At 43.1% G+C, this 110776-nt stretch overlaps 23 protein-coding genes across 23 annotated transcripts; 15 read left to right on the forward strand and 8 right to left on the reverse strand.

Moving 5' to 3' along the window:
* Positions 1 to 2289: 2289 nt before the first annotated feature.
* On the forward strand, positions 2290 to 17665 carry PCOAH_00012110 (Uncharacterized protein; the record flags this gene model as incomplete). The annotated part of the gene is made up of 2 exons (XM_020058020.1): positions 2290 to 9510; positions 9602 to 17665. The coding sequence occupies 2 exons, from the start codon at positions 2290 to 2292 to the stop codon at positions 17663 to 17665; spliced, it is 15285 nt and encodes a 5094-aa protein (XP_019913535.1).
* Positions 17666 to 18062: 397 nt separating this feature from the next.
* PCOAH_00012120 (Uncharacterized protein) lies at positions 18063 to 20357 on the reverse strand (the record flags this gene model as incomplete). Its single annotated transcript, XM_020058021.1, has 12 exons — positions 18063 to 18131; positions 18240 to 18293; positions 18419 to 18489; positions 18596 to 18644; positions 18759 to 18819; positions 18948 to 19026; positions 19151 to 19221; positions 19356 to 19476; positions 19578 to 19690; positions 19788 to 19856; positions 19996 to 20077; positions 20306 to 20357. The coding sequence occupies 12 exons, from the start codon at positions 20355 to 20357 to the stop codon at positions 18063 to 18065; spliced, it is 891 nt and encodes a 296-aa protein (XP_019913358.1).
* A 961-nt stretch (positions 20358 to 21318) lies between these two features.
* On the reverse strand, positions 21319 to 24285 carry PCOAH_00012130 (Uncharacterized protein; the record flags this gene model as incomplete). The annotated part of the gene is made up of 4 exons (XM_020058022.1): positions 21319 to 23104; positions 23274 to 23749; positions 23899 to 24011; positions 24204 to 24285. The coding sequence occupies 4 exons, from the start codon at positions 24283 to 24285 to the stop codon at positions 21319 to 21321; spliced, it is 2457 nt and encodes an 818-aa protein (XP_019913394.1).
* A 1033-nt stretch (positions 24286 to 25318) lies between these two features.
* PCOAH_00012140 (Uncharacterized protein) lies at positions 25319 to 27454 on the forward strand (the record flags this gene model as incomplete). Its single annotated transcript, XM_020058023.1, has 6 exons — positions 25319 to 25364; positions 25538 to 25632; positions 25799 to 25882; positions 26035 to 26128; positions 26252 to 26286; positions 26429 to 27454. 6 exons carry the CDS (start codon positions 25319 to 25321, stop codon positions 27452 to 27454), a joined length of 1380 nt encoding a protein of 459 aa, XP_019913634.1.
* Positions 27455 to 28018: 564 nt separating this feature from the next.
* Positions 28019 to 29766, reverse strand: PCOAH_00012150 (Cdc2-related protein kinase 1; the record flags this gene model as incomplete). The annotated part of the gene is made up of 2 exons (XM_020058024.1): positions 28019 to 29661; positions 29718 to 29766. 2 exons carry the CDS (start codon positions 29764 to 29766, stop codon positions 28019 to 28021), a joined length of 1692 nt encoding a protein of 563 aa, XP_019913383.1.
* A 2109-nt stretch (positions 29767 to 31875) lies between these two features.
* Positions 31876 to 33924, forward strand: PCOAH_00012160 (Uncharacterized protein; the record flags this gene model as incomplete). Its single annotated transcript, XM_020058025.1, has 1 exon — positions 31876 to 33924. One exon carries the CDS (start codon positions 31876 to 31878, stop codon positions 33922 to 33924), a length of 2049 nt encoding a protein of 682 aa, XP_019913567.1.
* Positions 33925 to 34561: 637 nt separating this feature from the next.
* Positions 34562 to 48589, forward strand: PCOAH_00012170 (Uncharacterized protein; the record flags this gene model as incomplete). Its single annotated transcript, XM_020058026.1, has 10 exons — positions 34562 to 35630; positions 35775 to 37699; positions 37818 to 37987; positions 38029 to 38168; positions 38371 to 38567; positions 38710 to 40794; positions 40901 to 43095; positions 43303 to 48169; positions 48306 to 48383; positions 48500 to 48589. The coding sequence occupies 10 exons, from the start codon at positions 34562 to 34564 to the stop codon at positions 48587 to 48589; spliced, it is 12816 nt and encodes a 4271-aa protein (XP_019913602.1).
* An 890-nt stretch (positions 48590 to 49479) lies between these two features.
* Positions 49480 to 53022, reverse strand: PCOAH_00012180 (Uncharacterized protein; the record flags this gene model as incomplete). The annotated part of the gene is made up of 1 exon (XM_020058027.1): positions 49480 to 53022. The coding sequence occupies one exon, from the start codon at positions 53020 to 53022 to the stop codon at positions 49480 to 49482; it is 3543 nt and encodes a 1180-aa protein (XP_019913440.1).
* A 2667-nt stretch (positions 53023 to 55689) lies between these two features.
* PCOAH_00012190 (Eukaryotic translation initiation factor 3 subunit M) lies at positions 55690 to 56994 on the forward strand (the record flags this gene model as incomplete). The annotated part of the gene is made up of 1 exon (XM_020058028.1): positions 55690 to 56994. One exon carries the CDS (start codon positions 55690 to 55692, stop codon positions 56992 to 56994), a length of 1305 nt encoding a protein of 434 aa, XP_019913478.1.
* Positions 56995 to 57575: 581 nt separating this feature from the next.
* PCOAH_00012200 (Uncharacterized protein) lies at positions 57576 to 59693 on the reverse strand (the record flags this gene model as incomplete). The annotated part of the gene is made up of 1 exon (XM_020058029.1): positions 57576 to 59693. One exon carries the CDS (start codon positions 59691 to 59693, stop codon positions 57576 to 57578), a length of 2118 nt encoding a protein of 705 aa, XP_019913506.1.
* An 8654-nt stretch (positions 59694 to 68347) lies between these two features.
* PCOAH_00012210 (Uncharacterized protein) lies at positions 68348 to 69075 on the forward strand (the record flags this gene model as incomplete). The annotated part of the gene is made up of 3 exons (XM_020058030.1): positions 68348 to 68434; positions 68625 to 68754; positions 68948 to 69075. 3 exons carry the CDS (start codon positions 68348 to 68350, stop codon positions 69073 to 69075), a joined length of 345 nt encoding a protein of 114 aa, XP_019913471.1.
* Positions 69076 to 69102: 27 nt separating this feature from the next.
* Positions 69103 to 70585, reverse strand: PCOAH_00012220 (Bet3 transport protein; the record flags this gene model as incomplete). Its single annotated transcript, XM_020058031.1, has 6 exons — positions 69103 to 69266; positions 69393 to 69476; positions 69580 to 69762; positions 69978 to 70077; positions 70217 to 70314; positions 70526 to 70585. The coding sequence occupies 6 exons, from the start codon at positions 70583 to 70585 to the stop codon at positions 69228 to 69230; spliced, it is 564 nt and encodes a 187-aa protein (XP_019913559.1).
* Positions 70586 to 72301: 1716 nt separating this feature from the next.
* On the forward strand, positions 72302 to 76982 carry PCOAH_00012230 (Uncharacterized protein; the record flags this gene model as incomplete). The annotated part of the gene is made up of 2 exons (XM_020058032.1): positions 72302 to 73678; positions 73830 to 76982. The coding sequence occupies 2 exons, from the start codon at positions 72302 to 72304 to the stop codon at positions 76980 to 76982; spliced, it is 4530 nt and encodes a 1509-aa protein (XP_019913402.1).
* Positions 76983 to 78013: 1031 nt separating this feature from the next.
* On the forward strand, positions 78014 to 79432 carry PCOAH_00012240 (Uncharacterized protein; the record flags this gene model as incomplete). Its single annotated transcript, XM_020058033.1, has 1 exon — positions 78014 to 79432. One exon carries the CDS (start codon positions 78014 to 78016, stop codon positions 79430 to 79432), a length of 1419 nt encoding a protein of 472 aa, XP_019913368.1.
* Positions 79433 to 80100: 668 nt separating this feature from the next.
* PCOAH_00012250 (Uncharacterized protein) lies at positions 80101 to 82274 on the forward strand (the record flags this gene model as incomplete). Its single annotated transcript, XM_020058034.1, has 9 exons — positions 80101 to 80325; positions 80503 to 80712; positions 80866 to 80932; positions 81133 to 81296; positions 81456 to 81554; positions 81746 to 81765; positions 81869 to 81912; positions 82023 to 82084; positions 82243 to 82274. 9 exons carry the CDS (start codon positions 80208 to 80210, stop codon positions 82272 to 82274), a joined length of 816 nt encoding a protein of 271 aa, XP_019913622.1.
* A 1813-nt stretch (positions 82275 to 84087) lies between these two features.
* PCOAH_00012260 (Uncharacterized protein) lies at positions 84088 to 85640 on the forward strand (the record flags this gene model as incomplete). Its single annotated transcript, XM_020058035.1, has 4 exons — positions 84088 to 84900; positions 85036 to 85152; positions 85291 to 85377; positions 85542 to 85640. The coding sequence occupies 4 exons, from the start codon at positions 84088 to 84090 to the stop codon at positions 85638 to 85640; spliced, it is 1116 nt and encodes a 371-aa protein (XP_019913588.1).
* A 1479-nt stretch (positions 85641 to 87119) lies between these two features.
* PCOAH_00012270 (Uncharacterized protein) lies at positions 87120 to 89758 on the forward strand (the record flags this gene model as incomplete). Its single annotated transcript, XM_020058036.1, has 10 exons — positions 87120 to 87206; positions 87290 to 87367; positions 87511 to 87819; positions 87985 to 88245; positions 88427 to 88486; positions 88620 to 88711; positions 88887 to 89003; positions 89119 to 89215; positions 89372 to 89454; positions 89614 to 89758. The coding sequence occupies 10 exons, from the start codon at positions 87120 to 87122 to the stop codon at positions 89756 to 89758; spliced, it is 1329 nt and encodes a 442-aa protein (XP_019913555.1).
* A 417-nt stretch (positions 89759 to 90175) lies between these two features.
* PCOAH_00012280 (Uncharacterized protein) lies at positions 90176 to 91105 on the forward strand (the record flags this gene model as incomplete). Its single annotated transcript, XM_020058037.1, has 2 exons — positions 90176 to 90467; positions 90642 to 91105. 2 exons carry the CDS (start codon positions 90176 to 90178, stop codon positions 91103 to 91105), a joined length of 756 nt encoding a protein of 251 aa, XP_019913565.1.
* Positions 91106 to 92522: 1417 nt separating this feature from the next.
* Positions 92523 to 92933, forward strand: PCOAH_00012290 (Got1 domain containing protein; the record flags this gene model as incomplete). The annotated part of the gene is made up of 2 exons (XM_020058038.1): positions 92523 to 92581; positions 92762 to 92933. The coding sequence occupies 2 exons, from the start codon at positions 92523 to 92525 to the stop codon at positions 92931 to 92933; spliced, it is 231 nt and encodes a 76-aa protein (XP_019913530.1).
* A 255-nt stretch (positions 92934 to 93188) lies between these two features.
* PCOAH_00012300 (Uncharacterized protein) lies at positions 93189 to 94380 on the reverse strand (the record flags this gene model as incomplete). Its single annotated transcript, XM_020058039.1, has 2 exons — positions 93189 to 94095; positions 94301 to 94380. Coding segments are annotated over 2 exons (987 nt in total), but the record flags the coding sequence as incomplete, so codon positions are not given.
* Positions 94381 to 95755: 1375 nt separating this feature from the next.
* PCOAH_00012310 (Uncharacterized protein) lies at positions 95756 to 102874 on the forward strand (the record flags this gene model as incomplete). Its single annotated transcript, XM_020058040.1, is given in 5 exon segments — positions 95756 to 99022; positions 99040 to 101271; positions 101389 to 101745; positions 101893 to 102341; positions 102547 to 102874. 5 exon segments carry the CDS (start codon positions 95756 to 95758, stop codon positions 102872 to 102874), a joined length of 6633 nt encoding a protein of 2210 aa, XP_019913538.1.
* A 642-nt stretch (positions 102875 to 103516) lies between these two features.
* Positions 103517 to 105214, reverse strand: PCOAH_00012320 (Uncharacterized protein; the record flags this gene model as incomplete). The annotated part of the gene is made up of 1 exon (XM_020058041.1): positions 103517 to 105214. One exon carries the CDS (start codon positions 105212 to 105214, stop codon positions 103517 to 103519), a length of 1698 nt encoding a protein of 565 aa, XP_019913388.1.
* A 2593-nt stretch (positions 105215 to 107807) lies between these two features.
* PCOAH_00012330 (Ran binding protein 1-like protein) lies at positions 107808 to 109223 on the forward strand (the record flags this gene model as incomplete). The annotated part of the gene is made up of 2 exons (XM_020058042.1): positions 107808 to 108017; positions 108402 to 109223. The coding sequence occupies 2 exons, from the start codon at positions 107949 to 107951 to the stop codon at positions 109221 to 109223; spliced, it is 891 nt and encodes a 296-aa protein (XP_019913599.1).
* Between the last annotated feature and the right edge of the window lie 1553 nt (positions 109224 to 110776).

Here is a 110776-nt window from a genome sequence, read left to right on the forward strand (position 1 = left end):
CGGTCCATTACGCACAACCCATTTTGGTCGTTCGGCAGTTGCGTTCACCCCCTCTGCGTGTATGTGTGTTCACGTTGTGGTGACAAGACGCAACAACAGGTTATGAGTTTCCCCGACCAACCTACAATCGTACATATAGTAGAAGCGCTGCAGCATAGGTTTGCCTGCCCGAGTGGGGCCCAATGTCTTCAATCACATAGTTGCCCCGGAGGCGAATACGCAAAGGTTCTCTTTAGTTATCGCTCTTTTGTTATTTTTTTGTCCTTCCTAATTTGTGTCCTATATATGCAAAACGGCAAGGGGAAAGATCTGGCACAAATTGGGGGTGACTTCACATCCACAGAAGAAGTTCCCCCTTTCCTACACATGGCCCCTCTTCTTCCGTGGGGGCAGCTACGAATAGCTATAAAAACAGCGTCAATTAAAATTCACTCTTAGCCGCATGCGATCTGTAAACGCGCAGGTCAGGAATGGGTTAAAAAAGATAAACACAGAAGGATAGGCATTCACATAACTGTACTTCCTGTTTGTGAGAAAGTATTTGCTGCGTTCATGCTTGGTATGACCTTTGTATGTTTCGAAAACCCCACTGCGGAAGGGCTCCCTCTCATGTAGGATCCATCAAATGAAAAATCACTAAAAAGGAACATTCAAAAAAAAAGGATTTCAACAAAATAGGAATAAAAACATCCGCTTAATTGTCGCGGGAATGAATTAACGCACATGGATTCTTTTCTGGTTCGAATAAAAAAAAAAAAAAAAAAATCCCCCCACATGGTGCATGTTGCGTGGTGATAAAGAGGGAACAGCTTTTCTTGGCCACGTCCCCACATTTTGCAAAATAGAAGAACAGAAAAAGGTAGGGGGGGGAGTAAAAGGTGAAAAGCATACATACACGCAGGTACGCACGTATGTACGTATGTACGCATTTATGCATATATATTTGCGCGTGTATTTATTTACCTGTGCTTGTATATGTTCTCATTTGTGCAGAAGAGGAAAAGGGAACCAAACCAGCGCGAGGGAGCAACGCATCAAACTGTGTTGTCACTTCGACTGGGCACCCTCGAATTGCAATAGCCGAAGGTTTAACGCTTTCCTCATTTTGGTCCATTTATCATTGTGTAGTGCCTGTATTGTTACAGCGTAATTTGCCTTAGTTTGTCACGCCCGCCATTTGCTTCCTTTTTTTGTTCCATCAGTATGTTTTATCTGTTTGTTCATCAGTTTGTTTTAGCTATTTGTTTTATCTGTTTGTTCCTTCTTTTGTCTCCATTTTTACTTTTCTTTTTGCTGCTTTGTAAACTTGGGAAACTCCCATGTCCAGTCATAATAAGCACCTGCATGTGCGTCTGTTGCAAACTTCCCTGGTGGAGATGCAGCTACGGAGGAGGGGCACATCTGCAGGGCGAATTCCTGTGTGCCACTAGACCGTGTATCGACGGATGTGAGAAACGGTTATGAGTCCATCGGGGCAGTTGCGCCATTGGACAGTTGCTTCATTGGACAGCTATACGTTTGTACCGTATGCAGGTTGGATAAGCAGAATAACTGCACGTCTGTCACCACCACGGTCACCCGGACAAGTGTTCTTTGCACACGAGGATATAATACACAGATGAGTTAACTGTTGCTTAACGAATAGTTTGCAAAAGGACAACCGGTCGAAGTTGTTCCAGTGTTCCGACTGTCCTAGTCACTCTGCTTGCGTGAAAGCACCACGCGTGGGGAGAGTTACTATTTTATTTTATTTTTTTTTAATTTTTTAATTTTTTTTTTTTTGTGTACATTATCGTGCCTAGTACAAGTTCGTTTCTGCAGAGGGGTACTTGTGTGTGCGTGACGCATCGGGGGAGTGACTTTGCGAATGATCCCCCACACGCAGAGTGGCGTGGTTGGTAAGCACAATAATTTGTCAGCACCCATTTGTAACGTCTAAGCCGAAGCTACAACGTAACGAAGCATGTCAAAGTACCTTCCAGTTGTAATGTTTGTTTTTCGTTTGGGGCGTCCTTTCAGCGAAATAAGTAGCGCACAGAGGGAGAGAGGGGCTGTAGGTGTAACGTGAGAGAAGAGACAGAAGCAGCACTGGTACGGATCATAGAAGACACATTTTTTTTTTTTCTATCCCCACGTTGGCCTCCTTTTTGGTGAAAGCAAATGCACCCGAGCAGGAAGAGCGAAGCGCCCAATGTGAAACGTACCTGCCTAAGGGAAGGGAAGGGAACATCACCTTCCTGAAAGAAAGTACTGAACACACGTCGAACCTACCAACAGGGAACAAACACAATGGCGCTTCTACTGCATCTGTTGGAATACCTCCTACAAAAAGTCGGACTTAAAAAGTACATAAAGGGAGTGAAGCACATGTGTATGGACAGCCTTAAGCACTTCATTTTGGAAGAATTAGAATTGGCCCCCTTCAAAGTTAACCTCCTTGATGCTCTAGTGAGGAACACACACGGAAAAGGTTTGTTAAGGAGGAGGAAGCGACACCGGAAGGAGAAGGGATCGTTTGGTGAATACTTGGCTTATTTGGATTCTCTAAGGGAGAAGAACCACCAACTCAGCTTTAGCATTTTCTACGTCGGTAGGGTGGAGTTAGACTGGGGGATCCCCTCCAGCAGGAATGGCGTTGTGTACGATTCAGGCATCTACAATGGTCTGACCGCACAGATGGAAAACGTCTTCGTGAGTGTAAGGTTGGAGGAGAAGGAGGGCGCCCACGTGGGGGAGCCGGATAAAGCACCACGGGGGAAGAACGGAAAAAAGGCCAACACAATGGGCAGACCCATGAACGATATTGAATGTTGCGGCACTGAGGATGGACACGAACCCGCACCAATCAGCAGGAGCTTCCCCGTCGTCGTTCTTCTGCTGGCCATTCTTTACCTGAACGTGTTCAGAACGAAGCTGTATGGCATGGTCTGTTCCCTCCTGCAGTACATCGCGCATAAATTCATAAAGGGGGGTCTCCTCCGCTTTTTCAAAGAAATCCTTTCCAAAGTAGCCATGAAATATATCCTCTGCCTTGACATAAAAAACGTGAATATCCTTTTCGAGGATACACTACCGAATGGAAAAAAAAAAATCTTCCTTTCTGTGCATATGAATGAAGTGCACGCAGACAATTGTAGCTTTATCCGAAGCAGGGAGAGGGAGGAAAGTCACCTCATGGAAGTGAAAGGCAGTCGAAACGTCATCACAAAGGGGAAGAAGATTATTTACAACGATAGGGGGGATACCCTACAGAGGAATGCCTACATGGATCTTTTCAAATTTACCATAAGGCAGCTCAGTGTTTACCAGGATGGAAGGAATCAACACATTAGTAGGAGTGACATAAATGGAGACAAATTTAAGTATAAGTTTTTTTTCTTTTATAATGTGAAGGTAACACATAAGAGGGAGTGCCTTCTGAAGGAGACCAACCTGTTGTGTGATTTGTCGAAGGAGAGGACTGGCCAGAGGTACCTCCTCAGTGTCGTCACCCCGGGGGTTCAGCTCACCCTTTCAGATGATAGTTTGTATACCTTGTATTTGTTTTTGTATAAGTACGTCTGCATTGCGGGGGGAAAAACCCAGGGGGAGGTCACCACGGTGCAGAAAAAGCTGCGTTGTAAGCATCCAAAAGGAAGAACTGGCGTTACCGGAGGAAGGAAAATGCTTCAGTTCGACTTTCACATGGAGCAGTTCAAAGTGGATTATTCGTACAGTGGGGGGAATGACTCCCTCTGCTGTTGCGGCAAGAACGTGGAGCTTTCCTTTGCGTTGCAGGAGGAGAGTTGCATTGCAGGGAAGGCATTTACAACACACGACCGATCGGTGAAAACGCTCACACTGCACAACTTCACCTATTCGATGGATTCATTTTCCGTCACAGAATCCTACTCGAGTTTGTCCCTCAGCGTTAGTAAAGTAAAGGAGGATCTGCTTCGTTTCAACACAAAAAAAAGTTATGCCTTCAAGAAGGTCATCTATAACGGTCTACTAGATAGCACGTGCGAAGAGTACGCCAGTGTGACGGCCGCTCTGGCTGGCAGATATGGCTGCAGTGCTTCATCTAGGGGGAAGAACAGACACTGCCTCATCGCACAGGTGCATAGGAAGTGCAACCAAAGGGGAAGTAGAACAAGTGAGTATAGAATAGGTCTGCAAATTGAGTGCATCAACTTGGTGGTCAGTCGGTTGGATAGGTTCTGCGTTCTGGTGGGCGGCCTACTAGAGAGGGACCTCTTCGTGTTGCATCACCATTTGGGTGTGAGCGGTGCAAATAAACCAGTTCACAATCCACACAGTGGCAACATAAATAATCGGGGATATACCCTCCCACCGCTGGTTCACATAAACGCGCAAATTAAACGGATCAAGGTGGAACTAACCAAGTTGCGTGCACCCACGTTGATCCTCTGCCTGGACCAAAGTATCCTACACTTCACAAATCAGAACATCATGCATGTGAAGAAAAAGGAAATGCTAAAGATCCCCGCAAGTCGTAACTTTTTCCTAAGGAAAGAATTAAAGACCAGGGGGAAAGCCATCCACAGCCATGTTAACGTAGCCTACAGAATAGCAAATATATACACCTACCTGAAGGATGGCAAAAGCACACACATTCTGGTCTTCCCTTTTTCTCTGTTCTTCGCTCTGGACAGGATCAAACTGTATAGAGTGAAAATTTCCATCGTTTCGCTAGTCGTAGAGCTAAACAGCAACGTTTTAAATTTGTTAAAGAGGTTATTTGGGGACAGCCAAGAATATGCGCAGAGGGAGAATGGCACTCGAATTGGAAATGCATACTTCACATCGGAGGAATGCGAACCTGAAACAAGTCTGCTTTCTCACCCTGGTGGAAGAAAAAAACGTGAGGACGTACCAAAATTGATGATCCATGCAAAGGAAGACGTTATGCCCATGCAGGAAGAACTGAACCTCCTCTTCGGGGCATTGGAAGTCTTTTTCGATAACGAACAAGTGGCCAATGAGACGAATGAGGGAGACGATTATGTAAGCTCCTCCTTCAGCATTACCTACGTACTAAACTTTTTTATTAACATAAGGGTAAAGTTTGCCTGCCGCCATGTGAACCTCTTCTTCTTCCTATCCAAGGAGGAAACACCAAATTCGAAGAAGCCGAAAAAGAAAAAAATAACAAACGTTATTATTTTCTTACAATCGGATGAAGGGAGATCGAACCGATTGGACAAGTCAAAAGGGAGAGAGAGGTACATTGAAGCATTTCACTTTAAGTTCACGTCGGAGAGGACCATTTTTCATTTTTTTGCCACGAAGAGAAAAAATGCTTACCTCCTTAAGAACAAACTGTATTTATGCAACTTTGCTTCATTTTGCGATTTTCATATCCGTTCTGTTCCTTTGCGTTTTGAGTCCTTGAAGGGGGTGAGGGTGTACTCTCTTGCGGACCACGGGGGGGAAAAGAACATTGTAAGGGTGAGATCAACTGGTGGATGCAAACCGGATACCGTTGCAGGGAAGTCAGTAGGAAGGGAAGGAAGTTACACAAGGGGGGTTCATCCGAAAGGTCTATCCCCCGCACTGACCCTGAGACACCAGTGCCAGCTGACCCAATCGGGACAGCTCAAAAGACACGGCGTGAAGAACAAGCACGTAATTGCATGTTACCTAGACAGGCTGGACCTGTACGTGCACGACTTCTTCCTCAACGTGGCTTACTACGCGTATTTGCATTTGTGGGCAGTGCAGAGGGGGGAGCTTAATCATGGAGGGAACAATCATCTCACGAAACGCCCACTCAGAAATGTCTTCCCATCCGAATCGGACCTTCTACATCTACGAAGAAACAACAACACCTTCTACAGATCCGTTACCAAGAAAATGTTAAGACTCTTCTTTTACTTTATCGCGAAGAGAATTACCTGCTCCTTTCTTTTTATGGAAAAGGGGGATATGCCTCAGGATCAGGGATTCCCCCTCGGGGCAGCGAGGAAGCATTTTAAGATCCAGATGAATTGCCTTGTCGTAAAGTTGAGGAGTCACCTTGTGAGCATCGAAACGGTGAAGGAGTCTGGTGGACATATATGGAACGAAGCAATAAAAGAATTAGCAGACGTCGAAGATGAAAAGACTATCTCTGTGAAGGAACATGTGGTGGGAGACTCCCCCGGCGGAAAGGTACACAAACTTCCACCCATACGAAGGAACCTTTCCAAAAGAACATACCAAAAGAAAAAACGACCACCCGTAAAAAGATGCACCCCCCGCAGTAGGCACAATTTCTACGTGTGTAAATTGAACTTTCACATGTATGTAAAGGAAACCACTGTAATGAGGTACATCGTGGGGGGGGCTGGAGTGAAAAAGGGGAAAACCCCCCCATGGGAGGAGAACCATTTGGGAAAATGTGATCATGTGGAGGATCGAACGGTTTCAAGGGCGGTCCCCCCCATTGGCCCATTCCACCACGCATCGACGGAGGTGGTGAAAACCCAGCAGGCATATAACCCCCACATACGGAGCGTTACCCACGCAAGAACGAAAAAACCAAAGAGAAAAAACGTCTTTGTAAAAGTTGAGAGAACAAATTTGATCCTTTCGGACCTACTCAACATGGTGATTCATTTGAACAGCCACAGGGTGCGAGTATCTTCACATGTGAACGTCTTGGATTCGTTAAGATGGTACATTGAAGCTATTAATGAAACATTTCAGAACCCGTTCTTTAGAACCCATTTTCCGATAGATAGATTGACGACTGATAGAAGCGCATCTGAAGAGGTGAGAGATTTTATAAAAAGGAGGAACAAGTATGCACATGGGGGGAGACTTACCATGGATGGACTCACCGTGGGAGAAGTCTACCCAATGGAAGAGAACGGAAGAAAGAACTTACCCATGTGGTACGAACCGAGTGGAACGCTCTTCCAAGTTAGGAAGGTACACATTGCTGTGAATAGGGTCACCTGGAGCTGCACCTACTTTGTGCGTCCACTTGGGGAGGAGGGCATCACCAAAAGGAGAGGTGCTGATTCTTCAGGTGAAGCAACTAACAAGGGGAAGCAAAGGAAAAAGAAGAAGGAAAAACTCCTACTGAAAACAAAAAAAGGGACATTCGTTTTTTCTCGTGCGTCTAATGGAACGACTCAGAGAAGACAAGTCCTACAAATGGTTTGTCTCGTGAAAAGTACACTTTGTGACGTCCGCTTGTTTTTGAAAGGGTCAGAGGATGGGAAGAAGTTTCTCATTTTTCAGTCTAACTATCTGCACCTGGGAAGTCAAATAAGGTTTCAACTCCCCGTGAGGAAGGTGCATAGAAGAGGTTTACATATAGTTAGGAGGATCAGGCATAGAGCGGGTAAAAGGGGAGAGAGGCAAACCGATGAACCACCCAACTGTGCTCATCAAACGGATCCCCCATTCCCACGTTTGCTTTATCCTTCCATAACATGTTCGACACGCAAAGGGAAAGCTCGGCTCCTCTTTAAGATGCTGAGATGCTTGAAGAGGAAAATAAAAACCCGCAGGAGAGATGCGTCCTGTTATTCTCCAACACGCGCTGCACGGGAACCGCACCAAGTGCATGTCAAAACGGTACTAAAATCGTACAGCAGAAAGGGGGAGAAGAGGGACGATGAATACGTTGGACGTAACTCCTCCTTCAACGTCCTCCTAAACGAGGAAAACGTCGTCTCGTTAGTTAATTTGTACGCTTGCGTGGTGGAGCTGGGTGCCAAGGCACAGCGTCTCCTTCGCAGGTACGGCTTGGGTGGAAGTGGTAACGGCAGTGAATGCCGACACGGTAACCGTGGTGGAAGTGGACGTGATGCATGTGAGGGTCTAGCTGGTCGCACATGGCCCAGGATGAGAGGAAAGCGACTCGCTCCAATTATCCGAAGAGTGCACACCAATCAGAGGATGAAGAAGATGCGAACAGGTAACAGACCAGTGGTGGATCAACAAAATGGCCCTTTTGTGAGGGAGAAGAAGACAACGCAGAAGAGGGGGATCCACCTGCCTAACGGAGGAGTGAACAAATGGGTCAATCAGAGGAATATCTACCTGTCGACGCAGCGGAGTGCCTATTCCCCCCCACCTTCCCTTATAGATGCGCTGCTCAAATCCGTGAGTTTTAAACTAAAGAATATTTTTTTGCTGTTCCACACGGACAGAGAGAACGTCTTCCTGGGGACGTACGTAGGCGACCTCAAGGGGGAGCTCACAAAGAAGGAAAGTAGAAGAAGCAAACAAAAGAGGACGCACAATTTTAGGTACCTACATGAGTTGAAAGAACTGCTCCTATTCAGCAGCAACGACTATTTTGATCCCAAGGGGAAGGTGTACCTATTTGAAATGTTTAACTCCTTGTCGAGGCGAAACTACCAAAATTGTATGAACATGTTCATATTTTTTTTAAAAAAAAAAAAAAAAAATTTTCAAGGGGGCAATTTGAAGAGGAGGATAAACACTGATGGGGGGGTGAATGCGATTAGTCTGGAATGCAAGAACGGGGTGCTTCTCACCAGGCGAAATATCCCAACTGAAGGGAGAAAAGTTGTCGACCAGGGAGGGAAAACAAAACGACGTATAGAACGATGTGCAGAACGATGTGTAGAACGATGTATAGAAGGATGTACTCCTGCACCAACTGAAGTGACAACCGTTTTGAAGAGAGCACTTTCAAACAGGAAGGAGTTGCTTAAGGAGTACCTCACCAATGTTACCTACTACGAAAGGAAGTATACACAACAGGAGAGGAAGAATACCATCCTGTTTGTCAGGAGACGTGCACATTTCCGTGTTGAAAAAACAGTTGGTTGCATGTGGGGTGTGTTGGAGTCGATAGAAGAGAGAGCCAAAATGGTTGCTACGAGGAAGGAGATTAACCAAAGTGGAAAAATGAGTGTGCATGTGAAGTATGCTCTGAAAGGAGACCATACGCTTAACATAACTGTAAAACATACGTATAGGGATGTTTGCTTCTTCCTCCCCATGAACACCCTTGTGCAGTTGCATAAAATTGTGAACACGTCGAAAATGTGGAAAGCATTTCATTTGTTGTCTGTTGGTAGAACCAGGCAAACGAAACGACCTGGTGAAGCAACCCATGGAAGGAGAAAGAAGCAACTTTTTCTTTCGTACCACTTTAAAATATTTGTTGCTAATTTGAACGTTCATTTGTTGTCTGCTTGTACCTACCTTATGGATAATGTTAAGGAGAGTGGAGAGGAGATCCTATACGATATGAGTCTCGTGAAGGAAAAAACGAGACGTGCCAACACAGGTGGACGCATCGAAGGTGCTAATAAAAGGAAAGCAACGAATGATAAGCATAAAAGGGAAGACAATCACAGAGTATATAACCAGGAAAGGACGAACGAGCTGCATAGACGGAAGAAGGAAGCCTCTTCCACTGTGACACAGAAACGAAACAAAGGGAAGAATGAACACACTTATGTGAACACCCCCCCGGGAAAGCGCCATCCATCCTACTTAGGTGATGAAAAAACAGTGGAACGGAAAAATGTCTACTTGGTGAAGCAAAAAAAAAAAAAAAAAAAATCCTGATGGGATCGTGGGAAAAAGGGTATTCCTGTACGACTTGGTGGTCAACACGAGTGTGAAGGTAGACATTGAGAAAAAAAAAAGGAAAAGGAAGAGGGCCGTTCGAAGGGGTGACAACCATGTGCAGACGCAACGACGGAAGGAAAAGCAGTGGAAGCATACCCCTCACAGGGAAAGAGTAGAAAAGGGCACCCTCGTTGACGTCAACAAGACGCACTGTAATATAACTATGCAGCACCTCCGCGTTAAGTGCGGCCTCCTGCACGCCCCCCTAACTGCTCACAGTGCCATAAATGTAATTCGGGTGGAAAAGGTAGATATCTCATCCAACCAGGGGAAGCACCACAAGGTGTACTTTAGCTTGGTGGGCGTCCGGAAATTTTATTTGCGGCGTTGTGGAGGAAGGCCATCCGATTATATGCAGAGGCAGATAAACGGGGGTGGTGATTCACCGAACATTAATGTGATCTGTTTACGAGAGTTCTGCCTTTACAACGTCGTGGAGTTCATGAACATCCTGTGCTTCTTCACGCAAGTCAATTACATGCTTAACCGGGGAGAGTCTTTACACGTGAAGTCGGGAAACAAAGACAGGAAGAACCTCACCCCCAAAGTTTTAACACCAAGTTTCGCAGCCCTGAATGGGAATCACTTATCAGAAGAGGGTACCAGCACGTTGAAGCAAAGTGGTTCCTTCTCATTCGTCTCAAGGAGGAATAGTACCAAGCGGGGCGTGACGACCCCCCTCAGTAGTAACTCCTTCTCTAATTTCGCACTACCAGGGAGGGGTAATCCAAATGGTGGAACCGCAAGGGGGAGACACGCTCCCGTCCAGGTGAATGACGAGAGGAAAGTGATCACAGGGCTTATTACTCCTCAGACAAGGGATAACCACTTAAAGAATACCGAAGCTGATTCGAACGGGAAAAAAATAGATGTGCAGGAAAAAGTACTCTTGACGAAAAATTGTGCAAGCCTAATTGTGAGCAGAGTATCCATATGCGTGAACAACAACGACCTGCTGATTTGGAAGTTTCTTGTGGAAGATTTAGAGAACCTAGGGAGGAAGCTGCGGGGGGGGAAGGTCTACACGTGCAGGTACAGCTACCGGGGGGTGATGATCTCGTCCAAGTTCCGCAAGGGAAAACGCGGCAATAAGGGTGGCAATAAGGGTGGCATTAAGAATGGCAGTAAGGGTGGTAGTAAGGGTGATAGTCAGCGTGGTAATAACCCCCCTTGGAAGATGCTTGGCAGGCCGCTCACACGAACGACAAACAAGCTGCATATAAACGTGGACCTGATGAAGGTGTCCTTCCTAACGTTGGGGTACCTGCACGAACTGTTCTGCATAAACAGCGTGAATAACCAACTAACCCTGAGAAGTAGATACCGAAAGGGGAAGATCAAAAAGACAGAAGTGGCCCTGAACATGAAGCAGATGAATGCACTCTGCATAGACGTAACACATTTTAGCAACTTCCTGTTTAAAAACGCCAGGAGAATTCCCCTCGTGGATTCTTTCGACCTTTCAGTGCATTACAACATGGATGAGAAGAAAAAAAAAAAGCTTTGGGTGTATGTAAAAAATGACGTGCACATATATATAGGGAGAGGGATAGTAAACTTCCTCTTCCTTTTCAGGCAGCATTTTATTCATTCGCATTTTGCCTACCATGAGTGTCTACTTTGCAGTCAGGTGAGTAACGAGAAGATGCGAACGATTAGAGATTTGCGCAATTTTGTTTCCTTCCAGAATAAGTTTAACAAGGAATTCGTTATGGTCAAAAATTACACTCCTTACAACTTGGCCTACGAGTATGAGCAGAATGTTGGGTTGGTGAAGAGGCATCAGGACAGCGTCATTGTGTGTGCGAATTTGTTTTTCCTCCTCATTTACAGTGTGGAGGATTCCAATTTGAGGAAGAAAATTTTTCTAAAAGGGAGGAATTACCTCTCGGGGGGAAGCCACCACAATGCTGATCGGTATGGACCCCACTTTGGACAGCCCTACAGACACCAACGCGGGAAGCAGGACCCACTCCATAAGAAGACACTGAATGAGAAAAACTACCTACACATTGATGTGGGCATTTATGACAATAAAAAGTGTATCTACGTTTATCCCTATTTTTTTGTAAACGTCCTGTTCGATGAGTACCTGAAGCGGGATGCCTCCACCATGACCACGAACGATCCATCCAATATAGGGAAAAGAAAAAAAAAAAAATTTCTCCATTTGAAGTTAAAGTTTATTAAGGCTAACATGATTAACACGTGCGTGGTGAAGGACAACCAGACCGCCTTCAGCATCCCCTTCCATTTTATGAAGCAGTGCGAATTTATACAACTCGTCGTGAAGATGCAGAATGATAAGCTATACGTGAGTAACAAAATGAAGTTCTCTCAATTTTTGAAACTGAGGAGGTATGTCTTTCGGGACATTCACGATAGCGTTCATGTGCTCTATTGCAGTTTCTTCTTCTTGGTGAAGAAGCGTGCACACCGCGTGGGGAGGATAAAGGTACAAGGGGGAGAAGGAAAAGGCGTGCACCTTGATCAGGCACACTTGCAGAGGGATGACTCAGTGCACCCCCGCAATCGAACCGACGCAGAAGAAGCCAAGTACTCCAAAATATTTAGTGTCGTGCGAATTTTAGAAAAAAACGTGCACGTCCTATCTATACAAAATAGCATGAAACTAATTAACCTAACTCCATTTAACATAAATGTCCTATTAAAGAGAGAAAAGGGAAGAATAAAAACGTACAGTTTACGCAGCTTCGATTGTGTGAATGTGTACCACTTTTGCTTCCTTGACAATCTTATACTCAACTTTAGTCTGTCCTTCTATCGCCAATGGATAAAGTTTTTGCGAATAAACAATGAGGCATATTTTGCACGTGCGGAAGTGAAACAGGATTTATTCGTGGCTACAAATGGGGGGGTTGTTGGACAAACGAGAACCACTCCCGATAATGACAGCGAAACGGAACACCATACAAATGTGAAAGCTCTCCCAAAAATTATCTTCTTCGATATTGTCAAATTTCACGGCCTCTACTTTGTTGTCTACATATACATGCACGAACAGAACTACAACATAGCCATAGTAAGTAAGCACAACGTTATGAACTACACGAGAAACGTGCTGCAGTACTACCTGTTGAACGACGAGGAGAATTGTCTAGACGACCTCAACTTCCAATGCGAGGTTAAGAAGTACAGTTTGAAGGAAACATACACTCAGATGAAGGAAGATGTGCTTGTGCTTTCCCCCGTTATGGAAAGGAGGGTCTTCACAATCGACAAGGATATTTTAAAAATTGAAGAAAAAAAAAAAAAAATGGAAAAGGAAGAAAAAGAGGGCAATGAACACTGTATTAAAAACTACTGTTTTAACCACCGGTTTGCCCTAAACAGTTACAACAAAACGATGAGCAACGACTCAGTCTCCTACGAAATAAATAAGTCCTACACCAAGGTGATACAGCTGAACGAGGAATACGTGACTGTGCGTGTGCACCACCTGCACTTCCACCACTTTGGCATTTCTTTTATTCAATTTTTTCCCTACCTCGTTCTGGTCAACCTTACGAAGTACGTCTTCGAGGTGAAGTCCAAGCCGCCCGACGCGCTGGAGAAGGCGCAGCAACGAAAGCGGCAGCAAATATACGACTCGAACGAAAGCGACGATCTCAATTTCAGCGAACATTCCTGTTTTTCCCCTACCAGTGAAGACGACTCAGGGTTCGACCTGGGGGAAGAAACCAAACCAAGCGGGAAAAGCGTATCACGTGGGGAAAGCGTACCAAGTGATCATTATGAAGGAAGCAGCTACCTGGGTAGAATTGCCGCCCTCTTTGATGAAGAAAAGGTGGAAAGTAAACACCCTGACCGGACGAACCTATTGGATAGCATGAGTGTGCAGGAGCTAAACATAAAGAACAAAAGTGCATGGGATTTTGTAAGTTTTAAAATAAGGCAACAGGAAGGGGAAGGAGGTGAAGTACTGCCCGACCAAGTGGTACCGGTGGAAGAACAACAGAACGAACTGGAACGGAACGTCCTGATCAAATCCACAGTTAACCGCCCAGAAAGCGCCAAACTTGTGAACTACACGCAAGCGCTGAAAGTGTTAACCCGGAAGAGTCAGGAAAAGAGGGGAGAACCCCGAGTAGGGAAGACCAAACACGTAAGGGGGAAGTATATAAAAATCCACAAGAACTGTGCTACCTACTTTTACACGTACAAGTATGCACAAATCTACACGAAGAACAACCAACACCTTACCGTGGTGAAGGAGAAGCTCTTTCATATCTTCACCATAGAGAAGGAAAAAACGTATTACATTTTTATTAGGAGAATTCCACTCGTGTCGGGGCAGCTACAGGGGGAGAGCAGTATGCCAAATAATGGAATCCCCCCGAAGAGTGAAAATCCGGCAAGGCAAAGAATGAACAGGTGTAATAATAATGATGTTGATACAAATGATATGGGGTGCACTTCTGAGGAAGGGGAGGAGCCCCCCATGGAGGATGAACCAAAAGGGGAGGATGCACCCAATCGGGAGGATGCACCCAATCGGGAGGATGCACCGAATGGGGAGAATGCCCCCCTTGGAACACTCCCGTCAGCGGAATATGAGCGCTCTCTCCACGAGTATAACCGCTTGAAAAAAATGAACATCGACCTTGTTACCTTCACGAGGAAGAACACAATGAGAAGAATTTTCAAAAGGTATAAGGAGAAAATAAACGAACAGGTGAATAAAAAAGGGAGGATCCAGATTTACAACAATTTGGACGTCCCCTTTTTTATCAACCCAGCAGAAAGTAGACACCTATTTTTTGTAAAGAAGAAGTACATCCATTTCAAAGATGAGAAATGTATTTTTTTTTTTTTTCCAAAATTCATCCTAGTGAATAGGACGTTACAATTGTTACTAAAGCTGGGAGATGACACGTCAGTGAGAAAATACCAATCGGTTAGGAACTACCTCCACTTGGTGAAGACTGAACAGATGGATACAAATTTCCACGTGATGAAATTCTCCCTAATTTGTAACCTCATTTCGTCCTTCTCCTTTTCCTTCTTCCTACTCAAGAGGAGGAAAGTTAGGACTGTTAGCCCCTCCATTGGGGAAACCCAATTCGTGTACTACGAACTGTACCTTGTGAAGCACCACTGCGATATTGTGCTGAATAAAAATAACGACGTCAACATTATTGTGAATGGATCTAGGGAGTCCCAATTTGTGAAGAACGTTTTCTCACTAGACTACTGTTTCCACTTCCTAAAGTGGCAAAATAACATAATAGGGGAACCAACAGTGACGTCATCCAACCGGCATTACACGAATGTGACACTCCCCCGAAAAGAAGACACAAAAGGGGTCATCTACATAAACAACCTCTACGGACTGAACGAAAATGACCTAGTCAATGTGAAAATATTTATTAAAAGCGTTAGTCTGCTACTAACCTTCGAGGACGTATCGAGGGAGGCCATTACCCTTGTGAATATGAACCAGAGAATTCACTTTAGTAAAATATTCTTCAATTTTTATACCTTCCAGTGTTTGAATAGGAAGTCCCTTGCGAGGAGGAAACGATGCATAGGGTTCTGTGAGGTGCGAAGAACCCGGAAGGAGCGGCAACCGAAGGAGCGGCAACCGAAGGAACGACATCGATGGGGGGTGCGCCCACCCCGACGGAACGAATTGGTGGATGAGAATTCCTCCCCAAGTCCGACCAACAATAATAACCGTAACGGCGTCGTAGCATTGTCCAACTGGAGTGCTAACCCAACAAAGGGGGAACCAAACAGGCAGTGCTCCAATATAGTTGCCCTGGAGGAATCATCGTCTACCCCTTTGTCCGACGAGCCGAACGAATGGGGAGAGAAGAACCCACAAATGAGAAGCAGCCGCATCGTGAGGAAGCTACTCAGGAGAGGCAGACCAGAATATCTAACAACCATGAAGACAGATACGACTATCCGTATGGCAGGAAAAACACATACACTGTTAAGAAGAAAAAATAATATTTCAAAGATTTACAATGTGTATAGATTATTCAAGAGCAAGTTGTATTGCCAGTACTCCTCCCACTTGTTCTATAATTACGTGAAGAACATCCATTTGTACAAGCAACTGTTTGGCTTGTTAAAAAGCAACGTCCATGTGGTGAGCATGAGCTTTTCTGATTTTTACGAGAGGGTACTAATCCTAATAGATAACATACGTGTGAGTAAGGAAGACGAGGGGGTGGAGAAGAAAACCTTTGAACGAAACAGCCACACCATTCTTACCAAGTACAATGATGAGGAAACTTTTGTCAGCGTTAATATCGACCTTCTAAAACAGAGGGTTATGAAATACAAGCATATTTATAACAGTTTGAATATTGTGCATGCTTGTTGTCACTTGGAGAGGGAACGCAGACAGAAGAAGAGGCGCATAAAAAGACATACCATCCAGTGGGTTATGCCCCCAAAGGAGTCCTCGACGAACAGGGGGAGGAGAGTGACGACCCACTTAGCGGAAGAGACGCACACAAGAAGAGTCACCTTTTCCGAAAGGAACGCTGCACGTATTGCCAGGTCGAAAAGCTTTGCCACGAATAGGGCACACGCGCTACTGTACAGTGCGTACTATTTTTATAAGAGGGGGAAGGACTCCCGTCGAGGCTCCCTCGATAGTGACGCCGCCAATCGTGGTGATGATGCCAACCGTGGTGATGCAACTAACTACGGTGCGCTGACACACCAAATAGACAACCTCGTCCAGTTCATCGAGCAGATCAAGAAGCAGAAGCCGCACAAGAGACGAAGCGAAATCATAAAAAATTTATCCATCGAAATTGCAAGTCTGAGCCTGACCCTGGACTATAACTACTTTGCTAATATCTTGCCTCTTTGTTATGAGTATGTGTGTACGCAGTTGCGTCAGTATAGGTTTTACGGCGCTGAGGAGGGTGCACATGCAGCAGGGATGGGCAACCAAGCCAACCATGCCAACCGTGCCAACCACAGTAACCATTCCAGCTATCGGGACAACGCCCTGCAGATGCTCCTGCGCGACGCGGAAAGACTGAACAAATTTGAACCATTCGCCTACTCGCGCAGTCTGTATATACCCACCAGCGAAAGGAAAAAAAACTTCCTCCTGTACATATATAACCTGGATATAAAAAAAACGAAGATCTACATAAACGTAAATTATCTGCTCAAGTTATTGTTGACAAAAAATTTCCTCATGAATATATCAGCCATAAAAATCAAAAATAAAAAAAAAAAAAAAATACAATATATTTTAAAAAAAATAAAAAAAATATATTTCTACAATTACATCAGCATTTTTTTTTATCTTCTCAAAAATATAAATATATCAGAACATTCATCATCCGCGACGTTGAATTTGTTGTCTTTTGTGGAAAGTATTTTAAAAAACAACTTGCAGTTACTGAGCCCGTTAAACAACTTGTACAGCATTGTTGTTACGTTGAAACACAAGTGTGAGCATCAATTGGAACATAGCAGTAAAGCGGGTAGGAGTATTAACGGGGATACAAGCTACTCATTAAATAAACACATCAATCCTTTTTTCAACTTTGAAGCCAGTAGGGGACTCTTAATTTCGTCCAGACATTATTATGAGTATTATTCGCAGCAGGGAGAAAACAGAACCAGTGCCTACTTGAAAAATTTTTTCTCCTTCAATTACGGAACCTTTTTTGGGAAAAGTGTTTTTACAAGTCCCTTTTCGAAGGAGCAACAACAGCGTAGCGGCACTGCCGTGCGGAGGACACTCCTGGACGTGCTCAGCCCAGGCACCCCAGGGGAGGATGATGAACTACTACATCGTCCTACTGAACCAGCAACTAGTGGCATCCCCCTAAGGAGTAAATCCCACACGGCGGAAGGAGACGACAAACAGGCACGTGCACTTGAACGGGCGCGCCGTATCCCACGAGGAACCCCCCAAGGGGAAGCCGAACCAGGACACACGCAAGAGGAAGCTAACCGCCCGAAGCGTAAAAAGAAGAAAATGAAGAGGAAAAAAAAACGAGACATTCAAAATATAACGCATATATCCTTTACGCATAACCTAAACATAAGGAAGTAACTTGGGGGGAGGGGAAAAAAAAAAAAAAAAAAAAAAAAATAGCTAGCCAGTTTTGTTACATTGGTGTAACATTCTTCACAAAGGAACAAAACTGGCTAGCTATTTTTTTTTTTTTTTTTTTTTTTTTTTTTGTACATATGTAACAGTTTCACACCTGCATAAGGCACATTTCGTTCCTTTTATCTGTCCTTTTTTTTTTTCTTTTCAACTTTGTTGCAAATGCTACCGCATTGTTCGATTTGAAGACAAGACATGGTTTTGTTGATGAGGCACCTTTGGCCATCTGAATTTGTTCCCCACAAGTGGGCACACACATGGGTGTACTTACATTTCCGAGAGGGTACCCATTTGTAAAAAAATTGTCCCTCCGCACGTATGCACATATGGGGAGGCATGATTAATTAATAAAGGAGACCATTCCGGCGTAGGACACGGAGGAATCGTTCGTGCTTCTCGCTTGGTTCGACTGGGGAGAAAGGTGTGCATGTAAAGGCATGAACACGTGTGTAGAAGTGTGGGCATGCAAAATGGCCCAGCAGGTATGATGCTAAGACAACTGGTGGAGCGGACCTACCTGAGAGTAGTGCATCAGTTTGGTGGACACATTTCCGGGAAAGTCTTGGAGCAGCTGCGGGGGTGGACAATGGGACGAACGGGTTAAGCATCCCTCCGGTGGCATGTCACTGTACGACCATACAAAGACGCGCCAATCAGCGACCACGCGTAAATGTACCCATTAGGAGGAACACCTACCTGCAGCATCATCTTTATCGGATTCGACCCGCATATCGTGTTGTGCGTTTTGTTCAGGTAGTCAATGAATTCTGCAAAGGGCGGAAAAGTGGAACCAAATGAAGAGGCAAAAAGGACAGTGCCCCTTTACAAAACGAAAGCAATGAATAAATTTCGCGCGTCCCAACGCAGACGAACCTGCTATGTTGTGGCGACTGATTATGTTGGCGGCGTCTTTGTCCATATTCTACAATAGGTCAATGAAAAAGGGAAAAGGTACACAGATTAGTTCAGTTCCCACATTTACATTCACACGACATGCGAGGGCGAATATACTTTTGCGCGTTTTCAGGCTGAGTACCTCCACCTGCTTGAAGATGTGCGTGTCGTTGTACTTTTGCAAAATGTTAGTGAAGCTGAATCTGGTCGAAGGGGGGGGAGCAATTACAACGGAGTGAACACCGAAAAGGGCGAAGACAGGGGGGTTCCAAGCAGTAGCGAAGGTGAAGCTCTCCTCATGAAAAGCACTCTCTCCGAAACGATGAATAACCTTCGCCCGTAGTGACAAAAGTCAGACGAAAAGAGAAACAGGTTTCCCTCGTCTTGGAAGTATTTTTTTATCGGTTTGCCTGCAGTGAAAAAAAAAAGAAACATCAGCATTAGTATTAGCATTACCATGTGCGTGCTCCTTTATAGGTGGGTAGGACGTCCAGTCAGGTGCCTATTTGTGCACATCGCCCTTCCGTGTCGTACAAAAGCGGTTTATTTTTTGGATATCATTTCCGATGCAGCCGACATAGATGGGGATTATTTTTATGTCCTTTCTGCGGGTGGGGGGAATGCAAAGGGGTGAGTGGGTGCTTGTCTTCACTTTTTCTGTTCCACATTTTTACATTTATTTATTATTTTTTTATTTATTATTTTTTTTTTTTCCGTTTGGCCATGCCGAAGAGGTTACTCCTTAATTATGTATTTGATCAGCGGCAACTGCATTTCTATGGAGTGCTCTTCCTCGTCGTCCTCGTCTCCGATGAAGTCGAACAGGTGCTCTCCGTCGTTCTGCATGATATCCGAAATGACTACAGTGGGGGGGACGGTAAACATGTGGCAATGAGCGCAGAGAAACGAATTTCCAAACGCATGACCGAACAGATGATCAACGTGCATGTGACGGGATTACCTTCCTTGTTTATTTGCAGGAAGCCGAATGGAGTTTCGTACTTGTCCACTTGGGGGAAAAGACACCCTTTGTTGTAAATGTGGTGGTTGGGGCCAAGAATGAAGATATTCTTCCTGCGGGGAGATGGGAAGGAGGAGACGTGTTACCTGTAACATGTGTGCCACTCAGTAAAATGGCAACGTTAAGAAAACGCAAAAAAGAGGCACTTACACGTTCTCTACGCTGATGCAGGCGTAAACGTGGGAATTCGTTTTCAGCGCGTAATCATATCCTGCATGCCTGATGGGGGGGATCACGAAAAAAAAAAAAAAAAGGTATAATAAAAATAAAGAAACAGCAAATGCCAAATGGAAAAGTTGCGCTGATCTGCCTGAATATGCACGCAGTTCGGGCAGACGCAACGGTCACGCAGCCTTACGGGCAGATAGCCGCTTTCACGTTTTGCTTCTCGCAGTTTATGCTCTCGAAAAGGGTGTCTATGGATTTCTTCAGTGCGCTGCCTGCGGTGGGGGCGATCGGCATGAATGAACCAACGAACAAACGGACAAACGGACAGATGAATGGAGCAGTGATGAAATGATGGAAGTCAATCCGAGTGGGGGAAGAAGGTTCATTTGTGTATGGATTCCCATATGGTGGCATGGCTTCAGGACACCCACACACCTCTTAACTGTGCAGCTGATCCAGGCATATGCCCCCCTCACGGAGAGGGACGTGTGAAAAATTACCATTGCTAGAATACCAGGAGCCCGCGTGGTAGGCCTTCCGATAATTCGTCATCATTGCAAGGGCAGGCAAACGATAAAGTTACTAATTTTCTGGGGTTCAATTTTTTGGCGATTTTAAAAAATCAACTTTGGTAGTTTCCCTAAAGGGATGCCACTTCGTGGGAAGATGAAATGCCTCTACACGGAGGTCCACCACGTTATTACTGCTGCTGTTACTGCTACTGTTACTGCTACTGTTATCCCTATTGAGGCTGCCTTAGGGACCCAATTGGGTGGGGTAAGTGTGACTTTCACTGCGGAGGAGAAACCGGTAGAGGTGAACAATTCGACTAATGCGTCGCCTGGGAGTTTATTTAAAAGTGTTATTTTGTCCTGCTTCGTTTTGCTGGTACAGCTTAGTTCCGTTTTGTTATTTTATTTTTTTTTTTTTCACGTAGAAAGTGCACCGCCTGGGGGGACAGACGAGTCGAACAAGTTGCTCTCCCCTAAATTTGGATACCACAGGTCGCCATTTCGCAGGCGTGGAGAAAACATATAGTGTGGATCAAATGAAGAACCTTTCACCCCGTGAGGATGAATGTTGGTTACGGTAGGCAGGCCATGGCCTCTCATGCATCACAGAACGTGCAAAGTGCATGAGTAAACGTTGCAAAAGTGGAAGAGCCAACAGAATACACGCTGGCCCCTCCGAACAGAAAAAAGAAACTCCTGCAAAGCACAAAAAAGTGCCAATTTTAAAAGCACATTATAAAGGGACACGAAACAGGGATGAGAGTTTCTCTTCTTTAAAGTAGGAGGAGGGAACTCCATCTGTGCTGATTCATGTAGGCATGTGTTAAGGTGTGCACATGTGTTGTGACGTTCCACGGGCACAATGCTGTGTTCCAAAAATAGCTAGGATGTCCCCCTTTTTTTTTTTAAAGTCCCATTTAGGCCATTCAAACTGGTTGATCTGAGAATATACACTTATTCGCTTGGAAGCAAAATGCGTTCTTATCCAACCTTCCATTTGGTTAATCGTCTGCGGGGGAGTCAACCTCATCGAGGGGCTCATCCCCCTCCTCCAGGTCATTCACGTCCACCTCGTTTGAATCCACGGCTCCTCCGCTTTGTGGGATTTTCTCTTTCTGCTCACCACTATTTATCCTGTCCATCTCGTGTAATTCGCTTTTTTCCTCACCTATTTCCCCTAGATATGACTGAGCGTCGTCCCGTTTTTCCGGTCCACCAGTTGTGTCATCCTCAGGCTGCACTTCTTTATTAGCATCGTCTGATTTTTCCGTTTCGTTCCACATGACACTCTCCAACTGTTCCTTTTCCTTTTGCATTTCTATACTCGCTTCGCTTATTTCACCGTCGCTCTGCTCTTGCAGCGGGGAGGGGGATTCACTTTCTGGAGGTTCCCTGACCGGTTCGTGCACTTCTGAAGGGTCATCACCCAATTCGTCCTTCAGATCATCATGGAGGCTGTCACATGCGTCGTCATCGTCAACAGCGTTTTGTGCCTCTCCAGTTGTGCTTTCCTCCAGCGCATCTTCTACTTCTTCCTGCTGGACACCTTCCACTTCTTCCTCCTGCACATCTGCTTCTTCTTGTGTGTCTTCCACTTCTCCTTGCACACTTTCTACTTCTTCCTGTGTCTCTTCCACATTTTCTTGCATATCCTCTGCTCCGTCCTGCTCGTCTTCCACTTCCTGTACCGATTCTTCTTCCTGCCCTGCCTGCACCCCTCTGTATTTTTCCACCACCTCCTCCACTTCACTACGCATGTCCTCGTCCAGCGTGACTCTCCATTTTTTTAAGTCCTTCGTGTAGCTGCTTTCTAGAGGGGGGTTATCATCCTGTTCGGTTGTTACCTCTGCGGCGTTTTGGGTTACCTCTTCTGTGGTCACCTCTGTTGCATTGTTGGTTGCTTCTTCTGTGGTCACTTCTGTGGCATGTTCTCCCTCCTTGTTGTCTTCCACTTTGTCCTTAGCGTCATTCATCTCGTCATTCACTTCTTTCGTCACCTCCTCATTCACTTCATTCACCCCCTCAGTCACCTCCTCACTGCGACTGAGTTTCTCGGTGACCTGCTTTTCAAGCTTCATAAGTATGTCATTTTCAAACTCTGGGATGAATATTTTTTTTTTCTTCCTTTTTGCTTTCTGCGAGTCGGTGTGTTTGTTTCCTTGGGTAAAGGTCTTCGATTGGGTTGGAACAGAGAGGTGGTCCTCCTCACACATGTCTTCTTTCGTCCGTTCCGGCAGTGCCGTGGGGACAACATCCTCATGGGAAATTTCATGTCCATTTCCATCTTCCAGTAACTGTTCTATAAAATGTTTCTCCTCAATTTGGACGTTATTTACCCAAGTAGTTTCCTCTTCTCTCTTTTCGGGGTACACATCCGTCGTCCGTTTATGGGTGTATGCGCCCTTCTCCGTGACATTCCTTCTTGAAAAAGTGGCTTTCCCTTTCCCTTCACTTCTGTTGTTTTTCAATACTTTAATGTTTAACGCCCTCTTCAGAATACTGTGCTTGTCAAGATTATTCTTCTCCTCATTAAGCAAGTTCCTTTTTTCTTCCTCTAAATTGGAGATTTGTTTTTTTAATTTTGCCAACGTATTGTTTAAACTGCTGATGTAGCTATTTTTTTCTTTCTTCAATTCGTCCCTCTTTGTGTTTAGGTTGAAAATGCGTCGCTCGAGGTTCTCCTTGGATGCATCATTTTCAATGCTGAGAAGGACATCGTCTTCCCTCTTCGTGTCTATGTTAAGTTCGTTCATTTTTTTTTTTATTTCGTCCAGCTGGGCGTCTATTCTGCCAGCAGGGAAGGGAAAATGAAAAAATATACATCAAGTGGAAGTGACTAATTGTGAATGCGATAAGGATAGTGTTGCTATTTTGGGGTGCCCCTGTGAATGGAAGCATTATACGGACTTTCTCCACTCTTGTCACCGGTGCAACCCCATCCGGTGGGATGACCTACTTGCAAATATTTTCCTCGTAGAGACGGTTTCCATTCTGTAGCTGGATCAGCCGAGAGCAGAGTGTCGACTGTTGACTGAGCAAATTCTTGTATTCCTTCTCCAAGGCAATCTTGTTCGGTTTCCTTTTATTTGAATCCAATAGTTTTTCATTTTTCCGTATGCTGTCTTTTAAAAATTTTATTTCCTTCTTCCTATTTTCTATGTCTAGACAAACTTGCTTGTACTTTTGCTCCAGTGTAGAAATGAACAGAGGATCCGTTGACTTTTTCAATTTTTTTTTTAAAATAATGTTATCCTTCTTAGCCGTTTCGATGTGTTTATTTAGGTAGTGCATATTCTTCTCTATCGAGTTGTACGTTTTTTTCAGTTCCGGCTTGCTCTGGTTGTTCAGGTTGACTTTGTACCCTTCACAGAGGGAAAGGAATTCGTTTACTTTGCTGTTATGTTCGAGAAGGTACTCCAAGTTAAGGTTTTTCTGCCGTGAGGGGGAGCGCGCACGTAAAAACGACATGTGTATAAAATGCGTAGGGGGGATTCCGCCAATGCGAAGAGAGGCATCTACACCTATTCACCGCTCTTGCCTGCACATGCACACGAAGCACCACCACAGCATGAACTCCTTACATTGCTCAGCAGCTGGTCGCTATCCTCCAGTAGCTTATACACATTTTTCAACTCGATCGGACAGTACACCTTGTTCTTTATTATCTCATCCCGATTTTTTGTTATTTGGAGGGCTGTGAAATGGGGGGAGGAAAAGGTGAAGCCGCCACGCGTTTTTGCTTCTCTCCTTGGCGGGTAATGAACAAGTGTCCATTCTTCCCGAAGGATCATACAAAAATGAACATTCTGCCTAGTAGGTCTTTTTTTTTACAAACAGAATGGGAAAACAAAGAGAAAAAAAAGACGCATTCGCCTCAGCACCGTACTTGTAGAGGATACCTCCTTCTCGTAAGAAAAACTATTTTTTGAGGAGTACCTCAAGGACGACTTCCTTTCAGACATATTCATTTTTACATCCTATTTTAGGGTTAAAAAAGTAGGTCTCTTTTTTTTTATTGTTCTTGTGCAGTGGTGGCGACGGTTGGGGGTTGACGGGGACATTCATTGGGCAAAAAAGGGAGGCACATAAGAGTGCAAATCTACGCGCATACAAGCACGTACGTATGAGCACGAACATGCAAATATACGTCTATGCAAATGCACGTCCAGGTCAATCGTTGGCGCCTAATTACGCCTCGAAAAAATAACGCTTAAACGTTCACCCCTGTGTTGCGTCTTCTTTCTACCCACGCATCAATCACGTGGGCTGTCTAAACGGGAGAAAGGAATGAGTTTTACCCCGACATGCACACTGAATGGAAAAATACTCACGGGAGTGGAGCGAAATAGAAGTCGCAAAAATGATAACTCATTTTGTGCAGCAGTCAAGGAGAGAGACAATGGAAAAAAAATTTCCTCATTTGTATTGACCTTTCCAGTGCATCCTAAAATTAAGCCCTTCAGTTTTTTTTTCTTTTTTTCTCAGACTAAGCTGATTAATCACCTCGTATATGTTTAAACTATAGCGATCGAAAGAGCGGGTTAAAAAAAAAAAAATAGACAAATTCGCTTATGTCACCCCTATGCGTATTTTTTTTTTTTTCTTCCACTTGTGTGTATTTTATAAAATGTGAAGGGAAAAAAAAAAAAAAAAAAAATGTGAAGCCTTGAATGTGCTCTTAACGCATCCTCCTTTTGGGCATCGATCGAAAAGACTTTAAATTCCCCCTTTATGTTGTTAATATTTTTTTGAAATTTTTCAAAATAAGTATATATAAGGATACACATAAACGTTTGTATATGCATGCTTGCATATCTTTTTTTTCGTTCCAAGCCTACTTAACGACAAGGATGTCGATTTAAGCGTGGCAAAAAAAAAAAGTCGTGGCAGATCATTCTATTTCGCCATACCTGATTGTGTGTGCCCCTCCTACCCACTTGCGAACATGCTAACGGTGTTAAATTTTTTGGGAATCCCCCCTTGTGTATTCCTTCCACTAAAATGATAGACATCATTCTGAAGATGCTGCTAGGGAAGTACTTTGAACGTATGTCCAAATGGCACCGCAAGTGGGAGAGAGAGCGCAAATATGAATAAAACCAACGGGAATCGCGAGAAAGAAGGCGAAAAGGAATCAAACAGACGATCGGCTAGATTGAATACACTGGCCCCAAATTGGCCCACCCTATCACTGCACTTCTTCGACTTACACACCTGCAGCATGCGACAAGAATTTCCTAACCATGAATATGAATGCAGGAATTGAAATAAGAAACATCATAATAAAGAACGACGAAATTAATCACTTTTTAAAGGTTATCCCATTTACCGCTACGTTTAATAGCACCGCTTTGGGCGGCTTAATGGGGCATGGTTCTACCGCTGCCGGAAGTACCTGCAAAGAGGTGTCTCTCCCATTTTGTAAGGACCCCCTATAGTGAGATTATGCCTCCTTTTCCTTTCACCCAAACCCCATCAAAGAGTAAAAACATAGACGTAGAAATAGTGTACTTAAAAATTGAAAGAATCTATATCAGTTTCGTAACTCTGTCAGGCATGCTAACTGTAAAATGAAAATAAGTAAAGGGATTTCTTCGCGTGTTTTTTTGTAACCCCACTTGGTTATTCCATTCCTCCTACAAAATAGTGCATGCAAAATGATTATGATTTTTTTTTTTTTTTTTTCCGTCCTTGGAACCGCCCCAATCGACTCGCAGCTCAAATTGCACGGTGTGGATTTAAGACTGAAGCCACACATACATAGGAACGCCTCCAAGGGAATTAAAAATAAGTTGATGAATCTGTTAAGACGTAATGAAGGTAAACTAAAAGTGGGAACTCAGCGGCGGGGTCGCTCTCCTGTGCATACCAATCGGAGAAAAAACATTTGCAGTTCCCACTTTTCACTGTATACCCTTTTCATGAACACTGCAGGGAAAGTGGAACTTCTTTCTCCACTCAAGACGGGGGTAATCGAAAGGGAATAAATGATCAGGCGCAAAATAAAAAGAAGGATCGACGTGGTGTAAGACGGCCTGCCCTGAATTACCACCCCGCGTCTCCCATTACATTTCATCACGTTTTATCACTTCACACTCCAACGTTTCCCAGCATGTCAATCTCGAAAAAAACCAAGGAACAAACAAAATCCTCTGCTGCTGCTGCGAAAGCTACCAAGATGTGCAGGACAGTCTCTGCTGCTACAACAACGTCAGCAAAATTAAAACTTATATATGTAAAGATTGCTCTGTTTTGAAGGACCAAGATGATGAGGTACATTTGACATTTATTAAAAAGAAAGTCGCTTTAGAGAAAGCGCATCGGCATGCTTTCGGTGAAGCAAGCAGAAGTGTCTTCATCACGTCCAACTGTGTCCCCACTGCTGCTACTTCTGCTGTGGGGCCGTTACTATACAAAAGTGTGATGGGGAGAAACCACACGATGAGTAGTATGCAAGCCGAACCGGCGGACCATGTCTTTGCTAAAGAACTCATGGAGAAGCAAACCTCCAGGGATCGTTCCCCCTATTGGGGAAATTTAAGTTATATCAACAAAGCCCGCGTGGCGCACAACACAAGTGCAACATACGCACTTAATAGAGTGAACAACCCCCCTCCATATTATTCTGCTCAAATGGGAAAAAATGATCAAGTCCACGTGAGTGCTTCAAATGGGACGCAACATCATCGCAGTGCTTGTAAGCAGCATTTGAGGTGTAACCATTCGGATGGTAAGCAGCTGCGGCAGGGTGTGCATGAGAACATAGGAATGTATGCTACTAGAGAACTGTTCAATGGCATGAAGAATCACCAGGACAAGCACCCTCCGCGTGGCAACTTTGACGACTTATGTAACACCCATTCAAAATTAAAGGGAAAAGAAAGTCTGAGCAAATTTCACATATATGACGACAAAATGGGGGATGACGTTCACCAGAGAAGCAGCAAATTAACTGATTATGCAGGGGTAGATTCTCGGGAGAACGACCCCCGCGGGAGTTACCATAATGGAGGTGTGCCTTGCAGATGCCATCCACTAAGTAACAAATGCATGAGCATGCTATACTCATACAACGGGACAAGTAGCAACAATTGTATGAGGATAAAAATCGACCACGTTTTTAACGCAAAATTGTGATCCGTTTTGCGGTCCTAATTAGGAGCATCACCATGTCAACATGTTGATGAAGTTCACTATTGGTACACATCTTTTTTTCCCCATTCTTTTGCAACTTTTTAAAAAGACAAAAAAGGGGGAAGCACCCCTCGGGATCGCCACAGCAGTGCACCAGAACAGTTTCATTTGCGGAGAGACGCACCTTTTTGTCAATCCGGCTACACACACATGTGCTTACGTGTGAGCATATACCCACAGGTTCATCAAAGTGACGAGCATTTCGCACGACGTGGGGTCACTACAAATTGGGAACAAGTTGAACAAATGGGTCTACGTGGGGAAACAAGAAATGGAAAACTCTGCTGGGGGAAACACAAAAAAAAAAATTGTCAAAATTGCCTGCACGTACAGGCGTATGCACACACACATGTACACATTCGGAGAAAAAATAAACAAAAAAAAAATAACGCGTTTGAAAGGATTTCCACTCATGTGCGGGGAAATTTCCCACTTTTTTATGAACCGTTCAGGTAAAAGTAGCATAACTTTGGCTAGCTCACCCCTTTTTGGCTACTTTTTTTTTTTTTACGAATGGAAGCGTATATTATTCTGGTCAACGATCTTATACTGGCTAGTCATTTTTTTCGACCGAATAACCTTATTGGTGTCTGGAATAATGGGCATATCGCCAATGTCCAAGGGTTTGGGAAATTCCTTAAAGTAGGGATGTTTTAAAGCATCTGCCGCGGAGATCCTATTTTTGGGATTAAAATGCAGCAACTGTTGTAGTAAGTCCAGTCCAGTGTCTGATAAGTATAGACCTGAGAACTGGTTCGCAACATTAGGAAAATGGGAGCGTATTTTGGTGACGTTCATTTTGATTTTTTTTTTTTTAAAAAGTTCTTTATTTTTCGAAATAAAAGAGTATTCATAAAATTCGGGGTAGTCTTCCCTATCTGGTAGACCTAACAAGTTTAATATTTTTAAAATCTGGTCAATTTCGTTTTCCCCAATAAATAATGGCTTCTTGAGAATCATTTCAGCGAAAATGCAGCCAACACTCCATATGTCGATTTTATTTGTATAGCACCTTTCTCCTAATAGCAATTCTGGGGCTCTATACCATAACGTTACGACATTTTTTGTAATATTGTGATTATTTATATGGCCAAATTTTCTCGCCATTCCAAAGTCGCAAATTTTTAGGACGCCTTTATTGCTATACAACAGATTGGTCGTTTTTAAATCTCTGTGCATGACCCAGTTGGTGTGCAGGTAATCAACACCGCTGAGTAGTTGCTTCAGTAGGCACTTCAGTTCCGAGATGGTAAAGCTCGGGGTTTTGTTGTCCAAGAGCATTTTCAACTCATGCTCTACATATTCCATTACTAGGTAAATGTCATTTAGGTGTTTGCCTATCACTACTTCCTTTACTGATAAAATATTTTCATGGTACAATTGGAGCAATATGCTTATTTCCCGAAGGGATGTGATTGCAAACCCTTCGTGGCGCATGCTCGAAAAGTTCTTCAACTGTTTCAGCGCTACTATCTTCTTCGTCTTTTTGTTTTGTGCCCGGAACACTGCTCCGTATGTTCCTTCGCTTATTTTATTCAATTTCCTGTAGTTTTTCACGCTCCGGCATCCGTGCAGCAGCCCCTGCGCTTTAATCGCCTCGTCGTCGCTGGGGGGTCCATCGCTTCCTTCTCCGTCACTTTGCTCTTCGTAACTCCCTTCTATATCACTTCCCAATTCCTCACTTTCGCTTTCGTCCCAGTCTTCTCCTTCGTCTTTCCCCCCCACGTTGTCCTTACATTGTTGGAGATGCTTCTCATGACTGTTTTCCCCTTCATAACGGTTACTCTTTTCATGTGGGTTGTGTTCCCCTTCACTTTTAAAACTTTTCACATGTTTGTTATTCCTCCTGCTTACACCTTCTTCCTCCTCCTGGTTGGTTCCTTCCCTTGTCCGTTTACCAGTGCGATAACTATGATCGCTTGTTTTATCCGGGGAATGCTTCCTTTTATCGCTTGTCTTGGCAGCCTGCTGTGACTCACCAAAATAGCTATTTTCATCGGCTCGCCTATTATAGTAATGGTAACGTGATTTTTCAAACTGGTCCTTTTTCTTTTCATTGCGCTTTGCCATTTCTCTATTGTATCGCATTTCCACTGGGTTGTCCTCGCCGTTTGGGGGTTCGTCCCCCAGTAGGAGTGTCTGTTGCCACCCTGGTCACGGCGGTTATGATAATGGCGGTCATGCCGATAGTGCGAATCACCCCTACCACCGTGGTGGTGATATTTCCCCCCCTTTGGGGGCCCCCTGTCTTCCATTTTGCAGTATATTTAAGAAGTGCTCTAAAGTTAAGTTGGCCTTTTTCCCCTGCGTCGCGTAAAAACGGGGGCAACTCTCCTTCCACTTTGCATGCCTTTTACAAAACGGCTGTTTGTAATTATTAGAAGCTTCTTGCGGTTGTGTCTTGGAATAAATGTAAAATTAGTTCTTTTTTTTTTTTCACTTGGCTTGCTATACTCGCTGCTGTGAGGTGCGCACAGGGTCTTCTTCCGGCGGCCTAACGTTCGTACTGTACATGTCCCTAGGTACATACACATATGCGTAGAGGACGCCACTGATCTGATCGCGCTTGTTTATCTACTTCGCGCACAGCTAGGGGTTGTAGGTGGGCCCCCCATCCGGGAAGTTCCCTTACCATCCGTCGCACAAATTGTTTTCAACACCTTTGCTGAAGTGGAATGTTTTTTTTTCCCCCACGTCCTCAATTAGGTGTTCATTGTTGTTTACGTCATTTGCTTGAAATTTGGGAGAACGTGCTTTGGTGATTTTTTTTTTTTTTTTTTGTCAAGGGAGTTTTCCTCTTCCTGTGCGCATTAAAGCATACTCTGATTGTAGTCATTTGTTTGTACGTTTCTGTGTTTCGCGCAAACTACGGGTAGCTTTCCCATTTGGAATGGTCTCTTACCGTATATATACTTACCATTTATTTATTTCCTATTTATTGGTTTTTTTTTTTTTTTTTTTCGCAAAGTGTGGACTAGAAAATTGGGGCTAATTTTTTTGTGGGGGGGCCCTCTCCTATGCAGTGCAGTATTGTGCTAGAACGGGTGCTTCCCACTGTGTTAGGGAGGTTTCCCTTGGCCAATCGTTCCCAAGCCGGACTTGCTGAAGATGAAGGAAGAGGGTCCTTTCCTCGTGCGAAACTGTTCCACAGTGCTAATGACGCTGATGACCGGTGATGATTTTGTTTCTTCTTTTCTACCACCCCCCGATTGTTGCACATTTCTCTGCGTCAACACATGATCGGAAGGTTTTCTTCTTCCCCCCTTTTGTGAAAACATTGGGGAAGGCACATCGGCTGGAAAGCGCTTACTCTTACACGTTTCTTGACCGCATCTTTCGTCCACACGACTGATTGGTGTGTAACCATTGGTGATGTGTATCCCTTGCAGAGAGGCATACCTATGCGTTTGTTCATCCTGCATCCTGGTTAGTTAACGCTCCATTATGTGATTCCCCATTAGGTTCTCAAAAATGGAAGTCAACATGATGCCGTTTCTCCACCCCATCATGGGGGTCAGCAACGTATATGTGTAGGACCAAGTTAACATGTTCGAGCAGCATGAGGAAAAAAAAAAAAAAAAAAAAAAACAACCATTAAATGATGCCAACAAATTATGAAACGAATTTGGACACACATGTGGTTACTGTATGTGAACATAACACCATGGGCGTTACCCCTCCAGGGGGCTGTCCTTTGCAAGGTCGACTTGTATCTAAACACGACATTCGTACGCGGTTGCGGGAGAAACAAAAATGCACCAGAATCTGAAGCGAAGAAGGCGCGCTGTGGAAAAAAATCGAACGGCTTAAGGGCGTTTCCTTCGTGTCCACACAACGATTTGTTGCCATTCCCCTCGATGTCTTAATGACATCCACGTTTCTAAGTGGATACGCGTCGGGTGATATTCTGGAGAGATGCAGCAAAGGCACAAACGTTTCACGCATATGCTGTCGTGTAAAAATAAGCGCAGGGCGGAGAAACGATTTTTTTTTTTTTTTCCCGCGCGGAGAACGGGGCATTCTCGCGAAAAAAAGAAGCAATTTTTTTAGTGTCCAAAAATGGATCTTCCGTTGGGTAAGCTTCAGCTCTGCGGCGTCTAACATTAAGACTGCATCTGGGTATCTCTACTGATGGTGTTTTCTCCTTCTTTTTTGTAAATTCGGATGGGCATTTTTCCATTTGAAGGCGTCACCTCAGGGTAAGGAGAGACACGAACATTGCGCGTCTTCCTCAAAAAAAGCGACATGACTTGATGCCACTTGGTGGAGCCTCCACGATGGTTAAAGGAAATTTCCCATTCTGATTGCTTAATTATTAGTTGGTTGACCTGCTCCGTCGTAACCCCTTTTCCGTAGTGAAAAGAATGAAAGCCCCGGCGTTCAAACCTTTATGTGACGTTATTCGGATCAAAAAAAGGGAAGATGCAGGTGCAGCTACGGGGAGTGAATTATACAAGGCCTTTTTAAATGCCGGGAAGAAGAACGAAGAGGAATTGCGAAACAAAAGTGTAAAAATAGTAATTTACGAGCATGTGAAGTATGAAGAGGAGAAGCAGCTGGTGAGTAGCAGTTCGGGGAGCGACTCGGATAGCGGCCATGGTTGTGCTAGCCCACAGGGGGAAAATAAAATCGGCAAGAAAGGAAGAAAGAAGAAGGAAACCCAGGGGGAAGAAAATGCCAATCAGCTTAAAAATGGAAGGGAAAGGGGAGCCAAGGATAAAGGCAACCCGAAAGAAAGCGCAAAAGTAACAGGAAAGGAAAAAACAAATCAAGAGGGAGAACCAACTGCAGGCGGGGCAAAGCAGAATGGGGGAGGGGTAGAATACACAGAGAAGAAGGAAGACGGAGCAACCAAGCAAGGATCCGCTACCACCCCAAATGGAAACACCACTTTGACCTTACACACACAAAAAAGCGACGTGGTGAAAGAGAGAAAATCGTCCAAAGTACTAGGGACAGTAAAAATTCTGTACAATTTTTATGTAAATTTATTCGATAAGTTAAAGGAAGACGTGGAAAACATTCAAAGCGGATCTGTGAACAACAACGTCGACCTGTTCCGCGATGTGAACCTCTACGCGAACTGCATTTCTATGTTTGATATAATCAACCTTTGTGAGGATTTGAAAATAATAAAAACTTTTCTCCACTCGAAAAAGGAATGCGAGCTGATATGGATACTCACGGTGAACTACCTGGACAAGGTAGACGTCAACCTGTTTGAGCGGTACAAGCATAAGATTGACGTGACGGAGGGGACAAACACGCCAGGTGAGGCGGTCCCATTGGGAGTGGCCGAACAGGGAAAAGAGAGCGAACAGATGAAGAACAACAAAAGCGAGGCACACATCGAACAGGTAAGTGAAAAAAAAAAGGAGAAGACTAAAAAGGAGGACAAGGCCCCTATTGCGGAGGAGGAAGAAGCCAGCATTGCAGCTGTTGCATCAGAAGGAACGGGGAACCCCCCAAGCGCAGGCCAAGAAGTGCACAACTTGAAGGAGTACATTTATGCAAAGTGCCACGAAAGAAAAAACGCCATCATGTTCAGAAAGGTGAATTTTTTTGTCTTCCTGTATGTGCTCATATATATTATCAAAACAAGTTCGCGGAAAATAAAATCGCTTTCGGATGACATAAAAAAAGTGAGGAGCTTTTTCTTCTTTCTCAATTTGTATGAAAAAAAAAAAACAATCGAAACGCTGAAGAATATATATAAGGATAAGTACTTAACGTTTTTCCAAAATTTTAAAAGCAGCAAGGAAATTGAGGAATACAGAAGGAGGAAGATTTTCTGCCACAAGTTTTCCTTTCACAATGTGAATAAAATTTTAAATGAAAAAGGGGAGGACTTGGTCAGGCTGAAGGAGGCATGCACGCGGAACGGGAAGCAACCAACCAAGGGGCATCAACCTGGGGAGAGTAACGCAGAGGAGAGCAACTACGACTTGACCAATTATGTGGAGACAGCCGAATTAGACAGCGACTTCAACTGTACAGGTAACCCCCAGGACGAAAGTGAGAAGGCATCCCCCCCGCTTTTGAGCCCATACCTACTAGACTATATATTTAAAAATTACTGCTATAAAAAGAAGCACTGGAAAATGAAGGAAAACGCATGGATCAACTTTGGGGTGGTGAAAAAGGAAGAAAAGAGGAGGTACAAAGTGGACATTTATAACCACACAAAATTTAACATATCTGTTGATGTGCTAATCGATGAGGACCTTCCCATCCTTGCCATTTTTAAGGACAAATTATTTTGCGTCAGCTCCAAGTATTCTATATACCTCCAAATTGATGACAGTAAGGAGGGTGAGTGGTTCGGGTTCGTGAACATCGTACTGAAGTACAAGAATGCCACTAAGGGCGATGACGCTGTGCGGATCCCTGTCTACGTCCATGTCTGTCCGTAGTTCTGGGGCACAGGGTTCACGGGTTAGGCGAGCCGTGCGTAAACTGTATTTTATAATTTACTTTTTTACATATTTTATTATTATAATAATTATTTTTTTTTTCGCGCGAATGTTGGGGAAGGCCCACGCGTGATATGTATTACTTAGAGGGAGTATCGTCTCCGCGCTGCACACTCGCGTATAGAAGCGTGGATGCACTGTTTGGCGCATCTTTTTAGCCCACTCACCGAAAGGGCTTTCTCCCTGGAGAGGGGACCATAGTTCGATCCACCCTCTTACTTCGCATCGCCACGCCTTTCTATATTTTTTTTTTTTTTTTTTTTTTTTTTTTTTTTTCACCCCCTCTCATGTGCACACATACAAACTTGAAGCGCTTCGCGCAAATGCAATATCGTTTGCAAGGAAGTAATAAAAAGAGGTGAAAAGGGGTGAAGGAGATAAACCTGCGGAATGGAGAATAGCGTCTAGTTTGGTTCCTCCTCTATAGAGCACATATTGGGGAGAGGACCCCTCCCGCGCGTCGGCTCGGTGATGTCGCTACGGATATAAGTTTTGTGAAACCGTTAATTGTGTTAACCATTCGATGAGCTCCCCCCCTGTGCTGTCTAATAGCACTCCCCGCCACCCCCACGTAACGATGCCGGGGGAAGCGCAAAACAAGTTCGACTTGGTGGACGTGGAGCCCAAATTTCTTGAGTTCCACTACGAGTGTGCAGACAGCGTGGAAACCTTCCTTGAGAGAGAAAAAAATGTAATAAAAAGGAAGCGTTTGAAAATAAAAAATATTTGTACAAAAACGCAGAACATCAAAATATGCGAACCGGATTCCAAGTATCTTAAAATTAAGGGAATAAAAAAGAGCAAGTTGGCTCCTGGGACGAGTGAACAAATTTTCATTGAGTTTTCCTTCGCGGACGTGAATTTTAAAACGGGCAAACTTGCAAACAAAGACAACATCCTGCATGTAGTTAATAGCGTGGAGTCCACTTCGTACGTTACTGTGCAGAGCGAATATACAACTGTGAGCATTCCGATTTATATAAAGAAGAGCATACCTGTGTTTGCCTATGATGATGTTATAAACTTTGGGGTCTGCAACGCCAATCGGACGTACCAATTCGCGCTGAGGGTGAAGAATGTGGGCACGAGGAGGGGCACGTTTGCCCTCTCCCTGGATGATTCGCCAGGGGGAAGTGCAGACAAATGTGCAGACGCACGTGCAGATGATGAACCGATGGAGTGTTCGCAGAGCAGGAAAAACTCAATCAAACGCCGCGACCGCAAATGCCACCCTGAAGACATGCTGATTCAGCTTGACCAGCCTTCCCTCGACCTAAACGTCGGAGAAAGCAAAACGATCAATATCACCGTCAGCAGCAAAGCGGAGGGGAAAATGCAAAAAGAGTATAAAGTCATTTCGCAACAACATAGCTACTTCGTAGAGAAGCAAAGAAACATCACTATCCTGGCCATTTTCACAAACAGCCATACGTCCTTCCTTTTCAACAATGAAAAAACGAATCTTCTGAATCTTCACTGCTTGTACTATGGGAGCAGGAAAAAGTACCAGGGGAAAATAAAGAATGAAAACAACTACGGTATAGTTTGCATTCCCCAAGTTAATGCCATCAATGTGTTCTATTCCAAGGAGGACCTCCAATCGTACGCGGTAGAGAAAGGGGTGGACCTTTGTCAGATATGCCACGGTAAGCACTACGCCAGTGTGCACCGTTAGAGGACTGACGCCTACACGCATGCACACAACATCATGCTAATGATGTGTAATGAAACGTATTTTTCCACGTCAATTTCCCCCATTTGGCACACTTTCCACCACCCTCACACCGCAGATGTGTACCTTCAGGAGGAAGAACACTTAAGCGAAGGGGAAAAAAAGGAAAAGGAAAAACTGTTCGCCATGACGAAGAAGAGGCTAAAGGGGGAGGAACACATAGGAGTCACTTTCTGCAGGGAGGGAGGATACCCAGTGGAAAAACTATCCTATCAGGAAGTCACATTTGAGATTCATTCTAAATGTGACGCCGGTCTTTTGCACAGACTTAGTAGGGACACGGCTTACCTGCTCAACTTCCCTGTCGTGGTGGAGTTATCACTGCGGGTGGGACGGTCTCGCCAGGAAAACAACCAAGTTTATCACGCAACCAAGCATGTGCATAGTGCAACACAACAGGTGCACCTTTCAACCCATGAGAACGACCACACGTTCGACGAGGAGGTTAAGCTGTGTGTGGCATTCTGCTTGACCTTCCCCTGCGTCCTGCCCAGCACCTACCTTCTGAACTATGACAGCATAGCCCCCAACGAGGGAAAAACGCTCATCCTCGAGTTAAAAAACAGAAATAAATTCCTGACGGTTAATTATACCCTTTCGAAGATCCCCTACTTGACGCTGAGCAAAAAGGAGGGGGTAATCTCCCCCCAGGGGAAGGCAGTCCTATCGTTAAAACTTCAGTGTGATAGCGTCAAAATGATGGACGAATACATGTACCTCTATTTTTGCAACAATTTGTATTTCATTGTCCTTCTGGTAAGGGGGAATATCACTTCTACGAATGCATTACGGAAAGGATCGTCCTCCATTCTGCTTAACCCGAAAGGGGACTCATTTAAAAGGAACACCCCCACACATGGTAATTCCAAACAGAGCCACGATGAAGTATACGAACAGATACTCGCAAACCTAGAACTGGAAAAAGTGGACAGGAACTTTTACCAACTGGATGGAAAGCTAGACAAATATAAGTACAACGAGAGATTCATCAACTTTTTAAAGAAAAATAAAAAAAGGTACAACGATGTTTTGAAGCTCATGTATGAGGAGAGAAAAAAGGGGGAGCAATCAATCCAGAGTGGGACCCAAAGTTTAGGCTCCCCTGAGAAAAGTGATCAGATGAAGGGCACAGATAGACTCTCCAAAATTGTAAAGGACAAATTTATATACGTGAATGATCCCCCAGTGGAGCGAATCTCCAGCACATGCATACAGAAGGGAGTCTACGAAAGAGAGAGGAAGAAATACATCCAAATGAAGACACAAAATTTGAAAATAAAAAATAGCGAAACTGCACACGCAGAAGGAGAGGAACAACCCTACTTGATGCAGTTTGACATGCTAGACGAAGAAGAACTGAAGAAAGTGCAATTCGTAAGGATCATCCAATTTGGGTATGTCTTCCTCGGAATAGATTACACGAGAAAGTTTGTTGTCTTTAACCGGAACAAGCAGTGCAACGTAAAGTTGGCCCTCAGTCATAGTGACAACGTCACGACTGACGGGGACAACAACCTTTTACTAGTCGGAAGGGATTCTCACAAAATGAGAAATGTAAAGCTTAACATAAGGCGGGTTACCATAGTGGAGGAACCTCATCAGGATGGTAAAAGCTACGACCATACTTGTTTTAACGATGGTAATGTTAGAAGTCAAACTGGAGTTTCTACTTCATTTGCGGAGGGAGATGCACTCACAGGTTCATGTGCCGACTCACACAACGACTTTTTCCTCCTCAAAATGTTTGAAGAGAAAATTTCCCTCACAATTAATGACTCGCATGAGAGGGAGGTCACCCTCGGGGCGACCCTTGTCTTCCTAAACGTGCTTGTCAACCAGAGCGTTCTCTACTTTCGCTTCTTCGATGAGGACGTCGATATGGGTTGTGAGCGCCACCTGCTTTTGTACAACCCGTTCAACGTCCCTCTGCGCGTGGGGATGGTCTGCAACCGAGCCCGCGTTGCGTTGGACCCGGAGATTTCGGTAAGCATGCTCAGGGGTCACATCGTAGAGGTGCATCTTTGGGGACCGTTTTCATCTACCCCCTCTCAACTACACCCCGTAGTCACATGTCGACCCTTGATTTTCATTCCCACTTTAGGTACCGCCCAATTCTCACAAAATAGTCTCCGTCAATTTTGTCGCCACGGAAAGTGCCACCAGCGTGACCGAGACCATTCGACTGTACTTGGACGGGAGCAGGCTCTACAAAAGGTGTGTTTACGTGTGGGATATTAACTACATAACAAATTATCTACCTGCCAGATATACGTCACTTCGAAACTTCAACCACTTTGCTTCCCACACCGCAGCGTAAAATGCAAATGGATCCCCAACAAGTGCTCCTACAGAGTCACCCCCGTCGAGCTCAACTTTGAAAACGTCCTCCTAAGCAAAAATTATGTGAGGGAGTTTTTCCTAATCAACACGGGTAGGTGTCCCCCTGGAATTGGTTAATCTGTGTTTGCATGTCTTCTCTTCCCGTGCAAACTGCAACCACGCGTGAAGTGTCTACTCGAAATTGCTCCTTCATAAATGTAGGAGGGGAGATGCATCCTCGTTACGGAAGGAGGAGCTTCCTTTCGTCACACCTAATAAACCGTTTTGTTTTCCTGATGGATCTCCCCATCGCTGGTGCCTACCTCCCCCTACAGGAGACTCCCTGGTGGTGTTCCGATGCAGCTACAAACCGGATTGTGTGAGTTTACTTTCCAAGTATAACTACGTGAGGAAGAATGAGAAAGTCAAAATCTTGGTGCTGCTCAATTTAAAGGAAGGCAAAAAAATAAAGGACAAAATTGTACTTACCGTTAGGGGGGCACCTCAGTTGATTCTCCCCCTGAGTGCCAAGGTGAGCTCAGTGCAACTTCGCAGATGTGCAAAAGTACAGATCTGCTTGCATGTGATGGAGCGAAAATGATTTCCCAATTCTTCACTGCAAAGGTTCCATTTAGTTACTTTGCCAAATCCACTATCCTCCCCGCTAACCGTAGGGCACCCCCTCCAACGTCCTCATCTGTGACGGGCTGCACATCCGGCAAAGAAGAGGAGAGCTAAAATGCTATGAAGTGAAAATATTGAACAGAGGACCATGTGATGAAACCATCCTCTTAGACACCTCATCTGTGGACTTCCTAAACATCCAAATGGGAGACAAAAAGGAAAGAACCTTCTCCGACAGTATCAGCAAAGAGTACAAGGATGCAAGTAAAAGAGAAGATGCAGTAACAACGGAGAGGACTTACAACGAAGAATACGATGATCTCCTGACAGACGAATGTGCCAAGTACCATTACAACAATTTTCTGAAGCTCCACAATTGGGTTGCAACGATCTACCAAAATAAAGGGCAAATTCTTCTTAAGGATAGAAGAGAAGCAAAAAAAATGTACAGAGTTGTGGTGCCATCCAAGTGCTTCCTCTCGTTGTGCATTCAATGTTACTCCACCAAGACGATGAGGAAAGAAATTACTTTCCAGAGTCTGCTCAACCGTAATAGAGTTGCATACGAAACATCGGAAGAGTTAATAAAAGTAGACATTGAGGAAGGACACTTGGATGTATTTCCCCCTTTTCTACAATTCATGGATTTACTCCCACAACAAGCTGACGAAGCGTACATATCATACTTCTCGAGAGAGAAGACGAAAAGACTTACAATCAGAAATGTGTTCAGTCAACCTGTGCAGTGGGCACTCCGCTTGGATGAGGAAAAGCGCAGGGAAGTTCACATGGTTCGACACGCACACAGGGGGATGGCAGAATTTGCTGAACGGGAGGGGGTATCGGCGAAGTCGAAGAGAGTGGACAGCATCAAAACGGTTGGAGCAGCCAAATCGTGCGAAACGGATGAACCGACCCAGGAGCGCCAATACCAAGTGCACCCGAGCAGGGATCGAGGCATTCTACAACCAAACGAAGAAACAACGGTGGACATAAAGTTAAGCGGCTTCAAAGTGTGCGGAAGGTATGTGGACGTGCTAGACATCTCCTCCTCCCTCTTCAGTGATCACAATGCAAGGACTGACGACGGCAATCACAGAAACAATCAGAGCGACGCGGCACCAACCCAAAAGGAAGAAACAGAACATGAGATCCATTTCTCCCTCTACATGCTCATACATTGCGATACCCCCAAGCTTCAGTTCGATGTAACCTACATAAACATAATTCACAACAAGCTGAACGATTATTGTTCCTTCCCCTTTCACATATATAGCCATGGGTACAACTACGTCAGGGTAGATTACCATTTCAAGAACCTGCACGCAGAATGTTTTTCCATCTCCCTCGACTTCATTGATGGAAATGAAATAAACCAACAGGTGAAGAAGCTACGCATGATGTTGAAGTGCAAAGCGTCCAGGTGTTTGAAGTTCAAGTCTCATATTGTCTTTAGCGTGATGGACCATCACCAGTATACCATTCCGCTGTTCGTGAGCATCGACGAGGGGGTCGACTTCCTATTGGAGAAGGCGGCCATCAGTTCGTCCATCGAGGAGATCTGCCATCCGAAGGATGAACCGCTGCACCATATGGCGTATGGCCTCCCCCCTGGAGGAAACCACACCGAAGACATAACCATAGATAGAAATCTACACCAGCATATGAACACAACAGACATGCAATATGACAAACAGAACGAACTTTTCTCCTTTTTTTGCAAAAACGTGGAGGAAATAAAAAGGGAAAATACTAACGGAAATAATATATACAAGGGAATAAAATGTAGTAAAATTAGTAAAATCAGAAACGTGTACTACAATAGGGAAGAGGAGGGGGTGTACCCACTGAGAGATATCATTGGAGATTACCTTTTCGTGTTTGTCCAAAAGGTTTTGTTACGCAAAAGTTACTTCCCCCAGGTGATTGAAAGCACAAACGATTTATTTCTCTTCTTTGTGGATCTGCTACTCGACCTATTTTCTTCCATCTATCCAAACAGAATTTTGCAAAACGTTATTGTCGAACTGAAGAAGCATCGAACTGTTGTGGTGAAGGACATGGAGCGACAAGACCTGTTGGATGAAATGTTTACGAAAAAGGTGGAGGCCCTTTGGAAGTGCTTTAAAGAGGAGGTAGGCGTATTTGATGCTTCTTCGTTCGATGTGCCATTAGTCCGCTCCTTCTCCCCATGGTTCACTCCTTTGCATGACCACTTATATCACCACCCCACTTCGACAGGAATGCATCCCCGTGGACCACATCATTTACGAAAATTTGTTACCAGCGGATTTGTACCTTCCCCACGTTTTGGACAAAGTGCCCGACTACTTCCACGTTGAGGAGGAGGACAAGAATGACTATGCCGATAACACAGGGCACCTGTCCATTCAACACTTGGAATCATTTCTCCTAAATGGAAATAAAAAGGTATTCTACTTTGAGCAAATTTTTAAAACGCACGTAAGGCTATTCAGTTACTCCTGGATCACCATCTTCCTGGAGATACTAAACAGGAGAATGTTTGGCGGGATCAACGTAACCTCGTTGATCAACCTCCGTGGGGTTAAACTCTACAGCATAGAAAACAAGCTGAACGAAAATATAAAAATGTGCAAAATTAGCTACCTTGTAATTTTGGATACACAAGACATGGAGCTGAACAAGCATGTCTCATTTTTAAATGGTAAAAAGAGTAGATCCAGGAGAAAGGAAGTCAGCACTTTAACAAAACTGCACGTTAATAGGGGTCGTACTGCTGCACTAAATGTGGCAGGACCATCTGTTAACACTCCTAATTTGGTTGGTAGGGATAAGAGCACCCCCCAGAGAAGCGAAAAATATGCGCACAGTTATGTGAAGAAAAAGACAACCAAGGATAAACCCTGCTGCGAAATAAACTACTTCAATTTTTACGAAAATAATTTTATCGACTTGAAAAAAATTGTCAAAAAAATTAGCAGCTTTTGCTGCTCCGGGGGGGTAGAAGAGCTACCAAATGGGGAGCAACAAACTGTGCAGGGGAAAAACGAACTGGAGATTGCCAAAGGGAATACAACCATCAGGGGGGAGGATATTCCAAAAGGAGGGGAAAAGAAAACACCTGTTAAGAAAGAATCCACCAAGGAGGTCGCGAAAGACGCGCCAAACGGAATTGTCCACTTCAAAAGCGCAGAATGCATCCTCTTCGAGTGGCTCTATTTTCACTACAACAATGTGTACCACGCGAAGGTGGAGGATACGTGGTACGTGTTTAAAGAACACCATGGAAGAAGCGACGATGAGTTGTCCTATACGAAGGGAAATCCTAATGAGACGCTCAAGGGGGGCAAGCAGGAGGAAGCGCGCAAAAAGGGAACCCCCAGTTGCGTCCCAAGTGACTCTCACCATGTTAGCGCTTCGGGGGAGCTATCCCCAAGTCAGATGCAGAAAAACCCGAAGTTTAGCAAAAGCAACTTCCAGGTCGAAATAAAAAGAAAGAAAAAATCGGTCGAAAAGAAGAAAAAAGCAAAAAACATTGACGAATTGAAGGACCTAGTGATGATCCTGTACACCATCATTTCTCACGTCCCCTATTATCTATTCTTTAAAAAAAAAATAAAAGTGAAGTGTAAATCAAAAAGGGACTACAGCCAAAACGTTGACATTCTACTTGTAATGCTCAGAGAAATGAAGTTGAGTAGCTTAATAAGTAGACAGGTGATCGTGCAGTTTAACTACATGCATATATATCTGTTCTTGGCGTCCCTGTATTTTATCCTGCCGAGATATTTGCCCAGCTACTACTTGGTGCTGGACGACTTTCCCGCGTACAAGGTTGATTTGAGCTTGATAAATGATGAAGTGGTGAACAGCCGGAAGGGAGGCAAAAGTCAGCCAATGGGTAAGGCGCAGCAACAAACCAAGGGGAAGCAGCCAACCATGGGGAAGCAACCAACCAAGGGTCCACTACCCCCCCAAAACAAGACCAACGCACCAACCGATGGGGAGAACGAAAAAACAAATTGCGCAGACGACCAAACCATGGCGGACGAACGGGTCATAACTGTGTACAACTTAAATAGCCACATATGCAAATATGAGGTATTTCTCATTGGATGCAATAAGTACCAAATAGATAGGAATTACATAGCCATTGACCCCCTCAAGTCGGAACAAATAAAATTGAAAATAGACAAGGGGTATGACGAAAAGGTGCTGAAGTATAGCTACCATACTAGCATTAAGCTTTCACATTTTAAGAAGAAAAGACACAAAGGGGATATGTGTGACGGAGAAGAACCACACTTTGAGGGCAGTTACTCCGTTTCTTCCTGCTCCTCGGAAGAGTGCCAGTGTCCCTCCGATGGGGCAGACAAAGTGGACGCGCGGACTGACGACGAGAGTCAGGTCAGCCCAGGGGAAGATTACTCCATCTTGGTGCTTCGGGCGGAAAGGTAAATTTTTTTTTTTTTCCGCGTAACTAGCTGTTTTGCGGTTTTAGCTAGCCAAAAAAAAAAAAAAAAAATTCATTTTAGCTAGCTGCTAAAAAGCGCCTCCAGTTTTTGTGTCCACTTTGCTGGACCGCTCATCTACCTAATTCGACGTAGCACACACATAAACGTGGTACCTCTATTTGCATTCCCCTCCCACCCATTCCGTAGCAATCACCTGCAGGACGAAAAGGACAGCGAGAAATACATCTGCATCAAGCTGTTAGAACATGGCGAAAAGGGGAAGGTCGAATTGACGCCCCCAGGAGCGAACATAAGGGGGAAACAAAATGAAGGAAATAACGTAAACGCTAATGTAAACAATGGAGGAACGAGGAGCGAGGTTAACAAAATGCGCACAGCCAATTCATCTCAGCTAAATATTATGCTAAATGATAGCGAAATAAAGTGCTTTAATTTGAGGGGAAAAGTGTACGAAAGTAAGTGTATAGAATTGGATTTGTTCAATAATACGGGGAAGGAGGTCGAGGTGAATTCGAACCTGTACCACTTGTACGTGAAGGATTTGAAGGAGGAGAAAAAAAAGGACAATTTCGAAACAGACGTAGTGAATAGATGGGGCGGTGACCATCTGGGTGGGCACAACCAATGCGCTGTGTGTGCCCTTGTTAATGCCAATTTGAGGAACCACTTGAGCGGCACACCAACTCACTTTAGCTGTTTCCACCTAGTCGACAAAAGCCGATTTAGTTGTCTCCAAAATGAGAGAAAAAAAATACAAGTGCAATTTTGCCCCTTTGCAGAAGGGAGTTATTTCTGCTTCCTTCTCTTCAATGTGAATGACAAAAAGACCAACTACGTCGTGTCGGCATGCAAAGTCAACTGCTCCTTTAACATAAATAACGTAAAGGAGGAAGAGGTCATAAAGATGAACTCCAAAATTTTTAGCTTCTCTTACGATTTAAAAGTTTGTCCTGTAAATAGGGAGTTCCTCAAGTGTGTAAAATTCATCCTTTGTAATTTGAACCATCTGGAGGAAAGGCACTTTCTGTCTTACTTAAGAGGTTACCTAGGGGATATACATAAGGGGAGGGACAATTTTGTTCTCATGTGTGATAATGAAGAGAAAGTAACGATCGAAAAAGGCTGCGCAACGTTTGGCCCACTTGATTGCGATAAGTACATGGAGAAAATGGCATCTTCTGAAGGAGTAGACATAGAACAGCTGTACGAACTGGTGAAGAAGGAGGTCAATTGTATTTGCACTCTCCGGATAGCAGAGCAAACTAATGGAGTGTTCGAATACAACTGCGCTGTCATAAACCAGAGGAATGTCCCCCAAGGTAGGAATCATCTATCCTATGAACAGATGCGAAAATTACACATAAAGGAACAGAAGGAGATATGCGACCCTTTCTACAAAGTATACAAAATTATCGCAAGTGTAAATGATGGAAACAGTACCCAATCGTTATCCATTACGTTTAAAACGAGTGCATTCCTGATGGTGAAGAAAGCCATTCCTGTGTATAACTACACCAACGGGGTTGTAAGGTACAGGCGTGTGTATTCAGACATATTGGATGAGAATAATAAGATACTATGTTACAATATATTTAGCTGCCCAGAATACATAGAAATAGGAAAAGACGTTGAATCTGTCAACTTTGAAGTGAGCTGTTACTCCATCATAGCGCTGACATGCTCCTGCTGCATCACTCTGTATAACGTGAACAACGAAGAGGAACAGATAAAGATAAACGTACATGCTAATGTTATGAAGCCCTACCCGAAAGACACCATCCATTTGAAGCTACTAAATAGAATGAGAAAAACAGCACAGATAGAGATATACAACGATTTGAATGCCCATTGTGAATTTAAGGTTTACTCAGATTTGTCCATCCTGTTTGGTGTAAAGAAAATAGAAATGCTGCCAAAGGAGAGAAAGGCATACACGTTCTTCGTAACAAGTGCACACATAGGAGAATACATGGGGTGCATCATCTTTAAGCTTCACAAGCTGCTTCGTTCAAATCGTGGAGAAGAAAAAAGGAAGGACGTTTTCCCCTTTGGGAACTACTTTTTCTGGTATAAACTAAACATCACCGTTGAGTTGAATAAACCATTGAAGATTTTATTCTTCGAAACGAATGTAGGAGAGGAAGTCAAAAAAGATATTGTTTTAAAAAATAACGGAAAGGAGAATGAGGATTATTTTCTGCTCGCCTACATGAATGAGTATATTGAGAGGAGACAGGTCCAGGTGGCCAAAAATGACATCTACGTGTATAGCATTAAGTACGCTCCAAAGATTCCCAACTTTTTTAATGAGGGTGTAATAAACGGGGGAAATACCCCTGATGGGGACAACGATCCTACCATCCAGAGGGACCTCCAAAATTTTTACTTCCCCCAGAATGGCGACTCCGATTGGTGTGGCGCCCCCGGGGGTGACGAATCTATCCATAGGGAGGAAGGTACAACGGAATTGCCCCCCAACCAAGGCGCTACGCAGAAGCAGAAGCATAAACCATTTCCCCCCAATGAGAAAAAAATATTCGAAGATCTGATCAGCTACTGTAAGAAGTACATTCAGGTAGACATTCCGTACAGGCCCCAAAACATAGGGTTCTTTTTTATCTACAACAAAAATGAAGGAATCAATTACTACATCTTGTTGTTGCTATCCAGGATGAGGAACCAGTTGGAGGTGGGAAATTTCTCCACCTGTTTATCCAAGTCCTGCTTCCTCCATTTGCACTTCCAGTTTAATGAGGAGGACAAGCGATCTGTCCATCTGTTGGAAGGGATGGGCGATCCCCCTGCTGGAAATTATCACTATCAAATCGTGGAGGGGGTGAAACCTCCCCCCGGGGTGGGAAATGCTTTAATAGAAGAAAATTTCCAACGAGGCGCTATTCACACGTGTTGTGCTTACCAAGCATATGATGACGAATGGGGGGAAGAGGTTCCGATGGGAAGTGCAAACACTTATAAGGATGCCCCCATTTGTAAGGACAACACATGCAATGATTGCGCATCGGATCAGGTGAAGCATGAATTGAAATGCATCTACCTAAGCAATAGAAATAACTTCCACATTATAAACCATAAGGACCTAAGTAGGGTTGTTCTAAAGTACAGGCCAACCGTGAATATGTCCCAAGAATGCTACGCCATAATTAGGAGCAACCTGCACGGGGACTTCCTCTACCGGATCCATGGCACATACACAGTGAAGAGAAAAATAAAGGAAAAAATGGTCTTCTACAACTCGTGCTGTTTGTACAATTTTAACGTAAATCTGTTTAACCCCTTTAACTGCAAAGTGAGGGTGAAATGTAGGTTCAAAGGGGGAGGCATAAACCAGTTATGCAAGAACGGTGATGTTGCGCAGGGAAGGGAAGAGAAAGACATGGATGGACAGTACAACACATCCTTGCAAAAGGAGCGAGTTCTACTAAACAACGAAAGGAATTACCTAAAAATATTGAATAAAGAAAACTTTAAAATAAAAATGAGGAGGCATTTTACCATTATGATGACTTACTTTTGTAGAGAGGTTTATTCGAGGAGGACGGTGCTCATAGTGATGAAGCCGCTTCGCAGGGGTGAAACTACTCATGGGGACGTTCCTCGGATGATTACTTACGAATACGACTTTGTGTTTAACAATTTGTTGCGGAGTGGCAGGATCAAGGATGCGCTGCGGTGCATTCCCGCTGTGGGTCCAAGCAAGAATGCGGGGGGAGAGACCAACTTAGGCCAGAAGGAACCATCCCCAGAGTGCGAAGACCTAGGTGTAAGCACACCATGCTATTGGGATGCGGTTGTCGATGATCCTGGTAGCCAGGCGGAAGGTAACCCGTGTGATGCAAGCGATGGGGAAGCCCACCCGTCTGAACAATCTGAATCGAGTCACACCTCACGCAGTCCCTCTGCAACCAGCGAACGAAGTCATTTCACGCTGAAGGCAAGCGAATTGGACACAGCGGACGTGCTGGACGGGGAGCTCAAATTGGAAGAAGTTGATACAAGCGAATTTGAGGAGCACCACACGTGCTTTAGTCCCCCCGGGGATAAGGCCCTATGGTGTCCTAATGACTACGACGTAGAAAACGACATAACGCCCGAAAGGATTCTCCCCTCTGGAGCGGATAATAAAGATGTGGTGCACTACGACGGGAAAATATTTATCGAAAGTATGTGCAAAAGGAAGACGTGCGTAGAGGTGCACATAGATAAGGCCAAGATGCGGGCAGGGCCAACTTCCCCCCAGGATGCTGACCGACTGGAGAGACAAAATAATTCGCTTCACAGGAATGTGCAAAGGGGAAAGTATAACTATAAAATATTTTTACTAAATGTGAAAAATGTTAATAAAAGCGTGGACAGCGTTGAAGATGACGGTGGAGGTGGTGGTGGACCAGTCGGGATGGACGTAAAAATGAATACGCTCCTTTTCGATGTGAATGAAGGACTGCTAAATGATTACCTGTATGTCCACATTGTGGAGGACACGGACACGCGCCTCGTGCTGACTTTGGAGCTGTTGGCATTTCTGCCCTTCCACTGCAGCTTTGACGTTTTGGTAAGCAGGACCGAAACAGTGGGAGAAGCCTACAATGTAATCGAGGAATTTTGCGAGGGAGAGCCCCACCGTAGATGCACCACCCTCGACCAGCATAACATAAGCGTAGAAATATTAAACTGCATGAACGTATCGAGACAGTACCTAAACATCACCGTTGACGATAATTTATGTGGAGAGACAAAGCTTAACATTTTTTATAACCACACAAGGGACTCCTACTTCGACGCGTATGTGGTTAGGCATGATCAGCTAAACAGCAACAGCCACATGAGGGATGAAATTTTAAACTTTGAAGTGAAGCCTAAATGTGGGATTCTAAAGCATGGATGTTACAACAAGTTTTTCATTACAAGAACGAACAAGAATGGGGTCTTATCATTTAACAACTCGTTTTTGCTTTTAATTAAAACGGAGCGGAATGTCTTTTCGTACATGGTCTTTTCTCGTTACAGGGCGGCCCCCAGCGGTGCGCTCGCAACGGTAGGGGTGTAACACAGTAGCGGTGTAGCGGTTGACCGGTTCATCGGTTGAGCGGCGGATATTCTTCCTCCGACCGTTGTGTGCTGTCATCGAGTGTGGCCACACCGGTTACTCATTGCCCATTCCGTCCCCTCAGGAGGAGCATAATAAGATAAAGGAGATCCTCAACGAGAACAAGAAGAAGTTCAGCGTGCTCTTCAGTTCGTTCAAGAAGGTAGGAAAGGACAAGCATTTATACTAACCGGCGGTGCGTAGGGGGTAAGCCGCTTTTCACATGTCGTACGCGTAAAACCGGCTCACATAAAACACGCTCTCCCAACAATCGCGCAGGAAAAGAAGGAAAGTAGTATCTTCAACCAGAAGAACCAGATAATCATTGAAGATATTTCCAAGTCGACAAACGAAATCAGAAATGCCTAAATGGTATGTATGTGTCTGTGTGTAGGTCTAATAATGCGTGTCTCCATGTGGATATGTTCACTGCATGAGGGGGACTGTCCCCTCTGTGTGCCTCCAAGAAGGTTAGTCTTTTTTTTGTATGCCCACGTTGCACATTGCAGTGTTTATTTATATATATATATTTTTTTTTTCTTCACTGGAGATGTGCACAACTTCGACAAGGGCGTTAAACAAAGTTGTCGCTTTTGTGTTCAGTTAGGGGGAAAGATGCGCAAATTTCGCCACGTAAAAATGCTCAAAAAAATGGCACGTTAAAAAAGGGAAAAAACGACATCGGGCCGCATGCGTGACGTAAAAAGGGGGAATATATATTGCCGTTCACGGATGAACTGCTGTTCGTTTTTTGTTTTATGAAATAGCACAAAAAAAAAAAACATGTTATATATGTTTTTATAGCAATACAGCGGGGCGAAAATAAAGTGCAGTGATCAAACGAGGGAACTACACTTGTTAGACAATTTCCCCGTGAAGCACATTAAAAAAAAAAGGGGCAGGGAGACCCAATTTGGGGTGGAATGAAACTTAACAAACAGAATGCATGCAAATGTGCTGCACGCGAAATGGCCCCACTTGTCTACTTCAACATGGGGGGGGTGTTTCTTTGGCTTGTCATAAATTTTTTTTTTTTTGGTGGAGACAATGCAAACTTTTCTCGTCAAGTTGACACGTCACACTTCATCCGCTTAGCGCTGCACAGCAAGGGCATGTACCACAGCCTGCATAACTGATCGTATACACCACAGTGGTGTGCATACATAAATGTGTGCGATTGCTAGATGGGGCAGCTATCCCTACTAGGGTTGCTTAACTGGCCACTGTTTGGCACTTCCAATGCCATCGTTAGTTAATGGTCAATTTGCGCCGAAGGGGTCCGAGTTGCTCTTCAAGTCATGGTTATCGTGGTCATCGTGGTTGCTGTTTGGGTTTCCATCCCCTCGGTCGAAGAGGTAGCTGTTGGTGGGGTTGGCAAAAGGATCGCCTTCGGGATGCCCATCTTTGTGGTGCCCCTCTTGCTCTTCGTAACCTCCCTTGTAGTTCCCCAGACTATATTCACCCTGCTTATTGTAGTTGTCGTCCAATCTGTTCATATCCTCTGCATGCGGATCGTGGTTTCCAAAGCTGCAGTTGGAAGGTAAGTCATAGTTGGAGCTACCCTCGTGGTACTCATCCTCATACTTTATGTAGTCATTTTTATGTTCATCGAAAAGGATATCGATGACGTTCGAGTAGTTGTTAAAGCAGTTGTCGTTTCCGTCGTGGTTGTTCGTTCGGGGTTCGTGCTGGTCACTCTGCATAGTTGCGCCGTTGATGCTGTCACGGTTGCCACCATTGGCACGGTTGGATCCTTCCTGCTGGTCGTCCTCGTCTTCCTCCTCATCGTAGTGGTAATTTCTATTCATGCACTGGTTGGTGTTCCCACTGGCGTCACCGCTGATGAGGTTTTCCCGATTGGCCCCCGCAGATCCCCCAACATTGTTCAAATGATGGTGCGTCAGAGAATTGTCAGCCTGGTTACACAACCCATTGGAGATTACCTCCCCGTGGTCAGTTTCCTCTGCGCGTTTCTCATCTCCATAGTTTACATCGTTAAAGTATAAGGAGTAGTGGTTTAGTTCCTCTATGATGATGTCATTCCACCCCGAAACGGTGACAAGGAAATTGGAGAGCCACTTTATTTCCAAAGATTTGTTACTCAGAATTTGGCAAATATGAAGTAGATGTGCTTTATACCCACAATCTATTAAACTTTCAATTTTTTTTTTCCTCTTCTTATTTTTAATATTTCTACACCGTCTGACGGCGTCAAAGTAGCGTAGACATTTTGGCAAAAAGGTAGTCAACGCTAAAATGTAGTAAAGCAGGTAGGAGTATTCATTTTCCTTAAATATAATGGTCTGCATTAAGTCACACACAGAAATGTGTAGCAAATTATTCCACTTGTATTTAAAAAAAATATCAATGGAAATATCAAAAAAACCTTCATCGATAATTTCTGTTAAAATATTTTTCGACTTAGTTTTTATAAGCGTCTTTATCAATTGGATAATTTCCAAGGTAGTAAATCCCAGCATATTTTTTCCTTTATTTTTATTTATATTTTTTACATACAATCTGATAATGTCCTTTATGTAGCTAAAAAAGCATATGTCTATGAAGGTGCCATTTTCAAGGTACTGTACCCATTTGTTCAGGGGGATGTTCATATCTCCTTCTTTTTCGCTTTCAAAAATTTGAAAGTTTTCTTCTTCATTGGCAGTTCCGTTGGAGAGTTTATCTGTACTGTTGTGTGAGTCAATTCCAAATATGTCTTCTTTTAATTTTTTTTTTTCATTACTATGGGAGCGACTGAATGCGTTTCTTCCACTACTGATATATCCTTCTCCGTCTTCCTTAACGTGCACTCGGTTACTAGCTATTCTCTTCATTCTATTTAGGACTTCTTCAAATTTTATTTTTTTTAAATGTTCGTAATTTTCATCATCCGACGAATCAGAGGAAGATGCATCTGACCCGTAGGAGAAGCAATTATCGTTGTCACTGTTCCGATCGTTCTTTACCTCCTTCACGTACTTTCCTACTCCGTTATTTCTGTTATCCTCACTATGGTGTTCAGTACTATATGCGTCCACATTGGACAATTCCGCGTGGTCGTTCCTCTGGTTGGCGTCCCCACATGATGAGTAGTAATACGAAACTGCGTGCTGCTGCGCGAGGAGAGATTCGCCGGTTTGTGCGTCTTCACCATTTTGCATATTTTCACCACTTTGTTCGTTCTGCGTGTCCCCCTTGTCATTTTCGTTCACTCCTAATTGTCCCCACGAGAGGCTTCCACCGCTGCCATTGGGGATGTCTACTCCGTCACCCATGATGTTGTTTTCCCGTTCATGGGGATCCTCCCCATGTGGGTGCTGCTCCGTTGCGTGTAATTCAAACTGCATACTGAAGGGAGGGTCTCCCTCTGGTTGGAACTCCTCCGTCACACCATGCAACGTGTTATGCTTCTTCTCTGGGTCTGTTTCTCCCTGCTGGGTTGCTCCACCTGTCTGCATTTCTTCCTTGATCTTTTTGTTCACATGGTTTGGCTGATTAACCGGGTAAAAGTTTGCGCTCACATTTGTGACCACCTTTCCTGTGCCCCTGCTTGACAGTTTACCTTCCTTCTCCCTTTCCAGCTCGCTCTTTTCAATTTCTCTCTTTTCCTCCTCCTCCGCGATGTTATCTCCATCGGGTGGCGTCTCCTCGTGTGAATAATTCGTGGGCAAAGTTGCAAACCCGGAGGGAATACCCACAGAGGGTCCACCCAACCCATACTGATCATACACATTGCAAGAACCGCCCATGAGTATTTCATCCGACTCTCGCACCTGGTTAACGCAACTGGCATGAGCCTTGGACGAATTATAAACGGCCTCCTCATCAATGACCTTATTGGATTTCCTTTTTTTTTTCTTCTTCCTAGTATATTTGCACTCCTCCATTTGTTTGAGTTGCTTGTTCTTCTGGTCCTGTTCTTTAGTGTACAAGTCGAGGCATTCATAAAAGTCAATAGTGTTGTAGGATTTGCCCAGGACAGTATAATGCAGCAGGTCTGATATGATCGTAATGGCAGCAGAAATGGTATACGGACAATCAGAAAAAACGCATTTTATCAAGTAAGAAAAAGATAACTGGGAAGATAAGTCTATTAAAAAATAATTAAAATAATAAATCTCCGTTTTTCTAACAAAGATATCTCTAATTAGACAAGTGATATTATCCTCCCGGTCGCAAATGATAAACGTTTCGTTGGAAAAGTTCCCATTCAAATTGCTCAGAATGAAGTAAATAATATCCTTGTTGTCGAATATACAGAGGTAGGGCAGTTTAACAAAGAGTAGAACCTTAAAAAGTTCTGTTATATTTCTTGAGTAGAAGTGATAAAGGAATCCTTTCAAATAGAGTTCCTTTTTCCTCTTCAGAAAATTTACCACTTCTGTTGTATTTTTATTATAAATCGTTATGGCACATCTGCTAAAGTAACCTGATAAGACTTCATTTAGTTGACTTTTCCTGAGGACAAAACTCCAAAACAGCTTCATTAGCTTGTCATTGTAGACAAGCGAATCTGTGATCAGCTTATTTTCTGCATTTATTATTTGGTGGCACTTGTAAGGAAACTTGTACGACTTGTCGTAGTTACTCTTATCTTCTGACTCCTCTGTGATGTACCTTATTATTTTTTTCAAATTTTCCTCCTTCGATAGGAAGTTTACTAACTCGTAGTTCTCTGCCTTTATCTCCTGGATCAGCCCCTCGTAGCTCAGCAGCCCCTCCAGGTCGTTCTCCTCCAGGTGCTTGCTCACGTCCAGCGGCAGGCACTCGCTCTTCAGCTTCCAGTACAGCCCATTCTCCATCGTGCAAGCAAGTGGTGAAATGGTGCTGCAAAGGGACCAACGCGGTGGTGCGGGGAAGATAAACCTGGTGGGTGAAACCCCTCTCGCAGTTACCCCACCAACTGCGTCAAATATAACTACGTGCAAACACACACGTGTAACTTCACTTATTAAATAAAAAAAAAACACTATGTAGGGATTACCCCTGTTCAGAGGAAACAATCCTGTTTACATTCCTCTGGTTAATTTATCCACGGCTACTCATTCACCGTTTGGTTAACGCATACTGCCCTGCTGCGTGATAAAAAAAAAACATCACGGGGAAAAACGAAAAAAAAAAAAAAAAAAAAAAAAAAAAGGAAGAGGGACTGCACTACAGTGTGCACACATAGACAGGCAGGATACGTCACCCTTTTATGTATGCCCTACTGAGGGACTCCTATTCTCACATCCCGTACACTGCATATATGTATTTCTCCCCCACGGTGGAGTAAAATTTTCCCGAAGTGTACCTTCCCACTTGCTTCTTCTCATCTGAGTGCACGCAAGGGGAAAAGGAGCAAAACAAACAAACAAACAAACAAATAAACGAATAAACGAATGCATAGTCAAATGTGTACGCGCAAAACACGCATGGTAAATGCAAAAATGGGTGCTTTTTAATTCGAAAAATAAAATGTGCCACATGGAAGAAGCACATTTCTCAGCAAAAACTCGCGCAGTTGCATTTCTACGTGCGAAGCGCTTAAATTTGAAAATGGAAAAAATGAATATTTTGAAGGGACAAACAAAATGAGTGGGGACGCACATACATCGAGTTACGCGAGGGGGGATGCTCGGTAAAGCGACTTAAACGGAGGGCGATATTTTTGATATCTTCCTTCTGTTCGCCTTCTCTTTATTCCCCTTTGACGTGCATACATTTCGCGTATTTAACGTAGGAAGTAAAAATAACACAAATGGGGGGAAATTAATATGGGTGGAAGGAGGCACGCATACGATCGGTCAGGTGAAGGGGTGTGATGTGCGCGTGGATAGACATGTATACCAGCTGACAGTGACGTAGACCATGACATGGTGAGGATTCTCTGCTGGACGCCCCCTCGGTGGTGTAATAAAATGGGCTCCTCCAATTGATATGACAAACGGGGAAGAAAATCCCTTTTTAAACGTACTCACACATGTGTAAAAAAAGAAACACTAAATAATGCCATGAGGGAGCCTATTCAAATGGCGCATATGAGTTGGCACCCCCCCCTTGGACAACAATAACTTGGCACAGCACATCTGGGTGGACACGCAAACAGGATGGCACGCAGTAGGGTTCGCTCTATCGATGCTTGCACTTTTAAATTTAGTCCACGTTCTGACGTTGCCAAGGACGCGCATAGGTACCGGTGGGAATTCCCCTATGCACCTTTGTACAAACGCTTGTCTCGGCAGATAACTGCTGTTGGTGCCGCTTACTAGCATGGACGTATAGGAGAATTGCACTTCAGGCAAAGAGAACATAAAAATGGCATGTAGGGCACATAAAAAAAAATTAAAATAAACTACAAAAATAAATTCCGCACGACAACATGAAGTGCTTCTTTTCCCAGGATAATACTGCACGCGGGACGACAGCGAATCTGGGTCTCCGTGAAACGTCGCCTCATATGCTATGCACGATGAGTGGTTCCAAGGGTCCCCCCTTATTCTGATTCTATTCTGCCTCTGAGAGGTAAATAACTTGCACTTCACCAAATGGGGAAGTGAAAAAATGAAAAAATTAGAAAATATAAGATGGTAGTACGATCAAAAAAAAAAAAAAAACAAAAACGTACGCATCGGTATGATCAAGTAGGGGGGGAAGGAAGGGCCACAGTTGCCTCTTCATGCCGACCTCCCAATCTCGGCAAAACAGCGCAGGAGAATTTGCAGCGATTATAAATATATGGAGTAATTTTTACCGCGCCCAGTTGTATGCACTGGTTAATGCGTGAGTATATATATGAATGGGTGCTCCTTCGCCCCACATTTTGCGCCTTGCCGCAGCAAGCGTCAGGTGGGCCTCGCTCCTTTTTATTACGTACCCCCCGTTTTACTGCACCAATCTCGCAAAGGCGAAAGTTGAAATATGTGGAGATGTTATGCCAATGTAGGGAAACAAAGTGGGCAAAAAAATGAAATACCCTAAGGGGCTTTTTTTTTTTTTTTTTAATATATATACAACAGAGGCGAACTTTCCAACCCTGTGTAGTATCAATTGTAGTAAAAAAAAAAAAACACGTTGATATTCCAGCACAATCACATAGCGCATACGTGTATATGGAAACAAGCACAACCAGCGGGAGGAATGATGTTACGAGAAGCGTTTCGTAAAATCCGTTAATGTGACACGGCAAATGAGAGGAAAATTTATGTGAAGTTTTTTTAATAAATAGGAAGGCCTATCACCACGAAACAACGCTCAGCATTATTTATATTCGTCACGTTAGTTTATATCACATCATTGCGGAGGCGCACTGGTGATTTTTTTTTTCCAGATAAACTGTTGCGTTAGTTTAGCGTACGAGTATAGGAGGTAGTTTTGCGGATCCCGAAGTGACGCTTTGTTAAGTAGCAACAACTTTTCGCGAAGCGGTAAAGCAGCAAAAAGGTTAACGCGCTAAGGTTGTTAAGCTAAAAGAACGATAATACGCCACCATGTCGGTGTACATCCAGCTGACGCACGACCTGTCAGGGACGGTGACGGCCGTGACGATCGGGGACTGGATCCTGGGAATCCTGAAGCAGAAAAACATCCAGGAGTACGAAGTGTTCTTTAAGAAGTTCCTGAACATTTACCAGAAGCAGGACAAGGACTCCGAAAGCAACAACCGATCGGAAATATTCTCCCTCCTCTTATCGGCCAGCGACTTGGTCTTCGAAACGTTAGTGGAGACAAAAAAAAATAACAAAATAAAGGTCATAATAGATAACAAGGAAATTGTAAAAACGTATAATGAGTTCTACAGAGAGGTGGAAGAATACTTCGTCATCCTGATCTCCATTTTGCAGCTAGAATTTAAGACCGTCGAGGATCTGAACAATGCTACAAACAACTTTATCATGGCCATTAAGAATTTTAATGTATTCCCAGAATTGCGTTTAAAAATTCTGCAGCTTTTGTATAACTCCTTCAGTGTGAATTTCTCCTTCAGATTTCCAACCTTCATTGCTATATTACAGTTTTCCTCACAAAATAATATTTTCCACTTTATGCTCCCCTACATTAAATTCATCGATGAGTGGATTAAGGAGTGGAATATCAGCTCAAGAGAAAAGAGACAAATCTATCTGATTATCGCCCAAGAACTGAAAAAGCTAAAAAAGTATGAGGAGTCCTTTAAACATTTAAATAAACACGTGTACTACTTTCAGAAGGAAGCACCTGAAGTACTGAACCATCCAACCACCGTCAATGCTACGATTGAACTCATTGCAGATGCTATTAACCTAAACAACAACATCTACTTCCACCAATTGCTAACCCTAGATGCTGTCCAGAATTTACAAAACATCGAAGAACATAAACCCATTTTCCACCTACTAAACATATTTTACCAATACAGCATCCATGAATTTCTGGCCTTTAAAAATAACTACGGGGAGGAATTATTCACCAAGTACAACATCGACCTTGAAGTTGCAGAAAATAAAATTTACCTTCTCTCCATTATTTCCCTTTTTAAAGACACCAAAGTGCAAAACATTGAGCACATCTCAGAAAAACTCAATATCAGTTCCTTGAAAATTGAGAAAATTCTTGTGGCTGCTATTGGAAGTGGAGTTATCGATGCCAAGATCGACCAGATAAATAAAAGCGTCCAAATGAAGACCAACATTTTAAGGCACCTTGACGAGGCCCACTGGGAAATCCTAAACGCGCAAATAAACAAGTATATAAATAATGTGCAGAAAATCCTGGACATTACCACGTCGCGCTCCAGACCCGTGCAGGGAAAGTAGAAATTGCCCAAGGGGGTGGAAAAACTATAAAAATTCGCCATTGCACCTTTTTACGTTTATTAACCTTTTTTCCTTTTGCCAACTTATAAACACGTTGCGTGAACGCACACCTATGTATAAGTAGTGTAGTACATGCTCCACTTGGGCTGTTCGCCCAGTGTATTCCATTCCGTAGAACTCGTTTCGAAGCGGTGGTCGTATGCCATTTTTCATAGGCTTCCATTTTGGTCAAGTCTTTTTAAGGTGCGCAGTTCAACGCGTAAACAAAATGTAAAAAAAAAAAAAAAAAAAAAAAAAAAGTAGCAACATGGAAAAAACATAGCACATGCCGAGTAGGACCAATGGGGGGCGTCATCCTCGCCAACGCTGCTAGCGTCGCGAATGCGCGGGGAAGGGGGTCAGTCTTCACATACAACAAAAATGTTCTCCTTCCAGTTGGTCTTTTTCCCCCTCTTTAATCCTACACAATAGGCATTTTTCTTCTCTCCTATTTTTATGTTACCACTTTGCACCGGTTATTCAGTGTATCGGGCAAATGCTGCTCCTGTCGCTACTCCCCTATCTGGCCTACCATGCCCCTATCAATACACAGCAATTTTTACCTCCTTGAGGGGGTTCAAATTTTTACTCCTCTGGTTGTTGTCGCTCAAGTACGCCTTAACTTTGTACCTCTTGTTATGAAAATATTTTTCCATTTTCAAGTTTTTCCCGTTGCCGTGTAGGTTGCAGCCGTTGTAGTTGGTTGTCTTCACATGGGATGGGTGCAACCAGTGCATGTTATACACTTTGTTGTTCTTCACATTTCCTGTGTTCATAAAATCGTAATTGTATTTGTTGGCGTAGTTCTGTTCCTGAGTATATGGCATGTAGTTTTTATTTAGGAAGGTTTTATTTTTTTTCTTTTTTTCTACATTTTTCTTGGCAAAGTTTAGTGCGTTTTGGCTGTCCTTATTAAGCGCATTTCCGTTGGGGGTGGCTACTCCCTTTACGTTTTGGTATTGGCCCTTGATTGGGGATTTTCTACCCTGCACGTTCGCCGCTTCGGGGGGCACTTCCGTATGCACTTCTGGGTGCACTTCGGGGTGTACTTCTGCTGCCGCTTCGATAGCCGCTTTGACGTCCGCTTGCACGCTGCCCTGTACCTCTGGTACTCTGTTCTGCGTTACCACCTCGTCGACCCCCTCTGACAGGTACGCCGGTATGGGGATCTGCTCCGGCTTGGGGGATCTCATATATATAGGTACGGCGAAAAACGACTCTTCCTCTCCTTTCTTGCCAGCCCTTTTTGATTCATCATTCCTTTGGCCGGCACCCATGCCACCGTTCAAGTTGCTCATCATCCTGCTATTCAAACTGTTGTTCTTGCACAGCTCCATCTTCGATGAGTGACTTAGAAAATTGCAGCTCGTTGTAAAATTGGGATACTTGGACGTGGCGTACTTCACATAATGACCTGCTACGAAGCCACCTATAGCTAGATCCTTCCTACTGCCAGTGTAATAATATCTCCCATTTTCTACATTTTTAATTATTTTTTTAATTTTTCTTCCCCTGCTAATGTTGCTTCCGACGTTTATTTGGTTGTTGTATTTATTGCATCCGCTGGTCATGTTCTTTTTTCCCTTTAATGTAATGGCGCTCTCTTTAACATTTCCACTGGTAACTGTGGTTTTCCCCGTTTGGGCATCACCGCTTCTGCCGGCTGCATTTGGGCATTTTTCCTGCGCTTCATTTATTTTATCGCTCTTTGGTACATCACTAATGATGTTTCCTTCCATTCCCTTAATGCTCTTTCCTTGTTCGTTTTCCTTGTCAATTCTTTCCTCTTCATCATTGCGGCCGGGTTGCGTATCCTTCACCCCCGATGTGCTCCTTTCACCCTTCTTAGCCAAATCTGGTATTATGCTTCTTTTCGTAATTTTCTTCGCATTTTCATTTTCGCTCTCCATTTTTATACCTTCGGAGGGTCCTTTCGCGGTATCCCCATTCGTCGTGGTGTCTTTCTTCTTCTCCGTCTGCTTCGCCATCTCATCGTCCTCATCATCATTCTTAACATCCTTCAGCAGCAAATTAAACAGTTCCTGGGTGGACGTAAATTTAAATCCGTCCTTTACCTTTTTGGTCTTGGTGGTTGTACGTTCGCCATCCTTTTTCTTTTTGCTCTTTTTTTCGACGCAATCTTTGGCGCCTTCCCGCTCATTCTCTTTTGCCTTCTCCTTTTTCTTCTTTTTCTGCTCCTCCTTCAGCAGTTCTTTCTTCTCCGCTTCCTCCTTTGCGCCCTTCTCCCCTTCCACGGGGATCTTTCCCTTTCCTTCTTCGTTGCTCATTCCCTCGGTTGGTCTTTTAAGTATTTTTATGATGCACTTTTTTCTGCTGGTTTCCTTTTTCTTGTCTCTACTTCCGACTTCGTCCTTTTCCGTTTCTTTCTCTGCTTTTCTCTTTTTACCCTCTGTCTTGTCTGTACAGTTGGCCTCCTTTGGGGGGTCGCTTACGGGAACCTCCTCCTCCTGTTGTTTCTCCCCCTGTTGCGCTTCGTAGTAGTTCCCCTTCCTATAATTATACAGCTTGTTGTAGTAGTTGTACCCTCCGTACTTATTGCTGTAGCCATAGTAGTTGTAATTTCTCCTCCTGCCCATGTAGTCCTTTCCGTAGTACATTCCTATGGACATGTTCTTTGGCTTCTTGTACAGGTCTACCATGGTGCGTTGGTTTTTTTTTTTTTTTTTTTTTCTGTTTATTCCGTTGAGGCGTCCACTGCCGTTGCGGTAGGGATATAAAAAGCGCTCGTTATTCGCGTGATATTAACGGGGCACTGCTCGGTTCCTCTCTCCTACCGTCTCGTTCGTGCGTACAAATAAATATGCAACGAAATTGACGGAAATATGAATGGCTCGATTGGTAGGTGCGTCAATTGATTTCTTGCTGGATGGATAGGTGCGGTCCATGCGAATGCAATGGGCACACACTTCGTATTAACAATAAAAAAAGGATTAAAGGGGGAAACAAATTGCACAAATGTGGCCTCAAACTTCAATTTAAAAAATGTGCATACGTGTTTGTTTGTGCCTGCTCGTGTCCTCTCCTGTTCAAAATGGATGCACAGATATGTTTGCAACCTCGACCGCGTGCTGATGATCTTGGCAAGAACTTCCACGCAAGCAAGCTTTTGTACATCCGCGCCCTTCGCGTGTCGTCTTCAAAATAACTTAATTATTATAAAGTTTAATTATTAAAATTTATTTAAAAAACAAATGGGCGAAAAAAAAAAAAAAAAAAAAAATTGTAAATAATGAAGGTGTGCGTTAAAACTCACGAAAGAGGTATACATACTACGCGCACGCGTGCACCTGGGGTATGAGTACTTATCGTGGAGTCACTTGCCACACCTGCGTGGGTCTACACAGAGTGAGCTGATAAGCAGTCACACAACATAAGTATAAATGTGCATGCATATATGAGTACACCCATGTAGGCACAGATTTGGGCTTTGTGTGGTGCCCAAGGCTGGTGACATAAACTTTCTGCTTTGTTTGTAATTATTCAAGCAAATACACTTGTTGGGAAGCAGTAAAAAATGGAAGAGTGCTCCACTGCAAGTTGCACAACTGGTAAGGGTATAAAAGGCAAACCATAACCTACGATCTGCTCCTGCACAAAAGGGAAGCACGCGCGTGCAGGTAGCTCACACTGTATAAACGAAATGAAACAAAAAAAAGTGAATGCAGCAAAACCGACGTTGATATGATTGTCGAAAATGAAACACTCATGTATAAGTTTTTTTTTTTTTTTTTAATATGGACTCTCCTTTCTCTTGCGATGCCCATAAATTAGTATGGTCGCTTTTCTCAGATAAGCTTGTCAACGCTTTATCGCATTTAAAAAAAAAAAAAATGAAACATTTAAGTACTAAAATAAAAATGTGCACTATATACACATGTATGCATTACACAGGGGTGGTAAAAAAAAAAAAAGGAAAACCCCTGTGGTGGGAACCTTTGCGTCGTTTATAAATAAAAGTTCTATGCTCCCTGTTTTTTGTCCAACGGAGGCGTTCCAGTTGGGTGTACATATATATGTATATATATGTGTATGTATATATGCAGTGACCTCAGCACGGCGTGAGGGGAGGTCTTCTATCATAACATACTCTGCACGCTGCAATACGGTTGCAATTGTGACTGTCACGGTTGCTATTCTTTATTATTTTATTTTATTTTTTACGCATTCATACGAAAAGGAAAAAACTCAGTTCACGCTTTGGCATAAGCGAATATTCAAACGCGCGCGCGAAGGTATATCCGTGGCTTGGCGTGTTAATCGCACAGTTCAGATGCTACAAATAAATGTTCACATCTATGCACATGTAAACGTATAAGATGTATTGTTCATAAATATTTTTTTCTTTTTTTTTTTTTTTTGGCAAATTGTGGCGCAGTGATCACATGATTAAAATATGTATCTCTCAAATATGCTTTTTCGAATTGTTCTAAATGAGTACGGGTGGCATTATGCTGACTCACATGGGGGAATGCAAACTGTGTGCTGGTTCAGTAGTTTGTTAAGTTCGCAAGTGTGAATTATGTATTATGTACTCTGTGTACATATTTATTGTGTATGTATATGCATATATTATGTATCTATATAGGTACGCATGTATGTATGTACTTTTTTTTTTTTTTTTTTTCTTCGTGAGCCTTTTGCTTAATAACTATCAGAAATAAAATATATCCACTTAACAATCCATGGTATAATAATATATCTGCCAAAGGATCACACACTATAAGTTTTTATTTTTTTTTTTTTTTATTATTTATTTTTTTCCCATTCTTCACGAATTGTAACTATGGTGTAGGTTACTCATGTCTCACACACATAAATGCTAGGTTGAAACAATCATTTGTTTACTTCTCACACAGGGGACACCACTATGCTTAAGTATTAAAATTCTCATTTTGACCTACGTATGTGTGGGTATACACGAGGGGAGTCGTCTCTACATGCGCGCACAAATACGTGCGTACGTACATACACGCATAAGTAGCTTGTGTAGCACAGAGGCACACACGTTTGACGTCTGCACCCTCACAGTCGTTCTCGTTTACTCGAGCTGGAGACTGCTAGCCACGGTATTACGACTTTTACGCCACCACAAAAAATAGATCTCAAATCAGACGTACATGTACTGTGTATGCGACTTTTTTTTTCTCTCACGAAATGCTTTTCACGTTTTAAAATAAAAAAAAAAATGATCGTTAATGTAAAAACATTCGTCACAACACGTCGTCTGTTCATTCAAATGCTGGTGTAAAAATAATGCAAAATATATTTTCTCCACTCACACATATGCATACCAAAAGATACGCGTTTTGTCTACACAGAAAGTGCGGGCCACAGAATAAAAAAATTAAGTGGTAAAGATATCACACTTAAAGACGGCCAATCCCGAACGCGCTATTATGTGGGCTCTCTTTAAAACCTCAATTCACACAAAAAAGGGGGTGGGTAAAAAAAAAAAAAAAGAAAAAAGTGTTTTTTTTTTCTTTTCTCTTTTCGCAGTGCAAACTTTGCGAAGAGAGCAAATAAAATGTGCCGTGCTCGTCGTAAGCACGTACATTACATATGTGTATACAAACACACAGATGCCCACCACATAACAAAGAACTAAGTAATCAATTCTTTGCTCTACACGTGGGGGTGTATTCACGCGCACATATGCATATAGACATGCACAGCAACTCGCTCGGACGTAAAAAAAGCAGTCACGATATTGCTATGTATGGATGCACAAAATGTAAAAAAACTTTCTTCTGCGCGTATTAATAAGAAGAATGTACAAAAAAAAAAAAAAAAAAAAAAAAACTAATTTTTTTTTTAATTAGCTATTTAAAAAAAAAAAAAAAAAAAAAAAAAAAAAAAACAGATAGATGGCTAAGGGGTGTATGCCCTTATACATATATCGTCATATGTCTCATTTGTGTAAGAACTAATAAGTACATATGCGTATGTGGCCGTATGGCATAGCCTTATTGTACCTAATTGTAAACATACACAAAGGTTGCCTAAAGGATTAAATGCAGGTGGGGCATAAAAACATGGGACAATTCTGCACGTCACACATAAGTGACAATGGGAAAAAAAATTAATTATACTAATGGCGATGTGGGGGGGTATAGTTACTCATATATAGACATACGTGAGTGTACATATATCGATATATGGATAATACACCACTGTCCAAACTTGTGGAGAGGCAAAAAATATAATAATTACAATAAAAATACAAACGTGGGAACAATAAAAATTATAATATAACAATTGTAGTTATAAAATAACAACCATGGTGAAGAAAAAAACGTAGGGATGAACGTTGTCGGATGGGGAAATATGGAAAACGAGGGAAATGAAAATGGAATTGCTTTCCCTTTCTACAATATAAAACCCTCTCAGATTAACGATAAAAAAAAAAAAAAAAAAAAGGGGTATTATATAATTAACTGGAGTTTATTAAAAATGGGTGATGATTTGTGCATGTACGTATAAATGACTGAAATACAAGATTGCAACGATTGCATTATAAGTACATGTTTGTTACATACACTATAATATATACATAAAAATATATACAAATAAAAACAAAAAAAAAAACAAAAGATTAAAAAAATGCTTCTGATTTATAAATTGTCTCAAACTTCTGCGTTTTCTTCGCTCTTCATATATGCTACATTGTACGTTTATACGCATATATATAAATGTGAATGTATAAACATATATTATACAATTTTGTACGTTCGCTAAATTCGTTTAACACAAGAAATGTACATATATACGTATATACATATACATTTACATATACATATACATATATCTTTGTATAATTTTATCAGCAAATTAATGACATAAATGTTAACTTAAAAAAAAATTATACAACTGAAAATCTTTCTTAGCAAAAATGGAATTATAAATATAATCATATATAAAACAATAACAGCAATTATATATTTTTTTTCTGTTCGTACTTTTCTTAAACTAAGCTGTAGTAAAAAAAAAAAAAAAAAATATATGAATTTTATTGCTCTGAAAGAAAAAAGAAAAAAAAAATTGACTGCATCATCTTTTTTTTTTTTAATTGTTCAGGCAAAATGATGAAATGTTTTCATATGGACGATCGTATTGCCGCGCGGGGGCCACGAAATTGCTACGCAATATTGCATATATATATCTATATATAATAATATGTATATATATATGCAGTACTGCGTACGTACAGCGTTTTTTATGTGGCAAAAAATTCACCTTCATGGGTTAAACTTATTTTGTACATGAGCGCAATAAATGTTCACGTATATGCTAAACGTTTACGTACATGTACACGTTTTCGTATATGTACGTGACAATACTGCGTACGTACATCGCGTACTATATGGCGACAGTACATTGCGCACAGCTATAACACCTGTAAAAAAAACTACCGCTTAAGTTGAAAAAACGATGTACAGAATAGCAGCATAATAATATAATGCGTATTTTCACCCGAGCATATGCACCAAATTATACGATCCGCGTTCGTATGTTAAAAAATTTTCGCGTATATTATGTAAGTTTCATAGGGGCAATAAAAAGTACAAATACTTTCATACCGTTTAACGACTCGCTGTTTAAGCAGTATTATTAGGCCATGGTAATACGTAACCAACATGTATTATTCTCGTGAATCGTTCGTCATTTTATGCTTTCCGTAAATCAACAGCATAATATATCCTGATGTAGAAAGCGAACTTTTATTCTTTTTGTGACCATTCACTCATGTGGCAAACGAAGACGCTGTTCACGCGTTCTCGGGTACGGCTACTCGCAGGCATTACTCGTATTTATGTAGATATATATATGTACATATTATAGTACGAACTTATACATATGCCCCTAAATTGCTGTTATGTTCCATTTATGCCTATTTTGAGAAAGGGGGCAACCACAACTTCTCGGAGGGGTCACGCTGAATGGTGAACACTGTTACGAAAAAGTATGATGCACAAATGAATGCACGAGAAGGTGATAAATAATAAAGTAACATTACGTTTTGGCTGTTTTTTTTTTTCTTAATAAATTGGCTAGTTATAAGTACGTATAGCTGACTTGATCAGGCAGTTTTCGCTCACTGCGCAGTAGGTATATGCATATGTACACATCCCTCCTGGGAAAAGGGGGTCATCATAGCTTTCCTGTGCGATGCGAAAATGTGTAAAAATGTGGAGGAAGGATTCAATTGGTTGGTACGAAGCGAGTGTAGGTGGATGTTTTTTTCAAGTACGACCAACACGCGTCATAATTGAATAAATTTTAAAAAAATTTATAAAACGGCAGAGAAGTTGTAAAGTGCTCTCCGTGCTGCTACGGTAAAATACGTACGTCGCTTTGCCAACCGCGAACAAGCGCTATGAAGAAGTACTTTTTCGCGTGTACATAGCAACCTTTTTATAGTGTCTTCCCTCATAAGCGAAAAAGGCACAGCGCTGGCGGGAAAATCGTTTTGGGGGCACATTTATCCAAACACATTATCGATTGGGAGGAAAAAAAAAAAAAAAAACGGTGAGAATTTACGCCAATGCATGAAAAGCATACAGCGTAGCAGTATACATTAAATGGGTTTAAAAAAAGGCGATGCCCCAAGGTCACTCGCCAAGCTTGGTGAGCATACGCAATGTGTTAAAAAATCGCGCATAACGTTTTGTACACACATATATGTTTATACATCCATTAGCAAAAAAAATAACGCTCTGTTGGGGTAAAGCTGTGGGAGTGTTCATATAACACACGGCAAACATGTCTAAACGTATGGGGGAAATGACAATTCAAAAACCATTCGTGTGTCACTTTCGCAATTAAGAAGGTATTCGTTCATTTAGGGGGAGAAACTGATTTACAGGTGTGCACGAATTTGCCTCACACAGCTTTACATCCACTTGTCATTTTTGTGCCTGCTTCAGTACGCATTTCTACATAATGCAGGTATTAGTGTAAATCCTTTCCTGTTTGCACAGTTTCTGCAGTTGGTGTGGGTCGCACATAATTGGCCCAGTTGGTACAATTGGTTTGCTTTCGCAGCGGACTCTTTGAGTCGTGCATTTAACGGATTTAATGCAGCAAGGGGGGCAATGTGTACACAAAGGTGTGCGTTTTCAAAAGTGTTATGTTCGCATGAGCGAGTGGCTATTTGCGATTTTCATGTACGATTTGCAATTTGCAGTGCGTGACCGAGCGCCCATTGCTGGGTAGTACTCTTTCTCAGAACTTTTCCCCCATTAGCAAATTGCTAAGAGGGGGGAACTTTCGCGCAAAACTCTATAAACACACATGTGTGTTATGTGCGGATATTTGCGCACTTGTAGTGACACTACTCTAGTGGAATTCACAGCATATTGAATTGTTAAAATGAATGAAAAAGGCGGCAAATGCAAGTATAATTTATTTTAAAAAAATGCAAAGTGCAAGGGAAAAAAAAAAAAGAGTTACATAATATTGTCAAAACTGGGTTAATTTTTTTTTTTTTTTTTTTTTTTTTTGTGGTCAAGAGAAACATATTTTAGACATGGCAACGTGAACGAAATGAGTTTAGTGGTTTTAATAGGCCAAAGGACGGGACCACATGTGAACACAATAAATGCGTTACACTTTTATAAATAACGCATGTTTCTCACAAATGGAGCGAGTGAACGGGTGAAAAAATTAACAAACGAACAAATGAATGCAACCTTCGCAACTCATGCAATAATAAAATTCGTAGGCCACATTCACACGCGACAACGGATATATAAAAGCATGTTTAAACACGTAAAATTGGTTGCGAACAGAATGACACACTTTGTTAAAATGCGTATTATTCCTGCGCAACTCTTGTTATGCTTTGTTTCTTTTCTTTTCTGTTTGGCGAAATGGTTAGAGGTAGGTTGCCTAGGGGGAGAAAAAGAGTGCAAGTCAAGAAGCAACAAGTTCATGCATGCATGTGTTGTATATATACACACTTGTGCATAATCGAATATGTTCAATACACCTATACTCAAATGAAGGGTGAGACAAAGTAGCCCACTCGCGTACGTCAACTAAGTGGTTCGAAAAAAAAGCAAAACCAGCAAGCATGCATTGATTGATTGATCATTACGATATGGAAATATTGACCGAAAATTTTTATTATTATTTTTTTTTTTTTCTTCACCTGTGTGTAATGATTCTATTGAACATTCCTTTATTGCGCTCCTTCGTTTAACAAAAAGAGGAACTAGGTGGACCGCATACACATGCTTATATTAAAAAAAGGGCGGGTTAAAAAATGATGCGTTAAGTAGTTATACTGTGCACCCCTCCCCTGTGAATGTGAACTCACTGGTAGGTTTGCGAGCAGATATATTTGGCAGTTCAAATGGGGGGTGACAGCCCAAACGTGAAAAATGGAACATACAAGGCGTAGAATAACGTTGCATATTATTGACAACAATGCAGACCGTCACACAGTTACCCACGTCAATGCGAACATGTGTGTAGGGGGTACCGTGTTAGCACCAAACCACTGCTATATAAGAGAACATCGCGGTGTGTATGCCACTCGTTGGAAGGAAACATTGCAAGTGGGAACGCACGTTTGGCTAAGCTAATGTCCAAAATGAGATACACTAAAATACAGCGAAGAGTGATGAGAAAAAAAAAAGGAAAATGGAAAAAAAAAAAAAAAAATCAAATCAAATAATGGAAGATAGTACTCTACATTAGGGTACTTTTCTTTTCACCGAAAATGTGCTAACAGCACAATGGCAAAAGGTGTACATATACTTTTTTGTAGAATATTCCTATCATAAAAATTTATGGACGGAATGATTTTTTTTTTTTTTTTCCCATGGTGCCTAGCTTCCACGCAGACCATGAAAATTGTTTTCTCAACCAATCGCGCTGTCCTTCCAAAAGGTTCAAACCAGTGACAATAAAAAGGAGCGTGTGACGAATGATTTTTCGTCATTGAGGCATAAGCCTTTTGGGGTGTATACCACTAGGAGAGTATACACCTTTCTGTGCACCGCAAGAACTGCGTAGCTGGTCTGCACAACTTCACGCGTGCGCATTTATGTGGTAATGTAATATTAGGCCATGGAAAAGGTGAGGAGAACGGAATTTTTTTTTTTTTTTTTTCCAACATGATTGATATTTTAATGTCATTTTTACGCTAGCTGGATTATTATCTTTTTTTTTTCGCCCCAACATCCTCCAACACGTTTAGCTTAGCAAGGTGATCAGCGGGGAATGACATGACAAATTTTGTCGTTTTTGCTTATTCGCCCCACTGCGGCTACAGTAACAACTGGAAAAAATGAACTTCTCATCAGCCCCTGAAGAAAATAAAAATGACTTACTAAAGGGGAAGGGGAATGTAGAAACGTCCAGGGAGCTGCTAGAGGTAAAGCTGCTACTTATAGCAGTGGTCTTGAATGGTCACTATAACGCTGCTATTTCGATGCGTTTTTTCGTTCCTTTACATTTGTGTTATTTGGGGGGGGATGCTTTTCACGCCAGTTTTGTTTACACCTATTTGTGTACTCCTACCCAATGTACGTTTTTTTTTTTTACCATTTTTTTCACCCACGCAGGTGATCATGAACAATTGCTATGGGCGAAACTTCAAAGTGACGGTGAATGACAACAGGGAGTTTTTTGGAGCCCTGGCATATGTGGACAAGTACAATTTATTTCTCACCAACTGCGAAGAGCTCTACACAGGTAGGGGTACGATGCCTCCATTTGCACGTGAATAAATGTGCATGTGGAGATAGAGGGAGGGAAAGTTCGACACAGAACAGACACTGTTAACACTGTGCCACCCATGTGCATACATGTTAAGTTTGTTCATGAGGCAAATCTGGGAACGATATCCACACTGTTTTGTACGCCCCTATTTCCCCCCCTCTTGAAGGTAGCCAAACGTACACACGAAACTGCGGGAGCATCCTAATTCCGTTTAAGATAATCAAGTTGGTAGAAATTAAAAAGGGTTACTTTGACAGCTGTTACGAGGAACTAAAAAATGCGCAGAAGGCGTAACACACAGGGAAACGCTTTCTTTTTTTTGTAAAAATGCTTATGCAACTAAATGAGTGAAGTCTATTTTTGCCGCTCCAATGGTGGAGGCTAACTTTTGCATAAGCCTACCAAAAATTTTTTTTTTAAAAAAAAGTTTTCACAATTTTAACTCTTCACGACTCTTCGTCATTTAAAATTTCTTCCTTCATAACCTGGAAAAAGGGGGAAAAAATAAGCAAGCGGGGTGGGGGAGTTATACGGGAAAAGCTTTGCGCCCATTGGGGGAATACATTTTATATTTATAATAGACCATTTGCGTGCAATTTCGTCCAGCGTACCTCCAGTAGCTGAATGTAAATCTCGTAGTAGTCGTCTCCCTTCAGCATGTCCTTCACAAAGTAGCAGTTCACTTTTATGCGGATCTGCGCGGGTGGGAAGGAAAAAGAAAAAGTGAATGAAAGCAAAAAAAGAAAAAAGGAAGAAAAAATGGCCTTCTCCCAATGGCAGCCGTGCCGAGACCCGTACCTGCTCGAGGGCTCCCCGGATAACCCCACACAGCAGGCTGCAATAATTCAGGGACGACAAAGACTTGGGAAGCTCCACAAAATCGCTTAGCGGGTTCCGGTCAAATGTTATGGAGTACACATTCGTCTCTTTGTCTACGCATGTCACGTTGCCGCTTATGCCGAGGAACATCTTGAATGCTACCTGCATGGGGGGGACACGTCGACGGAAAAGTGCGTATGTATATATTTCTACACAACTGTAGGGGGGATGCGTGCATATGTTGTTCGTCACCGTTAATGTAGTGAAACCCCCTCCTTCGAGCATGTGTGTGTAACTTCCATTTGATGAGCAGCCCCTTCGCGTTAACTAGTTACACCCCGTCTGCGTAACTGGTTACTGCCCCTCGGAATCTCTACCTTCGCTATGACCTCCACGGTCTCCTCAAAGTCTTCACAAAACGAAATGTCCGACTTGGCCAGAAATTCCTCAATCAGTCGTATGCCTATGTTATTTCCCCTAAAGGGTGGAAAAGAGGATTATACAAAATGAGCATTACTCATCGATCGTCTAGCGCATCGCTTATCCACTGAAAAAAAAAAGATAAACTCGCTGGAAGCATTTACGTTTATAGAAATGGACGCGGTGGCCCACTTACATTTTCTCCAACTGCTCATTAACTTCGTCCACCAGTTCGAGGTCCTTTAAAAGTTGACTGACGAGAGCGCCATAGGTCAACGAGAGCAGCTCTGAGTTCTACAAGGAGAAAGGTGAATTTTGATGATGCTGTTTGGTGTAAGTAGAAAGGTACGAACAACTGCCAGGTGTGTAGGCGTGTAGGTGTGTTCGTTCCCGTTTAGGGCGTCATTTCATTGAGGCGTTTTCAGTCCCTCCCGTATGTGACTTTCACGTGGGGCAGGACGAAAAATGATCGTAATGGAAAATCTTCCCATCCGTGGAGACCTACCACTTTTTCCAGTTTGGCAAAGATGGCATCTCCTTGTTTTTGATATTTATCTTTCGACATTTTGGGAAGGAAACGTGGGCAGGGAAAAATTCGTTGCGGCAGAGCGGCTTAATCTTCGCGGCCATGTGTTGGTAATACCGCTTTGGTTTGATTTACATGGCCTAGCCTAGCATTGCATTGCTTTTGTTTACTTTGCCTTTTTTTTTTGTTTTTTTTTTTTTTAATCATTTTTTGCGAGCCACGCCTGCTCATTTGGTACAACGTTGGTGCCTTCCTCCCGCCATGCATTCACGTTCCTCTTAACGGTGCTGTTGCGAATGTACAGAAAAAAGTTTCTCCCAGCGAAGATAACGCACGTGTGCTTGATGTGTCTTCCGAATTGCCTCCAGGCACGGCGGTGAGGACCACGGAAAGTCTCCAACAAATATGGTCTGTGTGTGTGTTATGTCCTCTTTTGATGGTATTCCCCTGTTTTGCCACCCGGTTTTTCCGCACCCTTTTTCCTACACATGTGAGGCCTTTTCACCGAACTGTTCGTGGGAGCAACCTTCGTCTCCACATGCGCCCAGCGTAAAGAGGCCAACTTTGGGGCACACCGTCCCTTGTGGTTGTAACTCTGATGTGTTCCCTCGTTATTCATTCTTCCAAAGAGGCGACCAAACATGTGAAGGGAGGAATCGTTCTTTTCAACCAGCACACCAAAGGTGAGTTGCCGCTAATAGGTAAGGACGGATTCTCCAATTCATCCATTTCAAGTCAGACCCGATACATGTACCGTCTGCAGCGCATATGTTGGTTCCACCCCGTTCAACATCCCATTTTCCCATTTTTTTCTACTTGCACACGGGGGTTCACCCAAATCGAAGAAAAAAATATATTATCCACAAACGGGTGAACCCTCTAAATGTATACCCATTTGAACTTGCAAAAAATTGTTCATTTTATTTTTTTCGCTCGTTTAACGAAACCCGAAGCGGAGTTGTTCGCCTCAGTTGTAAACACAAGTTTGCGGTTAAAAAAGAAAAAAAAAGACCTGCATGGCACGCTATTTTAAAATGTGTTGCTCTTCGCTACACCTCTTCCCCGCGCCGTACTTTGAAAAAGTAAACAAAAGATAAAAAAAAAAAAAAAAAAAAAAAAACAGTAGACGGATGCGGCAAAATGGCGAATGTAACTTTGCTGCAAAATTAATTGAAATTTTTTTTTTAATGTTCCTCCGTGGTTGCTCCCAAAAATTGGCAAATGTAACAAGTGACAGAAGTAACCGCGACTGTTCTAACGTTGTAAAAATGCTCCCCAACCACGTTCACTAAGTTGGGACGAAAAAAAAAAAAAAAAAAGTTAAGTCCAGTCGAGTCATGGAGAGCAGGCCAAGTGGACAGGACAGCCCACCGCAAACACTGGGTAATATAAAAAAGTTAAAATTAAACAATTTTTTTCTGTGCAAACATTTTTACAGGAAGAACCATCACACGTTGTTCCATTTGGGGAAGGACAGGGGCAGCTGACCCGCTTTAACAATCACGAACGGGTGCACATTTATATGCACACACTGTAGGGTTAGCTTCTTTGTGTCTTTCCTCGTCAATTAAAGAATTCCCTTCAGTAGCATTTCACACTGGTGAAGCTTTTGCTACTTACTGCGTACCTCGCAAGAAGATACACAGCAGCAAGGGGGAAGATACATGCACTTTCCATCCTCTGGACGGAGGGTCAATAGTGTTTGGATGAAAACGGGGCAGATGTACCAAAGTGACACAGCAGAAGTTTGGCAAAATGGGCGATCCTGAAAATTGGGATAAGAGGGAGACAAACAAAAGCATCCGTGGGGGGGACGGCACGAATAGCGGCAGTGAGGAACGCATCACTAGGGATGATCTTGCAAATAGGAATGAGCTGACCACGCGGGATGAAGCCTCTGCTGGAGACGCGAAGAAGAAGACGGCATCCCAATTCAGCATCCTGGAGCAGCTGTCCATGCTAAACAAGAGAAAAAAATTCTCCAGGGAAGATGGATGGGAGGTAATATCAAACATATCGAAATATTCATCAGACCATAACAAAGAAACGGAAAAGAAAAAGATTCTGATCTGTTTAGGCAACAACAATTTTGGCCAACTAGGGTTCCAGGAGAACGTTAAAATTGGTATAGTAGATTTCTCCACGGTGGTAATTAGTAAGAGGTACCCTGCTAATGAAAGGAGCCGCCAAACAGGTGGTGATGAAACCATAGCTTGTGAGACGATTGGCGGAAATGATGGCGGCAGCGAAACAGTTGTCGAAGAAGCTCCTAATGGTGAAGCGAAGAAAACCCCCGAAAGACGCAAAAGGTATAACGACCTCGCCAGGGAAATCAAGCGGCGGAACAACAACTCCTCTTTTTACAACTGCCAGTCGAATAACACGCTCAGCAAAAATGAAATATACAACGACATCCTGACCAGACTCCCGAACGACTTTAACATTTCCACGATTAAGAAATTAAAAAATGATGAAAAGGTTGGGAAGAGCATGAGCAAAGGGAATGTGCACGACTTGCTAGGAAATAGACCTACAACGAGCGGTAGCGGAAGGAAGAACAGAAGCGTCACTAGTGAGGAAGAAATGAACAACAGAAATACGCAAAATGGAAAGCGCCTCATAAAGGAGGAATCACGTGGGAAGCTATTCTTGCGCAGGAAAAAGGACAGCATCGGGAATAGGAGGACAGGGAGCGTCCGGATCAGCCTTAGTAGAGGCACTAACTATCTCAGAAGAAACAGATACAAAGAAGGGGCAATGGAGGAGAAAAAGAAAAGGTTCTTTTCTGAAAATGAAAAGGACAAGGACTACCAAAGAAGGATCCATCAGTATAGTGACTTTTTCAAAACGAGTGAATATGTAATAGGAGGCAGTGGTGGCAGTTCTGCTTTGGGAGGAGTCCGTCAAAGCAGCCAAGCGGATATCCAACGCAAAGTGGACATGCTAAAACAGATGGACACAAGCAATAGCCCCAACAGTAATAGGCACTTGGTAGATGGAGGGAACAAGCAGGGGGAGGACTACCTCTACTTCAACCCAGAGATAATAAACTGCGGGAAGTACCATTCCGGGGTGGTTAGCGAAAACGGGTTTGTCTGTCTGTGGGGGTTGAACTGCTACGGGCAGCTCGGCGTTAATCCGAACAAGTCAATCCATACCTGTTATCGAAGGACGAAATTAAGCATGTTGAAAAGGAACTTGGAAGATGAGGACAACGCGAAGAGGGAGAAAAAAAAAAAAAAAAAAAGACTCTCCCGTAAGGGCCATTTTCTCCCCTATGAAGACCGAGAAGACGGTGCTGTCCCCCTACATACATAAATTAGTTCCCTTGAAGCATTTCGGATATAGGCATAAAGTGAAGGACATAAGTTTAGGGTCGTTCCACACGTTACTACTCACGTATGACGGGTTCGTTTTTACCTTCGGGTGCAACAAGAAGGCGCAGTTAGGGCTTCCAAATGGGTACCACAGGAAGGTGTCCCACACGAGCAGGCCGTTCCTCTTACCATTGGTGGTTGTCGAACGGGGGATGCAGAATAGCCACCTACGCTATGGACGAACGAACACTTTTTTCTTCTCATCAAAGAAGACCTATGCGAATATCGCACACCCAGTTATTTCCATCACCTGCGGGGCGTACAACAGCGCCTTGATCGACGCAAATAGGAAGCTGTGGATTTGGGGCTGGAACAAGTTTGGCCAGATAGATAACTCCTATGCTCTTGAAAAAGTGAAGAGGAAAGAGCGGGAAGAAGCGGCACAGGTGTGCAAGACGTGCAGTAAGGGGGGAAAAAATATAAGCATGATGAGTCTGAAAAGGATAAGCGAAATGGTACAAAAGGGGGGAGAACATATAAAAAAAAAACTTACATCCAAGGAGTTACACGTGGAAGATGAAGAAATGCATAAGGACAAACAAGGGAGGTACAAAAAAAGTAACAAACTTGTAAATATCCCGAGAAATGTAAAGATAAAAAATAAAAATGTCCTTCAGGTCAGTTTGGGTAAGTACCATAGCCTTTGCCTGACGGAGGACAAGTCTGTGTACATATGGGGCTACTTGAAGAAAAAAAAAAAAAAAAAAAAAGCAGAAGAGGAAGAGAATAGTTGTTCGTATGTTATGGCCTGCTGTGGAGGTAGCGAATACTACAGGAACATCACCATTGTTACGGAGATAACCTGTTTAAGTAACCTGTACATTTCGAGCATTACCTCCTCCAGCACACACACGGCATTCGTTGCGCCGATTACGTATATCGATGAGAAAAGTGTGGACTCGCAGGGGGGACCCAGCAGTGCCATCTCAACTGGAGCGGAAAAAGTGGGAGACAAGTTCAGGTACAACATTCTTCTGAAAAATGATAGCTCCCATTTGTTGGAATATTATTCTGAGCAGGTCGTAACAAGAGGAGGAGACAACATTTTTTACGTCAAATATGGAGACCTCATTCATTTGATCAGCAGACCATCCCAAGGAGGGGAAAGTCACATTGCAGGTGAGGGTACCCACCCAAGGGAGAACGTCTACCTGATAAATAATTCCCTCCATGTGAGTAATGTGTACAATCAGGAGAGTAATTATTACCTCAATTTTAACGCTCGAGGGGGGCATACTGCTGCAAAAACGGATGAAGCAGCGATTAACAGGAATGCCGATCGAGTGAGTAAGATCCTGCAACCACTCCTCCTCAGCAATAACAACAACCTGAACCGAGTGGATTTACTACAAATATTTCAGGTAGCCATGGGGAAGAATTTTGCCATTTTTTTAACCTCCTCTCCATCAATTAATCGTATTTTAAACAAAAAAAAAATTGACTACATAAACAACATTTGCTCCTTAGACGTTTTGCGTAATAAAATCCCCGAGAGAAATATTTTTATCATTGGCAAGTCGGACTTCCATCACATTATCCTCCCCAGTAACTGCAAGCAGACAAGCATCCCAATCTGCCTGCACAAGAATAAGCTAATAAATGAGGTTCTCCTACGGAATAAGAAGCACAATTTTTTAAATATATCTAGGAGGAAGAAGTACTCGGATCAGATTAGCTACTGCAACAAGTTGCTAAACTTGAAAAAGCTGCACGGGAAAATAAAAAAAAGCGTCACTAACTGTAGTCTACTCTACAACGATATAGACCAGCAGAGGTGTCCCCTCATGTTGGATTCCACTGCTGGGAACAGAAGTTCGCTAACGGCTTACAAGCTGAACTCGATGAACTGCAGCACATCCAGAAGTAGGAGCAGGAAGTCCATCTCATACGTGCAATCGTCCAGCGACCGGGCCAGCAGCAACAACAACAACATCTTCCACTTCAACTTAAGGAAGAGGAGGAACAGGGCAGTGCGGGACAGCCGGGGCAAGTTCACTTCCTCTGAGGATCGCTTTTCCGGAGATCGAGATGGTAGAAGCCGTGTGAGCAGCCACGTCAGCAGTAACCAAAAAGGGAGCAGTAGAGTTAGTAGCCGAGTTAGCAGCAACCAAACCCATGGCAACCACGTTAGCGGTAACCGAACCGATGGTAAACGGGACTCCTTCCGTACAACACCCCAACCTTCGCAGAGCTCTCACCAGACATACGCCTCCATGGGGCGAATCAACCTCGGTACACATGGAGATGCAAACGATTCGGAGGTAAGCAACCAAGAGCGTGCCCCCGGAGGGGAAAATAAAGAGAAGAAGGAAAGCACCCCCCCGATATGCAAGGAACAGAAGGATAATTCGTTCAGTTCATCGAACGAGGGAGAAATAAAGAAGGAACACAATTCGCAAAACGGAGCCCATTTAGGGATGTCAAATAAAGAATCCAACCTGTGCGATGAACCTGGGGAGTACTACCCCATTGGTAAAAAAAAACAGGCAAGCAGTGCGTGGGACACACAAAATGGTGGCAAACATTTTTCACACAAGAGCAGCAGCAGAAGTAGTAGCTGTAATAACAACCTTTCGAGTGGCCAAGAAGGGGGAAGAGCTAACAATGCCATGGTAGGTTCTTTTTCCATCGTGAGGAGGACAAAAAAGGCTGAGATGTGCAGGGAGTACACAACGGATGGGAAGAATAACGAAAGGGATGACCAAAAGGAGAGTAATAACCCCCCCGCAAAGGGACGGCGCAAAAGCTCCACATGCGTAAATAAAAAAAAACTTTTCAGAAATATGATACTGCAAACTATCGATAACTTAAGTGATAATTTTTTAAATCAGAAAAATGGATGTGACAGATTGCTTGATTGTGAACAGGTTAAATTAAAGTTTAAAGTTTTTAAAAGAAGGAGGTCTTGTCTGTGGAATTATTTCACGTATCATCATACGAAAAGGAAGTGTCCCTTGGGATTTAACTTGTCTGAAAATATCGTAAACACAACGCTGCTCGATGTGGCCTGTGGGGATTACCACTCACTGATTTTGTTGGAGGTGGACACGCTGACGTGACGGTGCGCCGAGGGGGGAATTACCAAACGGATGTGCCTGCACGTTCAGTTCTCCGTTCACAAAACCCTTTCCCCTCCAGGGCAATCACCACGAGTGGCTACTCCCCCAATGGAGTGATGAATGGGGAAAATGCGGGGTAGAAGCCTCCCCTTTTTTTTTTTATTTTTCTTTTTGGCATGCGATGGTACGAAATGTGGCCCAATTGGTCTTATCCAAGGAATCCCAAATGGGGACAATTTTTTTTTTTTTTTTTCGTAAGTTATTTTTCCCTTTTAACCGCGTGGGAGGATGCTATACAATTCGACGTGGTTGGCATGCGTATCTATATCAATGAATTTTCCGCGTTGCGTTTTGGAAGCACGTATACCTTCCTTCCATTTTGTGATTTTTCTTTTTTCCATTAAAATGATTGTTTTTTCCGTTGCGCGCTGGCACAGGCGCCGTTAATTGGAGCGACTTTGAAGGGGGCATAAAGACTAATTTTTTTTTTTTTTTTTTTGGGGGCCTCTTCGGGGTCTCAAAAGAAAAAAAATAAATAATACCGCTTTGTACTTTTCCTTACAACCGACCTACTTAGTACCATCATATCGGAGAAATTATTTTACCCATTTGTGTTTCTTCCATTTTTATTTGATTTTTTTTTTCCCCTCAATTTTTTATGCCTCGTTTGTAACCCCCTAAGTTGACTTCCAAATTTAACGCATCGGAACAGTCAACCGGGCAGCAACTGTTGAGGAAAAAAAGCAGAAAAAAAAAAAAAAAAACGCCTAATCGGGGAAACATGACACGGACTTAGGTATGTATGTAGTTGCCTCCTTACATAGTAAGCATACTAACAGGGTAGGAAGTGAACCAAAAAAAAAGTAGCAGACGTAGCGAAGGAGCGACGTGGGTAGCCCCGCGAAGTAACAACGGGTACAGTTTAGCCCTTACATCGCGGGAACGGGAGAAAAAAAAAGAAGTGGCCACAACGCGTCCGTGCATTTGTATAAGGGGGCATATGTGCAACCCATAGTTGAGCAAGACGAAGGATGAGCAGGCACAAATACGTTTTGGACGCGAACAGCGTCATCAAGTGTAAGGACTTATTGTTCACAAACTACGATTGCTACGTTACAGAAGGAGTTATAAAAGAAATAAAAGATGAGCACTCGAGGAAGAGACTGAACAACATGATGCCGCTGCTAACTGTTGCTCAGGCGGAAGAGAGGGATGTGAATTTTGTAAAATATTTTTCCAAGCTGACTGGGGATTACGACTCCCTGAGTGAGGTAGACATAGACGTCATTGCACTGACTTATATGCTGCACCGTATGCATGGAGATGTGTCCAAGTTGAATGCTGCTCCTATGGAAACCATTTATAAGTACGACCAAGTTGAGTTTGATTATGTGGGGAAGGGGAGGCGGAAAGGGAAGAACATGGAGGATAGCCCCACGGGGGGTGAACAAGCAACTGAGGAGGGGGAAGCCACCACGAGCAGCACGCAGCCGGAAAAGGCGGACTCAGGGGTGGACGTTTTGAAGCGGGAGGATGACCCAACGGGGGGGTGCGACGTCACAGACGGGGGTGGAAGTATACAAGGAAGTGACGCTGACGCAGACGCGGATGAAAGTATGCACGAAAGTGACACCGACGCAGACGCGGATGAATGTATACACGAAAGTGACGCCGAATCGAATGAAAGCGCTAATGGAGACGACTCACCCAGAGCGGGGGGACGAATCCGAGGGTGCGAAATGATCAGAGAGGAAGTCGTACAAGTGGAGGAGGAGGCCAACCAGGAGGACGACGAAGGAGGCCAATGGATAAACATAAACAATTACGACACGCAAAATGTAGACGTAAATAGGGAAGAAAAATTCACCCCAAAAGTAGCATGCGTAACGACAGATTATGCCATGCAAAATGTTATGTACCAGATGGGCTTAAATGTAATAACAATGGATGGATTTAAAATAAATTCCATAAAATTGTGGGGACATATATGCACATCATGCTACACATTTGTAAGAAAGACTTCTGTTATGTTCTGCTCCAAATGTGGAAATAACAATTTGAGAAAAGTAAATGTCGTGGTGGATAATAATTTAAAAAAGCTAGTCGTGAAAATTCCCCAATTTAGGGTTAATACCAAAAACACCATTTATAGTATTCCCAAAAAAAAAAATTCTTCTCAAAAAAAATTTCAAGATAAGTTGCAAATATTTAGGGAAGATGAATTGCTCATGGGGGGCAGAAAACAATTTTTAACACATCAAAAAAAAATGTACGAATCTCAGAAAAGTAAAAAGGACCCCTTCAGTGGAGACAACCTGCATGACAACTATGCCAACGACTGGACCTACAGGACCACTTTGAAAAATGGCAAGGTTGCCATTTTGACCAACCCGAAAATTGTCGTGGGGGGGAAGAAGAAGCATCCCCACAGGAGGAAAAAGAAGAAGTAGGAAAAAAAAATATAATAATAGAATAATTGGGTCAGAGTGAGTTCTCATATGCCATACGTATGTGATCCTTGTGAGGGCCAACTCCCCCTTGGGGGGTTAAACCATCCGACGTGCATCATCCACGTAGGATGATTTATCATCACAGTGTGTTATACCATTCGTTGGTATTCTATCTCCATTTGAATTTACGAAACGGCGGGAGAAGTGTCACCTTTATGTGCGCCCGTCGCAGGGTGAACCTTTAACCTGTCCTCATGTCGCTTTAAAGTGCCTTCCATTTGTTCGCACTCATGTGTGCACAATTTGTTACTTTTTTTTTTTTTTTTGATGCGCATTTTTGGTGCCTTTTTTTAACTATTTTTAAAAAACTTCAAACAGTTGCAAAATGGCCAAATGATTTTGCACAGAGAGGGACCCACGTTGGGTGTGTAGATACACATCAGGGGGGAAACAATTTATATATAAATAAAATTCCAACGGTCTACCCCCCTACAGATGGGAGAAACGCATAGACACACACGTTCATACCTATGTGCGGATAACCCTCTCGGAGTGAGCGGCACCCGTAAGTTTTCATCCACTCGCAAAAATGTTCTGTGATTCCACCGACCGGTCACATATGAGGAAGTAAAAGGAAAGAACAAATCTGCCAAAATAGCGGAAAAAAGGGGAATACACCACACGCACTATCTCAAAGGGAAAAGAAAAAAAAAAAAAAAAACTTCATTTCACTGTTTGTTTTTTAAAAAATATCGTATACTCTGCTTGCACAAAAATGAGTCGAGTTAACTTTTTTGTCTTGCCCCTCCTCTGCTTCTTGCTGCACGGATTAGCAGCCCTTGCCAAAATTCCTATAGAAAACCCCCCCTTTGTGTTTAGCAACTCGAACCAAGGTGAGGGGAAGGAAATAAATACACAAGGAAAGGGCAAAGCACGCATTACGGAAGCAACGAACGTGCTTCAAAATTTTACTACGTCGTATGCCCAACATGGCATGTAGACAAAACAACATCACAATAGGGTTACCATTTCCTGCACTATCAATATATTTTCTTTTTCTCTTCTTTTAGACAAGCTGAAAAGAACCTTTCTTAACGTCGATACCCCATGGGACAACGATGATGTGCTGTCCAAGCCGCCATACTCACTTTATGTAACTCTGGAAAATTTCCCGAACCCCTTTATCCACCCCTCCCTGTGTAATCGAAATGGGTTGAACTATTCCTACCTGTGCGACCCGAACAAAATCCTGTCTCGGAGCACGGCGGATAAGCTTGAAGGTGTGCTAAGAAGGAAAGCGATGCGATCATATATCTTGTCACTTTTGTGTCAACTCGTTCACCCGTTTTACGATACCGTGGCTGCCCCTACTACGGACACAACTATAATTCCTTTTCGAACCATTCCGCAACTCCCCCCCGGTCTTATCGCAGAAATCTTGAACTACCAAAGACGCAATTCCAGCCATTACTGCGCAGACAGAGGAGAAGTCCCTTACGTGTAAATCCAGTGCACTCCATTTTCTTTGCGCCAGAGTGCATGTTGTGAATTTTACTTTCCCCAATTTGGAGGCAAAAACTTGGCAGATAAATTCGCAACATACGAACATGCTAAAATGAGAAGAGTGTGAAAAATTCGAGAGATACGTGATATGGTTAACCAGCTCTCCTTCTTCACTCCCCCCTTCTTCTGCACAACAGATTAGGCGTAGCACTCATTGAGCGCCTGCCTTATGGAGTCAGCGCCGAGACATTCTCTTCCCAAATACTGGAACATTGGAAATTGGGAAACCGAAATTGCAACGACGGAATTCTGCTCCTCTTTGTGAAGGAAGACGCGACTTTTATGTTGAAGTGGAGAAAAGGTGATAAGCGACTTGGAAAAAGTGCATAACCACCACTATCCCCTTAGAGATGGTGCACGGTGCACACACAATCGCAATAATCACGCGAATGCACAAGCAGATGTTCATCTACACACACATGCATGCACGCTCTCTCCACTGCTGACGCGGCATACTTAGGAGCCCAGTCGATCATCAACTTCAGAACTGCCACCGCCATGAACAAGTCCTTCAACATGTACATACGAAGATACTCCCTGGAGTATTCCATTTTGAGAGGTAAAAAGTGGGGAATCATCCCCCGTAGAAATAATGTGTCAGGAGATATACTCTTCTAGGAATCTGCAAAAATGAAGGTCACGTCCAATTTGCACCCTGTTGATGTGTGCTAAGACAGAGTACACATTGTGTGGCAGGTCCTGATTTGCTTCTTAATCCGTCGATTTGTACTTTTTTTTTCCCCCCCTCAGCGGTGACACTAACCTCACAGGTAGAAACGTCCTCACCATGCAATGAAGTGCGCCAAAAAAGATGCATTATTTAGTTATGCACTTATGCCTTTTTTTTTTTTCCCCTGCTTTCACTTCATGAAGTACTTGACGGAGGAAATAATTCCGCCTACACAAACGGCTCAGATGTAATCCAAATGAGAGACCCAAATGGAAAGCTTAAAAAACTGGGAGGTTATATTAAATGGGAAAATGGATCTTAACAAGCTATTTACACCTTTGCATTTTTCCTTTACAGGGTTGTAGCTCTAACGATTGGCATTGTAGTGGGTCTGGGCTACCTCGCATGTATCCTAATAGGTGCTCACCAACATATGCAGATGTGGAAAAGCAGCCGTGCACACGAACGTACGCCTGTGCTAATACCCTCCAACGTCCATTCGGTGGGAAGCATTCTTTCGGTGCAACAATCTTAGCACCCACGATATCACATTGACATTTTCCTCGTTCATTTTCAGTTTTCTCCGATGCGCAAAAGGTGAACAGATAATATGAAGGGAGCCCCTTACCTTGAGAGGGACTAAAGTGCACATACACTTACGTGGCTCCAATTGTAAATTTTGCCTTGTTTATTTTTTCTCTTTTTTTTGTAAAGTTTAAAAATGAAAAAAAAAAAAAAATGAGGAACAACCTTTATTCTCCCCAAACGCGTCGCGCGTACCTATTGGATGTCCTATTTATCGTAACCGTTCTGTCTTTTTGTCGTTTTAATTGTTTTTTTTAACTCTTTCACATAATTGAAATTTTTCCCGAGGGCGGAAAAGACAAAACGCCAATCGGGGATTTCACATTTGGGAGAACAAATTTGTTGGACGGCTGATGGTAAAGTTGACGTGATGCAGGTTCGCTTAGTTCACTTCGTGCGGCAGCATTTTTTCGCCTTAACATTTTTTCTCCTTGTTCTTTCACTCCGTATTTCCCCCCTTTATGCCAATTTTATTTTTAGCACCATCCCTGTGCCCTTCGCCTTTTCATCAACCCCTCTTTTGGTACCTTATGGAGGATCACAAAAAAGAATAACAACACTCAAATGTGGCATCTCTGATTTTTGCTTATTATCACATATTTTTTCCCCTGCGTCTATAAAACGCGCCTGTCTGCATGCACAAAAATGGGTATACAAAAGTGTACGTAAAAATGGCATAACAGGGTGCATATATTTTAACGTCAGACATTTTAAAAACGTGAAAAAATGTATGAACAGGCAAGAAAAAAAAAAAAAAAAAAAAAAAAAAATTACGCATATATACGCGAGTGTAGCTACTTACAGCATAGTTCCCCACTCGGTTAGTGTTATTTTATCATGCCTCTTTTTTTTTTGTTTTACTTCGCTTCGTTTGCTTCCCTCCTTGATCCACTTTTTTCGCACTTCCACTGGGACCCATTTGGCGAATGTGCACTTGTACGCATAAAGTCGGCAAAGCAGCAAAAGGCATAAGCAACATACGCAAAGCGGAACGAACAAAAGACACGAAATATCTGTCAGTACGACATACGAGACGTGAGCGCGCGAGTAGGTAAATTCTTACTTATGCGAAAGTATTGCTTACCCAAACGTGTTTATATATAGCTTGCTCGAAGTTGCATTTTGGCTGTATACATGTACGTGTACTTTCGCAACAGACATGTATGAACGTTCATAATTTTTTTTTCATAAAATGAAAAATGTATGAACAAGCCGTGTGAAAAAAAAAAAAAAAAAAAAAAAAAGGAAAAAAAAACGAAAAGAATAAAAGAGCAAAAATGAGCAAAAAGAAAAGGAAAGAAACATCGTACATGTTGATGTCCACTTTTATGCCCATATTCCCGACTACTGACGGAAATAATTCGCGCAATTAACCCATTCGCATACAGTAGGGCAGATTTTTTGTTTCCGCATTTCCCCTCTTTTAAGCACCCGCAAGCATTTCCAACAGATGCTCATTCGAAAGGGCGCCCTTTAAGTATTTTAAGCGCATCCATAAATACGGACACATGTATATGCACAAAAGCACATGCACAAATATATACCCAAAATACGTACATTTCCTTTTTTGAAAAGCGCCGCGAGGATACATCCCCTCGAGACGCGTCAAAGACAGGTGCATTTGGCAGTGGCGCTAACCTGTAGCTGCTTAGGGCGTCCACGTTGTTGTAGAGCAAAGTGAACGTGGACAGGGGCACAGCTGGACGGGTGCACACGCAAACACATATATATTTAAATATACACACATATAGACACGTTTATATATACCCGAGCAAGGACTTCTACCGATCAAACAACGCCAACATCGATCCTCACAGAGAAGCATCGCGCAGCAATTATGAATTTACCGCACGATATCATCCCGTGTAACGCGAACGATAGTTTGATCCCCACAAATGTGGACGCCAAGAACATGTTGAAGAGACACCCATTCTCCAGCATGGACATCAGTAGCCACTTGAGCATTATTCCATTTCCACAGTATAACGCCAACTTCCTTTTAAATAACGACACCAAATTGAAAATGTATAAAAACAAAGTGTTTGGCATCCCCATTGATATTACCGACTTGAGGGAGAAATCCAAACATTTTAACAACACCATTGGCAGTAATGACAACGGGAGGGGAAATATAACTTACCAAATGGTTGGTAAAAATGATGCACCAGAAAAGGTAAAATACATTTACCAACCAGCCATACCGGAAGCTGCGTTTACCTTGCAGTTGTTAAAAAGAAATATGAAAAACACATGCGGAATGTACCTAGAGAAGTGCAAACGAGTGATTATTTTTGACTTGGATGATACGCTCATTCCGACCAACTGGATCAGATCCTTTTTACTCACAAGGTGTTCAGTTAGCTATAAGCAGGGTATCAAAGAATTGAAGAAGGAAATTCAGTTAAATAAAAAATGCAACTTTGAGTCAGTTGCTTGTTCTGTAATTCATTTGGCCATGTCCTTGTCACACACGGTGTTCATCGTAACCAATGCGCGTAGTGACAAGTGGATCGAGACAGTCAGGTGGCTTTTCCCCCGCTTTTCAAAACTGCTTCTGTACTGCCAAATTCCAATCATACGGACGGAACAGCAGATGGAGCCGTCCCCCCTTTATGTGAATGAGTATTTTCGCTTCTGGATGTGCGCCAAGGTGAGGCCCGGGGTGAACATTTTCGCGCGACGTACTTATTGTGTGCCTTCCCCGCGTGAGCAATTATCCTCAATCCTTCATGTGCTTACCGTCCACCCTTCATGTGTTTCCCTTTTCTTCCCCCACGCACTGCAGAAAAAAAAGTTTGATGATATTCTTAAGCAGCACTGCGCCCTCTACCGCCCGTACATCTCGCAGAAAATTGATTTTATTTCCCTGGGCGACACCGACTTTGAGGAAGTGGCGACTTATGTAAGACTGCAATGTGAGATAATGCGCCTACGCGAGTGCGTTAACAAATGAGTGCACAATTGTACGTACCAGTGTGTGCACCAATGCGAACACATGCACAAACCTATTTACATGACGACACTGCTACCCCCCTTGCAGGAGTTACAACTAGCCAACACGGGATTAATTAACAGAGCCTTCAACGTGAAGGTGCAGGCGGGCCTGTCCCTGGAGGACTTCACAGGGGTGAGAAGAAGGCAAAGGCTGCCACGCGTTTGCCGAATTAGCCGATGTGTACGCACCAGTATGGCAGCGTATATACACGTCGGTACCCGCTGCTGGTGCTTTTCCGCGTTTGTTTCGTGCCCGTTTCTTTGCTCACGTCCGTGTCCATCCGTGAACCTTCGCAGCAACTGAAGCTCATCCAAGTGGCCATGTCCATAATCGCCAAGGGGTCCTACGCGTACAAACATTTGGCTCTGTCAGGATCCGTTCAAATTAAAATGTAAGTGCGAGAATGGAGCTGGGGGGATGTGTAGAAGCGATGTGACTACGAGAGTGGTTCACCCATTAGGCAATCCGACTCTTTAAAATTCTCCAATATATATATATATATGTATATATATATATTTTTTTCTTTTCCGAGCAGGTTCTCATAGACAGGGAGATTTCGCAGCTCTCTTTTTTCTTCTTTTTTTGGTAATATGATGGTGACTATTTTGATCCCCTTTTTTTTAATGCCAAGTTAGGATCAGTAAATTCGATTTAACAATTTTGAAGAATTTATAATTTCCCCAGTTTGAAGCTTGATCGAACTGAAGTGTTTGAATTTTTCCCTAATTCAGATTTTCCGAATTGTGGTATATGGGTCCACATGACTATAGTAGCCGTTACAGTGGGCTGACATACTACGTACGTGTACCCTACTCACATATAGACGGACGTCTTTTTTTTTTTTTTTTAAGTCCCTACTGGAAGTTTCTTTGTAAAATTATGCTTTACATAAAATCAACCTTTTGAACATGTATTTTTTTTCCGTCCCATTCCCTCGTGCGTAGTTCGAGTGCCTCCCCTCGGGGGTGGAGTGGTAAATCTACATATGTGCATGTGTGTAGGGACAAGCGTAATGTTGTGAATGCGTCTACCTTTACATATGGGCAAAGTTGTTGGCCCTTTTTGAAGAAACACCTGTGCAAGAAGAGGCGTTACCCCTCCCCCTTCCACAGGCATGCACGAACGCGTAAATGTGACTATTTAAATTTTTTTTTTTGTTTTAATATGTAAACGCATGTGTACGTGTCGAATGGGTAAATTCTTTTAAGGCTTCAGGGGCATATACTGCTTCTGGGGGGAGAGTTGAGTGAGATTTTTTTTTTTTTTTTTTAAATGTTTTTCTTTCAGTTTATTTGCTCATAATTGCTCATTAATTTTTCTCTTTTAAAAAATTTTGCTTAATTTTATAATTACTTTTTTTTTGATGAACCTGTTTGGATCGCCTCTCTGCGTTCGAAAGGGAGGCACCGGGATGTGAAGAAAAAAGTGCATTGCGTCGGCACCAGAGTGTGTGTGTGCACATACAGTGAAGAAATGCACAAGACAGAAGGAGTGACCGGCATGTATAGTTTGGCATTTTTTGGAGAGAATGGGGAGAGTATTCCTTCCACTTCTTCCTACGTTTTAAATGGTTTTCCTCCTTTACGCCTCTCCCCCCCGGATAGGCAAAAATGTGGAATACTTTGTGAGGGAAGCTCAAAGGGGAAATTCAAAGCGTCCAGAATTTGTGTGTAGTGGCGCGTCTATTGATGGGTAGATTAGCACGTGCGTGAAAATAGAGTCGTGTGAGGGTGACTACACGTTAGTATTCACATGGGGATAGCCACGCTAGGCACGACAAACGAGGAGCTCGCGGGAAGCTTCCCCCTCTGACGGAAGGAAATTCCTACCAAGTTTTTAGCTTCATAGAAGGCATCAAAAAGAAAAAAAAAAAAATGATAAAAAATAAGGGAAAGAAGAAAAAAGATGTGAGCAAGTTAAAGAACTCCCCAGGCGCACTAAAGAAAAAGACACCACCCTCGGTATGTCCAAAAACAGGACAACACAGCGACAAGCATGCGTGGTGTGTAGGCGTAACTATTTGCCTTCTTTTTTTTTTTGCTAGAAAAACGCGCCAACTGAAAAGAAAAACGACAAGCCTCCCACGATCTTGCGGTGGATAGATTTACTGAGAAATTTAAAGGTGCGTCGGAGAAAAAGTGGAGAAGAGACCTGTTCGGGGTGACTCAAAAAGGAAGGGGGCCCCGCTGGTACATACTAATAGATGCCCTAATCATGCACACTGCTGGAATGCATTTTTGCGTTGCTCTGCCCCACCCACCACAGCTGAAGCAACTGAAGAAAAACATAGACGACGAAATTAGCAACCATGAGATCAACAAAAACATCAATGACAAATTGCTGCTCTTTCTGAATGACGAGCTGGAGGAGGAAGCCATTTTTGACAAAATCGAGGAATTAAAAAATGGGAAGCTCAGCATGCTCGTAGACATACACAAGGAAAACATGACTAACTTACAGAGGCAATTTGAGCAGGACATAAATAAACTTTTTGTCCATTTTGAGGAAGATCGGGAGATTCTGGTCAGCAACCGGAACAGCATCATCCACAACATAAATTTGTTCTACAGCCAGGTGGGGCGCGCAGTTTGTTACACTGTTTGTTACGCAGTTTGTTACGCGGTTTGTTACGCGGCTTGCCACACAGTTGGGCAGGCAACACCATAAAGGATCAGATAGACGATCAGGTAAAACAACAGATTGACGACCATATGATTGAGTTCCTCCCCCCTTGTGCAGATTGAACAAAGCCAGAAGACCAGAAAGACGGAACTGCAAAAGGAAGAGTTCGAGCTGCTGGACGAAATTTACAAAAACTACATCGCCGAGAGGTACATCTCCAACTACAAATTTGAAAAGTTCAAGGAACAGAACGAAACGAGGTTTAGCAGCCTCATCAGCGAAAATAAAAAGGCGCTGGATGAGGCGACCGATAGTTACAACTCTATTAAGGAGAAATACGAGCGGAGTAAAAGTAACCTGTCCACGAAGGAGCGGGAGGTAAGGGGGAGTAAATCTGGAGGGGCTACGGGGCAGTTTGCACGTTGAGCAATTTACGAGATGAGCAGTTTTAGAAAAATTGAAGGAGGTCCATCATTACCCATCGGCACATACGCTAAAGTGTGTGCTTCGTTTGTTTCTTAATTTACGTTCCTTTTCTTCGCCGCCTCCCCCTTCTAAGGTGCACGACCTGGAACTCAAAATCGACAGCTGGAAATTAAAGCTGGAAAATGACATCAAGGTGGGTAATGCGTCATGCGCGGTATGAAAGTCAAGTTGAGTAGCTCCAACAGAGGAGGGCATTGTATAGTTTGTCATCTCCCACCTCTAATGGTTCTTGTTCCCCATTCGTCCAAACTAACATGACAAGGCAGATTTACGAAATGCAAATCGAGCGACTGCGAAATGAGAAGACCCAACTGCTCAACCACATCAGGGCAATCAAGATGATCCTCCAAAAGTTGAAGTGAGCCACTAAATTTAAAAAAAAAAAAAAAGCAGCTTGAAATGATAGCAAAAGGGGATGTTGTTCCTTCTGCTTACACATCAACCACTGGATCACTAAGTAGGAGGTTGCATGGGTAAGCACTCTCACACAGTTAAGCGTAACAATTTGCTTGACCACCCGCTCCACCCGTCAGACATAACGACAAGCAGAGACTTATCGACATCACCGTGAGTTCAAGCAAATGCATAAGCGCGTTGGAAGAAAATATTTCTCTCGCAAATAAGTTGATAAACACGAACAACTTGTGCAGGTAGGTGTTTTCCCCAAAGGAGGGCAACCTCATGTGTAGCACATCGGATGTGCTCTCTTCATTGATACACACGGATTGATGAGAGACACCTTTCAAATGTTTCCTCCCCCCTAAGGAGATACGAAACGGAGCGGGAAAAAATTGCGTCCAGTTTGGACGTGCCAAGTCAGGAAGAAGTCGGGCCTGTTAACCTGGAAGGGGATGAATTAACGGTGAGTGCGCCAGGAGCGTGGCGTTGCGTTGGTCTCACCGATAGCATTTATGACGAAGCGACGATATTAACTATCCCTGTGAATACACCTTGGGGGAAGGGACCGCGTGTGAACCATCTTGCATTTCCTCCATTTGCTTTTTTCCCCCCCGGGCAGACCGACATGCAGAAGAAAAACGAAGATCAGGCGCAGCTTCTGGAGAATTTCTTCAAGAGGAAAAATAAAACCATCCTGGACATGTTCGTTCAGAAAAACAGCGCAAAAAAGAGGGATATTTTTCGTGTGGGCGAAGCATAGGAGAAGGAAAATTTACCCCTCCGCTTCATCCACGCGAATAATGCCTCAGATGCACACACCACCGATCACGCTAACGCCTCCCCCACACTTCCCTCCTGTAGAATCCTTTTAAAGAAAGAGTTACACGCACTCAGGAAGAAGAACAAAGAATATAGCAGTATTATTGACGAGATGGAAAATAAATTAAACTTAAACAAAAAGGTGAAGTTTAAGGAGAGCGACTTTCTCGTAAGGTCTGCATTGTAGTTTTTTTTTTTTTTTCTGTAAAAACCGGAGATATGTCACGCCAGTTGCGCATTAAATCCCATGTGCGTTCTGCAAATTTACGAATGGGTATACCATGCTCATTGGAGGGCATTCCGGGAGGACTCCTAACATTTTTTAGGATCCTTTTTTTTTGTTTTTTCTGCGTCGTGCAGCAGTAACGTGGTTGCAACGTAGATGTGCCATTCTTTCCCACTATGTGAAAAAAACGATAAACTGAGAACGACATGGATTAGGTTAAAACAAAAAGTCCAATTGGAAAGTTTGTACCAGACCGGAGGTGGGGGTTCCCTTCGTGTGTTGACGTATCGGAATAACTATGAGTAGCCTTAAAGCGGGGTTACGGTTGGAAGTTCCACCCCATATTCTCATTAGCAGTTTGGTCCCTCCCTCCCCGCAATGAAAACGCGGGGCATTTTTCGAACCCCCCAGGGTGTTCGTCTTTATGCGTCCACATGGGAAGTACCCCAATTTTTTACACGCGGCACAAAGATAGGGAGTATTCAAATGAGCAACGCGGGGGAAGAAATTGACCAGAGGAAGCTTCCCCACTGGAGTATAAACACACAGCCCTGTAACCTTCATAGTGGAAAAGAGGGGGACTTCTTTGAAAGACTCATCCGGATTTACGTGGACGTCATTTTTAACTGGGACAAATATCCACCGCATGTTCAGCACTTGCACATTTTGGGTAAGCAAAGAGGGTTCAAATGAGCAGCAGAGGGGGCATCGCTGAAAAGAAGAAACCACGTGAAGAGTATACGTGTGAACGTGCGAAGAGTACCAAAATTAAAAAGAACGCTTTCCCTGGAGAAAGGTGTAAGCGACATTTGTGAAGACACTCCTCCCCCCTTTTACTTCGCAGGAAGAAGTCTGCTAATGGATAAAGTACTTAACGTGCGAAGCAGCAAAAGTCACAAGAAAAAACTGCTTAACTGTGAGGACAGTAAACCGTTCGAAAATATGAACGAATATCTTGTACGCTTAAATGAAGCAGCATTGGGAGGTGAAAAATTATTAGAGGATGAAAAAAAGGACGTGATCCAAAAAGTGAAAAATATTTTTAACCACAAAAATGTCTTGTATGCATTATTTACCCTACAGCATAACAGGATTTTATTTAATTTTTCTGAGCAGTTGTTTTTAAAGAATGTGGAAATTTGCTTTTTAAACTCCGCCGTCAGTAGCAGGATGGACATATATCGCTACATCAGACGCTTTGGGGTGGACAACATTTGCCTTTACGTTTTTGAATACGCTGACCACCTTCACATTTTGAAGAAGCGCCATGAAGTCGTTAAGGGGTTATTTTTCGGAAGTGCGTCCTGAGGGGTCACATGTGTTGGAAGAACTGAGGATGCTCTGTTGACACGGTGGAAGTGCAAATCTGTACCTGTGTATAACGGGCGATGTGTACTTTTGCCTTTTTCCACCCGCGGTGCCATCCTTGGTCCAATTGTAAAAACGATTAAGTAGTAACGATGCACACCACGTAGAGGAAGTTCATCTATGCACCTTGACAACTGAGAAAATCTACACGCGCAGCGGCTAAACTACATGGCAATCGTAAACAGAATGTGTACCTTTTTATATACGTACGTTGGGGCGCATTACACGCCACTGCATTTTTTTTTTTTTTTTTGCCGCACTTCACCGCAGGTCCGAAGTTACCAACAGGGCGATATTCTCCTCATCCATTTCCCCCTCGTGCAAATTTGACATAAGTGTTGTTTCGCTTCTTCCAAATGGCATTCATATTCATCCATTTAGTACGCATATTTATTCGCGTGCAAATATTTATAATTGTGTTTACAACGCATATATATTTGTACACCTGCCCATTTGTGACGTGTACACTTGCAGCACAGCGCATGCGCCGACCCGCGGTGCGCGAATTGGCCCCTTTGAAATGGAAAAAAAAAAAAAAAAAAAAAAAAAAAAGTTACAGGACGCAGAGGCGCAGCAATTTCTGCATGGCGAATTCGCCACTTGAAATTGACTCACATTTGATCGTTTCAAGCGTGCGTACCGCGGCTAAAAAGAAAGGAAATTTAAATATAAAAATTATATGCATATACGTATAAATGCACGTGCACTTGCATATACCATTTTTTCCATTCAAACGGTAATTGCCGCCCGAGGGTCTTCGCCATTTACCAAGTGACCACTCCGGCGTTCTGCAATTTTCCCAGCGTGGCGCCCACGAGGTAACCGCGCTGTTGTATAGTAAATGTGAAGAGAAATAATTCCCCCCCCAGGGGAAGGAGATTCCCAGCAGATGACCCAGCACGTGATAATTTTCCAAACGGGTCAAAACACATCAAACGGTTGAAGACGTTTAGGACACTTCCGTACGCCCCGATGAAAGGCTGACGCGAGAATGCCCTCGAAGATTTGCCCACTCATTTTAAAAGCGCACTTGAAGCGGTAAACGTCCGAGGGTAGACGGGTCACACTGCAAGGGAGAGACGACATTCCGAATTAAGAAGACGTGGAGGGCGGAAGAAGCGATAACGGACGGTAATGCAGACAGGGCGCTAGCATGATCAAGCTCGATCGAAGTTGTGAAACGGTTGTGTGGCAGCTGTGTGATAGCTTTACGAAGGCACACACACGATAGGGTTGCCACAACGTAGAGTTGCTTACGCATGTATTAGCCTTCCCGCAAACAGAGCTGAAGGAAGAAAACAAATGTGCAATCGCCGCCCCCCCCTCTCCGTAAATGTACAAATAAATGTAAAAAAAAATGTTAGATGAAAACAAAACGGCAGGATTGCTACTCTTCTTCTTAGGAATAGCATCAGGGTTTATTGGAGTGTTTTTATTTTTTGACAAATTTTTTTTGTGTATGTCTAATGTCTTTTTTTTACTGGGTTTATATTTTTTAGTTGGGGCAACAAAAATCGTGCGCTTCTTTATGAACCGGAAGAAAATTGGGGGGACTGCAAGTTTCCTCTTTGGCTTCTTCCTTATCATTATGAGTAGGACATTTATTGGCTTCCTCTTTCAAGGCTATGGCATATACAAGTTATTTTTCTCCTTCCTGCCGAATATTGTTAATTTTGTGAAATATTCCCCCCTCAGTTTTATTCTGGAAATTCCGGGCATAAAGCAGCTGGCTGATTACATCATGAATAATAAGCGCCTGCCGATTTGAGCTCATCGGCGAGTGCATCTGTGTGGAAATACATGCCCGTGCGTGTTCATTGCGGCAGTTTTTCTTTTTTCAATTTTCCGTTTTTTCTCCGTTTTTTTCCCCGCATTGTTTCCATTCACCTTGTTTCTTTTCCCCTTTTTTTGCGCTGCACACCCTTCCATTTGACTCCTTTGAAAAACGCACAGGAATATTTTCCTCCATTTTTAAAAACACGATGGATATATAAATGGTCTCACCCCCCTTTGGCTGGGTTCAGGGAACGCTAAACCCGGAGTCGTTAATTTCGAAGCGCATCGATTTATACTTTCGCAAAAATTCGGAACACTTTATGATCATCCTGCGATCAATTTTATTTTTTCTCTTCCTCTTTTTAAAATATATGATCGTATTAGAAAAGGAAGAGTTAATGACATAGTCAAAAAGGTTGAAGGAAAAATGGATGTAGTCCTTCCGTGGGTGCCAACTGTTAAGTACCAATAAGAAAAAGTTATTATCGTATGCCAGTTGTTTCATAGATTGAGAGATGGCTGTAAAGAGTTGGCACTTTCTGTATACTTCCATTTTATCATTTCCATTAAAGAGACAGTTTAATGAATCTACCACAAGGAGGGAAATCTGGTGGTGTTTCAGTATATAGTTTATGTCTTTTTTTATTAACTGGAAGAATTCCTTTTCTTCGTTTATTTTTTGTATGTACAAATTTTGCAGCGCACTTCGGACGGGACAATTCTGCGCGTGGTGCGGGTTTGGCTGGCCTGCCTCGTCATGCCACGTCTGCTCATGATCTGTCTGATGATGGTTTCCCATTCGTGCAGACCCCTCCACCTGCTCCGTCCTCTTTTCATTCCCCCTGTTGATGCAGCCACACGTGTTACCCCCTCCATGCGGTTCCTTACAACTACTATGTCCCCCCCTCAACTCCAACTTCCTCCTAACTATTTCTTCCAACCTTCGCATGGGGAACATTCGATTAAAGTACACATAAAAAACTATGGCCTGTTTTTTCTCTTCAATAATTTTTAAAAGGAGCTCTGCACAGAGGGTCAGGGCGAACTGCGTTTTGCCGCTGCCCGACGCGCCCACCACCTCAACGAGGCTGTAATTGAGTATCCCATTTTCGAAGAAGTGGTTTAGCTTCTTGTCCTCGAATTGGAGCTTTTTCCTAAGGGGGGACGCAGCGAAGCGGTCACTCATTAAAGCGTTAAATCTATGCAGGAATAGGAAGAATCACAACATGGAAAAGGAAAAAAAAAAAACGAAGTAGACGTAACTATGCACTCATAACAACACATGCGTGAAGCAGCTTGGGGCGACAACAAAGGGGGGAACACTCAATGCGTAGGTCACTTTTTTTTTCGACGAATTACCTATCACTTTTGTTAAAGGGGACGGCGTCGAAAATGCGCTCCACAGATCTGCAAGTTGCTTCTCCTATAGGGTCTGCCATAAGGGGGGAAGGCTCACACAGGCAACTATGCACACTTTAGCGTAGCTCCCTTGAGTTACTTTGCCTACACTTATTTTAACTTCCGGGTGATATGAAGGTGAGCGGATGTGTGGAGGTCCTGTTGGAAGGGGGAAGTCCTTTCGGTTTCATCTGCGGTTCGGCGTGCGTGATGAAGTAGTCCCAATGTATGGTGGGGTGATACTTCTGTGCGGTCAATTAAATACACATTTGTGCTTTTTCTTCTTTAAAGGAAATTATCCAATGAGACTACTGCTGTAATTGTTTGTCTGTTCACGCTGCACGTGCGTACGTACAGGTGGAGGTACACGCGAATGGTCCCTTGTTGGAGAAATTTATTGGGGAGCACATGAAAAGGGGAAAGGAAACGCACGACGAGGGGCATCCCACACAAAACAGGGTCAGCACATCCGTGCAAGCGAGGAAGAGAAATACTTCCTTACATCGTATGGTCACTTTTCCTATTTGCACTTGGGATGAAGAAATGGTCGTGCTATATAGAAGGAAAGACTAACCCGTTGCTTTCTTCGAACACATTGAACTGTTTGCACGTGGTCGAAGAAAAAAATGCAATGTGGGGTGGGCAACAGCATGTGTGTAACTTTTTAACGGAACACCCATCCGTCAAGTTCACTACGTTTCGCTACGAAAGGTAGAATGTATGTATTTTTTTGTGGGTTCCTACTTGGGGCCAGATCGGTGCGAGCCCCTCCCCCCGCATCTTAGCCGCGATTCCCACCTGAGGGTAAAATTCACAGGCAGAAGAAAAACAAAACCTGACGGAATTGCATGCACAGCAGATGAGTATCCACCCAGAGCCCCTCCGGATGACGCCTCGTGGGGAATATATAAAAATTATTTCCCACAGGTGATTTCTTTTGTCGCCATTTTCCGCACGTGTAGAAATGGGCATTGCTCGGGGTGGGGCACTAATGGCGAACCGCTTCGATGAGGGAAAAAATAAAACTCGTTATCTTGCTGGGAGCGTCAACCTGAGGTGCCATAACACCAAGTTGTTACTTTGCGAAGTTGTTGCTTTGCGAAGTTGTTACTTTGTAAAGTTGTGGCTGTGATAATTGTGGGTTTTACCCAAGCTGCACAACTGTAGAGGATACGAACGAAGGAATGCCCAGGAGTGGGGCAATTTGGGAGAAAGATCAACGATGAGGCTGAACACGCGAAAGGAAGCACACGTTTGGGTGAGAGAAGATTTTCTCTTCCAGGTCCCCTCATCGTGCAACTGCTGGCTGAGGCCAAACTGAGCAGTTAGGAAGTTGTACCACAGTTGGCAAGGTTGCCATAGTTACTTTGTGGGGTGGCTAATTGGGCTGGCACAAATGTGGGGGACTTGCCCCAAATGGATCACAGGAAAAATGGGAGCCTTGCCCGCTGGGCGGGGTTACCGCTCTGCTGCTTGTTGCTCCTCCTGTTTAGCGTTCTCTCCTGGTGGGAGGATGGCAGCGTCAGGGGAAGGAGTCTTGAAGAGCAAAGGACCATCGGGACAAACGTATGTAGTAATATCATCCCGTTTTACCTGAACAGTCATAATTTTATTAACCCCCTGCGGGAAATTAACGTCTCAAATAATTTCTCCCTAAGGTGGAACATCAACTATATATACTTCGAATACTTCAACGAGGAGTTTTTTGTAAATTTTAATCTACACAGTTTGTTGGTAAAGGATGTGAAGTTATACGAATATAGAGACAGGAGCGTTTTGCTTTTGGGGAAGGATGCCTCCCATGATGAAGTGAAGTTTTTTATTCGTGTGGAACAGGATAGGAGTGTGCACCCTGGGGAAATGAGAACCTTTTATTTTGTCATAAATTCGGGGAATGGTCCAAATTTCAGCGCATGTGTAAATGTAATGCTGGAGTTGAATATCGGCCTGGTGAATAGGTACGGAGGGGCTCCACCAAGTTATGCAACTGCAGTTAATCACCCTACCAGTGGTGGAAGCGCCAATGAGGTGGAAAGGCTCTATTCCGATAGGACCATCGTGGAAGAGAAGAGAAGCAAACTCCCGGCACACCATAAGGATTACATCATCGTGAAGGACAACTACTACTACACTTCGAGTGAAGACTACTACGTTAGATTCGAACGAGAGGGGGAGGATCCCTATGCTGATCTGCAGGCGAACCAAGAAGTGGTCGTCTACACGGTTCTTTTATTTACTCAATTCAGCGAACACGGCAGTATAAGTTTCTACTCCCATTTAACAGAAGATATAACGAAAGAGAAAAATTTCCACATGAATTTGAAAAAGTTAAGTTTGGGAAAAAGCTACTTGTATAATATGAGCGTGGATAACATTTTAAGGTTGTCTCATCTGGATAAGGAATGCACCAAGGGGTGTGTCAAAAGTGTGCGAACAAAAAATGGGGTCTTACTACACGCCCTGTTGGAGAATAACGCCGTGTATAAATTTGACGTTAAATACATTTTGGGAAGGGGTTCCCCCGGTGGGCTAGCCACGAACCGTAATGATGGTGCGCATTTTAATGTAGAATTTTCCATCGTGAGGAATGCAGCGGAGTACACCATGATGGACTTCATCCGTGAACACTTCACCAGGGAGTGCATGCACAATACCTTCTTCCCGAGTGGAATCGTCCAAACGGGGGAAGAAACGCCCTTGGAGAAATATTCACTAAAACAGTGCAAAGAGGAGAAGAGGGAGAGTTGCACTCCAGCTGACGCGGATGATGACTTCATCATATACGGCAGGACGATCGAACTGAACGATAATTTCATTTTCAACTTTGATCCCATTAAATTCTTTGAGCAAAATAAACAAGTGAGCTTAACCATCACTGAGGAGAGTCTTTTCAATTTGGTCGTTACATCTAAGGCAGATAACGTTTACATAAATTTGCTGAAAAAGGACTCGTCTCATGGGGAGAAGGTGTGCAACACGTACTACATGAATAACCTAAACGACTACACTCTTTTTAACTACATGTCGAAGGAGGTGGATCATTTTGCGAACGCACATGTGAATAAAGCGTTTGCTGGTGATTATAGGGATGATGAAGAGGTACGGAGGAAGAAGTTTTCCCAACACAATGTGACTTACATAAATTGCACCCTACCCAAGGGGGAATACTACCTAAGGATAAGCGTCGATGGGTATAATATGATCTGTGACTCGAACGAAGTCAGCCTGATTATTCACCCGTTAAGTATATACGAGGAGAGGCACAAATGCGACAGCAGCATGAATGTTGTGACGGATCTGTTTTACTACCACTTGAGGTCGGAGAGTAAGAAGAACCGGGAGGAGTTTTCCAACCTGATCAGCGCACCTCAGGGGGAGGATATCACCAATGTAGAGAGGACCAACTCGACAGCAGGTCAGGTAGAATGGCAAAAGAGTATCCAGGAAGACGCCAGAACATACCAGAACATTTACGAAAACAGGTGGATTCTGAACAACCCGATATTTCAAGACTTCGACTTTGTGATTCTGTACGAGAGGCACATCACTGACAGGGTGGATGAATTGCTCGTCACGATAAACAACTCCATTTTCGTGGACCTTTTCTTTGTAATTGTAGAACCGGTGAGGGAGGAGACCTCTTATTATTACATTTACAGAAATTCTAGGAACGTTTCCAAGTATAAGATCAAACACGGGGACCGACCCTTCACCATTTATCTAATTGCCTCCACCATGCACCACCCAGGGAAGCAGCTTTGCGGTTTTTTCTTTATCGACATTGACTTGGTGACAAAGAATAAATTAACAGAAGAAGAGAAAGAACCAGATAATACGAAACCCACAACCAGTGCACACAACATGGTCAGCAGGATCAACTATATCCCTGATCTGATCATCGGCTACGACTCCTACTCCTTTAGCAACTTCTGCTTCATTCCAAAGTTTAAAAAACATAGCCTGATTATCTACATAAAGGAAAACTCTATTGTTAAGATAAATTGCTTCAGCACCAACTATGTGTATATTTGCCTGTACGACCAGAATAGGAGAAAACTCTACGATGGGTACAATCAGCTTTACATCGAGTCGTTTACAAAGGGGGAGTACGAAATAGTGTTGCAGTTTAACGCGCCGAACGATCAGAAGGACAACGCGTTCTTCTACCTTCAGATTTATGTCTTCCACTTGAGTTTGCTGGAGAGGTGCGCTGCGGGCGGAGCCTCCATTACAGGTGCAGACATAGGTAAAGACGTGGAAGAGGAAGCCACTACTATTGCATCGCAAAATGCGGAAGCGCCCCCCGTAGCGACCACAGCGGATATACAAAACCTGTACGACCTGAGCCCGTATGTCGAAGCTAGCAATCTGGATTCCACCACCCATGCTAATCAAACTCAAGTGAAGGACAAGAACACGTTCTGGTTTCAGGCCCCAAATGTGTATTACCTATTCAAGAGGGACTTCCTGCTGCTCCATCCGAAGAAGAGGATTGTAAAGGAGCTGATCCTCCCCCACGTGGCGAGCATGGACCCCTCAGTAACGTTCCTCCTGAAGGTAGAACTCATTTTTGCAAAGAATTATTTGCCCTATAAGCTAGCCATCCAGGATGCTTCAAACAGTAGACTTCAATACCATGATAGTTACACGTATAAGAATAAAATTCTGATGACTCTTCCCGTGGTGAATAGCCCCCCCAGGTGGGGAACAACCATTCAGGAGAGGCCTCCCAGCGGGGGAAGGTCTTCAAACTGTATGTAGACCTGTACGAAGAAGTGAACGAAAATTTAAGAGACAACTTTTGCACATACGCCTACCTGCACATTATCTACACGAGCGAGATGGAGGCTTTTCGTCAATGGGATGAACAGGGCCTTTCCTACTCCACGGTGAACCTACCTCTGCTGTTGAATAATATACTTTTCAAGGGTTCTCCAAGTGCAGCAACGAAAGCAATTGGTGAAACGGCTAACCATGGGGGTGGTAGCTCTGAGGTGATTTATCTTCGCAACTCCGACCTGCCTATCGCTAACCAGAGCGTGCAGTACACCTTCGAACTGCTGAACAATAATGTGCTCCTGTTCCTAGTTAAGGATAACCTTTTTTTTGATATGTACATGTATAGGGAGAAGAGAGACATAAAGCTGAATGTGTATAAATTTTCGGACACGCAGAAGTTACTCTCTGGGGGAGGAATCACCTACAATGAAGTGATGAAGAAAGGATCGTCACACCTAGGAGAAGAAATTATTTCCTTCAACAAGAGGCAGATATATCTATCCATGTATCTAACGAGGGGGCTATACATCTTTCAGTATGAACGTGGGTCAGGCCCTTTTTTCGCAAATCTGTCTGTGGTGTGGCATTACGGGGAAGACATACCAAGTGGGACTTACCTCACCGGGGAGGAAGTCGGTTTGGCGAAGGAGGAAGTTGCAGTTGTCCTTCCAAAGGGCAAAACACCAGTTCGCAGGGACGATGCCCTGATGAGGGACGAAGTAAATTTTCTCTTCGGGAAGGAACTCATCTGCAACGGAGAAACCAAACTGCACTATGGAGGTAAGAAGCTCCATAATTTGACCTACTTTTGGCAAGAAATTGTAAAAAATGAAAATTTTCAAATTCTCGAAGACAGTGCCACCAGCGTGGAAGTAAAAAAAGGCGAACAGAAGAATGCCCTCATTTACAAGCGTTTTTATATATGCTTATCGGACCAAGGGGGGAGTAACTCTAATGATGATACGCAAAACGGTAGCGAAACGATTGACAAGAATTACACACTTTTTAATTTAAAAATAGAAGAGAGAGCCCAAGTGTATGTAGAGATAAAACCCCACTATCACTTCTTTGTCTACCCCTTTAACCTAAATATCGTTTCGAAAAGATCCTTTTTTGACATTTCCAGTGGGTATAAAACCTCCATTACGATTGACCTATACAAGGGAGAGTACGAAATACATTTGGCTTTTCCAGGGCTACCGAAGGAACAAGTAAAAGACATCATATTCGACTTGGTCATACTTATTGTGTCGTCCAAAAGCGGGGAAAGCGAACCCCAGCAGGGAAATGCACTACCCTATGTGAGTAACTCTCCTGGAAGACCCCCTCAAAGTGAAGTCTGCAAAGCGTACCCATATAAACCCCTTTTCAACAAAGTTAATCTGGTGGACATCCCTGAAAATGACGCATCAGTGAGGAGAAATATAATCTCCCCAAAATATAAAAATAAATATTTTCACCTTTTCGGAAAATTTTTCCTCAAAAATTACAAGGAAGAAGTTTTCTTTACCATCCCACGTGGTGATTACGTTTTGAAAATTTTTTGTCTCCCTATTGATGAGTCAACGGAAGAAAGTATGACAGCAGAGGACGGGGAAAAAAATCAGATTGTAAACATGAGGAGCATCCCCCTTGGAAATTTCTCAGACCAATCAGCGAACTTTGTAAACTCCTTTCTGAACGTACGAAATGTGTTTAATATTAGGGTTGTTCTGGACCCTTCGGGGGAAGCCAACCAGGGTAGAGATGGCAAGGAAGATCCGTCACAGAACAACTCCCTCTTTTTGTCACCCATGTTTGCCAACGAGGATGAGGAGTTCATGTTGAATCTGTACCAAGTAGAGAAGAGCTTCAAACTGGTAATCAAAACGAATAGCTATTTTTGTAATTATTTCCAGCTAGTGGTAAGTCTTTACCCCCTGGACTTTTACAACCCTGTGCACAGCTATGCGTATGGGCAGGTGAACTCTCTGGAGAAATATATGAAGAATATTCTTGACACGATCTCTGTTAAGGCGAAACTATATGAGGACATAATATTTGAGCAGAAGAAATTTCCATCGCATCAGTATATGAGGATAGAAACGGAAGTTGTGAATTTGAGGAGCCCTAACAAGGAGCACTCCTTTTCGCTTCCCGTGGTTGTGCGTAAGGTAGGGTGTGCTAGGCAGAACATGCCGTGGAGGAGCGGCACCCCCGCATATGAGTGTGTCGTACTTGCACAGCGATTATATCCATCTAATCAATGTGATCCTTTTTTCCTTTTTCAGGGGAGCTACTTCAAAGTTAACTTGGGATATGATTTCTCTTTAGCCAGTTTCCAAATGAAGCTCTCCAAAAACGGTGCGGCCATTTCAAGCAGCAGCAAGATGGAAGTCAGTCTGAAGGAAAACGCCCTGAACATATTTGAAAATATTAGCCTGTACTTGGAAGAGGGAAGTTACACACTGGAGATTCGTTCCTATGACATCATTGCAAATTTGAACAACATAAATAGAAACTTCATCTTCTCCTTCTATTTCGAGCTTGAAATTTTCGAGTTTTCCGACGAGAAGAACAACGACGCAATTCTGCTGGATGTGTTTCCGCACAATTCGATGCCCGTCAATAGGAGCTTCCCCTTTGGGGTAAGGCGGGAGGGAGAACACCTATTGATAAGGCATTGTGCCATAGCGGGGGGATTGTGGGAGTATGATTGATCCTCTTTCACCTCCCACGGGTGCAGATACGTTAACCTGTGCACACGTCGCCCCCTTTTCTTTTTTTGTGTGCAGGTTGATATAATTTTCTGGGGAAAAGTACACGCGAAGGACGTACACCTGGAGGATGATCAGAAAACACACATAGAGCCGACCAGCATAAAAGCAATAAAATACGCGAACATTGAGGTTCACAAATTTGTTTTATCCCCAGAAGTAATGAACAAAGTGGAAAAAAATTTTATTTTTAAATTTGCCCCAAGTTGTAATATCTATGTTAATCAGGAGAAGGAAAAAAAGTTAAAGTTTACCCTCTCGACTGAAGACAAGAGTGTTCCCATCGGAGAAAACGTTTATGAAGAGGGAAAAGGGGCAGCAATCATAACGAGTGAATCGAATGAGCGAAATGGCCAGGTGCACCCAGAAAGTGTGAATAATTCCTTCCTCTTGGAGGATGAACAGAAGGAAGTCCCGCCCGACAGTGGTAGAACAAGCTATCTGGAAGGGAATTCCCAGAAGGACAGGTAAGTCAACCGCACAGTGTGGAGGGAGTGCACTCCATTTGGTCAAAGCGTCGGATGGTGTACTTTTTTTCGTGGTGACCTATCTTCCCATGCTTTTTTCAAGTACGCAAAAGTGGTGCCCCCTTTCCGTGCATCCCACTTGTTAGTAGAGCATCATTACTCCATTATGCTTGTTCCCCGTTTTCGGGGCCACCCCCCCTCTCAGCGTGTACGACATCGACCGTGTCATCCAGAACTTCCGACTGAATGAAAAGAAAAGAAGGGACGAAGAAGAAGAAGCCTCCACCATGAGCAATCCCTCGAAGGGAGAAATAGACGCGTGTATTCCGCTGACCATACTGACAATGGAAATTTACTGCTTCGAGAAAAGTTACTTTCTCATTTTTATTTTTTTTTTGTGCGTTTGCTTTATGATGTGCGCGTTCCTATTTGTGGTTTTAAAATTGTACAAAAACTGGAAGTACTACAGGAATTACGACGTCATTACGGAGAGTGATGAGGTGGTCAACCTGTTCGACGATGACCACATATAGAAAGTCGAGAATGTCGCATAACGAACCGGAACAGGACGCGCTTTCCCGTTGACCAGTGTGGCATCCCCACGCCTTTGGCTTTTCCTACATCTTTATCCGTGCATGAGTGTGACTTGTTCCGTTGCACTCCCCTTTTTAACCTGCATGTGAATACACATTTGTAGATTCGCCAACCGTGAATCACACCCACGCCGCGTCCGCTCTGTAGGACGGTTGATTAGTGTCACTAGTTCAGCCCAATTTGCCTTTTAACTCGATTTGAGTGCGTCCACTTATTTATTTATTTTATTTTATTTTTTTTGTCACGTGTAGTAGCGGTGATATTGCCGCTCTGTCTGTCTGTATGTCTGTCTCTCATAAATCCACATTTGTCCTTTCCCTTTTTCGTAATATGACCCATTTGTGTGGCAAAAAATGCGCATGATTAATTTGCGAGATTTTTAAAAAAAAAATTTACAATTTTGTCAATCTCTTACGTAAAGAGGAAACGTTATGTTGTTACGATAGGACAAAAAAAAAAAAAAAAAAAAGCGAAATGTCACGCCAAGCAAAATATTCACATTACAAAAAGTCACAAATATTGGGGAGGTACAAACTTATGCACCTACCATGTGCGGAGTGTGTACAAATCGAACGCACTTTTCACAAATAACTGAATATGTAGCTCTTCAACTGAAGGTATAACAGCAGGTAGGACAAGAAAAAAATTCCATAGTACACATAAATGACGTTATCAGAAAAATTATTGCGAAAAGTGCGGATGGTATATTTGTGTATGTAAAATAAAGAGGACAGCATATAGTGGGCAAAAATAAAAAAACGAAAGACACTACAAAAGAAGAGAATAAATGACAGATTCGTTTTTATCAAGGTAAATTTGTAAAAAAAAATCAGGGGGAATAAAATTATATTATTATAACTCATCAACGAAATGAGAAAGGGCAACCTTATTGGAAATACCCTTTTCGTGACAATGAAATTTGTCATGTATATTGATAAAGGGGTGAGCGTATTGAAAAGATATAAAAAAATTAAAGTGGTGTAGAAAATGTTTAATTTATTCTGGGTGATGTATGCTTGGTTGTTTATTTCTTCGCTACTCAAGGTGGTGCCATCTGAGGGGGTAAAATCCACATCGGAGGAGACACCAAAAAAGATATTTTTCCAATTAAAAAGAAAAAAAATGGTGAAGGAAATGAAAATGTTCACCCATACAAATCCATACAAGTCTGGGTTTCTTTCTATGCTGAGCTTGTTGTCATAGTAATCGAAGGCGTCATTCATGTGGCTGATTTTTCTTATATTTGCGTTCTCATCGTCTACTTCGTTTTCGTCTGCGCTGGCAGCACCGTTATTGCTGCCGTAATATTTATCGGCACTTTTTCCATGGCCCTTGTTCTTGTGGCTGCGGCGGGTGCTCCGCTGACACGTGTTCTTTTCAAGGTCATCCAAGCCATCCATATAATCGTATGACTTATCCACGTTCAGATAAGGCAGCAGCGCGCACATGCACCTGTATATGATCACGTCGCTATCCACGTCATAGTAGCACAATAGCTTTGTGCTGATTCCTTTTAAACTTTTAAAAAAGGGTAACAGGTCGAACGAGTTATTTCCTCCATCCTCAAGACTGCTTCTCGAGGCGGTTACACCCCCCCAGTTGTCATTATTTTCGTTGTCGCTTAGATTAAATATGTTCATTTTTCCGCTCGGCATGTTTCTAAAATTCATTTCGTGCACTTCTCCTGCATTGAATTTTTGTTCGAGGGGGGTTCTCTGGTGGTACATGTCACTGTTGTTGCTGTGGTATCGTCGAATTCCGGTGCCGTTCGCACCGATTATCATTTGATTAGATACACCATGGGTATTCGAAAAGTTAAGGGGACTACCCGTGTTGTTGTTTATGTTATATCCGTTATATGACGCTACACTGAGACTGCCATCAAAACTGGCGATTCCGTTTGAATTACTTATACCTTGGGGGGGCCCTCTTCCCCTTTTCACGTCACTCAAATTAACCGTTGTTAAATTCTTATTCAGGGAACTGTTTGCTCCACTCCCAAAAAAGTCATCTTCGTCGTTGATGGCGCTGTCAATGACGTCTTCCTCATTGCCATAATATATATTCACGTTATTGGTACTCCTGGGAGGGTTCTCCACGTGGAAGGTGTCCTTGTATTCATTGGCCATGAAATTCGACCTTTCATTCTTCTTCGTCTTCTTCGCATTACTGCCACGACTGTTGCTATACGCCTTGCGGCTCGTATCGCCTTTGTGTAAGTTCACATCGTTACTGTCCCATAAATTTTTCTCTTTCAAATCCCTATTTGGTGTGTTCATTTTTGCCTTACCCGTTCAGGTGAAATGGGAAAATGTGTAAACCAAAAAAAAAAAAAAAAAAAAAGTTACATATTGGTTAGCTAGAAAAAGAAATTAGCAGCTGACCAGTCAGGTAAATTTAGGAAAAAAAAAAAAAAAAAAAAAAATTTTCTAGAAATCCCCATTCATGAAGATAAAGGATTGCAAAGTGGAATATACAAAATGGAAGGACACAAAGGGAAAGGCAAACAAATGTACGTAAGGAGAAAACAAAATGAAAGAATGGACCGGTGGTTGATAAAATTCCCGCCAAGCTCTAATGAGCAAAAGAGAAAACTGCCAACAAAGTGTGGCCGAACATGTTATCGCATCATAATACGGACGTGACATCCCTCTTTTTTTTTCCCCCTTACGTGGAGGTAAAAATATGCATTCGCTAAGAGGTGATTTAAACACGTCTTATTTGGCATAAAATTTCGTGACTGTTGATACAGTGTGGTAACACGCATGGGAACAATTCTCTCACCAGATTGAGTGATTCAAAATAAGGTTTGTTCTATCTGGAAAACAATCACTTTTGAGCGGCGCATTTGCTGTGGTGTAGCGCGCGAGAACTAGCCATATAATTTCTTCCCCCCTAAATGGACATGTGCTTATCTTTATGTGCGTGCCTATTTTTGCGCCATAAAAAAGGCTACTCCTTCAGCATGATGCTCGATGGGAATCTCCCCGTTCACCTCCACTTGTTCATGTTCAAGCGGAAGGGGAAAAAAGGAAAAAAAAAGGAAATTAAAACCGCCAAACGGTGGAACGCGAGCAGTGCGTACGACGCACTGGCGAGATAACGAACAAAGTATTTCCCTCCTCGTATCTTTACCACTCAAAAAATATTCCCTTTTTAAAAAATTCAAGGTGCAGGGATGTCCAATAAATTGGTAAATATGTGAAGTATAAAAATGAGTTGAAAAATAGCACGTTGGAAGATAACCTGGTTTCCTCAGCCTATTAACGCGCAATGGCACTTTTTATATACACACACACACACGCGGACCGCTTACCAGTTCGGAATTCCCCTTTTTATTTTATGATCATACAAACGGTAATTCATTCGTTCATATGATTCTTGACATGTACACTTAAACGGCGTAAGGGGGCTGACTTAAGTCGGGAGTAACAACAGAGCAGCCGTGCATCTAACGTGCAGTTACACGTGCACCACGGTTTCGTTTCCCCGTACACCGTGCTGCTGCCAGAGTTGCGAAAAAGAACCAAGTGAACCAGGTGAACGAAACAGAAAAGGCTTTCCTTCAAAATGGAAAAATTAAAAACATGGGGGGTTCCCTTCCGTCCCCGTGTAGCGATCGATGGCGTGGCAGATGAGAAAAAAAAAGAAACGAAAAGATAAAATGGGGTAATGCCAAATAAGGGAGCCCCAAAGGGACTGCGGAAATGTGGCTCAGTTATTCTTTGCGCCTAGTCGCAACTGAGGGGTTTACACAACCACCCCCCTCTACATGCTTCATATGGAGGAGGGGTAATAACATCCTGAATTTGCCACAGGGCGTAAAAAAAAAAGTGGGGAATTTTTTGGTACCACTACGGGGGAATAATATACATATACATCCCACTTGGAAGCGGCATACCTGTGGGTGCATACATTCGCGAGCGCGCCCATACGTGGGTGTAAGGTACACGCATACACGATGGCTTCCTGGTTAGCAGCCGCTTCCTTTTTTTTTTTTTTCCACTTGGGGCGTGTCGTAGCAAGCCTTGCAGAGAACTCCAGTTGTGCAGCTGGATGTGCATACGTGTAAGGGTATACGTATATGTATATGCACACGTATGCGTACCTTGTACGTGTGCATCGCTACATGTAACCCGTGGCGTGATTCCTACCAGGAACCACAGCCGAAAATGATATACATACATGCATGAATATATATATGCACATATATATAGATATATGCATATATATTTGTGCGTGCTTACTTGAGAAACCCTTCTGGATGCCAAAAAAAAATTAGCAAAGCGCAGGAGTCAGAAGTTTGCGCCATGTTGTTACGGGTAGAAGCGAATACAATTTCTCCGCTAACCATTTTCACAATTCGGGTACGTGAAAATATTAGCAAATAAAAAACACTTCCAGAAATACGGCAAAAAAAAAAAAAAAAAAAAAGAAAAAAGAAATAAACTGAAAAAAGGAAGAAGCATTTTTCGAAAAAAAAGCCATCATTCGTAATCGCAGCATCTACCCACATGTATTTATTTGCCCATAAATGCGTACAATCCCCTTTTTTTTTTTTTTTTTTTGCGCTTAAAAAATAGGCTTACGTAACGTTCATAAACGCACTGCTACGTACGTCGCGTGCTCCTGTTCGTAAAACATAACTCCAGCGGAGAGCGTAACTTGCAGCTACAGGTCGCCCCCCGCCACCCCTCTACCGCGTAGCTTAAAAAGTAATAACAAAAAAAAAAAAAAAAAAAATACAAAAAAGTTCGTGCTTGAGAGAGAGAGCCTTATTCGTATATTCTTCCTCCCCCCATACATACGATAAGCAAACTACGTACCTGCTTTGTTCCTACATCGTTCATACTTATAAAGCGCTTACAAATTTATGTACATGCATTGTAAAGCTTTATAGAGCATACAAGAACACTTCGTATTGTGAACGAAAACTGTTGACCATTCGTTAAGCCGCTTCTCAGCTCCCCCTTATCCATTTTTGTTAATCACGCGAAGCCGTTTTCTTCAACCATGGAAGATGACAAGAACGATTACAATCCCGAGGAGGAAGTCACAACTGGAAATTGGAACACCCCCAAGGTAAGAAAAAAAAAACAAAGCGCATATTTTTGCATTGGAGCATACCTTGATGAAAGCGCAACTGGGACAATTAAGAACTTACGCCCCTTGTTTGCTTCTACATAGTGGCATGTAGGGCAGAAGTTTTTTATGGTGGTCTATGCGCTTGCCATTACTCTGTATACGTCTCACCAATTTTTGGCGCGAACCTGTATGGTTGCGGGGAGGCCCCCTTTACTGCGCGCATTTTCCCTCTTTTATTTGCGGTCAGCCCGTATGCTCCCGCCCCGTCGCTCTTGTTGACCCGTGTATATACGCTAAGAAGGGGCCATTTCTCTGTACATGTATATTTACCCCATTTATGGGCACCGTGTCCTCATCTTTTTTTTCTTTCCCCCCGTGCAGATTGAACTGAAAGAAGTAGAAATAAAGACGGGCGAAGAAGATGAAAGCCTGTTCTGGTCAGGGAGGTCGAAATTGTACAGGTGGGTAGATGGCGAGTGGAAGGAACGAGGACTTGGGGAATCCAAACTGTTGTTACACAAGAAAAAAGGAATTATCAGGTTTCTTCTAAGACAAGAGAAAACACTGAAGGTTGTGGCAAACCATTATATCTACCCCAATAAGTCCTACTGCAAACTCGTGCCCAATGCAGGAAGTGAAAAAATCTACGCTTGGACAGTGAAAGATTTTGCAGAGGAACCCAAAATTGAGCAGTTCGCCTTAAAATTCAACACGGCGGAGGCAGCCAAGCTATTCAAGCAGAAGTTTGATGAGGCGGGCCAAGTGAATTTGAAGCTGCTCGATGATAACGGGCAGCTGAAGGTGAAGGTCGCTGAGGAAAAGAAAGAGGATAAAAAGGAAGAGAAAAAGGAGGATGAAAAAGAAGATAAAAAGGAAAAGAAAGAGGAAGAAAAGAAGGAGGAGAAAAAGGAAGAGAAGAAGGAGGAGGACAAGAAAGAGGAAAAGAAGGAAGAAGACAAGAAGGAGGATAAGAAGGAAGAAAAAAAAGAGGAGAAGAAAAAAGTCGAAACTGATGCGAAGGACAAGAAGGAAGAAGAGAAGGGGGAAGAAAAGTCGAAGGACGCAGGAGTCGATAAGGCCAAAGCGGCAGATGACAAAAATAAGAAAGACGACAAAGAGGAGGAGAAGTCCAAAAGTGGGGATGAGGAGAAGAAGGAAAAGAAGAAAAACGAGGAGGAAGAGAACATCAAGCGAGAAAACTAACTCGAATGGGTTTGTCCTTTGCGTGGATGCAACGGTCCCTTCAGCACACGCTCAAATGCACATACTCGTTGTGCCTTCCTGACGAGATCGAAAAACACATGTAACGCAGTCGTGGTCCCCCCTCTCGCGTAGAGAGCTTCCCCCAAGTGAACAGATAAAAATTTTTGCATTTTTAAAGGGCGGCATGTCTGCTTGTGCCAGTACAGGTTGTCCCACTGAGCACAGGCATGCACATATATATATGTAGGCATGCGTGAGTGTATATTTAGGCGCGTGTGCGCCTGTGTATACACGTATGTGTTTACCCCCACCAAGTTTTTTAAAAGCATATATACATCCATGTATATATTTTTTTTGTACTGGAGAATTGAGGAGTCATCCCCTGCGGAATGGAAGGTCGGCAGGGATGAAAAAGTGGGATAAACTGGCAAAAAATGTGCAACCATATACGGAAGGATGCCGCAAAATGACGAGAATCTCCTTCCTATAAGAACGCGTCGCCCACGCCATTTTTCAAACAAAACACACTCATTTTTGTACACTTGGCAGGAGAAAGCTGCGTTCCATTTCGAGAAATTATACACAAACTTATGTATGTGTGTAGTCAGACACCTTTTTAAGTTTATAATTGTATAGCTTCATGTGCACACATTTCTGAGTATTGCATACGTGCTTGTAACTACGTGTTTATGGGTCTACCCCTTTTTGCGCGTACTTTATCTGCGTATCTATTTTCATATGTCGCCATTTTTACCACAACTTCGGCCTACACACCTGCATGTGCCAAACTTTGTTAAACGCATAAATGCCATTTTACTTTTAAGGGGGCGCCAATTTGTGCGTGGCGAAAAGGACCCACTACCGGGGGGGATTGCAAATTTTTGGAAAATTTCTCGTGAGAAATGATGCGGCGTAGAGTCACTAACGTGGCCATATACGGATGAATATGTTGGTAGTTTCATGAATGCGTTTGTGAAGTATCTTTTGCGTACACCGTTACAGGTAGAGTTGGCACTGCGATGGGGGAGTACCTGCATGCAAGTGCAAAGCGAACGAGGGGAAGACTACGCATATATGCAAACATGCTGTAGTACATACGTACTAGCATGGAAGTATTTGCAATAGGAGGAACAAAAGCAACATGTATGAGGGTGGACATTCCCTTTATGCGCATTTTAAAAATACCTGCCCCTTACCCCAAAGGGTGACTTCAAAGTTATTGCTTTTTTTTTATTTTTTTTTTCCCCCGGTATGTGCAAAACGACGTATCGGCTGCGTGCATTTCGCTACCCACGTGAAGGCAGACGCGCTGAGAAGGGCACCTCGTGCAAAAGGAAATTGCAGCCCGATTAATCTACCTTTTTAAAAGTGGGTGAATAACATGATACGGTGAAACACATCTTTAAAAAAAAGACGTAACAAAGAAAGAAAAAAAAATGAAAAAAAAAATCGCTGTCCATGGAGAGGCACACGCGTAACACACAAACGCATGTTGCATACGTATAGACAAACGGAAAGGTGGCCGTTTGCAACAGAACAGAAACTGAGTGTTG

This window comes from Plasmodium coatneyi, chromosome 5, assembly GCF_001680005.1.
Source record: "Plasmodium coatneyi strain Hackeri chromosome 5, complete sequence".
Lineage (NCBI taxonomy): Eukaryota > Apicomplexa > Aconoidasida > Haemosporida > Plasmodiidae > Plasmodium > Plasmodium coatneyi.